The sequence below is a fragment of the Quercus lobata genome, chromosome 8 (genome assembly GCF_001633185.2).
Source record: "Quercus lobata isolate SW786 chromosome 8, ValleyOak3.0 Primary Assembly, whole genome shotgun sequence".
Lineage (NCBI taxonomy): Eukaryota > Viridiplantae > Streptophyta > Magnoliopsida > Fagales > Fagaceae > Quercus > Quercus lobata.
This window is the reverse complement of record NC_044911.1, coordinates 12,180,346-12,324,524: the sequence shown is the minus strand read 5'-3', so window position 1 is coordinate 12,324,524 and position 144,179 is coordinate 12,180,346. Positions and strand designations below refer to the sequence as shown.

At 33.8% G+C, this 144,179-nt stretch overlaps 7 protein-coding genes and 6 non-coding genes across 17 annotated transcripts; 4 read left to right on the top strand and 9 right to left on the bottom strand.

The window, feature by feature from the left end:
• The first annotated feature begins 1,368 nt into the window (after positions 1–1,368).
• LOC115956080 (FBD-associated F-box protein At4g10400-like) lies at positions 1,369–3,599 on the top strand. Its single transcript, XM_031074539.1, has 3 exons — positions 1,369–2,379; positions 2,477–2,620; positions 2,991–3,599. The coding sequence occupies exons 1-3, from the start codon at positions 1,504–1,506 to the stop codon at positions 3,300–3,302; spliced, it is 1,332 nt and encodes a 443-aa protein (XP_030930399.1). The 5' UTR covers positions 1,369–1,503; the 3' UTR covers positions 3,303–3,599.
• Positions 3,600–24,644: 21,045 nt separating this feature from the next.
• On the top strand, positions 24,645–33,825 carry LOC115956079. Its single transcript, XM_031074538.1, has 8 exons — positions 24,645–24,917; positions 30,105–31,171; positions 31,444–31,587; positions 31,675–31,740; positions 31,842–31,898; positions 32,103–33,149; positions 33,240–33,383; positions 33,455–33,825. Exons 2-8 carry the CDS (start codon positions 30,140–30,142, stop codon positions 33,731–33,733), a joined length of 2,769 nt encoding a protein of 922 aa, XP_030930398.1. The 5' UTR covers positions 24,645–24,917; positions 30,105–30,139; the 3' UTR covers positions 33,734–33,825.
• A 23,340-nt stretch (positions 33,826–57,165) lies between these two features.
• LOC115956397 lies at positions 57,166–60,815 on the top strand. The gene is made up of 6 exons (XM_031074793.1): positions 57,166–58,197; positions 58,473–58,616; positions 58,866–58,922; positions 59,133–60,179; positions 60,272–60,415; positions 60,491–60,815. The coding sequence occupies exons 1-6, from the start codon at positions 57,166–57,168 to the stop codon at positions 60,767–60,769; spliced, it is 2,703 nt and encodes a 900-aa protein (XP_030930653.1). The 3' UTR covers positions 60,770–60,815.
• Positions 60,816–75,548: 14,733 nt separating this feature from the next.
• Positions 75,549–81,727, top strand: LOC115955900 (glucose-6-phosphate/phosphate translocator 1, chloroplastic-like). Its single transcript, XM_031074292.1, has 5 exons — positions 75,549–76,648; positions 77,384–77,609; positions 78,185–78,407; positions 79,688–79,901; positions 81,365–81,727. Exons 1-5 carry the CDS (start codon positions 76,145–76,147, stop codon positions 81,374–81,376), a joined length of 1,179 nt encoding a protein of 392 aa, XP_030930152.1. The 5' UTR covers positions 75,549–76,144; the 3' UTR covers positions 81,377–81,727.
• A 2,207-nt stretch (positions 81,728–83,934) lies between these two features.
• Positions 83,935–84,051, bottom strand: LOC115958647. The gene has a single exon (XR_004084578.1). It is a non-coding gene; the product is annotated as a U5 spliceosomal RNA (small nuclear RNA).
• Positions 84,052–87,885: 3,834 nt separating this feature from the next.
• LOC115958644 lies at positions 87,886–88,003 on the bottom strand. The gene has a single exon (XR_004084575.1). It is a non-coding gene; the product is annotated as a U5 spliceosomal RNA (small nuclear RNA).
• Positions 88,004–89,622: 1,619 nt separating this feature from the next.
• Positions 89,623–89,738, bottom strand: LOC115958650. The gene has a single exon (XR_004084580.1). It is a non-coding gene; the product is annotated as a U5 spliceosomal RNA (small nuclear RNA).
• A 4,193-nt stretch (positions 89,739–93,931) lies between these two features.
• LOC115958643 lies at positions 93,932–94,049 on the bottom strand. Its single transcript, XR_004084574.1, has one exon. It is a non-coding gene; the product is annotated as a U5 spliceosomal RNA (small nuclear RNA).
• A 1,621-nt stretch (positions 94,050–95,670) lies between these two features.
• Positions 95,671–95,786, bottom strand: LOC115958648. Its single transcript, XR_004084579.1, has one exon. It is a non-coding gene; the product is annotated as a U5 spliceosomal RNA (small nuclear RNA).
• A 2,803-nt stretch (positions 95,787–98,589) lies between these two features.
• Positions 98,590–99,523, bottom strand: LOC115956396 (zinc finger BED domain-containing protein RICESLEEPER 2-like). The gene is made up of 2 exons (XM_031074792.1): positions 99,165–99,523; positions 98,590–98,983 (listed from the first exon to the last, which is right to left on the bottom strand). Exons 1-2 carry the CDS (start codon positions 99,521–99,523, stop codon positions 98,590–98,592), a joined length of 753 nt encoding a protein of 250 aa, XP_030930652.1.
• An 11,001-nt stretch (positions 99,524–110,524) lies between these two features.
• LOC115958642 lies at positions 110,525–110,642 on the bottom strand. The gene has a single exon (XR_004084573.1). It is a non-coding gene; the product is annotated as a U5 spliceosomal RNA (small nuclear RNA).
• Positions 110,643–111,475: 833 nt separating this feature from the next.
• LOC115957576 (tryptophan synthase beta chain 1) lies at positions 111,476–116,351 on the bottom strand. Its single transcript, XM_031075859.1, has 5 exons — positions 115,835–116,351; positions 114,439–114,795; positions 113,212–113,654; positions 113,024–113,118; positions 111,476–111,887 (listed from the first exon to the last, which is right to left on the bottom strand). The coding sequence occupies exons 1-5, from the start codon at positions 116,177–116,179 to the stop codon at positions 111,712–111,714; spliced, it is 1,416 nt and encodes a 471-aa protein (XP_030931719.1). The 5' UTR covers positions 116,180–116,351; the 3' UTR covers positions 111,476–111,711.
• Positions 116,352–120,302: 3,951 nt separating this feature from the next.
• On the bottom strand, positions 120,303–129,366 carry LOC115955874 (FHA domain-containing protein DDL-like). 5 transcript variants are annotated; one of them, XM_031074263.1, is made up of 11 exons: positions 129,121–129,363; positions 127,703–128,542; positions 126,890–126,918; positions 125,004–125,070; positions 124,611–124,668; positions 124,365–124,457; positions 123,193–123,307; positions 123,065–123,112; positions 122,898–122,943; positions 122,684–122,754; positions 120,303–120,802 (listed from the first exon to the last, which is right to left on the bottom strand). In XM_031074263.1, the coding sequence occupies exons 2-11, from the start codon at positions 128,519–128,521 to the stop codon at positions 120,763–120,765; spliced, it is 1,386 nt and encodes a 461-aa protein (XP_030930123.1). In that variant the 5' UTR covers positions 128,522–128,542; positions 129,121–129,363; the 3' UTR covers positions 120,303–120,762. The 5 variants fall into 5 exon arrangements, with proteins under 5 accessions (XP_030930123.1, XP_030930120.1, XP_030930119.1 ...); XM_031074262.1 differs by having other exon boundaries at positions 120,625–120,802; positions 122,694–122,754; positions 129,121–129,365; XM_031074264.1 differs by lacking the exon at positions 120,303–120,802 and adding an exon at positions 120,836–122,123 and having other exon boundaries at positions 129,121–129,365.
• Positions 129,367–144,179: the final 14,813 nt, after the last annotated feature.

The window sequence follows — 144,179 nt, the reverse complement described above, 5'->3', positions numbered from 1 at the left end:
GTGATTAAAGTTAAACCATACCTTGTGCCCCCTAAACTTATCCATTGGATGACTTTAGAGAAAAATAATATCAAACTCAGTACTGATGGCAGTGCCAATGGTCATCATGGGAATTGGGTTTTGAGGTTCTCTTTACATTTTACAAATAGTTTTGTTGCTAAATAATGAGCTATACATTATGGATTGCATCTGGCCTGGGAAAGAGGATTTAGACATGTCCAAATAAGAAACCGACTCCCACTTGCTCTCGGTGGTCTCTTGGTCACTTTTCATTTCCGTCCTTCCCATTTTTTGGCTTTTTGTACAAATTAAATGCGTGTGAAACTGTCAGTCCACTAATTATCCAAAATAATAAACAAAAGAGGCCACTTTTATTGGCCTATAGATCTTGGATTCTTTTTGTCATTTTCTTCATTTATATTAACTCTTTAAAATTTTACAATAGCCTTTTTCATATAATCATATTGTAACTCTAATTAAAGTTTATTAAAATTAATATATATAATAAAAAATTAATATATAAAAAGTCTCTTTCATTCAACCAAAAATAGTCTTTCAAAAATAATATATAATAGCTGAACCGAGAAACAAGATAAGATCGGACCTAAGATTCTTACCTCACATGTATGCACGAGGTTGTCCAATATCATCAAATTGATATAAAATAAGTATTTTACTATTATCAAACAAGAACTTCTCATTAATTAACCTCATTAACCCATAAGTCTTCCAATTTTGTCCTGAGTGGTTGAGTTAACCAAATTATAGATAAGGTTTTTGCTACAAAATTAGTTATAGTCTAAGACTACAATCTCTCTCTCTCTCTCTCTCTCTCTCTCTATATATATATATATATATATATATTTATATATAAATAAAAAATAAAAACCTTAAGGCTATAACTTTGTTCAATATCTTTTCATTTGAGGTGAATTTTATGAAATTCATCATTGGATTACATCTTATTTTAAATCCTCCATGCTTGCAAAATTTTTAGAAAATTAAAGATTAATTGCTAAGTCATCAGTTTATTGTTTAAATTGCAAGTTTTTGTAGTTTAAAATTATGCATAAAAAAAGAGCTTATAGATAAATATAATAAATAATATCTGATTGATATAAAATTTAACATGTTTATTAAGAGGGCAAAGAACATACAATTTAACGGTTAAATTTTTAAAATATGTAGTAATATTTATTTTATTGAGTAAAGTTATAGTTTTAGAATACAACTAATTTTGTAGCTAAATTTTGTCCTCACGTTATTATCATGATAAATATTCTATTAGTTCATTTTATTTTTTATTTTTAACATTAAAATGCACCAGTAATCTCTATTATAATAAATCTGCCACGAGTTGCAACTTGCAAGCTTCTCTTATGGACTCAATCATATAATTAAACCATGCTTAAACACTCCACCAGTCTTTTTGATAAAGCTTATCTCTCTGATTAAATTTTTTTTTTTTATTCATATTTTTATCCTTCAGTTTAAAACAGAGTTATGGAGGATTCAAGTACCACCAATGGTGAAGACTGGATTAGTAGGTTACCAGATTCACTTCTTTGTCACATACTCTCATTTCTTTCACCAAAGGAAGCAGTTGGGACTAGCATCTTGTCAAAGAGATGGGAGAACCTATGGACTTCTGTCCCCAGTCTTTATTTTTGTGATACCTTTACGACTGACTCTGGTAATTACATGAACAAGGTAAATTGCTTTATTGATTATGTAAACTGGGTTCTTGCTCATCGTGATGGATTTGCCATTGAAAAATGCAATCTCTCATGCTACACATTACATGCATCAGCACATCTTTATTCATGGGCTTGTGCTGCGATTGCTTGTATGGTTCAAGAGCTAACAATTAAGTCTGAGCTTTTTCGAGTAGGACAGTTGCCATGGTGCCTTCTCACATGCAAAACACTTGTGGTTTTAAAAATTCATGGAAGATTTGTGCTCAACTTCCCAACATTTATTTGTTTGCCAAGACTTAAGTTCCTTTATCTGAATTCGGTTATATATGGGGATGATGCTTCAATGCAAAAGCTCATTTCTAGTTGTCCTGTCCTTGAAGATTTGGTCATAAAGAGGCATGACTGGGATGGTGTGGGGATTATGAATATCTCTGTACCTTCATTGAAAAGATTGTCAATATTTTCCTTAAGTCTGAGAAGCATAGGAAATTATGAGTACAAGGTTGTCATTAATACCCCAAATCTTGAGTATCTTGAAATTGATGATTATATGTATGAAGATTATTCAGTGAATTCCTCACCCTCTTTGGTTGAAGCATGCATCCAAGGTACATGTGTATTTGGACTTCTTGATGGAATCTCTCAAGTCAAGCTTTTAGCATTATCTGGTTATGCGATGCAGGTATGCTTGCACACTTTTCTGTCTGATGTTAACTTCTATATTTATTTGCATACTGCATCTCATCAAATTCATTTTGTTTCCAATGATCTGTGTTCAGTCTCTGCACAATATTGTTCCCATCCTCCCCACCTTTTATAATCTCACCCATTTGAAGCTTGGACTTGAAGACAATGTTGGTTGGGAACTACTACCAAATATACTTCAGAGTTCACCCAATCTCAAAGTTCTTAACTTTAAGGAGGTGAGTTTGGATTTCTTTTTCCCCTTTGTTTGGATGGTGGTTTAATTCATGTGCATCATTGTTAGATTAAATGAATAAACTCACTACTTCCTAAGAGCTTAAACTTTTGGAAGAATTGATAATTTAATATGATATTAGAGTAGGGTGTCATGTTCAATCTTCTGTGTTCACCTTACTTCTAGTTTAATTTTTTCCATGTTGGGCCTCATTCAATAACAACTCAGGTGGCCCACACGTGAAGGAAAAGTTGTAGATTAAATGAATAAATTCACTGTCTCTTAATATCTTAAACTTTTGGAAGAATCAGTAATTTAATAGGACCAAAATTTTCTTTAAAATATCAAAATATTTTTCTTATCTTCCTTATCAGGGACTTGTAAAACCTTTCAACAAAGGAATCTTTCAATTCAGCTGGAATCCGCCTAGATGTGTGCCACATTGTCTGCTCTTGCATCTTAAGACAATTGAAATTCACAATTTTCTTGGAACACCAGATGAGGTAAAACTTGTAAAATATTTGCTGAGGCATGCAAAAGTTTTGGTATTGATGACAATATATTGGTACGATTTAATGATGGACTCAGAAAGCCTAACGACAATGGTAAAGACGAAAGTTGATATATCAAAGTCTCCAAGAGGTTCAAATACCTGTCAACTCATATTTCATGATTTGTTGTATTGACTATGTGCTCCGTCCTTCTGGAAGATCAGCATCTTTTGAATCACCATCTGCCTTATTAATGTAAAAATTTATACTTTGATATTTAGTACAGTAATAACAACAATGTAGTCCTACTCGAAACCAAATATTACCTTGCTTTACCTTAGAAGATTTGGTACTGCTCATTTCAGAGAGCATTTTGATATCTTATTGCTTTCTTAATTACGTGCAAATGCAACAAGAGGTAAGTGATTGTTATGTGGAAATGATAGTTGTAGATCCATCTAAATAGTTGATCTTAATTGAAATGTTATAGGTGATTGGACTTAAAGAGTGGGTGTGTTCACATTTTCAATTGGTATGACATTGGTTTAATTAGAAAATTCTGGTGGGGAATCCTTCAAAAGAGAACAACCACTACTTCTCTCCTATGGCTTGAAAAGATTTATGCCAATCCAAGAAGGATGGTGGCCTTGGTTTCAAATCTTTTTCAGATTTCAATATCTCCCTGCTAACAAATTAAAGCTCGCATGGTGGATTTTAGGAAGAAAATAAAACAAGAAAATTTTGTATTCAAGCCTTGTCTGCAAAATATAAGGTAGATAGGAAATGGCCTTGGGCATAGACTCCAAAAATGGCCTCTTGGACTTGGAAAAGTGTAGAAGCAGCCAAGCCTATTCTTTTAGGTGGAGCATGTAAGATTGTGAAAAATGGGGAGTATCTTAACTTGGGAGGATCCATGGACTCCAAATCTTCCCAACTTCAAACCGGTGCTTGTTACAAACCCATGAGTAGAACTCACTCTTGAAAACTAACTTGCAAGGAAAGGGTGTCCAAGAGCTTATAAACATATGCTTAAACTAATAATTAATCCATGTGAGACACTAGAATCATAACAATGTCTAAGTCACCTAAATGCTTGAATAATTGCCTAGTAGTGTCACAATTATTTACGCCAAACAAACAAGGGTGGGATGAAGCAAAACTTTCTCAGTTGTTTGAGAATGATTCAGTCAAGGCTATTAAGCAAATTCCAATCAGCCCAGGCAGCTCTTCAGATGGGTGGACCTGGATCAAATCATCAAACGGATCCCCTAACTGTTAGATCAGTTTACTGGGAAGTTCCTCCAATGGAGGGATGGGTTTGATGAGGTCAACGCAAAATTATGGAAGTCTAATTTACATGAGAGGCTAAAGATGATGCAGTGGAGAATTGCCTCTGGAATAATTCCTACAAAGGATACCATTTTGAGGTTCAACCCAGACACTGACCCACCTTGCCCACTATGTGCTAATTCTCCTGAAACTTTAGTCCATGTCTTCATCCACTGCCAAGCAGCTGGATCAAGAGTGTAATTACCCTTAAATTTTATTTCCTGGCCTTTAAAAAGATCAATGATATTGTTAAGGGAGCAAATGTAATTTTATTTTGTATATGCTAGTATTTTTATAAAATAAATTTGGGGTCTAAGAATACTTCTGTCCCTACACACAATATACTCTCTTAAGCAATGTGGAATAATTATCTATCATTGTTGTTCTTTAAAAAAACAAAAACAAACACACACACAATATTTGGGAGTTCTTAAAATTAGATTCAATCATAGTAAAATTTGAATGGATTTGATTTACCACATCATGATCTAAAGATTCTAAACAGATATTGACTAACACTTATTTGAGATCTAATTTAAGTATTATAAGATGTGATAAAATCTAGTCTATTCATTTCATAATGAATTAGTAGGCTTTTAATATCTCCACAATGGTTTAGATCATGATGTGGTAGAATCGAATCCATTCACATTTTACCATGATTAAATCTAATTTTAAGAACTCTCAAATATTGTGTGTGCGCATTTGTTTTTCAAAAAAAAAAAAAAAAGATAAATACTAGCATTTATACAATAAAATTACACTTATTCCCTTTAACTATATCATTGATCTTTTTAAAGACCATAAAAAAATTTAGAGGTAATTACACGTCTCTCCCTTGAGGTTTAAAGAAATGACACTCCACCCAAAATTTGGGCATTTATGCCCCAAAATTCCAATTTTACCCAAAACAAACAACTCAATCCTTTAAAAAATTTTAAGTAAAACAATTTTCCCATTCTCCATTTAAACAAAATAATTGTGTCAATGGATAGTTAGAACTAGAAAATCAAATACTACACGCTTGTTTGTGGAGTGGTCATACTTGTGCTTACTTTTTCAATTTCTACTGCAACTACAAAGTGAGTATTTTCAACTATGAACGTAATCAAAACTAACTTTTGTAACAAAGTAGAAGATGATTTTTTGACATTCATTATGATGTTATGGACATCAATACAACAATTTATATGTATTCAATCATAAATGATTTCGAATATTTAAATATTAAAAAAAAAATAAAATAAAATAAAAACTAAGTTCCATTTTCATTAATGATTGCATTGTAATGTATTAAAAAACAATGATTTTGTATTTTTGTCTTTGTAGACGGTTTTTTAATACTAAATAAATACTTATTTGGAGTTTAATAATAAATTTTTTTTTTTTTTTAACTTACGCCCCCAAACTCCAAGTCCTGACTCCATTCCTAGTTATGTGTAGAGAGTGGTGTTTATCGTATGCTTTTGTATTAGAATCTCATTATCTCTCCTTTTTAAGTGTGTGATTTTTTTTATTTTTAAATAAATGAATAAAGGAGAAGAAGAAGACCTCCCTAATAGTATTATACTCTAAACAATTCTAACCTAATATTCACAATTAATAGAGTGTGGGGGGAGAAGCCCAACAATAACAATGAGCCTATGATAGTAAGCCCATGGGCCTAGGGAAAAAGTTGAGAAAGAAAATATGACCAAGTTAAATAGAGTTGGCCCAACCCATAAACCCTATGAAGGTAGATCAAGAAGCTAGGGAAGAAAGGGGAGGGAATCACAATCACTCAAGTCTTTGAAGGGAACCAGCTAAGGATCAACTCCACCTCAGTCATTAGCTAAGAAGCTCCTTGCCCTTAGCCACATGCCGAGAGCCTTCCCAGAATTGTGAAGAAAGACAAGAAGCTTTTCAAATCAGGGATGGACCTAGGTGAGGGCCCAAGGGGGCCTGGCCCCACCCCTTGGGTCCAAATTAGTTATTATATATTTCATTTATGTAGTTGGGCTCCCTTTCCAAAACCTTAGGCCCCCCTTATCCTTAATTAACCTAACTAGCCAAACCCAAATAGCAACTATCCAACCCAAAAACAATAAAAAACATTCACAATAATCATTGTATTTTAGCAAAAGAACTATTTTACCACCAAAGAACCAAAAAAATCATGTGTAATTAGAGAAGTTAAAGCTAATTTTTTTGCAATTACAATAAATTGGTATAAATACTAGTTAATTGTAGCAAGTTGTTAAAAATAAAATACAATATTTTATTATATCTCTTCCTTCAATTAAAATAATAATCAAATTCTCTCTTTACCTTTATTATTTTAATGAGTTGTTCATATTATTTTAAATGAAGAGATTAAAAAAAAAAAAAAAAAAACATTTGATATTGGGTGTATTATAAAGTGAGGTGGTAAAATAGATAAAGTGGCTTTTTAAGGTGCGAAAAGTTAAAATTTTTAGCACCACCACTATGAATGCTCTAACTTAAAAAAAAAAAAAAAAAAAAAAAAAAAAAAAAAAAAAAAAACCTAGCCAGTCTATTATTAGAAAAAAAAAAAAGTTTTTTTTTTGTCTATTGATAGATGATTGCATTTTAATGTATTTAAAAACAATGATTTTGTGTATTAATAATTTTTTAATACTATATGAATGCCTATTTGGAGTTTTTTTTTCCTTATTTATACTCTGGTCCCTGCAAACTTAAAATCCTAAGTCCGTCCCTGGTTCAGTTCAAAGATCAAACAAGTCCAAGCATCCAAGGGAGGAAAGGTTTGACTTAAGCAACCATCCCCTCTGCATCAAACGACTTTCACCTACTAGCTATGTTGTATTTGATACTGAATAACCCGTCAGAGTAATGCTAAGCACCCATTTTTCCATCCACTTTCGCCTCAAAAAAGAATGTAGAAATGCAAGATAGGAAAAGTATATCTCCCCCTCTCAAAATCCACCCTTTAGGTGAACAGTGAGGGAAGGACCTCCTTTAGTATAAATAGGAACTGATCTGATCCCCCGTGAGCAAAGGATTCAGAAAACTTCTCAATAAAAAAGTGTCGTGTAAACATAGAACAGATTTAAGCAGTTTGTACGTTTGGGTCTACTATAGATTCTTGGTCCATATTTATTAATTATTTGTATTGGTTGGGCCCTTGTCAATTTCAAGTGGGTTTTACCCCATACAAAGAGAAACCACGTTATTCATTTAAGGGAATTCTAGAATCAGACTAAATTTATTGCTCTCCTTGTTTGGTCAATAAATTTCTTGATGCTTTCTCACTTATGGAGTTAACTAACGAAGTGAGAAACAGCTCATTTTATGCCTGAACACTTTGTTATGTCAAAATCTTAGAACACCCACCTACCTGAACACCCTGGTTTAGAACTTTTTCTGCTAATATGCCGCAATCCTTTCTTGTAGCATCCACATCAATAGGGCTAAAGTTTTAGCTTTTTGACACTACAAAAAATCACGTTATCTATTTTAACTTATCATTTTATAACCTACTCCACATTAATGGTTCTATTTTAGCTCCACTTCATTTAAATAATTTTTCTTTATTCTTTTTTATCATTTTTCTTTTATTCTTTATCATTTTCCCTCTTTCTCTTTTTTTAGCACCACCAATATTAGTGCTCTTATAATATAAGATAAGGTATATTAATAGATAATTGCACTTTTTCTTCTTTTGGCTAAATTACAAGGAGAGTTTTGTTTTCAGTGTCATCTCCCACAAATAATATTCTGTGTATCAGTACTTCATAAATTTTCACGATATATATGGTGAAATTTATCTGTTCATTAGGTTTTTGATGTATGTGTTGAAAGTCCAACTATGTAAACGTCTGTGATTTTCTAAAAACTTTTCCCCAAGTTTCACTACATATGCTCTAATATTTATACAAAGGCCGCAACAAAATTGTCATTTTCATTTAAAAAGATAAATAAGTAAAATTATTTTTTTTATCCTTTTCAATTCAATGTCTACGACTCATTCTCATCCACAACTCTGCCATAATTTATGGCCCGTTTGGTTAAAGATTTCTATTATAATTATTTAAATGTTGTGGAAATACATGTGGGTTAAAAAGTGTTGTAAAAATACATGTTTATTTATTTAAACACTAAAAACTATTATTTAAATACCCCTACCAAACACCCCCTTAGTTATGGGGATCACAACTTTTCCTTAATTCTGATGCAATTCTCGAACCACAATTTTGCCATAATTATAAGTAAGTTGTTTATTATTTTCATATAAATTCACAATTTTTATCTATCACTCATAATTTGCCACATGAATTGTGTCAAGGCCCAAGGATTTTGTAGTTAAATTAGCACATTTTCATGCACTAAGTGCTTAGAGGTTTAGAAAGAAATTATTCGAGTTGCAGATTTAACAACATATTGTAATTATCTCTAAAAAAATATTTTCTTTAAATTTTGATAACTAATAACAATCTACTGCTGTATAATATAATTTTAAAAATAAGTGTATAATTAATTTTTGTCAAGAATAATTATGTTCGAATAAAATTAAACAGAAAAAATGTTAATGGATGCCATTTGTTAATAAATTATTCTTTTGAAATTTTTTTATAGAAAAAAGAAAGTCATCACCTTGTAATTATCTTTAAAAATATATATATTTTCTTTAAATTTGGATAACTAATAACAATCTACTGCTATATATGATAATTTTAAAAATAAGTGTATAATTAATTTTTGTCTAGAATAATTATGTTCGAATAAAATTAAACAGAAAAATGTTAATAGATTTTTTAATAAACTATTCGTTTGAAATTTTTTTATAGAAAAAAAAAAAAGTCACCACCTTTTATATTTCCATGATATTAAAATATTCCTTAAAATGATTCTTTACCGAAAGATATGTAAAAGTAATACTTGCCAGATAAATGAGAAGTCTTTTAAGTTGGAATAAAAATAAAATACAAAAGAAAAGGTAAAACTAAATTGATTATGAAGATATATAGGCTCAAGGCTCACAGCTCACAACTCGTTGATGTGATAATATCTTTTTGTTGCATGATATGATGTGATAACATCCAAAAAAATAAATGCCCCTAGTTTTACTATAATTTGCCTCCTAAAAGCATCTATAGCAGATGTTGCCCAAAAAAAAAAAAAAAAAAAAAAAATTTCATTTTGACGTACTAAAAGTTTACTTTATTATTTTACCACATCATTTTACAATATCTCATTTATCAGATATTTTATTCTTCAATTTTATACATTAAAATAATATTTACAACATATTAAAATAATATATTAAATTCCTCCCCCATCATCATCATCATCATCAACCACAACTACAACAACAACCAGAAAAATTGTTGCGGCCACAATCACCAAACAAACAAAAAAAAAAAAAAACCCACCAAAATCAACCCACAACCACTGCCGAATCCACCACCAAAACAAAAAAACAAAGACAAAAACAAATCAGAACAAAGATTGGCACCACCACCGATTCGCCCATCACTAGCCAACCCACCCACCACCACTGATCCGCTCATCACCATCTCAACCCACCCTCTGCCATAACCCACAACCCGAAGCCACCAACCCATTGCCCAACCCACCCATCAAACCACAGCTAAAAATGGTCAATGGCGTCGAGTGATGGTCTTTTGGTGAGATCAGCGGTGTCGAGTGGTGGCCATTGGTGATCGGCGTGTTGTGGAAGACAAATAGAGAGGACAGAGATGAGAGAGAAGATAGAGATGAGAAGACGGAGAGAGAGAGATATCTGTGATGAGGAAAGAGAAAATAGAAATAAAATAATAATATATTATGCAATTGTTGTCCGTACCGTCTCAAATTTGAGACAATACTGTAACATGTTGCAAAACTTTTGAAACATTTAACACATCTGATAATGCATTGTTTTTGGTGTTTGGTGTGCCAAATGTTCCAAATATTTGGCATTTAATACAAGCACTCACATTGAGGTTACTAAAATGACTTTAGCAACCTAAACACTAAAAACACATCATACAGTATGGGAGTTAAGGAGTTATTTGGTACATGTGTTTAAACATATATTTTCAGTTTTTAAATAACATTACACACATTTCTATACGCTTTTTCACTGACACGTATTTCTAAAAGATACAAATAACGTTACTAGAACAAGATTACCAAACAGTCCTTAATTTGTCTGAGAGGTATATAAATTTTTTGCTTCATTGCTACAGTAGGTTGCTAGAGATAACAGCCCACTGTAGCTGAAGGCTATTTGCAACAATGCTTTTTTAAATCACACACGCTCAACCCTCCCACACGTGACTTAGCCTTCACGCATAACCCTATCTCTCTTCTCAGTCTCTTCAGCCTTCATGCAGACACACTGCCTCCTCCCACGCTCAACCTCTCTCTCATGCTCAGCCTCTCTCACGCAGCAACAAGGACGCCACAAGGTTGAGATCGGTGTGTGGTTTCGGTGTTTGGGTTTTATATGTGATTTGATCAACATGGGTTTGATTTGTGATTTGTGGCTGTGGGTTTGTTTTGTGGTATTCTATGGGTTTGTTTTATGGTGGCTGTGTTGTGTTGGCGTTGGATTTTGTGTGTGTGTGTGTGTGTGTGTGTTTTTTTTTTTTTTTTGGTTTAGCTACTGGGGTTTGTGGTTGTGACTGGGGGGCTGACGGTGGAGGTGGTGGAAGTAGTTGTGCCTGGTGGTTCGACGGCTGGGTGGGTGTCTATAGGTTATGGATGATGGTGGCAGTGAGTTGTTGAGCTTTATTATTATATTTATTTTATTAGTTTGTTTATGTTATTTTAATGTGGTAGATGTGAAAATAGAAGTTTTAATGTTGGGTGAATTGTAAAGTGTGTTGTTAAAATTAAAAAATAAAATAAAAAATAAAAAAGTAGGTTTTTAATTGGTAAAAGCTAAAATTTTTAGCTCTCTTGCTGCGAATACTCTAACGAGTTGTGAGTTATGAAAAAGTAGGCCCTATGATCCTAAAATTTTTTCACTATCGCTTACAACTTGCCCCATAAGAGCATCTCCAATAACTTAGGTAAAACCAAAATAATCTCTACAATGAAAAATAAAACCAAAAAATAGTTCTTTAACAGCTTCTTTAAAATTCAAAAAGTTTTTTGCCAATGAACATTCATTCTCCAAACCTGATGTGCTACTGTTCATTAGTAAAAGAATAAAACAGAATAAAAATTAGTAAAGAAAGGAGTGGGGGGTGGGGTATGGGGATATGTGTGTTAAAATATAAATAAATAATAAATGAAGAAATAATATTTAAATGAAATAGAGAAAGGATAAAGAATCTGTTAGAAAATGTATTTGAAAAAATAGGTAGGTAAAAGGTAAACATCACTGTTTACTATCCAAACAGTACAAAAATATAGAGAAACTGCTATATGCTCTAATAAGTTATAGAATAATATTTTTCATAGAAAACAATTTGTGATTTATGATGTGTGTCACGCTATCGAAGAAGAACAAAATAGTTTAACCAAAAAAAAAAATGGAACAACAAAATAGGACCCACGTATTCTTTCAACTTTTTTTAGTTTTTATCTTTTTGTATTTTCTCCCATTGTCTTTGATAAAGATAAAATATAAATGTACCTACTGATATAGAGGCATAGAGTAATGTTCCAAATGAATCCGTCGGCCTTGTATTTGGTAATATATATTTGGAGTCTACGCTCCAAGCTAACGGTGTCAACTTGGAGCAAAGATAAAAGGCTAACGACATTAAGCTGGAGGGCATACACAAGACTGACGGATCTGACATAACTTGGCCTCCACGCATAGGTATATAAGGAAATATCTTATGTCCCATGTTTAGAAAGACCCTACAAGGAAAGGGTTCCGTAAAATACGATCATGAGAATTCCTATAAAGAAAGGACTTCTAAACCAAGGAAAAGATGTCAACCCTCTACTTCTATAAAAGCCCCTATACCCTCATTAACCAAGGTAAGCATAATTTACTTACTCTGGTACTCTAGAGTTGTGAGAAATTCTAACTTGACCTTCCGAGGGTACTTAGTCGGCACCACACCAGTGCTCTCTACGAGGTCTTCACTTTTTGTGTTGTGCAGGTGTTGTTTCAAGCACGTGAGGACCGTGTAGCTTATTGTTGATTTTTCGGCATCATCAGTTGGCGCCGTCTATGGGAAACGCACACTTTATCCTATCGCTTCTCGGACAAAGAGTTGCATGGTACTTACTCGCTCGATGGCAACTACCAACAACGTTCAGGGAGACGAGCCACGACCCAACATCTTCCTCAAGTTGGTGTGTTAGTCACGTACTGGGATCTGTGCATCATTAGTTAGTCATGTACTGAGACCCGTGCATTGAAATGAGAGATTGCTGCTACATTACAAGTCTAATTGGGTATTAGATTAAGAGTTCAACTATAGGTTGGTATTAAATACTGGGATTCAAGCTCGGCCCTTCCACTAGGCCAATTTCCTAAGGCCCTTAAGTGGAAGAGGACCCCAAAATTTTAGAAAAGAAGGGGTAGAAAGCAAAAAAAAAGAAAAAAAAATTGTTTTAGATGAGTCTAAAAAAAATCTAGCACATCCTTTTGACTAAAAAACAAAATTTTTGTTCTATCCGGTTAAACATTGGTAGCACAAAAAAAAAAAAAAAAAAAAAAAAAAGACTAAACAAAATCAATTGTCCTAAAAATAACATCATTATCCTCTAGACAAACCAAAATTCAACAAGATAAACTACAAATCCTGTAACACCCTGACCCAACTTTATAGTTAACCTATGTGTTCAAGTGATTAATTATTATTTGAGTTACTTACTTTCTAGGATTAATATAAGAGTATTTAATAAACATATTAATTAATAATGTCATTAAATAAGAATTATAAATATTATAAATAATTGAATGGCTAATTGTATTATAAATAGGCAAAAACTACATTTTCGTCCCTACATTTTACGCTATTCCCACTTTGGTCCATAAATTTTTTTTCCACCGCTTTTAGTCCCTATCCTAGAAAATGCATCTCGTTTTTGTTCCTACCGTTACATCAGAGATGGAAATTGCACAAGTAGCAAACGGTAGAATTAAAAAATATTTTATTTTATTTTATAATAAAATAAAATTTTAGTTATTATTTAATTATTTAAATAATTATTATTCTTCATGTTCTTCCCCAAGAACATGATTGCCCAAAAAATAAGAAATTCAAGATTTTCTTCTCTTTTCTTGCATTTTCTTAACATCCAAACAAGCAAAAACATATACAGAACCATGAAGCAAAAACATATACAATACCATAATCAAGCTCAAATACTCTAACACAATCAACTAACAAAACCCAAAACACTTAATCAAAAAAATAATAATAATAAAACAAACAAAACCCAAAACACGGTCAGATCAAAAACAAAATACCAAAACTCAAAGCCAATCCTCATCAATAAAATACGCCAAAACACAATCAGTCAAATCAAACCACGGTGACCATCTGGGTTTAGAGAAAGAGAAGGTCAGATCTCGGTCAAGGTGGGTTTCAGCCATGGATCTTCAACCATGGGGTTTTAATGAAAAGGAGAGGATGAAAGATTGAAAAGGAAAATGTTGTTCTTGTATTTAAATCTGGGTTTTTTTTTTTTTTTTTGAGAAACATCTGGGTTGCAAGGACGAGGTTGTACCAAGTTTTTTTGTCGGTGGAGCTGATGATTTCGTTGCCGACAAGGAGGTATCAGATCTTGGTGTGTGGGTAAAAGGGTTGGACATTGGATCGGACCCAGAGATTGAACAAGGTTTGGTTGGAGGAGATGTTGGAGATGAGTTCGTTGGGTAACATGATTGAGACTTTGATGTTTGTGTGTTTAAGGGAGTTAAGGATTTTTGGGTTTGTGTCATAGATTTTCACAAGCTTGGCTTTGATGGTGATGGTAGATTGTTTCCCAATTGACCATAGTTAATTCCTACCTTGCTCGTGAACTTAGCACCTGTACAAAACCTAATACACTTAGATCTTAGATCTTAATTCACTTAGTTTTTGGTTTTTAATTATGTATTTAGTTTTTTTTATTTAGTTAAAATTGATAAATTAAATTTTTAAATTTGGATGCTAATGTGGCATTTTGTAATGCCAAATAATTTTTTTTTTTTAATGGCCACGTCAACTTTTAGTGTGCCAACAGTGTACTCCGTTTGCCACTTGTGCAATTTTCGTCTCTGATGTAACGATAGAGACAAAAACGAAACGCGTTTGTCAGGATAGAGACTAAAAACGGTGGAAAAAAAAGTTATGGACCAAAGTGGAATCAGGTGAAAATGTAGGGATGAAAATGTGGTTTTCGCCTTATAAATATATACTAAGTATGTACAAAACTATATTAAGTGATTTAAGTTATTAGATGCATAGTTAGTGATGTTTTAATTAGGTATGATGCATGAGATGTTATGGTGAAAATTCCACCCACACATGCAACTAATGGAAATTCAACACATAATGTCAAAGTACCATGCATGTTGACAAACCCAAAGACCAACACTTGGCTAGCCATGCAATAAACAAACTCCACCTCATTCTTCTTTGACTTTCTCAAAATATCTAGAACATCCAAGAAGTCTCTCTATTCCCACAGGTCCACACAAATCAAAATTTCTCACCTCACTTTACTCTCTTTTCTCTTAAGGAAGCTAGAAGCTCTCTTGAGTCCCATTTCTCATATCAATGGGTCTAACACCAAAAGAAAGAAAGCTCTCAACTCTCCTCTCCCTCTCACACCTACGGGTCCAACAGTAACAAGGAGTTTCTTTCAATACTTCTCAAGCTCTTGTTCCCAACTTAAAGCTAGAGTGATTCTAGCTCAATCACTCCAAGAATCCATGTCTAGGGTAAAGGGAAAATATGAATTGGGTCATTGTTTATGCTTGCATGTGCTCCTAAATGATAAACAAAGATAAAATATGTTGTTATGGATAACTGTTAAAATGAGTAAAATAGCTAGATAAATTTTATGGAATTGCTAATTGAGGTACTGAATGTGTTGTTGATTCAGTAATTGAAGTTTAATGAGATTTTGTTAATAGGCACTTCATGAACTTGTTAAGAGTTGCACTTATTGGTTAATCTATTTAGTCATTGTAAATCCTGTAATTTTTCTAGGACAACTATGGGTAAAAGGTTTGTTAGAAATTATTATATGGTATCTCTAGTATGTGTGATTTAAATTTCATATGAAAATACAATCGTTTGATAATTGTTTGTGAATTTACAAGAAAATGTTGCAAAGTTGGCACTGTGACAGATTCTATGTTTACGCATGATAAATTATGTATTAAATTGTATAGAGTGAATTTGGATGCTAGGAATAGTTCTTATGAATGCTAAGACACATATGGTTCTAATGGAAGTAATCTCACAGCCATTGGATCAATATAAAAATAATGGTTTAATTTCTAAGCTGCATGAAATTCTGTCAGGATAGATTTGAACATGTTGTCTCGAATGATTTTTAATAAATCATGGTTTTATGAAATTGATATAGTATATACTAGACATCCAGAGAAGTTTCTCTAAAAAATTGCATGAAGATTGGATGTGTTTAGATAACCCATTTGTATTTTACAAATGAGGCATATGCTGCTGAAATGAGCAATAAACAGTAAATGATAACTCTGACTTTGAGGATTTAATTCTAAAATTAGAGTGAATGTTTTGAGTTATAATTTAATATGCTTATCATTTGGTATGTCTGGATCATAAATAAATTTTGTATACCTTGGTTCAAGGTTTAGTACTTAAAGGAGGGGTTCTAAACCATTCTACTGCTTTTTCATGTTACTGTTTTGTTCAACGTGTTGTATGCTGCTATGTGAGTGTATATGGTTATATGACCATGTTTAAAGGATTTTATATTTATGCATGAATTATTACCCTAATCTCAAAGAAAATTTTGAAATGAAATTGGCTCCTTCGGAGATATGATGTAAATATGAGAATGATGGTTTTTCTTTAGCTGGGTACATCAATGTTTGATGTGTGCATAATATGTTTGTGGGAACCTCGTTGAGGTGGGATTAGGATTTCCTTGATTCTAAGAGATAGGCTTTGAGATGAATGCATAAGCTTATGATAAGGAATAATTGATAGTAATAAGTTTTGATATTTGGTTTAGGTGTTACCAACCCCCAGGTCTGATCTCCTTCAAATGTAGGCTCTTGATTCCTCTGCTTTCAGGTAAATGATAAGTTATATTAGCATTTGGTAAGTCATGAGGTTATTTTAAAGTGTATTATACATTAAAAGGTTTTTGATTAGAGATATGACATATAATCATGTTTCAGAAAAAGATATGTTCGTGAGCTTTCGAAATCTTATGTATATGATTTAAGCATATCGATGCTATTACTAATTCCACGAACATGATGTTTAAAGAAAAGAATAGAAATGCTATTATTATGAAATGTTATGCAAAATGTTTTCAAGTTATGTCCTCTAGTGATCTGAACTCGGCCAGTAGGGGTTAAATTACTAACTTTCTATGGAAAAATGTTATCTATTTGGCCATTTAAAGTTGGAGGAAATTGGGTTGCCCATAACTCTAGTCTAAACAAAGCCTCCTCCCAAATGTGTACGGACGGCAGGGAAAAACAAAACCTTGAGGGGATGTGCCATCAGGTCTTCCAAAGATGACAATATCATATGTACAAGGGCACCCAAATGTGATGAGGCCTTCTCTATCGTGCACATGCACCAAGTACAGACTTATTAAATATGGACTAACCAATATGCTATGAACAGTTATATTATTTTATTGATCATAAAAGAATGATTTGTTTAAATGTATTATGAAAAGTCAAAAGCTCTCATGAAAAGAAGTTTATGATGAAAAGAAAAGCTGTTCTTTAAAGATAAGAGTTTCTGAAGTTTTGTTGTGCTTTAAAGATAAAGAATTTGATAAAAGGGTTTGTGTTCTATAAAGATAAAGTTTCTGATGAAAGTATAAGTTCATGTTAAAAAGTCATCAAATATCTATTCTTTATGAAACGTTAAATTTTATGACTATGAAAGTTATAATATTTTACGAAAAGAAGTTTATAGAGAAAAGTTTTCATATTCGTCAAGATGTTTCTAATTTAAGACAAAATTACCAATTATCTGATTTAAGTTAAAATGATTATTTTGTAATGAGAATACATATATATATATTTATATATATATATATATATATATATGTATGTATGTATGTATGTATGTATATGATATTAAACAATCGATATTATATTTGATAACTTTGTAAGAAATAAAAGAAATTCAATCCAAAAGGTTTCGATAATATTATTCTGACAAGAAAAATAAGAACAATTATTTTTCCAATGAAGAGCGTATAAGTTATTATTATGAATAGTATAAAATACTATGTATGAAGAGATGTTCTCCTATCTGAATATTTATAAAATGAAATGAATTTATTTACATGCATTCTTATTAAATTCTTATGTATCTTACCCTTACTGAGCTGTGTAGCTCACCCCTGCCACTCTTTCAGTCAACAGGTTTTAGTTTGGAGTAGAGGGAGTCTTAGTCGAGTTTTGGAAGGAGCTGGTTTTAGTTTTAAAAGTATAAATCCCAAATTAACAATTTGATGTTTAACTTTGTAGTATTGTGTATTTTAGGTTCTAATGAAAGTTGTGTAACTTAAAATATTAAGAGATGTATTATGTGAAATTTAGAATTTGAGTAACTGGTGGATTATGTTATTCTTTGAGGAGTGAGGACTGCTGACTGCCATTTTTTTATTTTTTTCGTTGCTGCATTTTGATTCTATAGATGGATGACTTTTGACTTTTACGGTATAAGGCTTAGCTTTCTCTACTTTTTATTTGTTAAGACAGGGCCTATTTATATTGAGTTATGGCTGGACGATTGGGCCTTCAAGTTTTTTTTTTTTTAATTTTTTTTTATTATTATTTTTTTTGGGTTATAGGTGTAATAGGATTTGTTTTGTGTTTTTTGTGGGTGGGTCTTATTATTAAGACTTGTGTGGCCATCTTGGCATCTTCTTGGCTGAGCTAGGCTTGTACTTTTGTTATGGCTATACTAATTTTTTTTTCTTTAATTTTAATTTTGTGTTTTTATTTTATATATATATATATATATATATATATATTTAGTTATTGGTAATATAATGAATAAATCTTTATTTATGCAGGTTGAGATTGCTAAAAACTTGTTATTGTTCAGTGAAACTACAACAATACTTTTTATATAAATTGAGTTCCATTTTTCATTTGCTCCACACTTGAAAGTTATTTTTTATTTTAATATTTATAAATATATTGTTTGATTAGAAATGTCTACTATACAAAATATGCATCTGGACATGAAAAACTAAAAAAAAAAAAAAAAAAAAGAGAGTTTCAAAAAGGATCAATGGATAAATTTGTTATTAGTAATAAACAAAATATAACACAAAATTTAGATGAAAATATCACAAATGAGAAAGAAATTTACCAAAAATATATTTCAAATGAAATATATTATAATATAAAAATATTAAATAAATATTAATTTAATTAATACATAATTATAAAAAATGTCTAATTTTAGTTCTCGCCTTAGGCCCCAAAATGTCTAGGGCTGGCCTTGCTAGGATTCATTTTACTTGTAACCGCTTGTTTTGATAATAATGGATTCTCAGGAATGATGATCTTAAATTCACTCAGCAGGGTTTTGCCTCGGTGATTTTCTCAATTCGTAAACAAATCACATGTGTCAAAATTATTTTCCGTTACATTTAACTTCGTTGGTGATTTTTTTTGTGCTACAACGCTTATTGCTTGTAATTGAATCCAATTAATTCACTTGGGTAATTAATTAATTAATTTACTAAAGGAGTTAATACATTCTTGGCTTATCATGCTGTGCACGATGCACTATGCAAAAAGTATAAGAAGGATAACATGTGTCAATGTGCATGATATTGTAGATTAAAATAAAAAGTTCACATAATCGGATAAAGCTTGGAATTAATGGGTTATCACTTATCACAATACTCTTTCATTTCAGAGAGAGAGAGAGAGAGAGAGAGAGGTTTTACCTTAATAAGTTAATGGCGTAAATGCACTTTTAGTCCCTATATTTTGCACTTTTTTCATTTTAGCCCCTTCATTTTATTTTTACCACTTTTAGTCCTTAAACCAATTAACACGTGACATTTAAGTCCTTACCATCAGCCAACTAACGGGAAAAGCTAAGGTGGCAGACGAAACATCCTATTAGCTGACGTGGCGATTAAAATACTATTAAAAAAATATTATTTGGCATTTTTATATGCCATGTCAGCATTTTTATTTTTTATAAAAAGCCACGCCATAAAATTTAAACCAAAAAAAAAAAAATTTAAAACTTAAATTTTTTTTTTTTTTTTTTTTTTACTTTCAATTATTTTTTCGTAAGAACTGAAGATGTTCTTCATGTTCATAAACCAATCTCCAGCAAACCCCAAATCCAAATCCAACAACCAAATCTCCTCCATCAAATCTAGAAAAACAAGAAATAAATCCAAGAAACCAAACCAAACAATAAATAAATCAAAGAAATAAACCCATAAACCCAAATCTGAACAAACTTAGTCACACGAGTCTCAAACAAACCCAGATACCCACTCATGCAAGTTTCAAACAAAACCAGATATCCACTCATGGGCAATGGATTCTCTTCTTGATGCATGCCATGACCACCACCGGTGATGTTCCCATTTTCCATCCAAACACCATCCTCCGCTGAAACCTCCAACAAATCAAACCCATAAACCCAGAAAAATCATCAAACCCAGAAATTTAAAACAAACCAACACCCACATGGAAAAACAAATCTAGGTTAGAGAGATCGTGACCAACACCAACCGATCTGTGAATGCCCCGATCCGATGACAGAGCTCCATGCGTAGTGACCCTGATCTCGAGGCGACAACATCGACTTGGTATCAAAGCATCCGATCCTTTCAAACCCACTCCAAATTTGTCCAAGCATAAACAACCACCACACCCCACAAACTCCGACCACCACCAGATCTGCTCACCCAAACCGGAAAAAAAAAATAAATAAATAAAAAATAAAATAAAAGTCATCGTGTTTTCCACCACCAAAAACCCATCCACCACACCACTGAAAAAAAACCACCTTCTACTTCCATGGAAACACCTCACCGACCAGCAGTCGAGAACCCCACCAGCCAAACACTCAACCTAAAAATCTCTACCGTTAACCCATGACACCGTCAAGCCCACAACCCACTTGATGACGCTGCAACACCACCGTACCACTGGATCTGAAGCTGACGCTGTCACTTTTGCCTAGCGCCGCCGCTGCAATCCCCTCAGTGCCATTAGTTTCGCTCCTCATTTCCTCTTTTATTTTGTTGAGTTCTTTGAATTGTTTTAGGGTTGTAAACGTGCTCTCTTTTTCATCAATATGTTTGTCACGGGTCTTTGAGATAATTCAAAAAATCAAGAGCCAAAGCAATATTGGGATATAAAAAATTTATTTTCTTTAATTTATTATTTTTTTGGTTTAAATTTTCTGACGTGGCTTTTTATAAAAAATTAAAGTGCTGGCGTGGCATATAAAAATGCCAAATAATATTTTAATCGCCACATCATCACCACGTCAGCCAATAGGGTGTTCTGTCTGCCACCTCAATTTTTCTTGTTAATTGGTTGATGGTAAGGACTTAAATGTCATGCGTTAATTGGTTTAGGGACTAAAAGTGGTAAAAATAAAATGTATGGATCAAAATGGAAAAAGTGCAAAATGTAGGGACTAAAAGTGCATTTACGCCTAAGTTAATTTGAAAAATGCAGCTGCTCACACTATCCACCACAAGAAGTCTACAATATAAAGAAAGCTTAAAAAGAGAAAAAATCAAAATGAAAAATGTTGAGGTGAGCAATGAGAAAAAAATTTGTTTATTTTTCTTTACACACGATAACGATCATTTACTATTTTTCTTTATTTTTGAAATATGTAAAAAAAGAATAAAAGAATAAATGCAAAATAAATATTGTTAGTATAAATTTATATAATTAGTATAGCAATTGTGTAAATTTACACATTTTTAACTTGACTAATGTAGATGATTTTGGGATTTAAATGTGTAAAATTTTGCACTTTTTTTTTTCCCATTTTACATTACCTTGTGCAAATGCTCTAGAAGGGGTCTTTAACAAAGCAAGAAATGACACGATAATAAAATGGGGTGGCGTGAAAGTGTTTACCAAAATCAAGGGTGCATTTGGTTAGGATGAAAAATTGAGGATGGAAAATGAGAAGGAGAAAAGTGGGAAGATAATAGTATGTGTGTGTGTTTGGTTAGGGAGAAAAAATAGAGATATTTTGGTGGGTCTAAGAGTTTTTTTTTTTTTTTTTTTTTTTTTCCTTACCCACCATTTGGGATGATTTATTTTAATACTAACAACAATTTTTTATTATTGTTTTAAACTATTAGTTTTTTATGTAATAGCCTAATAGAAGTAAATTTATACAAACATTATTTTCAATCTTTCATTTTATTCTCAACTAAATAAAAGATTTAATACTCTACTTTTTCACTTCAACCAAACATATTTGAGAGAAAACTAAATCTTTTCTATCCCCACCATTTTCTATTCCCTCGGTTTTTTTCATTCATCAACCAAATGAAGCTTATGATTGATATATTTTATTTCGCCTAGAGATATACTCTTTCCCACATCTAAATCTTTAGAGCATTTGCATTAATATATCCTTATAGAGCATTTGCTTAGAACCTATTTTTTCTGTCTAGCTTAGAACTTATTATTTGCATTTGCATTGTCAATATATCCGTCAAAAAAAAAAAAAAAAAAAAATTTGAGAAAGATAACATTGATGTAAATGAATACTCTAATAAGGAATGCGTTTTTAGAATTATTTCTTGGGTTTTACTAAAAAAATTCTTAAGGACATATATTAATAAATCATTTTAAAAAATTTATAAAAAAAAATTAATTATTTTGACAATTTTTTTAATTTATTACTAAAATTTTTTAAAAATAAATTATTTATGTACACTCTAAAAGATACGGGTAACCGAACTCTTATTTCTTTTACTAAAAGATAGTTATATTATATATGAGATTAAATTAAAAACGGACCTGGCGTAAAAGGGAGTCAGGGACTATTTACACGCTTCAATGACATGATGCCACCTCATATTTTTACATATTAAAACAATAAACTTAACACACACAATCACTCCCTCTGGATCTTTCTTGCCTTTTTTTTTTAGTGTGTTTTAATGTTATTTTAAAATTCTCTAGGACGGGTTATGTAGATTCACATGGCTAGTGTGAAATTGAAACAAAAGCCATTCTATTTTCTTTTTTTCCTGATAACGCTGAAACCATCCTTCTCCTTGTTAATGTTGGCCATTTTTCAAAGTCTCAGTTACTTGGAGTTTCTGTTTACAAATCTCCAGCAACTTCTCAGACTTGGGAGTTCCTGTTTTTCCTGCAGATGTTGGATTTAATTTTTTTAACTTAAATTTGGTATTTGTGAGTGAGTGAGTGAGTGAGTGAGTGGTAGTGTGTGTTAACTTTTATTCTTTATTGATTTATGGGTAAATAAATTTCAGCTCCCACAGTCCATACTAGACACACTACAATGAAAATCTAAACAAAGTCTCATCTCCGTTCAGTGTCTGGTAGCCAATAAGATATGAGAACTTCAAATAGAAAGATGATCGAGGAGGAGATGAGAGAAATAAGATATGAGGTAAAAAAATAGTGAAAGAAAGAGAGAGATTCAAGCATGAGATTAGATCCAAGGAAAAAGAAAAAGAAATGACAGAGAGAAAGAGAAAACATGGCCCACGTGCGAGAGAGAAAGGGATGTGTAAAATTTGGGAATGGAAGAAGTTATTAGGAAAATGCTGATGTGGAGATTTTTTATTGGAGGGCGTCAAATCCATGTTTTACGCCCTATCCGGACCAAAGTTAGCACCGCTTGGTGCTGGTTAAGTGCGGAACAGATAAAAGAAATTTGTCAGAAAAAGTAAAAAAAAAAATTGAAAATAGTACCTACAAAACTGGAAAAGTAACATAAATAGAAAAAAAAAGGCAAAAATTTGTAGGTAAAAGTGTATTTAATGATGTCAGCTAACATAACCCTAAATTTTTCACACGTATTTATTTTTTGAAATATTTTCTGACAAGTATTAATTGTATGGTTGTTGTTCCCTCAAATGATAATAATGATGTGCTGCTATTTCGTACTGGGGCGGCCCGCTTAGCAAAGACATGTTTGCTGACATTAATTGGTTCTGGCATTAAGCGTACGTTTAGGTTGTACGTTTTGCTCAGTCAGTGTGTTTTGTGTTTTTTTAGTGGATTTATAAATATTGTTTACGTACCATCAAAAATTGAAAAGTATGCATATTTATTAATTTTTAGGTTGTATAATACTATTTATATATTTAAAAATTATTTTATTATAATATTTTTAACAATAAATTTTTAATTTTTAACAAATAAACAGTATCTAAACAACACTTAATTAATTGAATTTTTTAGAACTCTAGGGCTGTTTAATTATATTGTTTAAATAATAGTTTTTTTTATTTAAACAATTTAATATTTTTACAACACTTTTTTATTTATGTATATTTTCTCGACACTTAAACAAGAGCAACACCGTTACCCAACAACGTTGTACTGAATCCTTACAAGAGCTTCAAGTTCTTTGTCTTAATTTGTCATGCAATAATTGTATGCACAGTAATGGAATAAATTGATTTGAAGTATGTACAAAGGGCATTTGCATTATTTTTAAGGGCATACAATAAGACTAGGAAAAAAAAGTAAGATTAAAAGTAGCGGGAGACTCACAAGTCATACATAAAATAAGTAAAATGTTTGAAACTTATTTGTATAAAGTGAGAAAATGTCAAAAGTTATTTAAAAAAATTAAAACTTATATTATTTTAAATAAAATTAAGACAAAAAATAGTATAGAATTCACAAATAATTGATAATTTAAGCAAAAAATTAGTTTATAATTGGATGCTAAATGCACATGAGTAGCCTATTAATATTTATCAAAAATATAACTTTTTTATAACTTTTATGTTAAATGTACAATAAAAAAAATAAAAGTTAGCTTATTCTAAAAAAAAAGTTATAAATTAAATTATTATATCACAGAAGATAGTGAAAAAGTTGAGCTTGAGAGCATGATACGAATCTCCTTTCTTCCCTTGGCTTTCTTTTCATATTTTTCTCTCCACTTTGGTCCATTGACAACTTCACAACACCTCCAAGAACACCAAAATTCCTAACTCTTTGTTTTTTCCTCTAATCCTCTCATCTCTTCTCAAGAACATACTTTTCATACACGTATCCTCTTAAAAATTCCAAGAAAACACTTTTCACCCATATATCCACCCATCCTCAAGAACAACCATCTCATTGTTCCCACCATCTCACATAAGGTAAAACTTTGTTTTACACTTTCTCTGCATTTTGTCAAGTGTGTGGGTGTGTTTATCTTTATTTCTTGTCTTGTTGTGATTAGATTATTCTACTCTTGTGGTTTTTTTTTTTTTTTTTTTTTTTTTTTTTTTTTTTTTTTTTTTTTTTTTTTTTTAAATTTGGGTTCTTATGGCTAGTGTGTAAATCCATTTTCAAGCCCCAAAATATGATATCCTCTTCTTGATCCGTGGTTAGGTTCTCGTGTTAGTTTAGGCCTGTTTGTTAGTTGTTACACAAACCCAAGGACGTGTTGAGATATTTTATAAATTCTGTCAATATATACGTTTGCGTTTTTACATTCTCATCAATAAGTATGTTGTGTATTTTTGTATTTTTCATTCTTGTGAGTTGTGAGTATATGTGATTATAGGTATATTTACGTTTCTATCGTGTTATATTTATGCAAATACGCACACAATAATGCATGTTTAGGTATGCATGATGAAATAAATGTATGAAAAATGCTATTTTCGTATTATTTTTCACAATACTATTACAACAAATCTTAAGTAACGATTGCTATTGCTTGTTATTGATAGGTAAAAAAATAATTTTTGTAGTAAATTTAAATTAAAACCAATAACAACTTAATACTTAAATAAATTTATTGCGAAAGTGTTATGAAAATGTTATTGAGTAATTATTTTTCTAGATTTATATATATTAGATATATAAAACGTGAAAATAAACAACCACTTATGTTTTTGAGTCGTTTTAGAGTTTTTGTTTGTTCAGGTTGAGATCCGTTTTTGCCACATGGATCCAAGAGCTCACCTTGGGCGCCTCATTGGATTTGTCTTCTTAGCCATTGCCCATGTCCATTGGACTCATGGACCAGAAACGTGCTAAGTAAAATGCTTAGAATTGACCCATCTTTTTGCTCTAGCAAATACATACAGTGAAAACACAAATAGTTTTATCTTCTCACTTTTTATTCTCTCAAAATGTTCTATTCCTTCCGATCAAAAAAAAAAAAATGTTCTATTCCTCGTTCTTTTTTCTCTTTTTTTTTTCTTTTTTTTTTTAACCTCTTTTACCTTTCATTTTACTGCTGTATTATTATGAATATGGATTATAGTAGCTTATTTATTTATACGCTCATTGTAAATTACAACTTTGCACAACCAAACAAGGACAAAGCAGCACGAGTAGACACATAAGTCATCTTTCCTTTTTACTTCTTAGTCACTATCAATTTTTCTAACCATTATTAGAACAATAATTTTAGGACCACAAACTTTATCAAATTATTTTTCACAACTATCCTACATAGTTAATTATGAGTGGTAAAAAAAAAAAAAACGTAGAGGGTTCATATAAAAATAACAAGAAGTTGATATCAGTTTACCATATAGAATAGTGATGGAAAATAGTATGGTAAAGATTATGGTTCTAGAATAATTTTTTTTTAGATAAATAGTCTTTTTTTCAATAACTTCTAGTTTTTTTATTTTTTATTTTATTATTTTTAATTGGAGTCAATAAATTCTTGTTGTTAAAAGTGCACTTGTGCAAGACATGGTCTCTTGCTTCATACCAATGGGTGAGTATATTGATATTTATTTTACAATTCAACTTACTAAAATAATACTATATTTTATATAGGAGGCAGAAAACAAAAATTATTTTTATTCTTTTTGTTGACATTAGAGGAGAGAGAGAATAAAAGGGAATAAAAAACTTATACATTTTACTATGTAGCAAGATGCAATTTTTTTTTTCTTCTCCCAAAATGCCTCACCAGAGACTTTTCTGGATCTGATGTTACATACAATAAAATCTAAAATGGATAAAAATGCATTTTGCATCACCAGTTGCTAATGCCCATTACAAGGACGAGCCCAAAGCTAGACCAAAGGGGCACTAACTCTTTTTATTTTTATTTTTAAAATACTACATATATACACACAAAATTTTAGAATTGATATCCAAAATTTAGTTTAAAAGAATCCGATAGAAAAAAACTTAGGCATCACATTTATATGAGCACTGTGAGATGAAATGTGCCTGAGGCATCCAGATTAATTTTTAAAAAATACTATATATATAAACACACAATTTTAAAATTTAACTCTAGAAATAAGTATGCCTCCTTGAAAATTTGGTTAGGTATCAAACTCATATGAGCAGTCTGTGAGATGAAGTGTGCCTTTGTAAAAATTAGGCATCAAACATGTTTTTTTACTTTTTGTTAACTTCAAAACACATTTGTTAATTCTTTTATTTTTATTTTTAATATAAAAAACTTGTGTTGTTAAATTGTTTGACTATAGTTATTCATTTTTTGGTACCCAAAGTTAAAAGTTTTTATTTTTTATTTCTTAGTGACATTAATCAGTTTTTTAGTTCAAAAAATAGTCAATCATATTCACTGTCAAGTTAGATTGTAAACATTATATAGTAAAATTGTTAATGCTCATTCATAGACAAACAAAGCTAAATAGGGGGTCCATGGCCTAGATTTTTATTTTATTTTTTTAAAGAAAAATGCTACATATGTATACACACACAATTTTAAAATTTAAATCTAAAATAAGTATGCTTCCTTAAAAATTTGGTTAGAAGAATCTAATAAAAAAATTAGGCGTTAAACTCATATAAGCATTGTGAGATGAAATATTGTGCCTTTGTAATGTGTTGGATTTTACTTTTTGTTAACTTCAAAACACATTTGTTAATTATTTTCTTTTTGTTTTTTATTCAAAAGACTTATGTTGTTAAGTTTTTTGACTATATTTGTCCATTAATTAATTAGTTTCTTAGATCAAAAAACAGTTAACATACAACTAGATGATAAATATGATTTTATTTTATTGGTAAAGTATGGGAAATATATTTAGTTTTTTCAAAAGAAAAATGCAAATAATTCAAAAACAATTACTTTGTGCATTTTCTTTTATTGATTGGTCAAAGAATTTATTTAGAATGGCACCACAACTACTATAAATTTTTACTTCATAGAATTTACAAATTAATGCATCAATTTTTAGAAAACAACTAAAAGCAATTAGAAAATTTATTTATTATATTGTTAATATGACACTAATAACATGTCAGTTTGTAAATATTATACAGTAAAATTGGTAATAGTTATGACTTTTTTTTTATAATCTAGATAATGCTAAATTTATTACAAATTTTAATGTCTCAAGAATATGATTGGTTTCACATTTTTTTGTTTGATAGAGAGATAGTGAGGAGGATATAAATAAATGAACATTTAAATTAATTACTATTTTTGGGGATCAATGACATATCAATTTGTATGATTTATATAGTCAAATTTGTAGTATACCTAACCTCATTTTTATTTATTTATTATGTTTTTGATGTGACAAATCATGTCTATTGTCACATCAATTTATAAGTTTTTTGCAAAATGTCAAAATTTAGGTGTAATTCCTTAGATGCAATTAATACATTAGGTTTCCCAATTTGATTTAATGTATATGTGTTTCAATTAATTGGAAAACCTAATTTACTGCCGTTAATGAGCATTATCTAAGTTTTACGCTTCATTAATTTTAGTAGCCGTTTCAAAGTTTCTCTTGTAGATATTTTGTAAATTAATACTAACTAGTCGCTAACCCGTGCGATGCACGGGAAAACTATTGATAACTTCCCCAATATAAAAATAAAAAATAAGATCATGGTATAAAAACTTATCTAATGAAAACCCAATGGTATACTATCAAGCCTATCATGCAATATGCAATGATATCATTGAAATAAAATATTATTTGATAATATCATATATATTATCAAGCCCACTTCTCAAAAAAAAAAAAAAAAAAAATCAAGGCCCCACTCCAAGTTAGCCGGTTTTTTCTGCACCTCAGGCCCACAATTATGACCCAAAATGTTTGCTCTTTCATGAACGATGACCAGAAGGAGAAGATTGACTCTTTAGAAGGTTTTTATTATTATTATTATTATTTTGAGGAGTTATCTAAAATAAAATAAATCATTTTTAGATTATTATTATTATTAATTTAATGTACAGTAAAAGAAAATCTAAAAAGTGATGTAAATTGGAAGTTTTAAAGGAAAAAAAAAAAAAAAGCAAATTGGTATTTTTGTAATTTAGTAAATATAGAAGGGTGTCTATATATCACACACCTTCTACGAAGCATCCTTTTTCACTTTTGCTAAAATCTACCCCACCCTACATTATTATCTCAGAGCTGTAACTCTCTTTCATCTCTTTCTACTTCTTTTTTCTCCTCTTTCTTTTATTCACTGGAACTTCTCTTATGGTTTTCTGTTTTTTTTTTTTTTTTTTTTTTTTTTTCTGTAACTTTTGTTTTCCTTTCTTCATTATCGTCATTCCCTTCCCGTCTTTGACATTCTCCATCAATTTTTTTTTCTCTAACAGTGCCCTCCGCATCTCCCTGTCATCTCTTTATTTTTATTTTCTTTTGCCGACAATAAGATCCACTGCCTTTCTTCTCTTCTTCTTCTATCAAATGCTTTGAAAGTTGAAAAATGGGAATCGGGTTTGGTGGAGTTGGGACCGGAAAAGTTGAAAATAGAAAACTTCGGGATTTTGTTTTTTGTTTTGAAGGAAGGAGAAGGAAAACAGTGGAGGAAAGAAAAAGGCTCTGCATTTTGTTTGTCAAAGGTGGAGATCGGGGATTTGGAGAGCCGGTTTGAGCTTTGGCATAGGATTGTGAAAGCAAAAGGGAGAGTCGGGTTTTAAAAAAAATTTATTACGTTTTTTTTTTTTTTTTTTAATATTATGCTGAAGTGGAAAATTGTGGGAGGTTAAAAAGCTTCGGTTTTATATATATATATATATAGATAAATAAATACTCGTTTGCATTAAAACAAAATGGCTATACGTTGGTCCCCCAAGTTACCAAGGTTAAAATATTCCCTATTATATACTTGTTAGGATAGGTCTCAAAATGGCTGCTAGAGCAATATAATAATCTATGTTTTTAGATTGTTGATCTTCGTGGCAGGATGCTTGTGGATTAATAGAGTACAATACATAAAGCACGATATTAGAATCTGATCTTTTCATGTTTTGTTTGTGCCCTTGTATTTGAGAGCTCATCTCAAAAATATTAAATTGTGACTAAGTGAAATATTGTATCCCAAGTAATGATGTATAAGTTTTAACTGCTTGTCTTTTGTTTTCTCAGCAACTAAATCATACTGTCGGTAAGTATAAGAAACAATGGAATCAAACTCAAAACGCCAGAGAATTTCTTATTCTGTGAAAAGCAATAGGCAAATAAAATATCAGGGTGGTGTTTCCTCAAGACGCCTGAACATTTTGAAGGGAGTCATAGTCCGCGAAAAGGAAGATAGGATCAGCAATTTACCATGCAAAGTACTTTGTCACATCCTCTCATTTCTTCCAACAAAACATGCAGTGGCAACTTCTGTTTTATCCACCAAGTGGAAGAATATTTGGGCTTTAGTCCCCATTTTAGACTTTGAGGATAGCTTATTGTTACATGAAGAAAACCTTATCAATAAACCAGTAGAAGATTTGAGAGTGAGCTTCTCAAGTTTTGTGGATAGAGTGCTCATTCTACACAATGCACCACGCCTACATTGGTTTCGTTTGAAATGTGCTCAAAATTATGAATCCTCACATGTCAATGCATGGATTTACCAAGCACTACGGCGTCATGTACAGAAGCTTCATCTGTGTGTCCCCACTGTGTACGGTGATCTTTTTAGAACTGAATCACTGGTTTACCTAAAACTAGGCACGAACTTTGTGCTCAATGTTCCTGCTTCTGTACTTTTACCAAGCCTTAAGACTCTCCATCTGAAGTCAATTGAATTTTCAGATGATGCTTCGACACATAAGCTTATTTCGAGCTGCCCTGTGCTAGAACAATTATTTATAGAGGAATGTGGAATGAAAAACATACGTTGTTTTAACATTTCTGCCCATGCACTCAAGTGTTTGGCCATGGAATGTGCTATATTAGATAATGAATATGCTACAGAATTCTGTGGGTATAAAATTGTTATTGATGCTCCAAAACTTGAATACCTTAGACTATATGGTTATGTAGCAGAAGGGTATCATTTTAAGAATCTAAAGTCACTAATTGAAGCTCAAGTGCATGTGGATTTAAGCACTCGAAGGATAGAACAAAGGGACCGTGCTTATTATGGTCAAAAAGTGCTGGAGCTAATCAAAGGTATTCATAATGTCAAGGTCTTGCATTTAACTGGTGATTCTATGGAGGTTAGCTTTCCTAACACTTACATTTTGTCCTCTTAAAATCTTCTCTCTGGCTCTCTTTCAGTATGCTAGTCAATTACTTAAGAGTTAAGAGTAGTGTCTATTACACACTTTAATAGTAACTTAAAGTCACGAATTCCTTTGTAAATTGCAATTTGTGTGTACTATGTATACACTTAGTTGTGTGCACTAATCATTTCTCATTACTTAATACGATTAAAAAAGACACCTTTTGAGATTTTTTTGATTTGACAAGTATTTTTTAATGAATGAAGGCGCTCATGTTATCGGGTAGCAACCTACCTACACTGCATAATGTGAGCCATTTGGAGATAAATGTTAACAAACTTGTTGGATGTATGTTTTTGCCGGACCTACTCAAAAGCGTGCCTAACATACGAGCTCTTGACATTGGAGAGGTGAGTTTGTACTAAATAGTCTTCACTACTAAGCACTATTTCTAAAACTTGATTTTTGTAATTGTTATCAAACATATTGGATGGCAGTTTTTGTCGAAGTTTCTATCGAACCGAATCAGAATTGTGCCTAATGTAGCTCTCGCCTTAAGAGAGGTGAGTTTGTATTTGATTAGTCTTCACTAATAAGCACTATTTCTGAAACTGAAGTTTTCGTTTTTGTTTTTGTTATTGTTATCAAACATATTGGATGACAGTTTCTATGGAACCGAATCAAAAGTGTGATTAACATACGAGCTCTCGACTTTGGAGAGGTGAGTTTGTATTTGATTAGTCTTCACTAATAAGCACTATTTTTGAAACTTAGTTTTTGTTATTGTTATCAAACATATTGGATGGTAGTTTCTGTCAAACTGACTCAAAAGTGTGTCTAACATACAAGCTCTCGACTTTGAGTTTGCATTTGATTAGTCCTTGCTGATAGGCAGTATTTCAAAAACACAGTTGATTTTTTTTAGGGCCTTGGAAGCAAGTGGGGAGTGGCGGAATACAAGGGCAGTATTTCCACAATTAGCCACAACATTTTTAAGAAAGCCATAGTCCAAGAAGCCAAAGACAGGGTTTATCATAGAGAAAAGGAAGAGAAAGATGGAATCAACAGATTACCGTACAAAGTGCTTTGCCACATCCTATCTTTTCTTCCAACAAAATATGCGGTGGGGACATCCATTTTATCCACCACGTGGAAGAATCTTTGGTCTTCAGTACCCAATTTGGACTTTGATGATGAGTTATTGTTACATGGAAGAAGGCCTGGCAGTAAATCAACACAAGATTTGAGAGTGAGCTTCTCAAGTTTTGTGGATAGAGTGCTTAAACTACACAACGCACCACGCATACACAGGTTTCATTTGAAATGTGGTCAAGACTATGAACCCTCACAGGTGAATGCATGGATTTGCAGTGCAGTGTGGGGTAAAGTTCAAGAGCTTGATCTCTGTTTCCCCATGAGAAACTCTAAATACTCTCTATATTGTGGCCTTTTTACATCTGCATCACTGGTGTACCTTAAACTAGGAACAAAATTTGTGCTCAATGTTCCTGCTTCCGTATTTTTACGTAGTCTCAGGACCCTCCATCTGAATTCCATTGAATTTTCAGATGATGACTCAACTCATAAGTTATTTTCTAGCTGCCCTGTGCTAGAAGAACTGTCTATAGTGAAATGCGGAATGAAGAGAATACGTTGCTTTAAGATTTCTGCCCCTATATTGAAGCGTTTAACCATTGAATGTGCTATAGAAGATGAATATAGTACGGAGTTCTGTGAGTACAAGATTATCATTGATACTCCAGCCCTTGAGTACTTTAGATTATATGATTTTGTGGCAGAAGGGTATGATTTAAAGAATCTAAAGTCACTAACTGAAGCTCAATTGCATGTTGAATTAAGCACTCCAAAGTTGGAACAAAAAGGCTATGCTTACTATGGTCAAAGACAGCTGGAGCTAATGAAAGGTATTTGTAATGTCAAAATCTTGCATTTAACTGGCGATTATATGGAGGTTAGCTTTCCTAACTCTTATATTAGATCATTGATCAATATAAAATCTTTTTCTCTGGCTCGATTGAATATTAATCTTTGTTGCTTGAAGGTTCTCAAGTTATCAGATTGCAACCTGCCTACGTTACATAATGTGAGCCATTTGAAGCTGAGCGTTAACAAACATGCTGGATGGCAGTTCTTGCCGGACTTACTCAAAAGCTTGCCTAACCTACTAGCTCTCTTCCTTCCAATGGTGAGTTTGTATTTGTTTAGTTCTGGCTGATAAGCAGTAATTCTGAAACTTGGTTTTTCTATTTTGCTTAGGGGCTTGTACATGAGCGGGGAGGAGATTGCCAGTGGGATCAACCTGAGTGGGTTCCTCGTTGCTTGTTGTCTTGTCTCAAGAAAATATTAATTTGGCAATTTCAGGGGCAGAAAGGTGAGTACAAGCTGGTGAAGTATTTGTTGCAGAATGCAAGCGTTTTAAGTGTATTCAGTATAAAATCTCATAATAATTTGACTATAGAAGAAGAATTGAAGATTAGTAAGAAGTTGTTGTTGTTGCCAAGGGGCTCAAAGACATGTCAGGTTGTATTTTCATGATTCTACTTCCTATTTTGTATAAAAATTTATTATCATTGAAACTTTATAAGGGTAAACAAATACAAAACAGCACAACGGGGTCATACAATTTACGCGATTGGCTTGTTACAAACTACCACAATGCTGTGTTAAAAAGACCTACACTTGTTCCTCATTTAGACTGAGGTCGCCTTGGATGATGGCCTGCCTATTGGCTTGTTTGTACTCCTGAGCGTTACCAGTGCAAGCTCAAGGATCCCTTTTGGATGCAGTTGGAAACAAATCTCCATTCCTAGCAACCCATATTGCCCATGTTAGCATCAAAACCATTGCTCAACTCAAACTATTTATCCCCACATTTGGTGTTAACTTGTTCAAGGAAGGCTGCAAAATCTCTTTCTGAATCCTTGCTCCACTTATGAAAAGTTTCCTTCGTTGATGATTATGCATTCGTTGCTAAAGGGCACTGCCTCAAGATATGCAATGTAGTTTCATACTACTGTAGCAAATGCCGCATGATGCTTCAATCTCTGCTACTCGGCTTCTCAAATTCTTTCTTGTTGGAAGAATTTTGGTACATTCCCTCTCAACACAAAGTGCTTAACCTTTGTTGGGATAAATGGAGAGTCTGTTTCATGGTCAGGATTGGTATGAAGTAAATCTATGGCTAGAATATGCCAACATCATTTAAAAGAAAACAATTAATGCTAATTAGAGACTTTAATGGGGAATAACTTTAATCTCATTGTTCAACTCAGGGACAGAGGCAGCCTTTGACTCGGGGGCAATTGCCCCCTTCCAAATTTAAATAATAAAAAATAAAAAAATAAAAAAGGAAAAGAAAAAGAAGAATATATTCCAAGAATTAATTTTAGCAATTTTGTTCTATAAAATTAGACTTTGTCCTCTTAGTAATATTATTAATTCTTTAAGAGTGATGTTATAGTTACAAATTTTTTTATAATATTTTTATAAACTCTTAAGGTAACAAATTCTTATTGGTTTGTATCTAAACCTACCATTTACACCATTTTTTTACTTATCAATAACCATTCACTATATCAGTAATTTGTAAAAAAAAATTGTAGCTCTCCCATTTTCATCTTTTTAAAAACCATAAAAAAAAAAATCTATAAATTTAAAATTTAATACAAAATATATAAGCCCAAAAAAATTAGCCTAACAACAAAAATTACCAATAGTGAAACTAAAAAAAATTAAGTTTAATCAACTAATTTTATTCAAAACAAACAACCCAACCTTTTAAAAAATTTCAAACAAAATAATTGTCCTTACCTAACAAGAAGCATCAAAGTCACACAAAAAAGACACCTTAGTGGCTAAGCCACCATACAGAACCAGCAGCAAAGTCGATCCTTATATGCAAGTCCTGGCTTCATCCCTGGTTCGACTCTTTGACAACATGTTGTTAAGTTTACCTGGAGAGGGGAAAAAAAGGCTGAATACTTATAACAAAACAAAGAATAGGGAAGCAGGAAGACGAAAGGACTGAAGTTGTTAGATTGATTCAGAGTTGCTGGGTTGAATCTATTATTAAGTGAACAATCTTCCTCTACTTCACATTCACGGGTAAACACTCTTCTCTTTCTCTGTTACGTTATTTTCTCTCTTTGATTTTTTGTTCTATTTGTAATGCATTCATTTGGTTAATTGGCAATTGGGTTAGGTTCTCCTTTCTTATTGGCATTTTCTTTTTCTGGATTTTGTTTCATTTTTCGTTTGGCTGCTGAAACCGAAGGAAAGTGCCTATTTCCACATGTGATAAACAAAAATCTCCTCTTTTCAACATTAAACTATCTAGAATAAAAATCTCCTCATTTGTGTAGATAGAGAAAAAGTATTTATATTGCCAAAGTAACTTTCTTCTTTTAAAAAAGAGCAAATTACAATTTACCTATTTATAGTTTGACCGAAATTTAAGTTACCTACATGTGATTTGAAATTTAACACTTTACCCACCTAAAATTAACTCCATTAGAATTCAGTAACCCAAAAACACACCATAAAAATACAAGATCAAATAAGATAAAAAAGAACCTAAACAGAACACTTGCATTATAGGATTTTAAACCACAGGTTAACAACTTAAATTTTGATTAAACTTCAGGTGGGTAAAGTGTCAAATTTTAAACCACATGTAGATAATTTAAATTTCAGTCAAATCACACGTGAGTAAATTGTAATTTATCCATATACATGTCAAAATAATTTGCTAACTGTTGGAACATTTTAATATTAAATAATTAAAATGAGTAAATGTTATAAAATAAATGTAAAGATGTGGAGTGAATATGGAAGATGAAGAGTTGTGAAAAATGTTTAATCCCACATTGAAAAGGAGAGAGACTTTTTTATTTTTTTTAATTGTGGTGATTAATGGGCTAACATGAATTGTCTCAGATATTGGGCTAGATACGTGCGCAAGGGGGAGGTGAAGAGTGGAGGTATCAAAAATGGAAATGAGATTAATATCCAACAATTAATCTTGTAACACCCATTACATCAGAATAATTGGACCTAATTAATTAGAATAAATTGGGTAGTAATTTCGTAAGGCCCATTGAGCCTATAAATAGACTCATTCAGACCCAATCCAAGTTACTGCAATTCACAATACACACTAAAAAAAATAGAGAGATTATTGGCAAGGAAGGGTGTTCTTTCTGGTGGAGCTTTGGGCTTGAACACTTTGTGCAGAGGTTGTTCTAGCCATACAACACTTGTTGGGCAGTTGTATCCTGGGGGAGACAAGTCAGAGAAGGTCTGCACCGGTTACAAGAGTTAGCCAACCAAGGGCTTGAATCTCCTTAAAGAGAGCGAGTGCCGCGCCTCAGTCCAAATAGTGTTGTGTATTTCCTTTCTTTATATTAATAATATTCAGAAGTACTATTCAGTTTCTCTTTGTGTATTATTTCCATTATTATTGTGTTTGCACCAACAATTTTAAGGAGAATCAAACACATGGAGTCTTCACAAGAGAAACCAAATGAGCCTGTTGGAGATCTCAACAAGCCCTTTCGCTTTAAGGGAGCCCATTTTAAGAGGTGGAAAGGAAAGGTCCTCTTCTACTTAAGTCTTCTCAAAGTCTCCTACATCCTCACTGACAAGAATCCGTCAAAAGTTCCTACCGATGAGATGAGTGAGGAAGAATATATTCTCCATCAAGAAAAAATAGATAAGTATACAAAAGATGAATATAATTGTCGCTCTTATCTATTGAATTGTCTTGCCGATCATTTCTATGATTATTATGATACAACTTACAATTCTGCTAAGAAAATTTGGAAGGCTTTACAAAGCAAGTATGATACCGAGGAGGCAGGTGCAAAGAAGTATGCTGCTAGTAGATTTTTCCGTTACCAAATGGTGGATGGAAAATCGGTGGTGGATCAAGCACAAGACTTCCAAATGATTGTGGCAGAATTGAGATCCGAAGGCATAAAGATTGGAGACAATTTGGTGGTAGCTGGCATAATTGATAAACTACCACAATCTTGGAGGGAGTTCCAAAAGACTTTGCGGCACAAACAGAAGGAGACATCCTTGGAGACTTTGATCACACGCATCCGTGTGGAGGAGGAGGCTAGAGGACAAGATGCACTCATGACACAAGAGAGCAATGGTAATTCCACCACAAAGGTAAACCTTATTTCATCCAATAATAATATGCCCAAAAATCATTTTCCTAGAAATGTTCAATTGAAGCCTAAAAAAAGAGCCTTTAAAAATAATAATAGACCTCAAGGAAGGGGAAACCCAAATAAAAATTACAATAAGAACCAAGGACCCCCTTCACAAGATCAATTTAATAGATCCTGTTTTGTCTGTGGCAAGAGTGGGCATATTGCTCGATTTTGCAAATTTCGGAAACGTGAATCTGTCCCGCAGGCTAACGTAACCGAAGAGCCTTTAGTGGCTATGATTACAGACATCAATATGGTGCAATATGTTGAAGGGTGGTGGGCAGATTCCGGTGCTAATAGGCACGTCTGCTATGACAAGAATTGGTTCAAATTGTACACTCCTTTTGAAGAAGAAAAAACTGTTATGCTTGGTGACTCTAGTAAAACCAAGGTTCTTGGGAGTGGTGAGGTTGAATTGAAATTCACTTCTGGACGTGTGCTAACATTGAAAGATGTACTTTACACTCCGTCCATGAGGAAGAATTTGATGTCAAGTTTTTTGCTTAACAAGGCTGGCTTCAAGCAAACTATGGAATTGATAATTATGTAATCACAAAAAAGGGATTATTTGTGGGCAAGGGTTATGCTTGTGATGGAATGTTTAAATTGAATGTTGAGAATAATAAAGCATCTACCAGTTCAGTTTATATGCTTTCTTCTATTAATTTTTGGCATGCTCGTTTGTGTCATATAAATAGTAGATATGTGGGAATCATGAGTAGTTTAGGATTAATTCCAAGACTGTCAAAAGATTTTGAAAAATGTGAAACTTGTAGTCAAGCTAAGATTACAAAAAGGCCTCATAAAAATGTTGTAAGAAATACCGAATTGCTTGAGTTAATTCATTCCGATTTATGTGAATTTGAGGGAATTTTAACTCGTGGAGGAAATAGATATATTATCACTTTTATTGATGATTTCTCAAAATATACAACTATTTATTTGTTGAAAAATAAAAGTGATGCTTTTGAAAAATTTCAAGATTTTTTAAAAGAAGTTGAAAATCAATTCGGTAGAAAAATAAAAAGAATAAGAAGTGATAGAGGCCGTGAGTATGAATCAAGTGCATTCAACTCATTTGCTCAGTCTTTGGGAATTATCCATGAAACTACTGCACCATATTCACCTGCTTCTAATGGTGTGGCTGAAAGAAAAAATAGAACTTTAATTGAGTTAACAAATGCTATGTTAATTGAATCTGGTGCACCTTTACATTTTTGGGGTGAAGCTATTTTAACTGCATGTCATGTTTTGAATAGGGTGCCACATAAAAAGTCACACACCACACCTTTTGAGATGTGGAAAGGACATAAGCCAAATTTGGGATATTTGAGAGTATGGGGTTGTCTTGCTTATGTAAGGCTTGCTGACCCTAAAATGCCTAAATTAGGTATAAGAGCTACTACCTGTGCTTTTCTTGGTTATGCGATTAATAGTGCAGCCTATAGATTTTTTGATCTTGAAAACAAAATAATTTTTGAATTTGGTGATGCAATTTTTCATGAAGAAAAATTTCCTTTTAAATTGAAAAATAGTGGGGGTGAAGAAAATATTTTGTCACAACCTAGTTCTTCTACTTCACATTTTCAAAATCAAGAAAATTTTGAAATGGAACCTAGAAGGAGTAAAAGAGCTAGAGTTGAAAAGGATTTTGGTCCTGATTATTATGTTTTTAACATTGAGGAAAATCCCAAAAATTTAAAAGAGACTTTAACATCACCTAATGCCATATTTTGAAAAGAGGCTGTAAATGATGAGATGGAATCTCTAATTTCTAATAGAACTTGGAAATTAGTAGATCTTCCACCGGGTTGTAAGACCATAGGTTGTAAATGGGTCCTTAGAAAAAAGTTGAAACCGGATGGGTCAATAGATAAGTTTAAAGCTAGACTTGTTGCAAAAGGCTTTAAACAAAAAGCTGATCTTGATTTCTTTGATACATTTTCTCCGGTAACAAGAATTACATCTATTAGATTGTTAATTGCCATTGCTGCAATTTTTGATTTGAAAATTCATCAAATGGATGTAAAAACTGCTTTTCTTAATGGGGACCTAGAGGAAGAGATTTATATGGACCAACCCGAAGGCTTTGTAGAGCCTGGCCAAGAAAGCAAGGTATGTAAGCTAACTAAATCCCTATATGGCTTGAAACAAGCACCTAAGCAGTGGCATGAAAAGTTTGATTCCTGCATGATTGAGAATGGTTATAAATCAAATGAATGTGATAAATGTATTTATTCTAAATCATGGAATAATTTACATGTTATTATTAGCCTCTATGTGGATGATATGTTAATTTTTGGCTCAAATATGCATGTTATAAATGAAACAAAAAATATGCTTAAAAGCCATTTTGATATGAAAGATCTTGGTGAGGCTAATTTTATTTTGGGCATGAAAATTACAAAAACATGTGATGGAATATATCTTGATCAATCACATTACGTTGAGAAAATATTGAGAAAATATAATTTTCATGATCACAAAAGTGTAGCTACTCCTTTTGATTCTAGTGTTCATTTATTTCCTGTGAATAATGATAATGAGATTTTTAATCAAAAGGATTATGCTAGTATCATTGGTAGTTTGCGTTATGCTACTGATTGTACTAGACCTGACATTGCATATGCAGTAGGAGTGCTTAGCAGATTTACTAGCAAACCTAGTAAAGATCATTGGCTAGCTATTGAGCGAGTTATGAAATATTAATTGGTACCAAAAACTATGGCTTATTTTATAAAAAGTACCCTGCTGTGATTGAAGCTTTTAGTGATGCCGATTGGAATACTTTGTCAGGTGATTCTCTCTCTACCACTGGTTATATTTTTACCTTAGGTAGTGGTGCTATTTGTTGGAAATCTAAAAAGCAAACAATAATTGCTAATTCAACAATGGAAGCTGAATTAATAGCATTAGCTTCAGCTAGTGAAGAGGCAAATTGGCTCAGAGATTTGTTATATGAAATTCCCCTTTGGGAAAAGCCAATTCCACCTATATTAATTCATTGTGATAGCACTGCCACAATTGGTAGAGTTAAAAACCGTTACTACAACGGTAAATCCAGACCTATAAGAAGAAAGCACAGTACTGTGCGATCTTATTTGAGTAGTGGCATCATAACTGTGGATTATATTAAATCTAATGATAATCTTGCAGATCCATTTACCAAGGCCTTGGCAAAAGATAGAGTCTGGAATACATCGAGGGGGATGGGACTAAAGTTCATAGAATCATGAGCCATGTATGAGGATACCCAACCCAAGGACCAGAGATCCTGAGAATTGGGTTCAATGGGAAAAACGAATCATATGATGGTCGTAAGAAATGCACTATTTATTTTTTTTTAAATTATTTATTCTGTAAATAATTTTTTAATTGTTCATCCCTATGATGTAAGTGCGTTTATCCTATAATGTGGAGAGGTTGAGTAAAAAACTCTTAATGAAATTTGTAGCTCGTATGAGTGGGGTGTCAGAATTGCAGGAGCACCCTTGACAAATTTCACCTATGTGAGTGTGGGGGTGGGGCCGCTCCCTATGAGATTTGGACTTAATCTCAAATACACCCATGAAACTGGGATCAGCACATGGCTGTAAAGTGCTAGCTATAAAAGCTCATGTCAACACCTGGGTTGTTATGTGTAAGCAGTGATGTTTAATTTCCCTAAAGCAGTCCTAGTTCAAGTCGGAGACCACTACGACTCTGGAGTTGAGATCGCTGTTTTACTAAGTGAAGGTTCAATGCAGAGCACACCTTCATGATGCATAGTGACCCATCTTTGCCTGGTAATCTCTCTTTAACTAAAATTTAATATTAAAATGAGTGGGGGATTGTTGGAACATTTTAATATTAAATAATTAAAATGAGTAAATGTTATAACATAAATGTAAAGATGTGGAGTGAATATGGAAGATGAAGAGTTGTGAAAAATGTTTAATCCCACATTGAAAAGGAGAGAGACTTTTTATTCTTTTTAATTGTGGTGATTAATGGGCTAACATGAATTGTCTCAGATATTGGGCTAGATACGTGCGCAAGGGGAGGTGAAGAGTGGAGGTATCAAAAATGGAAATGAGATTAATATCCAACAATTAATCTTGTAACACCATTACATCAGAATAATTGGACCTAATTAATTAGAATAAATTGGGTAGTAATTTCGTAAGGCCCATTGAGCCTATAAATAGACTCATTCAGACCCAATCCAAGTTACTGCAATTCACAATACACACTAAAAAAAATAGAGAGATTATTGGCAAGGAAGGGTGTTCTTTCTGGTGGAGCTTTGGGCTTGAACACTTTGTGCAGAGGTTGTTCTAGCCATACAACACTTGTTGGGCTGTGTATCCTGGGGAGACAAGTCAGAGAAGGTCTGCACCGGTTACAAGAGTTAGCCAACCAAGGGCTTGAATCTCCTTAAAGAGAGCCGCGCCTCAGTCCAAATAGTGTTGTGTATTTCCTTTCTTTATATTAATAATATTCAGAAGTACTATTCAGTTTCTCTTTGTGTATTATTTCCATTATTATTGTGTTTGCACCAACACTAACTATTCCTGAATTCTTTCAGTCTAACTCTAAAGTCTAGAAAGAGAATACCGACAAATCTTGGGCACTCAAATTTCCTTCAATTCAAATTTCCTGATTTGTGTTGCAAGGTATTGAGGTAGGAAGAGTTAAACAGATGGGATGTCCTTGTGCATTTCTTCAGTCTCTTGTAGGTTCTCATGTCTGCATGCCAACAGACTATTTGGGAGTTCCCAGGCTTTGTCCAGTGGGCTTTTATCAGATGACATCAGCATTGGGTAGATAGTGCAATAAAGGGCACTTTATTGAGTTCAAGGTTTCTAGAAATAGGAATTGTTTCTTGCTGTTGTACACAGATGACACCTATCTTCTGTTTGATCTCAATTTGTATCATTTCCATGTTTGCATTGTATATAGGGATTTTTCCGGCCTGGAGAGGGGAGGGAGGAGGGAACTGGGGGCAAATTTTAAATATTTCTTGGTCAACATGAAGGATCATTGATGTGTTGGTTTTAGGGTATTGTAGATTGGTTTAGGAAGTATTATTTTAGAAAGGTTTTGGTGTATTTTTCCATCTTTGGAGTCTTATGATTCAGATGTGGCTTCTGTAAAGACTACAGTCTATGCATGATTGCAGAGGAAATAGTGTAAGTAATAGATGAGAAGGAAAAATGAATATGTGGAACACACACACAGGGAGAGAGAGAGATCTTAGCAATTATGCCAGGTAAAGAAATTAATAATAATAATAATAATAATAACCCTTACTAGTTAGAGCATCCATAGCAGTGGAGCTAAATTTTTAGCAATTTAGCTCCACCAAAAGTTACTTTATCTATTTTACCTACACACATGCTGCAGCAGTGGATCTATTTTAGCTTTCAACATAATAAAATAATATAAACATCACAATAAAATATTATAATTACTACAATAAAATAATATATTCCACTACCAAAAAAAATATTACACCACCAACCTCAACCATCTCTACCATCAACCACTGGCACAACCACCACCAACACCACCACCACCACCACCACCACCACTACCGGCAGTCCACAGCCATAAAAAAAAAAAAAAAAACCCACAACGAGCACAAGCCCATTTGCCCACAACAGATCAAAACACCACCACCAACCAACACCACCACCAGCACTACCGGCAGTCCACAGCAAAAAAGAAAAAGAAAAAAACCACAACGAGCACAAGCCCACTGCCACAAACACAAACACAAGCCCACTTGCCCACAATAGATTGGAAAACAACACCAACACCACACACCACCACCACCACCACTACCGGCAGTCCACAGCAAAAAAAAAAAAAAAAAAAAAAAAAAAAAAAAAAAAAAAACCCACGACGACGGCGTGGGCTGGGCTGGGATGGCGACGAACGGCGTGGGCTAGGGCTGGGATGGTGACGGTGATGAGTACTTGATGGAGTGAGAGAGATGAGAGCTTGCGACAACGTGGCTGGGCTAGGCTGGGACGGCGACGGACGGTGTGGGCTAGGGTTGGGACGGCGACGGTGATGAGTGCTTGATGGAGTGAGAGAGATGAGTGAGGGAGATGGAGATGAGTGTTTGATGAGTGAGGGAGACGAGTGCACGGTGAGAAGAAATGGAATAAAATAATGAAAATAATAAGATGAGTTTTATTATTTTATTCGGTAGTGGGAATAAAATTTTTTTTTTTTTTTTTTAGATGAGTGCTACATTGCACATCTATAGACAGATGTGCACTGTAGCAAATAAGCTAAATTTTATGGATTTGGCTCCACTACTGCAAGCCATTTTTGCTATATTGGTGGAGCTAAAATAACATTATAGCTTTTTAGCTCCACTGCTGCAAATGCTCTTACTACTTCACTATAACAGTAAAATGAACCATACCTGCTGTTGGTTACCTGCTATGTTAACACTATCAATTTGCTAGTTGCTGCTGCACCACTTTAGGACTTGACAAAGGTAATTTATGCTGACTACCTAAACAAAAATTACAAAGTTTGAAGCCAGATTGATTATATTATGACCATTTCATACAAAGAATATATATCCTGTATGAACTTAACTTTTACCTTTCTTGTTAACATGCACATCATCATTTAACAGTGGCGGCTCCAGGAATTTTATTCAGGATGTTCCTCAACAAGCATAAATTACACAATCTAATAAATAAAAAAATTGATTATTGACAACAACAACAATAAAAAAAATAAATAAATAAAATTAAAAAAAAAAAAAAACACAAATACATAAAGTTTACAATTGCCTTCTACGAGTTTTCATATTTTGACATCGTTGCATGATAGTCTCATTATCAATGCTACAATAAACTATAATTTCATTTGAAATATTAATAAAATTGTTAATTATTGTTGTTTAGTTGTTTCATTAGTTTGTTCGTCTTTTATAAACTATAATTTGTTATATTGTTGTTTCATTAATTATAAAATTATTAATTGTTGTTTAGCCTAACATAATTTAATTTGTTTGTCTTTTATAATGTACTGATTAATTAAATTATTAATTATTTTTTATTAGTTGCTTTTAATTATTGGTTAATTAAATTATTATTTATTAGTTGCACTAGCACACACCTCATGTGCATTTACTTCCCCCAATTCAAGTATCCCACCCCGACCCCATGCCCCCATCTACCCCTCACTCAACAGACAAGCCCCATGCTCCCTAATCACAAGAACCAATCAAATAAATTCACAATCACAAATCACAATACACTAAAAAACAATTAATTGTATCTCACCAACACCAACATCCAATGGCAGAGCCAGAAACTTTTTCTAGGGGGAAAACTAAATATAACAAAATTCTTAAGTACAAATTAATAATTTATTCTAAAAAAAGTACATTAATTGATAAATTAAATTTGACCTAACAAAGTTGTTTCATACATTCTTTTATGGTATTGCAATTTTTTATAATTGATTTTAAGCTTAATTTTTCGAATCGTCTATTTTTAACAAGTACATACATATAAGAAAGAAGCATCACTTTTTTATACTTATCAAAAAAAAAAAAGCATCACTTTTATATCTACAGTTCCACACTATTAATTTAGCTTAAACAGATTCTCAAATAAAAAAAATAAAAAAATAAAAATCAACACAATTAAATCTATAACTCACATAGCACTATCAGCACAAATCAAAACATATATAATAGATTTAAACTTAAAATATTACACGGCACAAATCCACAAGCCACTCACACTGTAGCACAAATCCAAACCTTTCATTTAGCACATATCACAATGCAACACAAATCACAATGCACACAAATGAAAAACCATTAACACTATCATTGCAAACTTAAACCGGTAAAGTTGTAGAGTACAACAAATAGAGAGACTTACGTTTGTGAACGGCCTTGTTCCGTTGATCGTGGCTATGGCTGTGGCTACTGCTACTCGAGGCACGGAGGCAACGTGGCTACTAGCGACGCAATTGGGGCTGGTGTGCACAGCAACCATGAGAGACATTTGGGTTTTAACTTTTCCTTTACCTTTCCTTTTTCATTTTTTCTTTTATATTGGGTATTACTATTAGGGATTTGTAAATGAAGAGTTTTTTTTTTTTTTTTTTTTTGGTTATTAGGTCCTTGTTATTTTGCATTCTTTTTTGGGTACGTTGTTTTTATACTAATTATGGATTGATTCAAAAGTTTTTGAGGGTGTTCCTAATTTTGGTTGAGTGTTCCTAATTGTTTTTAAGAGTAAACAAATAATTTTTTTTTTTTTTTTTTTTTTTTCAGGTCAGGGTGTTCCTAGGAACACCCTGACCTGAACGTGGCGCCGCCACTGCATTTTTCCATCCACTTTCACCTCAAAAAAGAATGTAGAAATGCAGGATAGGACAAGTATCTCCCCATCTCAAAATCCACCCTTTAGGTGAACAGTGAGGGAAGGACCTCCTTTAGTATAAATAGAAACTAATCCCCCGGGAGCAAAGGATTCATAAAACTTCTCAATAAAAAAGTGTCGTGTAAACATAGAACAGATCCCTAATTAGGAACACTCTCAACCAAAATTAGGAACACCCTCAAAAACTTTTGAACCAATCCATAATTAGTATAAAAACAACGTACCCAAAAAAGAATGCAAAATAACAAGGACCTAATAACCAAAAAAAAAAAAAACTCTTCATTTACAAATCCCTAATAGTAATACCCAGTATAAAAGAAAAAATGAAAAAGGAAAGGTAAAGGAAAAGTAAAAACCCAAATGTCTCTCATGGTTGCTGTGCACACCAGCCCCAATTGCATTGCTAGTAGCCACATTGCCTCCGTGCCTCGAGTAGCAGTAGCCACAGCCATAGCCATGATCAACGGAACAAGGCCGTTCACAAACGTATGTCTCTCTATTTGTTGTACTCTACAACTTTACCGGTTTAAGTTTGCAATGATAGTGTTAATGGTTTTTCATTTGTGTGCATTGTGATTTGTGTTGCATTGTGATGTGTGCTAAATGAAAGGTTTGGATTTGTGCTACAGTGTGAGTGGCTTGTGGATTTGTGCCGTGTAATATTTTAAGTTTAAATCTATTATATATGTTTTGATTTGTGCTGATAGTGCTATGTGAGTTATAGATTTAATTGTGTTGATTTTTATTTTTTTATTTTTTTTATTTGAGAATCTGTTTAAGCTAAATTAATAGTGTGGAACTGTAGATATAAAAGTGATGCTTTTTTTTTTTTGATAAGTATAAAAAAGTGATGCTTCTTTCTTATATGTATGTACTTGTTAAAAATAGACGATTCGAAAAATTAAGCTTAAAATCAATTATAAAAAATTGCAATACCATAAAAGAATGTATGAAACAACTTTGTTAGGTCAAATTTAATTTATCAATTAATGTACTTTTTTTAGAATAAATTATTAATTTGTACTTAAGAATTTTGTTATATTTAGTTTGCCCCCTAGAAAAAGTTTCTGGCTTTGCCATTGGATGTTGGTGTTGGTGAGATACAATTAATTGTTTTTTAGTGTATTGTGATTTGTGATTGTGAATTTATTTGATTGGTTCTTGTGATTAGGGAGCATGGGGCTTGTCTGTTGAGTTAGGGGTAGATGGGGGCATGGGGTCGGGGTGAGATATTTGAATTGGGGGAAGTAAATGCACATGGGGTGTGTGCTAGTGCAACTAATAAACAATAATTTAATTAACCAATAATTAATTGGGAGAAGCAACTAATAAAAAATAATTAATAATTTAATTAATCAATACATTATAAAAGACAAACAAATTAAATTATATTAGGCTAAACAACAATTAATAATTTTATAATTAATGAAACAACAATATAACAAATTATAGTTTATAAAAGACAAACAAACTAATGAAACAACTAAACAACAATAATTAACAATTTTATTAATATTTCAAATGAAATTATAGTTTATTGTAGCATTGATAATGAGACTATCATGCAACGATGTCAAAATATGAAAACTCGTAGAAGGCAATTGTAAACTTTATGTATTTGTGTTTTTTTTTAAATTTTTTTATTGTTGTTGTTGTCAATAATCAATTTTTTTATTTATTAGATTGTGTAATTTATACTTATTGAGGAACACCCTGAATAAAATTCCAGAAACCACCACTGCATTTGGGTCTACTATAGGTTGTTGGTCCATATTTATTAATTAGTTGTATTGGTTGGGCCCTTGTCAATTTCAAGCGGATTTTATTACCCCATACAATGAGAAACCACGTTATTCAGTTAAGGGAATTCTAGAATCAGACTAAATTTATTGTTCTCCTTGTTTGGTCAATAAATTTCTTGAGGTTTTCTGACTTATGGAGTTAACTAACGAAAGTGAGAAACAGCTCATTTTATGCGTGAACACTTTGTTACGTCAAAATCTTATTGACGTGCGCATTTCACGTGAGATTGTCTGTCGGTGGGGCCACCACCTCTGAGACAATCCAAATTTTTATTAGAATGACACTGCTTAATAGGTCTGAACTGTTTACAGATCTACATATTTTTTATTCAGCAATTTTTTTTTGTTAAAAATAAATCTCATATATTTAAAAATTATTTTATTAAATATTTTCAATTTTTTATAAAATAAACAGTATTTTTATTTTCAGTTTTTTATAAAATAAACAGTATTTAAATAGATACTTAAAGCAGTTAAATTTTTACCATTTTGTCATCATAAAAAATCACGTTATCAATTTTAACTTATCATTTTATAACCTACTCCACATCATTGATTCTATTTTAGCTCCATTTCATTTAAATAATTTTTCTTTATTCTTTTTTTATCATTTTTCTTATTCTGTATCATTTTTTCTCTTTCTCTCTTTTTAGCAGCACCAATGTTAGTGCTCTTATAATATAAGGTAAGGTATATTAATAGATAATTGCTTTTGTTTTCAGTGTCATCTCCCATAAATAATATTATGTGTATCAGTGCTTCATAAATTTTCACGATATATAATTATATATGGTGAAATTTATCTGTTCATTAGTTTTTTGATGTATGTGTTGAAAGTCCAACTACGTAAACATTTGTGATCACTGTGTATATGTGCTTTTCTAAAAACTTTTCCCCAAGTTTCACTACATATGCTCTAATATTTATACAAAGGCCGCAACAAAGTTGTCATTTTCATTTAAATAGATAAATAAGTAAAATAATTTTTTTATCCTTTTCAATTCAATGTCTACGACTCATTCTCATCCACAACTCTGCCATAATTTATGCCCGTGCTTAAAGATTTCTAGTATAATTATTTAAATATTGTGAAAATATATGTGGGTTAAAAAGTATTGTAAAAATACATGTTGTAATATTTAAACACTAAAAATTATTGTTTAAATACCCCTACCAAACACACCATTAGTTATGAGGATCACAACTTTTCCTTAATTCTAATGTAATTCTGGGACCACAATTTTGCAATTTTAGGTAAGTTGTTTATTATTTTCATATAAATTCACAATTTTTTATCTATCACTCATAATTTGTCACATGAATTGTGTAAAGGCCCAAGGATTTTGTAGTTAAATTAGCACATTTTTATGCACAAAGTGTTTGGAGGTTTAGGAAAAAATTATTCGAGTTGCAAACTTAACAACATATTGTAATTATCTCTAAAAAAATATTATCTTTAAATTTTGATAACTAATAACAATCTACTATTATATAATATAATTTTAAAAGTAAGTGTATAATTAATTTTTGTCTAGAATAATTATGATTGAATAAAATTAAACATAAAATTGTTAATGGATGCCATTTTTTAATAAACTATTTCTTTGGAATTTTTTTATAGAAAAAAAAAAGTCACCACCTTGTAATTTTCTTTAAAAAAAATTCTTTAAATTTGGATAATTAATAGCAATCTGCTGCTATATAATTTTAAAAATAAATGTATAATTAATTTTTGTCTAGAATAATTATGTTCAAATAAAATTAAACAGGAAAATGTTAATAGATTTGTTAATAAACTATTCTTTTGAAATTCTTTTACAGAGAAAAAAAAAAAAAAAAAAGTCACCACCTTTTATATTTCCGTGATATTAAAATATTCCTTTAAAATGATTCTTTATCGAAAGATATGTAAAAGTAATACTTGCAAGATAAATGAGACAGTCTTTTAAGTTGGAATAAAAATAAAATACAAAAGACAAGGTAAAACTAAATTGATTATGGAGATATAGGTTCACAGCTCACGACTCGTTGATGTGATAATTTCTTTTTGTTGCATGAAATGACGTGATAACATCCAAAAATAATAAATGATTGATGTGACAACTCGTACAGAACAGAAGAAAGAGTGGAAATGTCCCAGGTTTTATGGGGGAAATGGAGAAGGAAGAAGATAAATATTAGTCTCATAAAAAGTTTTACAATTTTTACTATAATTAGTCTCATAAACGAAGAGCATTCACATTGAGGTTAACCCAAACACTGAAAACACACCCTACAGCACGGGAGCTAATTTGTCTGAGAGGTATATAATTTTTTGTTGCTACAGTAAACTGCTAGGGATAATAGCTCAGGCAGCTGAGAGATATTCGTAATAATGAGTATATTTGGATACAGTTGAAAATTAAAAATATTGTATTAAAATAATTTTTAAATGTGTAAATAATACCGTGGGACTCATTTTTTAATAAAAAAGTTACTGCAAAATGATATTTGTTAGTCCATAAACAGTGCACGAGTGCATTATTCATGTGTTGAAAGTCAACAAAATCGGCTTTAAAAAAGTCATAAATAAAAAAAAAATGGCTGAAACACAGACGCACTGCGTTTCAGCCCAATCCAAACGTTACCAATGTCACACATGCTCAGCCCTCCCACACGTGACTCAACCTCCACGCATAACCCTATCTCCCTTCTCATTCTCTTCAGCCTTCACGCAGACACACTGCCTCCTCCCACACTCAACCTTTCTCACGTTCAGCCTCTCTCACGCAGCAAGAAGGATGCCACAAGGTTGAGATCGGTGTGTGGTTTCGGTGTTTGGGTTTGATTTGTGATTTGATTGACGTGGGTTTGATTTGTGATTTGTGGCTGTGAGTTTGTTTTGTGGTGTTCTATGGGTTTGTTTTATGGTGGCTGTGGGTTTGTTGGTGGTGGCTGTGCTGTGTTGGCGTTGGATCGTGTTTTCTTTTTTTTTTTTTTTTTTTTGTTTGGCTACTATAAATTTATATAATTAGTATAGTATTTGTGTAAATTTTCACATTTTTAACTTGACTAATATAGATGGTTTTGGGATTTAAATGTGTAAAATGGGGTGGCGTGAAAGTGATTACCAAAATCATGGTGCATTTGGTTAGAATGAAAAATTGAGAATGGAAAATGAGAAGGAGAAAAGTGAGAAGAGAATAGTATGTGAGTGTGCATTTGGTTACCAAAGAGTTTTTTAATCTTCCACTTTTTCACTTCATCCAAACATATTTGAGCCTATTATTTTTTAGTCCCTCGTTTTTTTTCATTCATCAACCAAATGAAGCTTATGAATGATATATTTTATTTCACCTAGAGACATACTCTTTCCCACATCTAAATCTTTAGAGCATTTGCATTAATATATCCTTAGAGCATTTGCTTAGAACCTATTTTTTCCATCTAGCTTAGAACTTATTATTTGCATTTGCATTGTCAGTATGTTCGTCAAATATATATATATATATATATATATAGTTTTTGAGAAAGAGAAAATTAATGGAAATGAATACTATAGTAAGGATCTTGGGTTTTATTATAAAAATTCTTAAGGACATATATTAATAAATTATTTTTAAAAAATTAAAAAAATTAATTATTTTACAATTTTTTCATTATTTAATATTTTTTAAAATAAATAATTAATGGACACTCTAAATAAATACATAAACCGAACTCTTATTTCTTTTACTAAAAGTAGTTATATTATTTATTATTATTATCATTTTTCTTTTGACGCGCACTTTTTTTTTTTGAGATATCTTCTGACACGCATTAAATGTATGATTGTTGTTCCCTCAAATGATGATAATATTGTGCTGCCATTTAGTGCTGAAGCGGCCCGCTTGGCAAAGATATGTTTGCTGACATTAATTGGTTCTGACATTAAGCATACGTTTAGGTTGGACGTTTTGCTCAATCATTGTTTTGTGTTTGTTTAGTGGGTCTTTTTCTTTTTTTTTTTCTTTTTTTTACTTAGTAGGTCTTATATTATTTATATATTTAAAAATTATTTTATTATAATATTTTTAGTAATAAATTTTTAATTTTTAACAAATAAATGATATTCAAACAGCACTCAACTAGTTAAATTCTTTAAAACTGATTGTGTTGATTAAATAACAATTTTTATTATTTAATTAACACAATATTTATTTTCACAATACTTTCTCATTTCTATATTTGCACGAGGAATAAACACGTTACCCAACAACGTTGTATTGAATCTTTACAAGAGCTTCAAGTTCTGTCTTCATTTGTCATGCATTAATTGTATGCACAGTAATTGAATAGATTGATTTGAAGTATGAACAGAGGGCATTTGCATTATTTTTAAAGGGGTACAATAACAAAAGTTAAAAAAAGTATCGGGAGACTCACAAATTATGAATAAAATAAGTAAAATGTTTGTAACTTATTTGTATAAAGTGAGAAAATGTCAAAAGTTATTTTAAAAAAAATTAAAACTTAAATTATTTTAAATAAAATTAAGACAAAAAATGGTATAGAATTCACAAATAATTGATAATTTTAGCAAAAAATTCGCTTATAATTGGATGCCAAATGCACATGAGTAGCCTATTAATATTTATCAAAAATATAATTTTTTACAACTTTTATATTAAATGTACAATAAAAAAAATAAAAGTTAGCTTATTTAAAAAAAAAGTTATAAATTAAATTATCACAGAAGACAGAGTGAAAAAGTTGAGCTTGAGAGCATGATGGGGATCTCCCTTGGCTTTCTTTTCATATTTTTCTCTCCACTTTGGTCCATTGACAACACTCCCAAGAACACCAAAAATCCTAACTCTTTGTTTTTTCCTCTAATCCTCTCATCCCTTCTCAAGAACATACTTTTCATACACATATCCTCTTAAAAATTCCAAGAAAACACTTTTCATCCATATATCCACCCATCCTCAAGAACAACCATCTCATTGTTCCCACCATCTCACATAAGGTAAAACTTTGTTTTACACTTTCTTTGCATTTTGCCAAGTGTGTGGGTGTGTTTATCTTTATTTCTTGTCTAGTTGTCTTGTTGTGATTAGATTATTCTACTCTTGTGTGTGTGTTTTTTTTGAATTTGGGTTCTTATGGCTAGTGTGTAAATCCATTTTCAAGCCCCAAATATATGATATCCTCTTCTTGATCCGTGGTTAGGTTCTCGTGTTAGTTTAGGCTTGTTTGTTACACAAACCCAAGGACGTGTTGAGATATTTTAAATTCTGTCAATATATACGTCTGCTTTTTTACATTCTCATCAATAAGTATATTGTGTATTTTTGTATCTTTCATTCTTGTGAGTTGTGAGTATATGTGATTATAGGTGTATTTACGTTTCTATCATGTTATATTTATGCAAATACGCACACAATAATGCATGTTTATGCATGCGTGGTGAAATAAATTTATTAAAAATGTTATTTTCGTAATATTTTTTACAATACTTTCGCATCAAATCTTAAGATTATTACCTGTTATTAAAAAAATAATTTTTATAATAAATTTAAATTAAAATCAATAATAAATTGATACTTAAGATTTATTGTGAAAGTGTTATGAAAATATTATTAAGTAATTATTTTTTCTAGATATTTATATATAATAGATATATAAAACGAGAAAATAAACAACCACTTTTTTCTTTTTTTTCTTTTTTTTTTGAGTCGTTTTACGGTTTTTGTTTGTTCAAGTGGCTATCCGTTTTTGCCACATGGATCCTGCAGGGGCCCACCTTGGGTGCCTCATTGGGTTTGTCTTCTTAGCCATTGCCCATGTCCATTGGACTCATGGACTAGAAACGTGCTAAGTAAAATGCTTAGAATTGACCCATCTTTTTGCTCTAGCAAATACATACAGTGAAAACACAGATAGTTTTATCTTCTCACTTTTTTATTCTCTCAAAATGTTCTATTCCTCGATCCTTTTTTTCTGTCTTTCCAACCAAACAAGGATGAAGCAGCATGAGTAGACACATAAGTCATCTTTCCTTCTTACTTGTTAGTCACTATCAATTCTTCTAATCATTATTAGACCAATAATTTTAAGACCACAAACTTTATCAAATTATTTTTCACACCTAATCCACATAGTTAATTAATTATGAGTGGTAAAAAAAAAAGTAGTGGGTCCATATAAAAATAATAAAAAGTTGATATCCATATAGAATAGTGCTAGAAAATAGTATGGTAAAGATTATGGTTCTAGAATAATTTGTTTATAGATATATAGTCTTTTTTCAATAACTTCTAGTTTTTTTATTTTTTTATTTTTAATAGGAGTCAATAAATTCTTGTTGTTAAACGTGCACTTGTGCAAGACATGGTCTCTTGCTTCATACCAATGGGCGAGGATATTGACGAAATGGAGATGCCTCTTGAGTTATTCTAGTACAACAACCTTTTCTACAATTCTCATATGTTGCATACTATAATTAGTTGCGGCAAAAAGTGTGTATGATTTGTGGTCCTAAAATTTTTGGACACCTCTCCCATTGTCACCACTCATACAATTTTTATTAGAGGAAATTTTGGAATATTATTTTTGTGCTTCAATTTTTCACAATCCTAATTTGGCTAAGGTGGAGACAAAATGATAAAACAAGTGTTGTGGTCCATTTGATTGAAGGGATAGAAAAGTGGAAAGATAGAAAATATTTTAGTTTTCTCTCGTGTTGTTTGATTTGGAGGTGGAAAAATAGAGGGATAGAAAATGTAATTTGTATTAAAAAAAAAGTAACAAATTAGGAGAAAAAAAAGGGATGAACCAAAAAAAATACAAAACAAAACATATGAAAAAAAAAAAAAAAAAAAAAAAAAAACAGATGAATACAACCGAAAATAAATAAATAAACAACCGAATGAGAAGTACAGAAAAAGATAAAAACAAAGAAGGAAAATTATTTTTAAAAAAAGGTCCCAAAGAAGAAACCAAGCAAAACCCAGTTAATGTTGCATGTTGCAGCATAGGGGTGCTTTAGTCCAGATCTTTTTCTCTCCATTTTTCCTTCCTAAAATCACACCAACCAAACACCCAAAAAAATTATTTTCTCTCAACTTTTTTCTCCCACCTTTTTCATCCTCCCTAAAATCTCTCCAATCATATGACCTTTATTTTTATTGATCTCTTCCAAACCTCAAAAGTAGATCAAACAAAAAATAATGGCTCACAAATGTCTTTCAGAACTATTTCTTTTTTTGTTATGGGCCTTATGGCATATTGAATCATTGATAGTCTTGTCCAGTTTTTTTCATCTCTCATTGTATCGGATTAAAAGATCTCAAAAAATATCAACTAGATGTAAGGTTTTTGAGAAAGAGGTGTTAGGTTTTTATCATTCACATCTAGAAATGAAAAAAAATTAAAAATTAAAAAAAATACAAAAAAAATACAAAAAAAAAAAGAAGCATTTTACATCATCAAAAATAATTTTATGTATTTTACATAACCACTTTAATAACACACCCAACATCTCGATATTTATTTTACAATTCAACTTACTAAAATAATACTATATTTTATATAGGAGGCAGAAAACAAAAATTATTTTTATTCTTTTTGTTGACATTAGAGGAGAGAGAGAATAAAAGGGAATAAAAAACTTATACATTTTACTATGTAGCAAGATGCAATTTTTTTTTCTTCTCCCAAAATGCCTCACCAGAGACTTTTCTGGATCTGATGTTACATAATACATACAATAAAATCTAAAATGTATAAAAATGCATTTTGCATCACCAGTTGCTAATGCCCATTACAAGGACGAGCCCAAAGCTAGACCAAAGGGGCACTAACTCTTTTTATTTTTATTTTTAAAATACTACATATATACACACAAAATTTTAGAATTGATATCCAAAATTTTGTTTAAAAGAATCCGATAGATCGAATGCTCATTACATAGACAAACAAAGCTAAATAGAGGGTCCATGGCCTAGATTTTCATTTTATTTTTTTAAAGAAAAATGCTACATATGTATACACACACAATTTTAAATTTTAAATCTAAAATAAGTATGCTTCCTTAAAAATTTGGTTAGAAGAATCTAATAAAAAAATTAGGCGTTAAACTCATATAAGCATTGTGAGATGAAATATTGTGCCTTTGTAATGTGTTGGATTTTACTTTTTGTTAATTTCAAAACACATTTGTTAATTATTTTCTTTTTGTCTTTTATTCAAAAGACTTGTGTTGTTAAGTTTTTTGACTATATTTGTCCATTAATTAATTAGTTTTTTAGATCAAAAAACAGTTAAAATACAATTAGATGACAAATATGATTTTATTTTATTGCTAAAGTATGGGAAATCTATTTGGTTTTTTCAAAAGAAAAATGCAAATAATTCAAAAACAATTACTTTATGCATTTTCTTTTATTGATTGGTCAAAGAATTTATTTAGAATGGCACCACAACTACTATAAATTTTTACTTCATAGAATTTACAAATTAATGCATCAATTTTTAGAAAACAACTAAAGCAATTAGAAAATTTATTTATTATATTGTTAATATGACACTAATAACACTCATTATATTGTTAGTATGACACTAATAACATGTCAGTTTGTAAATATTATATAGTAAAATTAGTAATAGTTATGACTTTTTTTTTGTAATCTAGATAATGCTAAATTTATTACAAAATTTAATGTCTCAAGAATATGATTGGTTTCACATTTTTTTTTTTTTTTTGACAGAGAGATAGTGAGGAGGATATAAATAAATGAACATTTAAATTACTATTTTTGGGATCAACGACATATCACTTTGTATGATTTATGTAGTAAAATTTGTAGTATCTCTAACCTCATTTTTATTTATTTATTATGTTTTTGATGTGACAAATCATGTCTATTGTCATATCAATTTATAAGTTTTTTGCAAAATGTCAAAATTTAGGTGTAATTCCTTAGATGTAATTAATACATTAGGTTTCCCAATTTGATTCAATGTATGTGTGTTTCAATTAATTGGAAAACCTAATTTACTGCTGTTAATGAGCATTATCTAAGTTTTACTCTTCATTAATTTTAGTTGCCGTTTCAAAGTTTCTCTTGTAGATATTTTGTAAATTAATACTAATAAATAAATACTAGTTTGCATTAAAACAAAATGGCTATACTCTTTTTTTTTTTTTTTTTTTTTTGAGAATGAAAATGGCTATACTTTGGTCCCCCAAGTTACCAAGGTTAAAATATTCCCTATTATATACTTGTTAGGTTAGGTCTCAAAATGGCTGCTAGAGCAATATAATAATCTATGTTTTTAGATTGTTGATCTTCGTGGCAGGATGCTTGTGGTTTAACAGAGTACAATACATAAAGCACGATATTAGAATCTGATCTTTTCATGTTTTGTTTGTGCCCTTGTATTTGAGAGCTCATCTCAATAATATTAAATTGTGACTAAGTGTAATATTGTATCCCAAGTAATGATGTATAAGTTCTAACTGCTTGTCTTTTGTTTTCTCAGCAACTAAATCATACTGTCGGTAAGTATAAGAAACAATGGAATCAAACTCAAAACGCCAGAGAATTTCTTATTCTGTGAAAAGCAATAGGCAAATAAAATATCAGGGTGGTGTTTCCTCAAGACGCCTGAACATTTTGAAGGGAGTCATAGTCCGCGAAAAGGAAGATAGGATCAGCAATTTACCATGCAAAGTACTTTGTCACATCCTCTCATTTCTTCCAACAAAACATGCAGTGGCAACTTCTGTTTTATCCACCAAGTGGAAGAATATTTGGGCTTTAGTCCCCATTTTAGACTTGGAGGATAGCTTATTGTTACATGAAGAAAACCTTCTCAATAAACCAGTAGGAGATTTGAGAGTGAGCTTCTCAAGTTTTGTGGATAGAGTGCTCATTCTACACAATGCACCACGCCTACATTGGTTTCGTTTGAAATGTGCTCAAAATTATGAATCCTCACATGTCAATGCATGGATTTACCAAGCACTTCGGCGTTATGTACAAAAGCTTGATCTTTGTGTCCTCACTGTGCATGGTGATCTTTTTAGATCAGAATCACTGGTTTACCTAAAACTAGGCACTAACTTTGTGCTTAATGTTCCTGCTTCTGTACTTTTACCAAGCCTCAGGACTCTCCATCTGAACTCAATTGAATTTTCAGATGATGCTTCTACGCATAAGCTCATTTCAAGTTGCCCTGTGCTAGAACAACTGTTTATAGAGGAATGTGGAATAAAAAACATTCGTTGTTTTAACATTTCTGCCCATGCACTCAAGTGTTTGGCCATGGAATGTGCTATATTAGATAATAAATATGCTACAGAATTCTGTGGGTATAAAATTGTTATTGATGCTCCAAAACTTGAATACCTTAGACTATATGATTATGTAGCAGAAGGGTATCATTTTAAGAATCCAAAGTCACTAATTGAAGCTCAAGTGCATTTGGATTTAAGCACTCGAAGGATAGAACAAAGGGATCGTACTTATTATGGTCAAAAAGTACTGGAGCTAATCAAAGGTATTCATAATGTCAAGGTCTTGCATCTAACTGGTGATTCTATGGAGGTTAGCTTTCCTAACACTTACATTTTGTCCTTTTAAAATCTTCTCTCTGGCTCTCTTTCAGTATGCTAGTCAATTACTTAAGAGTTAAGAGTAGTGTCTATTACACACACTCTAATAGTGACTTAAAGTCACGAGTTCCCTTGTAAATTGCAATTTGTGTGTGATATGTATACACTTAGTTGTGTGCACTACTCATTTCTCATTACTTAATATGATTAAACAGGACACCTTTCAAGATTTGTTGATTTGACAAGTATTTTTTTTAATGAATGAAGGCTCTCATGTTATCGGGTAGCAACCTGCCTACACTGCATAATGTGAGCCATTTGGAGGTAAATGCTAACAAACTTGTTGGATGTATGTTTTTGCTGGACCTACTCAAAAGCGTGCCTAACATACGAGCTCTTGATATTGGAGAGGTGAGTTTGTATTAGATTAAGTCTTCACTACTAAGCACTATTTTTGAAACTTGGTTTTTGTAATTGTTATCAAACATATTGGATGGCAGTTTCTGTCGAAGTTTCTATCGAACCGAAGCAGAATTGTGCCTAACGTAGCTCTCGCCTTAAGAGAGGTGAGTTTGTATTTGATTAGTCTTCACTAATAAGCATTATTTCTGAAACTTAGTTTTTGTTTTTGTTATTGTTATCTAACATATTGGATGACAGTTTCTGTTGAACCGAATCAAAAGTGTAATTAACATACAAGCTCTCGACTTTGGAGAGGTGAGTTTGTATTTGATTAGTCTTCACTAACAAGCACTATTTTTGAAACTTAGTTTTTGTTATTGTTATTGTTATCAAACATATTGGATGGTAGTTTCTGTCAAACCGACTCAAAAGTGTGTCTAACATACATGCTCTCGACTTTGAGTTTGTATTTGATTAGTCCTTGCTGATAGGCAGTATTTCAAAAACATAGTTGATTTTTTTTAGGGCCTTGGAAGAAAGTGGGGAGTGGCGGAATACAAGGGCAGTATTTCCACAATTAGCCACAACATTTTTAAGAAAGCCATAGTCCAAGAAGCCGAAGACAGGGTTTGTCATAGAGATAAGGAAGAGAAAGATGGAATCAACAGATTACCGTACAAAGTGCTTTGCCACATCCTATCTTTTCTTCCAACAAAATATGCGGTGGGAACATCCATTTTATCCACCACGTGGAAGAATCTTTGGTCTTCAGTACCCAATTTGGACTTTGATGATGAGTTATTGTTACATGGAAGAAAGCCTTGCAGTAAATCAACACAAGATTTGAGAGTGAGCTTCTCAAGTTTTGTGAATAGAGTGCTTAAACTACACAATGCACCATTTATACACAGGTTTCATTTGAAATGTGGTCAAGACTATGAACCCTCGCAATTGAATGCATGGATTTGCAGTGCAGTGTGTGGTAAAGTTCAAGAGCTTGATCTCTGTTTCCCCATGAGAAACTCTAAATACTCTCTATATTGTGGCCTTTTTACATCTATATCACTGGTGTACCTTAAACTAGGAACAAAATTTGTGCTCAATGTTCCTGCTTCCGTACTTTTACCAAGTCTCAGGACTCTCCATCTGAATTCAATTGAATTTTCAGATGATGACTCAACTCATAAGTTATTTTCTAGCTGCCCTGTGCTAGAAGAACTGTCTATAGTGAAATGCGGAATGAAAAGAATACGTTGCTTTAAGATTTCTGCCCCTATATTGAAGCATTTGACCATTGAATGTGCTATAGAAGATGAATATAGTACGGAGTTCTGTGAGTACAAGATTATCATTGATACTCCAGCCCTTGAGTACTTTAGATTGTATGATTTTGTGGCAGAAGGGTATGATTTAAAGAATCTAAAGTCACTAACTGAAGCTCAATTGCATGTTGAATTAAGCACTCCAAAGTTGGAACAAAAAGGCTATGCTTACTATGGTCAAAGACAACTGGAACTAATGAAAGGTATTTGTGAGGTCAAAATCTTGCATTTAACTGGCGATTATATGGAGGTTAGCTTTCCTAACTCTTATATTAAATCATTGATCATTATAAAATCTTTTTCTCTCTCTCTCTATTGAATATTAATCTTTGTTGCTTGAAGGTTCTCAAGTTATCAGATTGCAACCTGCCTACGTTACATAATGTGAGCCATTTGAAGCTGAGCATTAACAAACATTCTGGATGGCAGTTCTTGCCGGACTTGCTCAAAAGCTTGCCTAACCTACTAGCTCTCTACTTTCCAATGGTGAGTTTGTATCTGATTAGTTCGATCTGGCTGATAAGCAGTAATTCTGAAACTTGGTTTTTCTATTTTGCTTAGGGACTTGTACATGAGCGGGGAGGAGATTGCCGGCGGGATCAACCTGAGTGGGTTCCTCGTTGCTTGTTGTCTTGTCTCAAGAAAATATTAATTTGGCAATTTCAGGGGCAGAAAGGTGAGTACAAGCTGGTGAAGTATTTGTTGCAGAATGCAAGCGTTTTAAGTGTGTTTAGTATAAAATCTCATAATAATTTGACTATAGAAGAAGAATTGAAGATTAGTAAGAAGTTGTTGTTGTTGCCAAGGGGCTCAAAGACATGTCAGGTTGTATTTTCATAATTCTACTTCCTATTTTGTATAGAAATTTATTATCATTGAAACTTTATAAGGGTAAACAAATACAAAACACAACAGGGTCATACTACTTGCGCTATAGGCTTGTTACACACTACCACAATGCATGCGTTAAAAAGGACCTACACTTGTTCTTCATTTGGACTGAGGTCACCTTGAATGATGGCCCGCCTATATTGGCTTGTTTGTACTCCTGTAGTTGGAAACAAATCTCTATTCCTAGCAACCCATATTGCCCATGTTAGCATCAAAACCATTGCTCAAACTATTTATCCCCGCATTTAGTGTTAACTTGTTCAAGGAAGGCTGCAAAATCTCTTTGTGAATCCTTGCTCCAGTTATGAAAAGTTTCCTTCGTCGATGATGATGTATTCGTTGCTAAAGGGCATTGCCACAAGATATGAAATGTAGTTTCATCCTGCAGTGGTAAATGCCGCATGATGCTTCAATCTCCACCACTCGGCTTCTCAAATTCTTTCTTGTTGGAAGAATTTTGGTACGTACATTCCCTCGACACAAAGTGCTTGACCTTTGTTGGGATAAATGGAGTCAGTTTCTTGGTCTGGATTGGTATGAGGTAAATCTATGGCTAGAATATGCCAACATCATTTAAAAGAAAACAATTAATTAATGCTAATTGGAGACTTTAATGGGGGCATAACTTTAATCTCATTGTTCAACTCTTCGACAATACCAAAAGCCATTGTTCAGGGATAGAGGTAGCCAAAAGCCATTGTTCAGGGACAGAGGTGGCCTTTGACTTGGGAGCAATCGCCCCTCCCAATTTTTTCTTTAAAAAAGAAAAAGAAAAAGAATATATACCAGGTATTAATCTTTAGCAATTTTCTTCTATAAAATTAGACTTCACCCTTTTAGTAATATTATTAGTTCTTTTAAGAGTGATGTTATAACCAAAAAATTTTCTACAATATTTTTATAAACTCTTGAGGTAGCAAATTCTTATTGGTTCGTATCTAAACCCACAATTTACTCAATTTTTTTACTTACTACTAACCACTCATTATATTAGTATTTTGTAAAAAAAATTGTAGCTCTCCCATTTTCTTCTTTTTAAAAACCATATAAAAATCTATAAATTTAAAAATTAATACAAAATATATAAGCCCAAAAAAATTAGCCTAACAAAAAAAATTACCAATAGTGAAACTAAAAAAAATTAAGTTTAATCAACCAATTTTACCCAAAACAAACAACCCAACCTTTAAAAAAATTTCAAACAAAATAATTGTCCTTACCTAACAACAAGCATCAAAGTCATAAAAAAAGACACCTTAAGGTGTGTTTGGATATCTCTTATTTTACTGAAAACTGAAAACAATAAAAAAATAATTTTCAGATTACTGTTCACACCAAAAACATTGTTCATTTGCCTATTTATACTATTCATGTCCCATGAACAGTGCAATAGGCGCTGGTTAAAAAAAAAAAAAAAAAAAAAGGCTAAAACACGTCTGCGTGAAAACGCAAACACAATCCAAACGCCTTCCTAGTCACTAAGCCACCATACACAACCACCAGCAAAGTCGATCCTTATATATAAGTCCTGGCTTCGTCCCTGGTTCAACTCTTTGACAACATGTTGTTAAGTTTACCTAGAGTGGGGAAAAAAGGCTGAATACTAATAACAAAACAAAGAACAGGGAAGCAGGAAGACGAAAAGACTGAAGTTGTTAGATTGATTTAGAGTTGCTGGGTTGAATCTATTATTAAGTGAACAATCTTCCTCTACTTCACATTCACACAGGTAAACACTCTTCTCTTTCTCTGTTACGTTATTTTCTCTCTTTGATTTTTTGTTCTATTTGTAATGCATTCATTTGGTTAATTGGCAATTGGGTTGGGTTCTCCTTTCTTATTGGCATTTTCTTTTTCTGGATTTTGTTTCATTTTTCGTTTGGTTGCTGAAAACGAAGGAAAGTGCTAATGTCCACATGTGATAAACAAATATCTCCTCTTTTCAACATTAAACTATCTAGAATAAAAATCACCTCATTTGTGTAGATAGAAAAAAAGTATATATCTTAGCAAAATAACTTTCATCTTTTTAAAAATAGCAAATTATAACTTACTCACTTATGATTTGGCCGAAATTTAAATTGCCTACATATAATTTAAAATTTAACATTTTACCCACCTGAGATTAACTTAGTTAAAATTCAGTAACTCAAAAACACAAAAAAAAAAAAAAAAAACATAAAAAATACAAGATCAAATAAGATATAAAAAAAAAACCCAAACAGAACACTTGCATTATGGGATTTTAAATCACAAGTTAACAACTTAAATTTTGATTAAACTTCAGGTGGGTAAAGTGTCAAATTTTAAATCACATATAAGTAATTTAAATTTCGGTTAAATCACACATAGGTAAGTTGTAATTTATTCATAGGTAAGTTGTAATTTATTCATATACACGTAAAAATAATTTGCTAACTATTCCTGAATTCTTTCAGTCTAACTCTAAAGTCTAGAAAGACAATGCCGACAAATCTTGGGCACTCAAATTTCCTGCCAATTCAAATTTCCTGATTTGTGTTGCAAGGTATTGAGGTAGGAAGAGTTAAACAGATGTGATGTCCTTGTGCATTTCTTCAGTCTCTTGTAGTTTCTCATGTCTGCATGCCAATAGACCATTTGGGAGTTCCCAGGCTTTGTCCAGTGGGCTTTTATCAGATTACATCAGCATTGGGTAGATAGTGCTATAAAGGGCACTTTTTTTTTTTTTTTTTTTTTTTGGAGAAAGAAGGGGCACTTTATTGAGTTCAAGGTTTCTAGAAATAGGAATTGTTTCTTGCTGTTGTACACAGATGACACCCACCTTCTGTTTGATCTCAATTTGTATCACTTCCATGTTTGTATTGTATATAGGGATTTTTCCGGCCTGGAGAGGGGAGGGAGGAGAGAACTGGGGGCAAATTTTAAATCTGTCTTGGTCAACGTGAAGGATCAATGATGTGTTGGTTTTAGGGTATTGTAGATTGGTTTAGGAAGAGTACTAATTTAAAAAGGTTTGGGAGTATTTTTTATCCCGGCCCTCCCTCCAGGATGGGGTTTGGTCTTATGATTAACATGTGGCTTCTGTAAAGACTGCAGTCTATGCATGATTCCAGAGGAAATAGTGTTAGTAATAGATGAAAGGAAAAATGAATATGTGGAACACACACACACAGAGGGAGAGAGAGATCTTAGCAATTATGCCAGGTAAAGAAATTAATAATAATAATAACCCTTACTAGTTACTACTTCACTATAACAGTAAAATGAACCATACCTGCTGTTGGTTACCTGCTATGTTAACACTATTAATTTGCTAGTTGCTGCTGCACCGCTTTAGGACTTGACAAAGGTAATTTATGCTGACTACCTAACCAAAAATTACAAAGTATGAACTTAACTTTTACCTTTCTTGTTAACATGCACGTCATCAAGGATATATATGAAGGAATAATGGGCCGCACTAGTTGTTGATGTGATGATACTTGGCCAAATTCAATATTGATGTTAGATCTTGATTGTTTGTCTGGCTGGTACAGTTGAAAAGGGAATTAGAAACTTTCTTTTAACAGGTTTGGCCTTAAACACCTCCATCAGTGATAGTATCCGACTTTTAAGTTGTATTTTAAACTTGGTCCATCACTTTTTTACTGTATTGGAGATTTTATTATGCACATATTTTGCATTCTTTTTTGAATTATATGTTAGTGGATGCTGTCTTTTTGTTTCCATCGTCCCATTGTTAGCCCAATTTCTTTTGGGCAATTATGTTTACAAGAAATTGGTCTAATTGGCGTTTTGCTTTACCGGCAATTATGTTTACAAGAAATTGGTCTAATTATTAGACCAAATTATGTTTAATTAGACCAATTTCTTGTAAACATAATTGCCCAAAAGATCCCAACCAAGCAAAAACAAAAAGACGGTTTTGGCGTTTTGCTTTGCCGACTTCTCCACCAAGTGTGACTAGTATTCCTGAGATACCCTCCTCCTTTTTTTTATAGATATATAAAGGTAATTTGGTTTGGAGTGTAATTAGAGCACTGTATTGGATCTTTTGCCGTTGAAATGTTGGTTGAAGACGTGGAAATTAAGGGACAAATTAATGTGGGTTTAGGCTGAAAATTTTGTGTGTTGGTGTTGGAAGAGGGGATTTGCTTACACAAACAACTCTCTAAAGCATCTCCAAAGGCTTCTTTAAAGTCAATTTTAGAGTATCAACACCCCCAAAAACCCACTCCAACAGTTTCTTTATCTCTATTTTTTAGAGTAGAGTTGCTACAGTGTTTCTCTATAAGTAGAGAACATTGTAACTTTTACTGTTCATCCTTCAAATATTTTTTTTATTATAATAATTAAGTATTGAATAAAAAAAATGTTAGAAGATGTTTAGTTATTAAAAAAGAATAAATAATAAATGAAGAAATAATATTTAAATGAGATAGAGAATCTGTTGGAAAGTGTATTTGAAAAAGTGGGTAGCTAAAAAGTAAAAGTCATTGTTTATTTTCCGAACAATACAAAAATTTGAAGAATCTGCTGCAGATGCTCTTACCTTGATTCTTTAAAAAAAAAAAAAAATTCTCTTACTTTTTTTTATTAGTGACTGTTTGGAAACAACTTATTTAGCTGAAACTAAAAACTTTTTGTTTAAAATACTTTAAAAAAAGAAGAAGCTAAAAGCTAAAAGCTAGCTAGCTAAATGGTACAGTGGACCCTAAAAATAGTATTAAAAAGTGTAATAAAACTTATAAATAATAGCAAAAATAAGCTAAAAACTCTATAATAAGTTGCGGGTTTCATCACTTCCAAAACACACTCTTAGAATATCATCCTTTCAAGAAAAGAAGTTCTAGATTTTGTTAGTGTAACTTGTCTTTTGAAGAGATGAGATTTAGGTAGACCAAAACTTTTAAAATGGTCACATTAGTTTTAGCAAGATCAACACATGCTTAAGGAATTGTCTTTCAAGAAACTAATTCCATGTGTAGATACAAAATTAAGAGCAGACACTGTAAATTAAAATTCTTTAAAAAAAATATAAAGACAAAAAAATAAAAAATAAAAAATAAAACTACCATATCTAGTACTATTTTGCCAACATTTTTTTGAAAACTAATTAAGCCAAAAAAAATTAAAAAAAAAAAAAAATTGCCCCAAAATAGTCTACAAGAGTAAAATTGATATAAAAAAAATTTCCATCCCGATAATCAAACCGGAATAGTCATAGTCATTTAATGTTTGTCATATTCCTCCAGCAAAGAAAAATAACAATACATTTCGGGGAGACAATCTTGACCTATGATAATTTAATTATAGTAATATTGGAAGAAAACATTTTGGAACAGAAAGGTAATGTTAGGTGAGGCTCAAGTGTCAAGTGGTTTTTTTTTTTTTTTAAATAATTATTATATGCTCATATTGTGTAATTTAGTACTGTATGTATTGTTATATGATTATTTAAATCCCCCCTCCTTTTGGGGTGGTTTCTCAAAAAAATATGATTATTTAAATAGAAAAGAAAAAAATTATTTAAAAAGTTAAAAAAAATTAGAATTTTAAAAACAGAAGGAAAATAGAAAAAGGAACGGCTTGACTGGCATATACACTAGTCAGATTTATATAACTTTGTATTTGTTATTGAAAAAAAAAAAAAAAACTGAGGTGTGCTAAATCAGCCCGTAGTACATGTCATGTCAATTCAACTTTCTTGGCATATTCTAAATTCTCCCACAGTATGTTTCGGTTCTTCTTTTTCTTTGTTTATTTCCTTTCTAGGGAGCAACGCTCATGTGATCTTTCCACTAATCTATTTCCTCCTTTATTTTAATATCCTTCGAATATATTAAGTGTTTTTTTGGATCCAGATGAAAAAACCAACGTGTCTTGTCTGGCGTTTTCCTCTTTCTTTTTTCTTTTTTTTCTTTTTTATTCACGCATTTCAAGAGACAAAGCATTATTCATGCACTGTTTATACTGTTTATATACTGTTTATAGGACCCATAATCACTTTATTTATAAAAAAATATATTAAAAATTGGATCCCACGGCATATTCATACATTTAAAAATTATTTATTACAGTATTTTTAATTTTCAACAAAATAAGTTGTATCCAAACAAACCTTAACTCCTCTATTCATGACACAACACACTAATATTTCCTTTTCACCTACACAAGTTGTGGCTTGATATGGTCTACTGGTAACAAGTTATTTAATTTGAAATTGAATTTTTTTTTTTTCTGAAATTGTACTAAGTATGTTTGTACCTTCAAAAAATTGAAAATATAAAAAAAAAATGCGAGAAAAATAAAGTTTTAAAAAGTTGTACATAAAAGTAAAAAAAATGCTAAAAACTAAAAACTAAACTTATAAACTCCTGCCTTTCTCAAAAAAAAAAAAAAAAAAAACTTATAAACTCATGTCAAACACATTTTAAGAGTTTTATTGCTTGTAGGAAATGAATGGTTCAAGTGATGGTGGTTCGGCAAATCCATTGTACCTACAATGATAAACCCATCAAAACTTTAGTGGTATACATGATATTACTTTTACCGGTACATGACATGAGTTGATGAGTTCACATTGAAAACCCCCTTTTTTTAAGTCTCTTCCCTCTATTTTTCTTTTAAAAAATTTAATAATTCTTTTTCTTTTTGAAAATTTTGTTTCTCTTGATGGATATTCACTCTAATACTTGAAGGGTTGTCTTTCAATTATTATTTTTAAACTATATTAATTTTTTAAAGATATGCTATTTTGTTGCCATTATTTTTTAGTTTGTGGTATCGTTAATTATTTACTTCCAAACCGCTGATTCAATCCGACTCATCATTCAATGAACTATTCTTGCCTCTAATCACATTCTTTCTAAATCATCATAATGTGACATTTTATTAAAATTTCAAGTTTTGACCTTGAATATATTTGATTAAAATTCTCTTTAAACTAGACAATTTCTCAAAACATAAGGTTGATTTTCATTAATTTTTTTTTTTTTTTTTACATTTTCAATAAAAATGTCCAAGGTTTGCGTCCACCCTACTTAATATGTATAAAAAAAAAATACCATGAACCATGCAACCAAACATACAACCCTTTAACACCCCCATTTTAGGCCGGATAATACCTTCCTAAGCCCTAGAGCATGAGCATTGAGGGTGGGTCTCGGGTTCTAACTTTAGGGTAGCATGTTAGGACTTAGGATAATTTATGATAGATTAATAACTAGTTCAAAAAAGAAAAATCACAAGTACAAATGTACAATAGTTTCTAACTAATTAGGATTCAAACTTTACCTTCAAGAATCTTATCCTTTAATCTTTTAAAGGTACTGTTTGATTTTTTCCCAAAAGAAAATTTAAATTCAAATTCCCATTCCTACATATTTTAGTTATTCAAAAGGAAAAAAAGAAAAAATTCAGCCTTTATCACTTAAAGTTTCTTAAACAAATTCTAGAAAACATTGTCATATGTTGCTTATTACGCTTGACCACTCCATCATAAGAAAAAATTCACCAATAAGGTGGTATTAACAATCAATAAGTTTAGTGACATAGCAGGTTACAGTTAGCTCAACTAGTAAAGTCTTCGATGGTTGTATAAGGGATTTGGGATTCAATCCGCCCCTACACCAAAAACTGATTAGTGTTTTGGACTGATGATAAAGAGTTATCATCAGGTATTTTTCTCTCTCTCTAACACACACACACACACACACACACATATATAAATATTTATATGATTTGTTGTTATTGGTGTATAATAATAATAAGAGAAAGTGTAAGTACATATTTTTTGTTCAAATGTAATGTAAAGTGTATACTTATACTTGCACCTAAGCCAAGTAAAAGTGATATTTTTTAAATGTTTGTTAAAAATACTAGGGCAAAAGTTTAGCTCCAAATTTACTTGGAACATTATTCTTCACAACGTGAAAATTTGTAAGACTATTCGTGTATATTATTTAGAATAAAGTTTGGTTGCAAATTAATTTGTAGCTATCTTTTCCAACTAATTACGTGATGATTTATAAAATTATTCATTGCATTATTTAAACATGTCATATGACACATTTAAAAAAGTTACACAACTAAAACTACAAATGAATTATTTTTTTAATCATGGATTAGAGTAAGATAGCTTCAAACTAGTTTAGAGTTAAACTTTATTTTATTATTTAAACAAGATTCATGATTTATTTAAAAAAAAATGACATTGTGGGGGGGGGGGGGGGGGGAGCTGAGGACCGAGGAGTTCAATCCGAGGACGAATTTGCCCAATCTAGGCAAAGGCAAGCAAGCAAACTTCCAGGACTGCGCCTACCTGAGGAGAACAAGACAGCCAAAGGACAACTGGAATCCCTTAAAGGCCCAATGATAAGGGAAGTAATAGCTACGGGAGGGTACAAGACCTGCAGGGGTGGTGGGAGGAAGTTTCTTGAAGAAGACACTTCCCACCTCTACATTTAATGCTCTGCACCAACCTAACCAACTGCATTAATGAGGAAATGACTCATGAATAGTAACTTCACAACTAACAACTCCCTTTACCACCTCCAGAAGAGTTTTGATGGGACAAGTATCCTATGGAATCCCTTGAGACGTACAGGTGGAGGTCTGGGATGCAAGGGAAAGTGCTATATAAGGAGGGGAACCCCCTAGAAAAAAAGGATGAACGTTTTCCAAGAAGAAAGGAACAAGTGAGAGAACAAAGAAGTACATTGTATAGCAATATCATCCTGACTGATCAATATAAGACCCATCCTCAAACTTGCCCGAGGAAGTATTTTCATGAAATCCCTGGTTCATTTACTTCCATTTCTCACTTAAGCTCTGTTAGCTTTAGACTTGGAACAATTTCAGTGTTGCACTTGGTTTAGAATCCCACTCTATTAAAAATTCATTATTTGGGTTTGGTTTGAAGATCCAGGTAACACTATTCTAAGTGGGCTTGGGCCATTACATTTCTAGCTCTTATAGACATGATTAAAGTTATACATAAATGATCTCTTCAATGGCTACACTAGCCCAAAGCATTGTGGAAAATTGTTTCAAACAGTCTAAGAGCATTTGCATCAGTATATGCATAATAGAAAAATGTGTCAAATTTACACATTCAAGCCCCAAAATCACTCACATTAGTCAAGCTAAAGATGTGTAAATTTGCAAAGTTGTTATACTAACCATGTAAATATACATTATTAGAGCATTCACATCAGCTTATACAAAAAATTTCGTCTATTTTAGCATAAAAACCTACTTTTTCTATTTTATATACTCACTTTTCAAAACAATTCACATCAGATTATCTATTTTACTCTACATTACATTAAAATATCAAATTTTCTTGATTTTTTAAAATTATTTCTCTTTCTTCATACACAATAATTACTATCCACCTTTCTTCAACCTCTGGATATGTAAAGATGCAAACTAAATATTGTCAGTGTAAATTTACACAATTACTATAGAAACTTTGCAAATTTACACATTTTTAACTTGATTGATATAGTTGACTTTTTTTTGGGTTGAATATGTAAAATTGACAACTTTTTCTATTTTACATTGTTTGATGCAAATACTCTTGTTGTAGTTCTGTATATCATTATTTTAATTTTTTTTCTCTCACCTCTTGTCTCATCAAATTCCTTTCTCTCTCTATGAAGATAATAATAAACAAAGAATGAAGAATTCTTATTTAAATAAAATAAAATAAAATGTAAAATAAATAATCTAATATAACTTAGTGTAGGTACTCTAAAAGTAAAAGCCCAAGCCCACTTAGAATAGTGTTGCCTACTCCTTCAAATTCAAGCCCAACAATAGAATTTCTTTGGAGAGTGGGCAAATAATTCAAGTGCAATTCTAATTTGAACTCAAGTTGAAAACTGAAGAGTCTTGAATAACAGAAATGATTGATACAAGTATATGGAAAGAACAATAGCTCTCCTCGGGTTGATCTGAGGACTGGTCTTTTGCATACAAGGTCTAAGTATTACACTTAATAATTTATTGAACACCCTCTCTTTTTCCTAGTTTTCTTCTTCCCCCTAAAAGATCCCTCCTTTTTGGGGGACTCCTTTCCTTTTATACTCATCTTCTTCATATCCTAGCCCTCCATCTGTATGCCTCCAAGAGTTTCTAAGGACATTTGTCCCATCAACACTCTGTTGAAGGTGGTGGAAAGGGCTACTAGTTGTGAAGATATTGTTTAGGGGTCATTTATCATTAAATGTAGTTGATAAGGTTGTTCTAGGACATTTAATGCGGAGGGGGAAGGTAAACTTCTCCATGAAGCTTCCTCCCACCATCATTGTTCTAGGACATTTAATTCACGTTTTAGTCCTCTTATTCGGTCCTCGAACCCCTCACACTTAGTATTAGATTTGTATAACTTAGGTCAGATTTGTATAACTTAGTATTTGTTGTTGAATATAAAAAAAGAAAAAGAAAAAAAGAACTAAGGTGTGCTAAATCAGCCCGTAGTATATGTCTATTCAATTCTTGAGTTAGGGTGACTCAACTTGCTTGGCATATTCTCCTATAGTATTGGTTCTTCTTTTTCTTTGTTTATTTATTTTCTAGGAAGCAAAGCTCATATGATCTTTCCCCTAATCTATTTCCTCCTTTCTTTTAATATCTTTCGAATATTAACTCTTTCCTCTATTCATCACACAAACACAAGAATATTCCCTTTTCACTGACGCAGGGTGTGGCTTGAAATTAGAATTGTACTGTTTTAAGTGATATTTGACCGAAGTTGAGTGGTTCGAAAAGTGGTAGTTCAACAAATGTATTGTGTCTACAATGATAGACTTATCAAAAAAAAAAAAAAAATATAGACTTATCAAGGCCTTCGTGCCTTGTTGGTACGCATAATGTTATCTTTATTGTCACATGACATGTTTTGAAGAGTCCATACTGAAGACCCATTTTTTATTCAGTCCCTTCTCTCTATTATTTTCTTTAAAAAAAATTAATAATTCTTTTTCTTTTTAAAAATTTCATTTCTCTTGATAGATATTCACTCTTATACTGGAAGGGTTATCCTTCTATTATTATTTTAAAACTATATTAATTTTTTAAAGATATGTTATTTTGTTGCCATTAGTTTTTAGCTTGTGGTATCGTAAATTATTTACTTTCAAACAGTTGATTCAATCCAACTCATTATTCAATGAACTATTCTTGCCTCTAATCACATTCTTTATAAATCATCATAATGTGACATTTTATTAAATTTTTGAATTTTAAGTTTTGACCTTGAATATAAAAATATTTCATTAAAATTTTCTTTAAACTAGACAATTTCTTAAAACATTAGGTTAATTTACATTAATTTTATTTATTACATTTTCAATTAAAAAAAATCCAAAGTTCACGTCCACCCTACTTAATATGTATATAAAAAAAATAAAAAAAAATAAAAAACCCATGAACCATGCAATCAAACATACAAAATTTTCTATCGTTTATCTCAAAAAAAAAAAAAAATACAAACTTTTACCATAGTTTTAAAAATCGGACTGGTTGGTCTAACTGGTTGAACCAGAAATCGGCCACTAATCCGATGTAGAAAAAACACTAAAAACCGGCCAAGACTGGATAAAACTGGGAGCTGAAGGCAAATTCGGTTTTGCCCTAATTCACTTTTTAAAACCATGCCTTTAACACCCCCATTTTAAGCCGAATAGTACCTTCCTAAGCCTTAGGGCATGGGGGTTGTGGGTGGGTCTTGGGTTCTAACTCCACGGTAGCACTTTAGGATAGATTATGATAGATTTATAACCAATTCAAAACAGAAGAATCACAAGTACAAATGTACAATAGTTTCTAAATAATTAGGATTCAAACTTTACCTTCAAGAATCTTATCCTTTAATGGTACTGTTTAGTTTTTTCCATGAAAGAAAATTTAAATTCAAATTCCCATTCCTACTTATTTCAGTTAATCAAAAGGAAAAAAAGAAAAAAAGAAATCAGCCTTTATCCCTTAAAGTTTCTTAAACAAATTCAAGAAAACATTGTTATATGTTGCTTATTACGCTTGACCACTCCCATCTAAGAAAATTCACCAATAATTGAGTATTCACAATCAATAAGTTTAGTGGCACGATATTCTTCTCACACATATACATATATAAATATTTATATGATTTGTTGTTATTGGTGTATAATAATAATTGTAAGGGCTTGATTTTAGACTACTAGCCCAACGTGTATATGGACTTAAGCCCAAATCAGCCAAAAACAATAAATTTGTAGATAATGGTTTAGAAAACTGGGCTCTCGTGAATCAGATAATAGAGAAACAGATTTTGATGCTAAAAAGAGAAAGATAACAGAAACTTGTTAAGGAATAACGCTCTCGAACTGGTCTGAGGACATTGATTCTTAAATATTTACTCTTAAAACTTTATTACAGATTTGTTTACAGTTTTTTCCTCCTCTTTTTCATGGAGAGTTTTTCACGTTATATAGCCCTTCCCAGATCATCTTGATCCCACACTTGTTGATCATCTGAGCTCTTACTTGAGTACTTGTCCCATCAGACACCTTCTTTGGCTTTCTGTGAGTTGCGATTGCCAAGGCAGCACTGTTCAGAGTTCTTCTCCACATAAATGCAGCCAGAAAAGTAGCTGTAGTGCATTTAATGCGGTGGTAGTAGCTTTCCCTTAGATATTTTGAGTTTCCTTCCTTCTTGCACATTCATGAGACACATTCCTATTGCTAGAGCTTTTTGGAGGATTACCTTAGTTGTTGGAATGCACGCTTGAGCTGCATTCATCATATCTGAGGAGGAGTTCCTCCTCAGATCACCTTCCGTTCGTTCCTCACTTATAAGACTTTCACTAAAGGCTTCTGATAACTACTTACTTCTCCTCGGACAATTCAGTGTTCCCGGACAAAGACTTAAGGCCCAAGGCCCAACATGTCATTCTGGGCCTTGATCCCCACAATAATAATAATAAAGAGAAAGTGTAAGTACATTTTTTTTTTCAAATGTAATGTAAGGTGTATATTTATACTTGCACCTAAACCAAGTAAAAGTGATATTTTTCATACGGTTTTTTAAAAATATTAGGGTAAAATTTAGCTCCAAATTGATTTGGAATGTTATTCTTCAACTCACAACATGATGATTTGTAAGACTATTAATGTATATTATTTAGAATAAAGTTTTGTTGCAAATTAGCTTGTAACTATTTTTTCCAATCAATTATGTGATGATTTATAAGATTATTCAGTGCATTATTTAAACATGTCATATAACACATTAAAAAAGTTACATGACTAAAACTACAAATAAATTTTTTTTTTAATCATGGGTTAGAGTAAGGTTGCTTCAAACTAGTTTAGAGCTAAACTTTATTTTATTATTTAAACAAGTTGTATGATTTATTAAAAAAAATGACATGATTAAAGCTATACATAAATGATCTCTTCAATGACTACACTAGCTTAGAGCATTGTGAAACATAGTTTCAAACAGTAAGAGCATTTGCATTAGTATGTGCTTAATATAAAAATATATCAAATTTATACATTCAAGCTCCAAAATCACTCACATCAATCAAGCTAAAGAAAGATGTGTAAATATACATTATTAGAGTATTCACATCAGCTTATTCAAAAAATTTCGTCTATTTTAACATAAGAATATATTTTTCTATTTTATATACTCATTTTTCAAAACACTCTACATTAAATTAGCTATTTTATTCTACATTATATTAAAATATCAATTTTAAAAAAAATTATTTCTCTTTTTCACACATAATAATCACAATCTACATTCTTTCTTCGACCTTAGGATATGTAAAGAAATAATAAAATTACCATGCAAACTGAATAATGTCAGTATAAATATACATAATTACTATATAAATTTTACAAATTTACATATTTTTAACTTGATTGATGTAGTTGATTTTTTTTGGGGTTGAATATATAAAATTGATAACTTTTTCTATTTTGCATTGTTTGATGCAAATACTCTTGTTGTAGTTTTATATATCATTATTTTAATATTTTTTTCTCTCATCTCTTGTCTTATCAAATATCTTTCTCTCTCTATGAAGATAATGAAAAACAAAGAATGAAAAATTCTTATTTAAATAAAATAAAATATAAAATAAATAATCTAATATAAGTATTTTTTTTTAAATTGTGTAAAAAAAAAAAAAGTCCCTGTACTAAAATAAACATAAATTTTTGAAAGGACTGGATCCAAATGTTCCTCCAAAAAAAGATTTTGTAATTAGCTTTACTTCCAAGTACAGCACAACTCACACAAGAGGAACAGTGGGTTTACACTGAGAGAGTGGATTGTTGGCTGCAACCATAAAAAAATATAACACATGACCACAGTATAGCAAAACCCAAACAAAACCAACTTTCCTCACTTTTTATTCCCTCGTCCCATTTTGTTTGTCCTGTTTAAAAAGTCAAATTTTTTAAGGGAACATCATTTATTGTCTTGTCTACCTTTTAAAAATATATAAATTTTCAAAACTACTCTTAAATAAATTTATCAAAAAATTGAATTAGTAAATTAATAAGGGTATAATAGAAATATTAGTAAATTAATGACTTTTATTTTTAAAAATAGGACAATATTTTGGAACATTCTGAAATAAAATAGAAAACCAACAAAATGGGTAAGAGGAAGTACAACAGAGGGAAAGGGAATTGTCGGTCCAAATAACCTTTTTAAATGCAAAAACATAAAAAAAAAAAAAAGGAAACAAGACACATGAATATTTGGTAACAAAAACACACAGACTGGACTGAGATTTCAGAGAAGCAACCCATTGTAGATTTCACTACCAAGCATCCCAACTCTCAAAGTTCAAACCCTTTTTTGACCTCCTCATCAAAATTCACCTACCCTCCTCATCCAAAACCAAACAAATCCTCTCTCTCTCTCTTTCTTTTATACTCATTACTGTGTCAAAGTTATTTATAGATCACACCCGTAATTCACTCCTACTGTCTGCCTATAATATTTTATAGATCATCATAACCCGAATATTATTTTTTTTTTCCTGTTTTAAGCCTTGATCATATTCATAAGTTGGAAAAAAAAAATATATATATATATATATATAAATACCTATAAGATCGTTGCTTTTTTTCTTTTCTTTTTTAGGTCAAAGGCTTTTTGGAAAAAGGTTTTTCAAAAGCAAAGCAAAGCCGTGAAGGTTTTGGCTTTTACTGCTTCTTTGAAGTTTGATCTCCGTGAACAACTAAAACTATATATATATTTCTGTGATCGTGTTTTTGTGAAAGACCCATAAAACCCACTTGGAATTTTTCTCTCAAAGTTCGAATCTTTTACGCCATGATTTGTGCTGTGAAGCAATCCGTGTCCCCAACGATTAATGGGTCCGATTTGTTTCTCCGAAAAAAGCCGTATCCGGCACGGCCGGTTCTGCAACTCGTACCGGCGTTGAGAAAACCGGAGCGACTCGGCTTGGTAACGGTGTCGAGGCCTTTGCATGTGAATTCAGTTGAGAAACTGAGTTTTGGGTCGGTGAGATATCGGGAGGATCGGATCAAATGCGAGGCGTATGAGGCTGCGGATCAGTCTAAACCGGTCGAACCGGCCGAGACGAAATCGGAGGCGGCGCGGAAGTTGAAGATCGGAATTTACTTCGCTACTTGGTGGGCTCTGAATGTGGTGTTCAATATCTACAACAAGAAGGTGTTGAATGCTTTCCCTTACCCATGGCTGACCTCAACTCTCTCGCTTGCATGTGGGTCTCTCATGATGTTAATCTCTTGGGTCACAAGGATCGCTGAGACTCCCAAGACTGACTTTGAGTTTTGGAAGACTTTGTTCCCGGTGAGTTTGAAAAAAGTTTAAAATTGGGTCTTGTTTTTATGGTTGCATGTTGTTTTGGGATGGAAGACTTTTTGATTCTTGTGATTTTGATTTGATTTGGAGGGAAAAGTGGAGCAAGTTGAGAGTATATTATGAAGTTTAAGGTTGTGTCTGTTGATTTTGTTTTGATGTTTGATGGAAGAGTTTGTTTGAGGTGAGTGAAAATTTGGGTTTTGTTTGGTTGGTGAGGAGGAAGATGAAAAGAGTATGATTCTATTTTAGGCCTTTTGATGTTATTTTTGGTTTGATCTGATAGTTGATTTTAGGATTTGTGATCCGTTAGTTGATTTTAGAAATTGTGAATATATTTGAATATAAGAAAATGTAGAAAGTTACCCTTTTGTTTGGTTGCTGAGAAAGTTCAGGAGAGAGAAAGAAAGTGATGTTTTGAATTGTTTGTTTTTGTTGTTTGTTTTCAAATATTCAAGAAAATTAATAGCCTCAAGTAGGCCAAGTAGTTGAATTTTGTCCAGTTCACTGGAATTTTTTTGTGCTTGGGGGTTTTAGTGATAAAAATTTGGAGGTATATAAATTATGATTCCATGATTTTACCTACATTTTATTGGCAACCAAGGAAACAATCAGGGTTCTGGTGTCTCTTGGGTTTATTATATGGCTTGGATTTTATCTCAATGATTGAATTCTTTGACTTTCTGGAATGGATTGTGATCTTAGCGTTTGCCTGTGTTTCAATAGGTTGCTGTGGCACATACGATTGGGCATGTTGCGGCAACTGTGAGTATGTCAAAGGTTGCAGTTTCATTCACCCACATCATCAAGAGTGGTGAGCCTGCTTTCAGTGTATTGGTTTCAAGGTTCCTGTTGGGTGAGAGCTTCCCTGTGCCAGTATACCTGTCCCTTATCCCAATTATTGGTGGTTGCGCACTTTCTGCTGCAACTGAGCTCAACTTCAACATGACCGGTAAAAATGAAACTTTATTATGTGATACACTTTCGATTACTTAATTGCTTGATCTATCATCTTATCATCTCTTTATATTGGTGTTCCATTTTCCAAATGTATATTTTTAACTGTGTTGAGTGTTGACTGCTCAGAAGAGGCAGGAAAAGATAAACATTGAATTCTGAATTTTTATTTGTTTATTTTTTTAATATTGGGACTTCGGATCAAAACTACTTTTGTTTAATAAAGCGAAGTATGGGCAAGTTTTGTGTTTTGCCTAAAATTGTGACACATAAATCATAAATATTTTCTCTCTTTATTCAAATGTTCTCAGCAACCAATTTGAAGGTGAATCTTTTAGTTTATGTTTTTCATATTGATCTTTTTGCCTTTTCTGGTGACTTAAATTTAAGGTGTCAAAATTGGTTTGTTTGTTTACTTTTCAACCCAGGAGTCTATAATCTGTTGATGACAGTTTTGTGTTGTAGAGTATATCGTCATTGGAGGAGGTTATATGGTTGGACTTCAATTTTTATTGTTTTGTGTCTTGTTTTCAGAGCCCTGAATTTGGTTTCTTGAATTTCACTATTCAGGTTTTATGGGTGCCATGATATCAAACTTGGCATTTGTCTTCAGGAACATCTTCTCAAAGAAGGGCATGAAGGGGAAGTCTGTTAGTGGGATGAACTATTATGCATGTCTGTCTATGATGTCCCTTTTGATTCTCACACCGTTTGCTATTGCTGTAGAGGGACCACAAATGTGGGCAGCTGGTTGGCAAACAGCCATCTCTCAAATTGGACCCCATTTCATATGGTAATTATGTAGCAACTGTCAATTCTAGCCTAATGTCCTTGTTTGGTTGCATAGTTGCACTCTTTGTTTCTACGCATTTGTTTTTCCATGGTAGATCATAGAGATGTATGTTAAATCAATTCTTGAAAGTAATAATTATTCCTGATTCAGATGAAAACATTTTATGCCATATTTATTGCCTTTAATTTTTGAGAACCTGTATATGCTTTTCATATTGTATGACTATCTCACTAATAATTCAAGTTTGACATTTTTCATACCATCTATTTTTTCTACCAAGTCAAATCTCTTCTAGAGATGTTTTGGATCTTCTGGGTAGGATGCACATGGCACGTAATTGCTTAGGATGTCGTGCACGTTAAGTTGATCCTCTCAGATGATAATGTGTATACCATTTGTGTCTTTCTTTTCTTGTTTTTTTTCCGCCCAGATAAATTAGAAAATCAAGAACCAACTTGTGATATTTAACCTAGGAGCTCATGTAAGTTTTCAATAATCTATTTTCTTGCTTTTGTTCATGCTCAAATCTGTGAAATGTACAGTGTTCTTGAGGGTTCTAGAATTTCATATCTGAATGAATGTGCTGTCCTGTCTCCAATAGAACTCAAGAGCTTTATAGCTTTGCTCATGGAAAGACAATCAAAAAATTTACTTGAATGCCTTATTTCAAATGTACCCAACTATTATGTAGACTAGAAAATAAAAACTTAGTCCATCAGCCCTGGCCCCTGGGGCTGCAGGTCTGGTGGTGAGGGTGGGGTGGGATTGGGATAGGTGATAGGTATTAAGGTTCAATGTTGACAAGAAAAATAGGAAACTTAGTTATGTGGCAGTCAATGCCATATTATTTGGGTTTGTTTAATGATCCATCCAGCATTGTTTGACCATGGTGAATTTGAAAATTTGTTTCTTGCTGATTTTCACTCATATATTGCAGATGGCTCTACAGAATAGTATGTGGGTTATCTAGTATTCTGCTCAAAGACTTGATTCTAATAATTTTGGTGTTCTAATATGTTAATATTATGCCATTCCACCAATTGATCAGATGCTGATAGTAAACTTAAATTTATGACTGAAGGTGTTAGATCTTCCTCATGATGCCGTCAGGTTTTTTCTATTCTTTTTTTCCTTCTCTGGGAATGTGACGATGTTTAGGCTTTGTGACAGAATGTGTACATTGTATTTCATGTTGGATTCTGTTCTTCTTAAAAAGTTTGATGTTATTTTCCTTTTCCCTTTCCATTTACTAATGGTGTGGCTGTTAATTGTACACATAGGTGGGTGGCGGCCCAGAGTGTGTTCTATCATCTCTACAACCAGGTGTCATACATGTCCCTGGACCAGATCTCTCCCTTGACATTTAGCATTGGTAACACCATGAAACGAATATCCGTCATAGTCTCATCAATCATTATATTCAAAACGCCAGTCCAGCCCATCAATGCTCTTGGAGCTGCCATAGCTATCCTTGGAACCTTCTTGTATTCCCAGGTATTTTGTTGTTCTCTTTATTTGTTGAACAATATTGCTGTTCTCTCTCTCTCTCTCTCTCTCTATATATATATATATATATATATATAAAATTGGAATAGAATTCTTTAGTGTTGATTTTTCCATACTTGAAAAAATAACCTTATCACCTGGGTGTGTTTGTTTGGAGGTGAAATAAGGTAGATAGAAAACTTTGGAGAGAAAATGGGAAGAAAAACTTTTTTGAGTGAGTTTGGTTGGGTGGAGAGGAAGGAAAATAAATGATGGGGTCTAGGTGTTTTCTCCCCGGGTCCACTAAAAAGTTTTCTCCCCAAAATGGAGAGAAAAGTGAAGGGAGAAATTGGGCATCATTTTTGGACGAAAATGTCCATGTGCAATTGCACTTGTTGCTTTTCTTCACACTTTTTTTTTTTCCTCCTGGATGTTGCCTACTTTTTTTTTTTTAATGGGCGATGCTTGCCTTTTTTTTTTTTCCTTTTTTTCCTTTCATTTGTGTTTTTCTTTTTTTAGATGTAATTTTTTTTATGGACATGATTTTTATTTTTTAATAAATTTAGGTGATTGATTTTTTTTTGTTGTTTATCACTTTTTTGGTTTTAATTGGGCATCATTTTTTAATAAGGGTATATGCGTAAATTTATATAAACTCATTTTTTCCATCTCTTCATTTTTTCATTCTCAACCAAACAAAAAGGAAGGAAATTAAAATATTTTCTATTCTCCTACTTTTTCATCTTCTCATTATTTTCTATTCTTCTACTTTTCCACCCCTCAAATACCCTAAATGAAAATGATCTAATAAAAAGACAAATTAAAAACATAAAGATAAATTGAGAAATTTAAAATTGTCCATTCATAGGGGGACCACACTAGAAAATCTTTACCTACTTCTGAAAGCATGGAAGGGTTTGAGTTGAAGTTTAGGTGGAACAACGACTCAAACTCGGCGGTTCTGGAGTCTTATATACGTGGTAGGCTAATTCGATAAAACACCAGTTGGGTTGATTAGTTGCCCTCACTACAAGCTTGTTTAGGTGTTGGGGTTAGGTGGGGTGGGGTTGGGGAGTATGAGTGTGGATCGTAGTTACCAATTATGATTGATTTGTTGTTAGGTGAATTTATATTAGCTACCAAAAGTAATATTTTTTGGGTAAATAAATATTATTCCTGCTGATAAGCTGTAGTTCAAAACTTCAAATGGCAGTCTCTTCTTTCAATTACTAGGTGAGGGGTCATAAAATTGTGTTTCTAAGACCAAGTTGGGTGCATGTGTAACTTATTATTAATAAAATAATTAGGATATTCCTTTGCTTATCTTTTTTATAAAAGTCAGGATGACTTTGAGTGAAGTTGACTGTAGCGATATGTTAGGGGAATATGCTTAATTTATTCCCTTTACATTAGAGCCTTGTATCTCATTTGTCTAAAGATTGCCATGAACGTAAATGTTTTCTATTTTACAGGCTAAGCAATGAAAAGCTTGGGGTTCTGCAATTTAGATTCGTTGCTTAGAGCATAAGAAGGCGGAAGAGTGTGGCGTCAGGATCAGCTACGCCAGAGGCGTTGTTAAGAATTTGCTTTTCAGAGTCCGGACTACTGGATTTTATTCCGATGAACCAGCAGTTTTATCTTTTTGTAGATAATAATAAATATTATCTAGTTATCAACATTACTGGTATACGGGTTTACTGAGTGGCTTTTTATTTATTTTTTTATCCCCTAGTGAGGTTGGAAGGAAAAATGTTTTAATAAACAAGGATAATGTCTTAACCTTGTCTGTTTTGAGAAACATAAAATTGCAAAATATGTTCTTTGATTTATTCACAGTTCTTTATTATAAAGTTTTTTTTATTTTTTTTATTTTAATGGGAGTGTGGACCAATGGGTTTGGTGGAGATGGAGATGAAGATGGAGATGTATGAGTAATTTATAGGGATCCGGGGGTAGGTAGGGACGTAGGGTATCTGGATATAAAAAAGCATCTTCGTAATTACATTTTGCGGCGAAGTTGACTTTTTGGTGGCAACTGTTTTCATTTGGGACATATCTTGTGAGAATTTCAATACGTTGATTTGGAGTTTTTGACTTCTTTGGGTTGGGCATATTGTGTCATGGGAGTGTGCCGAATAGTCAGAAATGGTCAATCTTCTATGTTTTAGATGATCGGACTATTTTTGGGCTAAATAGAAGATTGGATTTGTTAGAGTATCAAACTCATACGTCCAATCTAAGCAAAATGCTCGGCTGTATATTTCTTTTAGCTTTGGACATTCACATTGGGCTAGGTACTAGCTTATAGATGATTTTTCCAGTCAAATTCTAGCTAGCCCTGCCCTAAACATATGCTTCTCACCAAGCTAGCCACCAGCTATCGCTAAATTGTAAAAAAGTTATAGTTTCTTGTCAGGCTTGTTCAGGTATTGTAGCCTAGCAAATTATTTCTTCTCTTTACTCTTTGCAGTCTAGCAAATGAATATCTTGTTTTTAGTACCTCCAACGTTCCTCTCTCTCACACACACACACACAGAAGGGCTTGGACACCGATCATGAACTCAATTGTTGCAATACCATGTGAAAAGCTTTGTATCTCATCTGGTATCTTATTGTGTTTTCAACGGAGATGTTTCACTCCTAATTATTAATTTTTTTATTAAAAAAAAAAAAATCTGTTGCAATACACCATGACTTTCAAAACCTAGCAAACCTCAAATTGCAAGCCAGCACAACCCATATTTAACTTATTTAAGCAACCCATATTTAACTTATTTAAATAAGCAAAATAAGACAATGAATTGTATATTTAGAGTTTTTCAAAAAGAATGAATTGGATTAAGGGGTATTTATTACACAAATTGTAACACATTTTTAAACACCTTATTCTTGAATTGAAATAATGATTTGAAGTCAATTTTAAACTTGGGAATCGTGATTTCATATTACAGTTTCAGTTAAAAAATGAAACGTGTATAATAGTTAATGTGCAACAAGTATTACCTTTGGATTTGTGGTCATTTATAAATCAAAGGATGGTTCTTTTTTTTTTTTTTTTCTTTTTTCTTTTTTCCTTTATTGAAACAAAAGTTTTTTTTTTTGGGGGGCATTGAGAGATAGTTTTGCAACCGCATGGGCAGCCACATTACAGTCCCTCTTAATTCAACGAAAAAGACATCATGAGAACCTAGACTTAAAGTATTGCACATAATATTAGCTATGGACCAATAGGGGGTTACTTCTTTTGAAGAAAGAGGATCAAAACAGTTTTTTTGAGTCACCTTCTACGATGATATGATTCCAAAATTCTTGATGCACTGGACATCCCAAAGAATGGCAGAGGATTCAGCTGAAATGGGGGAGCATTTGGTATGGATTTTGGACCAAACTTTAATAATGTTTCCTCTAAAATCTCTAGCAACTACGGCTAGTGCTGAGGAGGTCTCAATTATTATTTTGTTGAAGTAGCATCAATCACATTCGTTGCATATCAATTTATAAGTTTTTTTTAAAAATAAATTCTACAATAACTTTGCACACCAATTTATAAGTTTAAAAAAAAAAAAAAATTTACAATAACTTTGCTCATCAATTTATAAGTTTTTTAAAATAAATTTTATAATAACTTTTAACATTTTTTTGGAGATGGCTTTTCAAGTCGAGCTGGTGGCCTAAAAAGTGACCATGGGGTCACTAGGTTGCAAGGTTCTCATAAAACTTTCATCTTTAATATTTTTGAGATAGACAATGTTAAAAATACTCTATTGTCCTTTTTTTTATTCAAGAAATTATTCTTGAAACGATATATTTATAAAGATCACCAATTAAATAGAGAAATACACCTTTGAAAGTGGTATAAACTCCTCATCTATCCTGTCTCTTTTTTGCTCAGGAAGTGTCTCATTCCGTTTGCATAAAAGCTCTCATCTCCTCGCTCCTAAGGACTTTCTTCTTATTTTATTTCTGTTCTGCTTCTAATGTAATCCACAGGTAGTAGATAAGATTTACAAGATTTGAAAATGTTAAACTAGCATTTTTAGGGGCTTTCCCATAGGAAAAACTCCTCCAAAAATAGGCGTATGCCACTATTTGCGGCGTGCACACGGTATTCTTTAGTAAAAGGCGAAAGAATAGTTCGCTCTGTGCTCACCGCGTGGCTGCGTGGTTTGGAAATAAAATGATTTACCATTTTAATAACAGCTATCTTACACAACTTTATTGTCTGTTCGATATGGGACATCTACGCGAATTTGAAAGCACTTCTTCATACATGCGTAAAATAAGACTATGGCCGTGGAGAGACTTTGGTCTTCTTGAGGCAAAAGTGCCAGGCTAATGGGAACGGAGAACAGTAATTTCTTCCTTTAGCTCATGTAATGTGATGTATAAAATGGAGTTGAAGGTTGTAACTAACAGTATGAAAGCCAAGATAAGTCCAAGCATGACTCTAAAAGTTGAATTTGAGTAAGGCCTATGATAGAGTGGAATGCAGAATTTACAAGCAATAATACTAAAGATGGGCTACATTAGACCGGGACAAGGAATTAGGCAAGGAAATCCTGTCTCCCTACCCATTTCTCATTTGTGCAGGAGATCCATCTGCATTATTGAGACATAATGAGAGAAGTCAATATTAGAGGTGGGTCAATCTCGAGAGGACCAAAGATTTTTCACTTAGTTTTTGCAAATGATAGCATTTTATTTTGTAAAGCCATAACGGAGGAATGTCTGGCTATATCAGAACCCTTAAGTTGTAAGAACGGGCATCCAGACAAGAATTGAATTTTGGTGATAAATGATTGACATCAAAATAGGAAATAAAGTTTGTCCCATGCTTTCCAAGCAATGAACTTACTCTGTTTTGATGCCAAGCATAGTGTTTGAACTTAAAAACAAGGGTGATACAGCTCAAGATTGGTGATAAAGCTCGGGTTTGAGGTAATAAATGACTGGCATCAAAACATGGACGAAAGATAGTTTCACCATATACAGTTATTCTAGAAAATGCATTCACGTCCCCATCTTTTAGAAATTCTTGATTGATTCTATTTTCTTCCCTTTGTAGCTTCTCAAATTCAAGCCGGACTCGTTAGTGTGGATGGGTACCTCAAATGGAAAATTCACAGTGGAAAGTCAAGTTATTAGTGAAGGTCTTGTAGAATATGGCTTGAATTAGGAGTTCGACTCCTTGTTGGATTTGGATAAGAAAGAAATTTTATTCATTTTGGGTAACTGTTGCTTGAAGTTATCAGGTTCTATTTGAAGTCTTGTCTACTACTTGATTTGGAATTCCTTTTCGAATAGAAGTGATTCTCCTTTTGTATGTGGAAAAGAAGTCTAGTCTTTTTTGGTTTTGGATATACTAGCCAACTCAAGTCTCCTATATAAGCGTAGTGCTACTACAGAAAATTAGAGAGAAAGATGAGAGTGTGTGAGAAAAAGGCTCTCTCTTCGTTTGGTTCTTTGATATTTGTGAGTTGCAATTTGGAATAGTGAGAGAGGTTTGTTGCCGCTTGGTTTTGGTTCTGCGGTTTGGTGATTTGCTCTCTCTTGGTGTGTTGCACCTTTTGGATTTGTTTTGTGGTTCTCTCTTTGGTTTGTGTGCAATTCGCATTTGGTATTTAGTATTTGTGAACCTTTGGTTCTTTGGTTTTGTTTTTGTGAGAGAGAGCTATTTGGGTGTATTTGGGATTTGGGTTTGTGAGAGTACCTCTATACCAATTTGTATTATTCCAAATTTGTTATAGTAAAATTTATTCGTTGTCGCCCGTGGATGTAAGCTATTGCCGAACCACGTAAATCTTGGTGTTTTGTGTCTATTTTCTTTTGGATTAATTTTCTTCGTTCCTATTGTTAGTTTGAAGATCTTTCACAATCCTAAAATATTTTCACAATCAATCTTGATAATTTGAGCTTCCACTATTTTACAACAGGTCTAAAGGATGAGACTCAAGGGTAATGCTCATGATATTTGGAATGGTCTTTGGGCTGTCTTGGTTCCTCATAAATGAATCAAGTCATTTGCTTAACAAAGGAATATCTTCTACATTTGCTTGTGTCTACTACTGCTTGAAGGAGGCTGAAACTGTTTCTCATGTGCTTTGGAGTTGTGATTTTGCAGAGTCGGTGTGGAGTGGATTTCGATTCAAGGTTTGATCAAGTCGTATCCTTTCAAAGAGAAAGTATCTTATACACCCGACATATAAGACCTATGTGAGACTAACATATGAGTCCCACAACTATACACTGGACGTATACAAGATTTTTGTCCATTCAAGAGGTGGTTCACTGTGTTGAAAATCTAGGAACTGGACACTAATGGTTATGTTTGAGACATAAAAAGATAAGAGGGAGAGGAGAGAGGATTATGAAGGTAGTCGGAATGTACTAAATTTTGGTATATTCTGACTATATGCCCTCCCCTAACTCCATCTCCCTCCGTCCAAAACATGGGGTAGAGGAACCTTTCTAGGGATTTTGCACACTGATAAAATGATATCAAACAGCATATCTGAAAAACAGAAATTTTCAACTATGTAAAGATAGCCAAACTATTAAAATAATGCTTGAGTACTTTCTACCACCACATTATGTGAACGTGTTTTCTTATCATTCAAATATGAACTTTGATAAAGCAGTTCTCTTTCAAAAAGAAGCACCAGAGTGCTCCATACTAACACCCATACATCCAATCTAGCAAAATTGGTAAAATACTCAGTTGTATGTTTGTTTTAGCTTTCAGCATTCACATTGGGCTAGCTACTAGCTTATAGATTATTTTCCATGTCAAATTCTAGCTAGCCCTGCCCAAAACATATGCTTCTCACCGTGCTAGCCACATGCTAGCTAAATTGAAAAAAAGCTATATTATCTTTGTCAGGCTTGGTCAGGTATTGTATTAGTAGCCTAGCAAATTATTTCTTCTCTTTGGTATTGTAGCCTAGCAAATGAATTTTTTTTTATTACCTCCAACGTTTCTCTCTCTCACACAAAAAGGCTTGGACACCGATCTTGAACTCAATTGTTGCAACACCAAGATTATTGAAACCCATTGCAACCTCAAGTCATCGGCACAACCCATGACTTGTCTAACTTGTTTAAATAAGCAAAATAAGCCAATGAATTTAAAATTTTCCATAGAGTTTTACCATTTTTATTCACAAGTCTTCCAAAAAGAATGAATTGAATGTGTGCCATTAACAAATCAAAGGTTGGTGGTACTTGCAACAGCCGTGTTATAGATATTACAAATTTTGCTATATAGGTCTTACAATCTAATATGTCGCTAATCACAAAAAAATAATTCAAACACTCATTTATTATCTTATTGATGTGTAGTATTGATCATATTCATTATCACATCAATTAATAAATTTTTTTGTAGACGACTTCTCGAGTCAAACTAGTGGCCTAAGAAGTAACCATGGGGTCACTAGGTTGCCAGGTTCTTAGAAATTTTTTTGACGTAGACCATGTAAATTTCCCTATCATTGTATTTTCAATTTTTTAAATAAATTATTCTTGAAAACAATTTCTTTAGAAAGATAAGCAAATATGCTCTTTTAAAAGTAGTTTTATTTTTTATAAAAAAAACAAAGTGGTTTTTTTAATAAAAAAAATCAAATACGAAAAATAGTTTCACACTTGCTACTTTATACACACAATATTCATAATTTTACATATGTTCACATAAGTATGTTCACATTTAACACATGAAATAGATGTTGTGGGCCATGAGGCTTTCAACACAAAAAAGGAAAGCCTATTCTTAGCTGTGTTTGAGAAGGAAAAGGATTTGGAGTCTATTCTCTTAAAATCCACAATAGCTCAAGCTGTGGAGTGTTGAGGTTATATGATGGCCATCCAACAAGTCACTCATCATATGAAGTGTTGTATACATCACCTCCTGAAATTGCGTTTGCATGTTCTTTAACAATATTTCTTAAAAGAGGCTGAAACAAGGTTTTGGAAATGTTACACTGGTATTTTTAGGAGCTTCCCTTTGGGAGAAACCCCTCCAAAAATAGGCGTATGCCACTATTTGCGGCGTGCACACGGTATTCTTTAGTAAAAGGCGAAAGAATAGTTCGCTCTGTGCTCACCGCGTGGCTGCGTGGATTGGAAATGAAATGACTTACCGTTTTAATAACAGCTATCTTACACAACCTTAATTTATGTGTTCAATATGGGACATCTACGCGAATTTGAAAGCAATTCTTCATACACGCGTAAAATAAGACTATGGCCGTGGAGAGACTTTGGTCTTCTTGAGACAAAAGTGCCAGGCTAATGGGAACGGAGAATAATAATTTCTTCCTTTAGCTCATATAATGTGCTGTATAAAATGGAATGGAAGGTTGTAACTAACAGGATGAAAACCAAGATAAGTCCAAGCACGGTTCTAAAGCAGAAATTGAGTAAGGCACATGATAAAGTGGAATGTGGAGTTTACAAGCAATAATGCTAAAGATGGGCTACATTAGACCGGGACAAGGAATTAGGCAAGGAAATCCCGGCTCCCTACCCATTTTTCATTTGTGCTGAAGGTCCATCTGCGTTATTGAGACGTGATGAGAGAGAAGTCAATATTAGAGGTGTGTCAATCTCGAGAGGTCCAAAGATTTTTCACTTATTTTTTGTGAATGGTAGCCTTTTGTTTTGTAAAGCCACAATGGAGAAATGTCTGGCTATATATCGGAACCCTTGAGTTGTATGGACGGGCATCGGGACAAAATTCGAATTTTGGTAAGACGTTCTCGTTTTTCAGTTTAAACACTATGCCTGTGTGAAGAATGATACTAGGACAGCTTTACGTGCAACTTCTCTGGTTCCTTTTGAGAAGTACCTTCGGTTACCTCCTTTAATTGGTAGAGGCAAGAGTTTGGCTTTTCAAAAGATAAAGAGTCCAGTTCATAAAAAAAATTGAAGGGTGGAAGGAGAAGATTTTATTTCAAGCTGGTAGGAAGATCTTGATCATAACAGTAGTTCAGGCTAACTCAATTTATGCCATGAGTTGCTTTAGTGAACTGGACGGATTTTGCTCTGAATTAAATTCTTTAATGAGTAGGGTTGGGCTAAATTATCTCAATTTCACATATCATCACTTAAGCATATTCACATTTAACGGATGAAATAGATGATGTATAGGGCCATGTACACTAATGAATGTGTAATAGTCAATGCCCCTAGCTTTCAAACCTCTCATCTCCTCGTTCATTGTTTTGTTTTCGTTCTGCTCTCTTTGCTTCTACTCTTCTTCTCCTGTAGAAAAATGGATGATGGTTCTGTGAAGTTATGGAAGAATTTGAAATTCTGTGGCAGAAGTAGGGGAAGGGGATGAAATTTTGATGAAGAAAAGCAAGCTCAAATATTAATTTAGTTTATTGTTCAATGAGGCATTCAACACAAAAAGGAAAACCCATTTTTAGCTTTGTTCGAGAAGGAAAAGGATTAGGAGTCTATTCTCTTAAAAGCCACAATAGCTCTTGCTGTTGAGACTCACTGTTATGATGGCTTACTGTCATGACATTGCTGGTATGAATAGAGTCCATCCAACAAGTCACTCATCATATGAAATGTTACGTACATGACCTCCAGTGTATTTAAATATCTAAAATTTCCCTATGTCCCAGCTAAAGATCTAGTTTCTGGAATTGCGGGTTCTTTAACTATATTTCTTAAAAGAGACTGAGACAAGGTATTGAAAATGTTAAACTAGTATTTTTGGGAGCTTCCCCTTAGGAGAAACCCCTCCAAAAATAGGCGTATACCACTATTTGCGGCGTGCACACGGTATTCTTTAGTAAAAGGCGAAAGAATAGTTCGCTCTGTGTTCACCGCGTGGCTGCGTGGATTGGAAATGAAATGACTTACCGTTTTAATAACAGCTATCTTACACAACCTTAATTTATGTGTTCAATATGGGACATCTACGCGAATTTGAAAGCAATTCTTCATACATGCGTAAAATAAGACTATGGCCGTGGAGAGACTTTGGTCTTCTTGAGACAAAAGTGCCAGGCTAATGGGAACGGAGAACAGTAATTTCTTCCTTTAGCTCATGTAATGTGATGTATAAAATGGAGTTGAAGGTTGTAACTAACAGGATGAAAGCCAAGATAAGTCCAAGCATGGCTCTAAAGCTGAATTTGAGTAAGGCCTATGATAGAGTGGAATGCAGAATTTACAAGCAATAATGCTAAAGATGGTCTACATTAGACCGGGACAAGGAATTAGGAAAGGAAATCCTGTCTCCCTACCCATTTCTCATTTGTGCAGGCGATCCATCTGCATTATTGAGACATAATGAGAGAAGTCAATATTAGAGGTGTGTCAATCTCGAGAGGACCAAAGATTTTCCACTTAGTTTTTGCAAATGATAGCATTTTATTTTGTAAAGCCATAGCGGAGGAATGTCTGGCTATATGAGAACCCTTAAGTTGTAAGAACAGGCATCCAGACAAGAATTGAATTTTGGTGATAAATGATTGGCATCAAAATAGGTAATAAAGTTTGTCCCATGCTTTCCAAGCAATGAACTTACTCTGTTTTGATGCCAAGCATAGTGTTTGAACTTAAAAACAAGGGTGATACAGCTCAAGATTGGTGATAAAGCTCGGGTTTGAGGTAATAAATGACTGGCATCAAAACATGGACGAAAGATAGTTTCACCATATACAGTTATTCTAGAAAATGCATTCATGTCCCCATCTTTTAGAAATTCTTGATTGATTCTATTTTCTTCCCTTTGTAGCTTCTCAAATTCAAGCCGGACTCGTTAGTGTGGATGGGTACCTCAAATGGAAAATTCAGTGGAAAGTCAAGTTATTAGTGAAGGTCTTGTAGAATATGGCTTGAATTAAGAGTTCGACTCCTTGTTGGATTTGGATAAGAAAGGAATTTTATTCATTTTGGGTAACTGTTGCTTGAAGTTGTCAGGCTCTATTTGAAGTCTTGTCTACTACTTGATTTGGAATTCCTTTTCGAATAGGAGTGATTCTCCTTTTGTGTGTGGAAAAGAAGTCTAGTTCTTCTTGGTTTTGGATATACTAGTCGACTCAAGTCTCCTATATAAGCATAATGCTACTACAGAAAATTAGAGAGAAAGATGAGAGTGTGTGAGAAAAAGGCTCTCTCTTCGTTTGGTTCTTTGATATTTGTGAGTTGCAATTTGGAATAGTGAGAGAAGTTTGTTACCACTAGGTTTTGGTTCTACGGTTTGGTGATTTGCTCTTTCTTGGTGTGTTGCAACTTTTGGATTTGCTTTATGGCTCTGTCTTTGGTTTGTGTGCAATTCGCATTTGGTATTTAGTATTTCTGAACCTTTGGTTCTTTGGTTTTGTTTTTGTGAGAGAGAGCTATTTGGGTGTATTTGGGATTTTGGGTTTGTGAGAATACCTTTACTCCAATTTGTATTATCCCAAATTTGTTATAGTGAAATTTGTTCGTCGTCGCCTGTGGATATAAGCTATTGCCGAACCACGTAAATCTTGGTGTTTTGTATCTATTTTCTTTTGGATTAATTTTCTTCGTTCCTATTGTTAGTTTGAAGATCTTTCACAATCCTAAAATATTTTCACAATCAATCTTGATAATTTGAGCTTCCACTATTTTACAACAGGTCTGAAGGATGAGACTCAAGGGTAACGCTTATGATATTTGGAATGGTCTTTGGGCTGTCTTGGTTCCTCATAAATGAATCAAGTCATTTGCTTGACAAAGGAATATCTTCTACATTTGCTTGTGTCTACTGCTTGAAGGAGGCTGAAACTGTTTCTCATGTGCTTTGGAGTTGTGATTTTGCAGAGTCAGTGTGGAGTGGATTTCGATTCAAGGTTTGATCAAGTCGTATCCTTTCAAAGAGAAAGTATCTTATACACCCGACATATAAGACCTATGTGAGACTGACATATGAGTCCCACAACCATACACTGGACGTATACAAGATTTTTGTCCATTCAAGAGGAGGTTCACTGTGTTGAAAATCTAGGAACTGGACACTAATGGTTATGTTTGAGACATAAAAAGATAAGAGGGAGACGAGAGAGGATTATGAAGGTAGTCGGAATGTACTAAATTTTGGTATATTCTGACTATCTGCCCTCCCCTACCTCCATCTCCCTCCGTCCAAAACATAGGGTAGAGGAACCTTTCCAGGGATTGTGCACACCGATAAAATGATATCAAACAGCATATCTGAAAAACAGAAATTTTCAACTATGTCAAGATAGCCAAACTATTAAAATAATGCTTGAGAACTTTCTACCACCACATTATGTGAACGTGTTTTCTTATCATTCAAATATGAACTTTGATAAAGCAGTTCTCTTTCAAAAAGAAGCACCAGAGTGCTCCATACTAACACCCATACATCCAATCTAGCAAAATTGGTAAAATACTCAGTTGTATGTTTGTTTTAGCTTTCAGCATTCACATTGGGCTAGCTACTAGCTTATAGATTATTTTCCATGTCAAATTCTAGCAAGTCCTGCCCAAAACATATGCTTCTCACCGTGCTAGCCACATGCTAGCTAAATTGAAAAAAAGCTATAGTATCTTTGCCAGGCTTGGTCAGGTATTGTATTAGTAGCCTAGCAAATTATTTCTTCTCTTTGTTATTGTAGCCTAGCAAATGAATCTTTTTTTATTACCTCCAAGGCTCCAAAGTTTCTCTCTCACACACAAAAAGTCTTGGACACCCGATCTTGAACTCAATTGTTGCAACACCCAAGATTATTAAAACCCATTGCAACCTCAAGTCATCGGCACAACCCATGACTTGTCTTAACTAGTTTAAATAAGCAAAATAAGCCAATGAATTTAAAATTTTCCATAGAGTTTTACCATTTTTATTCACAAGTCTTCCAAAAAGAATGAATTGAATGTGTGCCATTAACAGCCTTGTTAAAGATATTACAAATTTTGCTATATAGGTCTTATAAACTAATATGTCGCTAATCACAAAAAAATAATTCAAACACTCATTTATTATCTTATTGATGTAGTATTGATCATATTCTTTATCATATCAATTAATAAATTTTTTTGTGATAAATTTTTTTAGTAAATTAATATTTTTTTCTAGACAGCTTTTCAAGTCAAGCTAGGGGCCTAAGAAGTAACCATGGGGTCACTAGGTTGCCAGGTTCTCAGAAATTTTTTTGACGTAGACCATGTAAATTTCCCTATCATTGTATTTTCAATTTTTTAAATAAATTATTCTTAAAAACAATTTCTTTAGAAAGATAAGCAAATATGCACTTTTAAAAGTAGTTGTATTTTTTATCAAAAAAACAAAGTGGTTTTTTTAATTTAAAAAAAAAATCAAATACGATAAATAATTTCACACTCACCGCTTTATACACACAATATTCATAATTTCACATATGCTCACATAAGCATATTCACATTTAACACATAAAATAGATGATGTATGGGCCATGTAAGCTAACGAGTGTGCGAGAGTCAATGCCCCAAGCTTTCAAACCTCTCATCTCCTCATTCATCATTTTATTTTCGTTCTGATCTCTCTGCTTCTACTCTTCTTTTTGTTTTGGTTCTGTTCTCTTTGCTTCTACTGTTTTTCTTCTGTAGAAAAATGGATGATGGTTTTGTGAATTTATGGAAGAATTTGAAACTCTTCGTGGCTGAAGTAGGGGAAGGGGGTGAAATTTTGATGACGAAAGCAAGCTCAAATATTTAGTTTATTGTTCAAGCAGTTTAATGAGGCTTTCAACACAAAAAAGGAAAGCCTATTCTTAGCTGTGTTCGAGAAGGAAAAGGATTTGGAGTCTATTCTCTTAAAATCCACAATAGCTCAAGCTGTGGAGTCTCATTGTGATGAGGTTATATGATGGCCATCCAACAAGTCACTCATCATATGAAATGTTTATATACATCACCTCCTATGTAGTTAAATAACTAAAACTTCCATATATCACAGCCATAGATTTTAGATTCTGGAATTGCGTGTTCTTTAACAATATTTCTTAAAAGAGGCTGAAACAAGGTTTTGAAAATGTTAGACTAGTATTTTTAGGAGCTTCCCTTTGGGAGAAACCCCTCCAAAAATAGGCGTATGCCACTATTTGCGGCGTGCACACGGTATTCTTTAGTAAAAGGCGAAAGAATAGTTCGCTCTGTGCTCACCGCGTGGCTGCGTGGATTGGAAATGAAATGACTTACCGTTTTAATAACAGCTATCTTACACAACCTTAATTTATGTGTTCAATATGGGACATCTACGCGAATTTGAAAGCAATTCTTCATACATGCGTAAAATAAGACTATGGCCGTGGAGAGACTTTGGTCTTCTTGAGACAAAAGTGCCAGGCTAATGGGAACGGAGAATAATAATTTCTTCCTTTAGCTCATGTAATGTGCTGTATAAAATGGAATGGAAGGTTGTAACTAACAGGATGAAAACCAAGATAAGTCCAAGCACGGTTCTAAAGCAGAAATTGAGTAAGGCGCATGATAAGGCGGAATGTGGAGTTTACAAGCAATAATGCTAAAGATGGGCTACATTAGACCGGGACAAGGAATTAGGCAAGGAAATCCCGTCTCCCTACCCATTTTTCATTTGTGCTGAAGGTCCATCTGCGTTATTGAGACGTGATGAGAGAGAAGTCAATATTAGAGGTGTGTCAATCTCGAGAGGTCCAAAGATTTTTCACTTATTTTTTGTGAATGGTAGCCTTTTGTTTTGTAAAGCCACAATTGAGATATGTCTGGCTATATATCGGAACCCTTGAGTTGTATGGACGGGCATCGGGACAAAATTAGAATTTTGGTAAGACGTTCTCATTTTTCAGTTTAAACACTATGCCTGTGTGAAGAATGATACTAGGACAGCTTTACGTGCAACTTCTCTGGTTCCTTTTGAGAAGTACCTTCGGTTACCTCCTTTAATTGGTAGAGGCAAGAGTTTGGCTTTTCAAAAGATAAAGAGTCCAGTTCATAAAAAAAAATTGAAGGGTGGAGGGAGAAGATTTTATTTCAAGCTGGTAGGAAGATCTTGATCATAACAGTAGTTCAGGCTATCTCAATTTATGCCATGAGTTGCTTTAGTGAACTGGACGGATTTTGCTCTGAATTAAATTCTTTAATGAGTAGGGTTGGGCTAAATTATCTCAATTTCACATATCATCACATAAGCATATTCACATTTAACGGATGAAATAGATGATGTATAGGGCCATGTACACTAATGAATGTGTAATAGTCAATGCCCCTAGCTTTCAAACCTCTCATCTCCTCGTTCATTGTTTTGTTTTCGTTCTGCTCTCTTTGCTTCTACTCTTCTTCTCCTGTAGAAAAATGGATGATGGTTCTGTGAAGTTATGGAAGAATTTGAAATTCTGTGGCTGAAGTAGGGGAAGGGGATGAAATTTTGATGAAGAAAAGCAAGCTCAAATATTAATTTAGTTTATTGTTCAATGAGGCATTCAACACAAAAAAGGTAAACCCATTTTTAGCTTTGTTCGAGAAGGAAAAGGATTAGGAGTCTATTCTCTTAAAATCCACAATAGCTCATGCTGTTGAGACTCACTGTTATGATGGCTTACTGGCATGACATTGCTGGTATGAATAGAGTCCATCCAACAAGTCACTCATCATATGAAATGTTACGTACATGACCTCCGGTGTATTTAAATATCTAAAATTTCCCTATGTCCCAGCTAAAGATCTAGTTTCTGGAATTGCGGGTTCTTTAACTATATTTCTTAAAAGAGACTGAGACAAGGTATTGAAAATGTTAAACTAGTATTTTTGGGAGCTTCCCCTTAGGAGAAACCCCTCCAAAAATAGGCGTATGCCACTATTTGCGGCGTGCACACGGTATTCTTTAGTAAAAGGCGAAAGAATAGTTCGCTCTGTGCTCACCGCGTGGCTGCGTGGTTTGGAGACGAAATGAGTTTCCATTTTATTACAGCTATCTTATACAGCTTTATTGTATCTGTTCTATATGGGACATCTACGCGAATTTGAAAGCACTTCATACGTGCGTTGAGAGATAAAACTATGGCCGTGGAGAGTTCTACCTAACAGGATGAAAAAGGTGCTGCTCTGCATCATCTCTGAAAATCAAAGAGCATTTGTTCCTAGGAGATTACTAACAAACATCAGCTTGGTGGCTTTTGAAATGTTGCATCATATGAAAACCAAGACAAGGGGTAGAAGTCCACACATGGCTCTTAAGCTTGATGAGTAAGGCATATGATAACAAGTGGAATGGAGATATTTTCAAGCAATAATGCTAAGATGGACTTTCATTTTTGTTCGGTTAGTATCATTATGCAATGTATTATGTATCTCCTGAGTCTTAATTCCCTTTGTCTTCACTCTCTAGCATGCATCAAACGGTTCCCACCGGTTTATTACCCGTTTTGGCAAAGACGCTTTTTTAGTAGAGAATCTCCCAAAAGAGCTCTTCCAAACCATCCTCTCTATAATCTCTTCAGCCACGGGTCCCACCTCCCTTGCATTGGGTGGGTTACAAATTGGTGGGACTCTAGCCGTTCTACTCTGTTTCTTTCTTATGCTGTCTTTTTCTTTCCCGTGCATTTTCTACCGCTATTACTTGGTATTGTGTCAATGTTTTTACCCTCGCAGAATTAAGGTTTTCCCTCATCCCCTGGGTAAGAGCAGCATGGGCTTCTTAAGCTTGCCATATTACATCCTGCTGGGCTAGACTTACTGGCTTTTTGGCTCCTCCCCTTTCTTTTTCATTGGATTTTGTTGGGCAACATTTGTCTGGTCTTATCTTACTCTTTCACTTTTGGGCTTTTCAAGACCCATTTTACTCTTCAAGAAGGGTCATTCTACTCCTACGTAGGAATGGCAACAGGTCGGGTTTGGACCGGGTTTTTCCATACCCGGACCCAACTCGACCCGCAAGCCAAGACTCGTGGCTTGGACCCAGCCCGTTTACTAAGCAGATTTTTTTCCTGGGGCTCGAACCCACCCCCACCGGGCCTCATGGGCCTCATTAAGGGATTGGGCCCAATTCGTGGCCCAACCAAAAAAAAAAAAAAGAATTGAAGCCCAAATTTATTTTTGCCTACATTCAAGCCTATATAACGTGGCCCAAATGCCAAGCCCAACCAAAAAAAAAAGGAAAAAGAATTGAAGCCCAAATTTATTTTTGCCTACATTCAAGCCTGCATATTCTAATTCAAGCCTAGATAATGTGGCCCAAACCCCAAATGCCAAATCAATCCAAATCATAAGCTACTAATCATAAATCAATAAATCACCTATTACTTATAAATCTATAAATCAATAAACCATAACTAATATCATAATCATAATTCAATAAATCATAACTAAGATTTTAAATCAATAAATCACCAAGCTAAAATAACCATTTAATCATTAATCAACAAAATCATAACTAAAATCACCAGCTAAAAATAAAAATAAAATAAATCCAACAAGTCCAAGAAATAAGTATCAAAAGTCCAACGAATCCAAGAAATTAAAAAGCTACAAAATAAATCCCACAAGTTTAGAATAATTACAAACCAACAAATTAATCCAACAAGGCTAAGAAATTAAAAAAGCTACTAACGTATACAAAATGTTTAATCTTCCACAATTGTGACACAACTCTCATCTTCTTCATTTGGCTCCCCATCATCAAGAATTGATTGAAATGTACAATCTCCAGATATAGTTGAAGAACCTACAACAATAATGAATTAAAAAATGGAATAAACTTCATCAAACTGTAACTAGCAAATATAAAAACATAATTTTGATTTTATAAATAGAAATTAGACAATTGCTAACCGTTGATTTTACTCCATAACCAATTCTGAGCACACATCATTACCTCTATAGTCTTGGGATGTAGCCTACTACGGTGTGGACTTAAAAGTCTCCCACTATTGCTAAAGGCAGATTCTAAAGCAATAGTTGTAACGGGAAGGGCTAAAATATCTCTTGCAATCCTTTGTAAAGTAGGATACTTGAGACTATTACTTTTCCACCATGCCAAAATATCAAAGTCTTCACTCCTCTTCAACACTCTCACACCAATGAAATGATCAAATTTCATTCTAGCACTCCCATGTTTCTTTGAACTACTTGAACTATTGTTCACAAACAAATCAAAACATGACATTGCTCCACTCAACCTAAATTTCATTTGTGCCACTTGATTTGAAGTACTTGCAGGCATATGAGAACTTCCTTCATTATCTACAGGAGACTCATCTAAATCTCCATACTCATTAAGCAAATCATAACAGAGATTCTTAATTTTTTCAATCTCCAAATCAGAATTATCACCATAAATATTAGGATAATAAAACTCCAATAACTTCATCTTATATCTTGGATTTAAGATAGTAGCAACAGCCATAACAACACTAACATTAGCCCAATAAGAATTAAATTTAGCAAGCATGCTTTCTGCCATCGTACTTATTATCTCACTTGAAGACAAACTCCATTCATTCAATGCAATTTTCAACTCACACACCAAAGCAAAATACATATTAGTTGTGGAGTACTTACGACCAAAGAAAAACTTAGTCACACTATGAAACAACTCCAACCTACCACAAATATCTTTGGCTACCTCCCAATCATAATTATGTGGTAAACAAGTATAAGATGTTTCATGTTTAGCCAAATGCGAGAAAACATTTTTATAAATCAATGCAGTAGAAAGAATTAAGTAAGTTGAATTTCAACGAGTTTTACAATCTAAGACTAACTCTTTGGTGCATTGAACACGCAATTGATGTGCATTTTCTTCAAATTTCTGTCTCCTTTTTGGTGATCCAATACAATAAATCACACTATCACGAATCCTTTTAATACCATCACCAATAAGAGACAACCCATCTTGAACAATCAAATTCAAAATATGTGTAGCACATCTCATATGGAACATAGACCCACCCAACATAAGAGAACTAGTATCAAGCTTATTCAAGAGAAGTCTTATCATGACATCATTAGTACTACAATTATCAATTGTTATTGTGGACAACTTCCTATCAATGTTCCACTCTAACAAACAATCAACAAGGACTTCCGCAAGGACATCTTTCGTGTGTGGAGAAGGAACATAAACAAACCTAGAAAAATAATATGAATAATTATAACATAACTCAATAAACATTCAATTTAACATAACTCAATAAACATTCTAAATGTAAAGTTTTTAACATTCAATTTATAGATAAAAAAAATTAACTTAAAACCTGGCTTTGCAACATCCAAGTATGATCAATAAAATGAGTGGTAATGACCATAAACCCTCTCTTTTTGTTATTTGAAGTCCACATATTAGTTGTGATTGCCATCCTACTTCCATTCTTGTCTGTCATCTTCAAAGTTTTCTCCCTCTCATTATCATAAATTTTAAGAATGTCACTTTTCAAAGTATTTCTTATGACAAGTTTAAACATAGGTTGAAGATCAGCCACAAATTCTCTAAACTCAATGTGGTCAACTATTGAAAGGGGATATTCATGTAGGATGACCATACGAGCAAGCTTATTCCTCACTCTAACTTGATCAAATTGGTAAGTATTCAAACTCATAGTTCCATCCACCTTATTTTGTTGTTTAATTAAGACTTGTTGTCGCATATCCCTTATATCTTTAAACTTCATTCGTGGACATCTTGCTAAATGATTACGCAAATGAGTTGTACCTTGGCTAGACTCACCCAAGTAAAGTTTGTTACAATGATGGCATTGAACTTTAAATTTTCCATCAACTTTCTTCCTTGTAAAATGAGCCCAAACATCTAAGGTAGTCTTTCTTTTTTTACTTGTATCCAAGTCCTCATTTGTAGGCTCTTGCTCTCCCTTTCCTCTGTCCCTTCTTGTTCTTTACCTCTAAGTCCTCTCCCACTAAGTCCACAGTCGGGGATTTCGGATTCCTAAGAGGGTGTTTGGATTGGAAGTATCTCAAAACTCAAAACTTATAACTCAAAATGCATGACTCAAAAACTTAACTCATTTCTAAAAACTCTATCTCACTCAAAACCCAAAACTGAAAAAAAAAATTTTTGGCTCCAATATCTCAAAACCGTGCCCCACATCTCAATTCTCAATTTTTTCACTTTTTGGTGGAGCCCACAGCTTGCACAAGTCAGAAGGTTGGTTTTCTCTCGCGTGTGTCCTCTTCTCTCTCCTTTCACCCAATACTGTTTTGTCTTCCTATCTCCACAAACACACACATGACGAACCTAACAGAAAGGTCTGAGCTTTTTCTTTTCTTTTTCCTTCTCTATACTTCTGCCTCCATATCCTGAAGACCCATCACCTGCAAACAGCCAACTGGTGAGTTCCTTTTCTTTCTCTGTTTTATCTCTGTCCCAAAAGAACCCCTAAATCCCCAAATTTTGGTTGAAACCCATCTTCATCAAACCCCTTTCTCCGTGTCTTCTAGCCCAGTCGTACCCACTGTTGTGCCCAAACCCCATAGGATTGTCCTTTCCCTTTTAACTCTAGGCCTCTGTTGTGTCTGATTTCCCCTTCTTACTCTGCTCCCAAAGAACCCGAAAATGAACCAGTGGGTTATAAATCAAACAGGGTTATCCATCTTAACAATGTAATAGGTATATTTATTCTCCCCACTCATATATTTTCCCTCCATTTATTGATTTCTTACTACTTACTCTGTGTTTTATTTTTGTTTGTGTAGGGTTGAGTTTGCTTTGCTTAGCTTTTTGGGAGTATACGCTAAGGTGAGCAATTTGGGTAATTGGTTTCTTCTTAATTTTGAGTATCTTTGTGGTTATGATCTGTTTAGTTAGTACAAATTTTTGTTTATGATCAGAGATATTACACCTGAATCCTAGTCAAATACAACTGAAATTGTTATCTTGCTGTTAATTTGAATTGGTTGTGATCTGGTTCTGCTCTGACTTGGTTGTGATCTATTAAATACATCTGAATTGGTTGTGATCTGTTTTGTTTGAATTGAAATTGTTTATTAGCATTCTTATATTCCAAATCTTGGCGTGCAGTATATATAGTAAATAATACAAAAGCAATCAGTGAAACTTGATTGCAGGATAACAGCAAACCGCAAAACTCATATTTCTATATTGGTTGCAAGGAAATAATTAGTTTAAATGTCTTTGACCTTGCAAGAAAAAGAACCTAGGATTCAGAACCAAGATATTTTTTATCTTCTTGTTATCTTGCTGGTTTCAAATACAACTGTTATTTCAAACAATGTCTTGCTGGTTTTAGCAAAAAATTGACATTGAAAGACCAATTATTTACACTATTTGTTTTATGTTAATAAATTCTTGTTATTAAGCCTATATTGATGTTGTCATTTATGTTGCAGGATGATGATCGTCATTGTAATTTTTTTAGATGGTTGGATGGCAACACTTGTAGGCGTGGTGCTGAAACAGCACCTATCGTGATAGCAAGGTTCAGGAGGCTGGAGAATGAGGCAAACCTTGCTAATGAGAGAGAGAGGGAAGCTCGTGCGTCGGAAGAAGAAGCTCAAGAAAGGGAAAGAGTTGCGAAGCGAAAGGCAAAAAAGGAAAGGGTTGCAAAAAGGATTGCTGAAGAGAAGATGAACAAGTACAAACAAGCTCTAGTTGTATCACGGGTGTTGTTCCTTGTATCCTACCTATTTAGTACTAGGATTGGGGTAGTTGGAATGACTCAACTTTGTCTACCCTGACATTTGCACGTATGTAATAGGCAATATGTAATCGAGTTAGTTTGGACATAGGACTGTAACATACTCCTGTAAATTTTGTTAGTGCTTGACATTATCATGTCTTGTAACAAGTCCTTCTGTTATGTAACTTTCCAAGTTTGTGAAAATGGAAAATTGTGTACAAATTCTTTGTTGTTTCAGATTCTTTCCAGTCCTCCTATAACTTTTTGTTGTTTCAGATTCTTTGATCTGTATTGAGCCTTCTTTGTGGTATCAAATTTGCTCTTTCATCAGGAGAAAAAAATATGTCCTTCATGGACATATACTAAGTATTGACAAAAACCAAATGAAGATGAGAGACAGAAAGCATTACTGAAATATATATATATATATATATATATACCAAATACATAAATAAAGAGGCCTTAATTGCTTTGATCGTGATATCTTCACATACACATTGGGACCGGTATATATATATATCAAATACATAAATAACTTGTGCATTATCAACAATGCTTTGACATAACCTGTGCATTGTAAACAATCTAATTTGTTTACATATCCAAGAAACAATATATATATACACAAAAATAAACATTTGAATATTAACATAAAGATGATATAACATATTCCATTGTCAAATTATAGGAATAATATATAAGTTACAAAATACATTGTCAACAAGGCTTTGACAATGAAGATACTAACCCCCTAAATAACATCAACATAATGCATCATATTATCCAAAAGATGCATCATGTACATTATAGTTAGTGAATAGGTGTCACCTAGCTTAAACGAAATTGTATAAGTTCATAACTATAATATTACAACCCCTATAGGGCACTATACAGCCAGGTGGAGTAATGGCACCAACAACCCAACAAAATACTCCACAATACACAAAAAACCATCACATATTTCCAGATTCAATGGCGATGACGCTCATAATTTGTCCACATGCGGTCAGTAATGTCATCTCTAAACTAATTCATAGCACGCTTCACCTGGTCAGACATCTCCCTAACATGTCTTCAGGTGGTTGTACTAGTAGATGCACCTGCAGATCCATTACCACTGTTTCGGGCAGCACCTCCACTCACATCAGCATTCTCCCAACTATGAAACAACTCATCAGACCGGCTGTTCATGCGTATGAAATTGTGCACAGCACAACATGTAGAAATGACATACCGCTAGCGCAAAGGCTTGAAGTTTGGCATCGAGTTCAATATAGGAAAATGGGCTTTCAAAACACCAAAGCATCTCTTAATAACCATGCGCAGAGAGGAGTGTCTATAGTTATATAGCTCCTTCTTGGTTGTCGGTTGCCTATTGCTCGATCTAAACTCTTGAGCATGGTAGCGGGTGGATTTGTGTGGTGGAAGGAAAGACGTACCAATGGGGTACCCCGAATCAACCAGGTAGTATGAACCTACATCATAAACAAAATATTTTAAAGTTTCCATATGTTAGCCAAAAATTTATGTCAATTTAAAATTTATATTTCCTGTTTAAATACTTTGTTTATGTCAATTTCACATTTTCTGCTTGTTACATAATCACTTTCAGATCTGCTACCATGCAGCCTTATTTTTCTTTAATCAAATAAACTATAGTTTAATCAAGTAAATGGCAAACATGTTATATTTAATTTAAACACCATGTTAAGGAGTAATGCATAGAAACTAATCAAAGTTATTTTTCTCAGTTGGATAACTTTTAAAATTGCTGCATTTGCTGAATGAGCACTCCATAATTGGGTAATGGAAATTAAAAAAAATGTACCTTTTGGTGGCCATGGAAAGCCATGCTTTGGGTCCTTAATGGCTTCCTCCAATACCCGTGAGTCATTCGCGCTACCTTCCCAACCTGAATGGACATACGTAAACCGCATCTCATGATCACATGCACACATCACATTAGTGGTGACAGTGTTTTTTCTACTCCTATATTGTTGAGTTTTGCCAGTTAGAGGCCGAGCACTCACATGAGTTCCGTCAATTGCACCAATGCATCTCTACAAATAGTTAAAATTAAATTATAAACAATCTGACATTCATCCAATGCACAAAATATTACATTTATACTATATGTTTTCCAACAAATGACCAAACCCATGGTTCCAACAACTTGCACAGCCATTTTCCCATATGTCAAAAAATTATTTTGAGTTTCTTAAGCAATAAGGGAAAGTCCAAACCCATGGTTCCAACAACTTAGAGCCTTGGAAAAAAATTATTTTTATCAATAAAAGCAATAAGGGAAATTATACCTCAAACCATGGGTGATATTTGTTCACTTGGAGATGTCGTGGGAGGCCGGTTACATTCGGGTCAGGCTTAATCAAGTGCTGACCATAGGAGTGGATAGCACGCAGAACCCTTCGAAATTTGCAAGCCACCGTCTCAGTCGAATGTTGAAATCTATCCGCAACACACTGCATTCGGGTGTTATGCCCAATGATGTACAAGAACATAGCGACAGATTCTTGCACATCAACACGACCCTTTCCTTCCTTCAGATATCCATGCCGTTTCAACTCATCAACAAAATGATAGAATAACCGCAAAGACATGCAGAAGATCTCAAAGCATTGTTTCGGATTTCCATCTCTGACCTCTTCCATCTAACCACTACCAGTCAAAATGCTTGTACGCATCGGACATTTGTTGTAGTAGCGTTGTACATAGGATGCCATCTCCCCCACCAAACCATTTATGTAATCAAAGTCCTTCTCACTATCATAATCAGACCAGTCATAATCAGAATCAGCATCGCTATCAAACCAGTCATAATCTGTATCGTACCCATTGTTGTGGAGGATGTCATGGTCAGGGTTGAGGTAGCCATGCCCGGTATCATTGCAGCACCCATGCATATCAACATCTTGGTTAAAGAATGGGTCATCAAAGTCATAACTCCCATTGAACATCTCCTCATCCGGGTGATAGTAGTCATCATCAAAGTCGTTGTCCCCACACTACATCTCATAATCGTTGCTGAAGTAGGCATTGTCAAAGTCATAAGTCCAAAAGTCGTCATTGGGACCAGACATGAGGACCTATATGCTGAAGTGAAAGAAGATTAGCACAGATTTAAATGTAAAAATAAGCATAAACCAACAGTTATGAAATAGACAGGGTAGGTATGGTACTTATGGTATAACAAATTTTAGAAAATGGCAAGAGAGCATAGAACAACAGTTATGAATGCTGAAATATTGAAACATAACATCACACAATAAAAGTAGCATTTAATAAACATGACAAATAACAGGCAAGGTCTACTACAAACACCATCAAATACACATAAACATATTAAGTTTTTAGCCATCTATGATAGCTAGCGCTAACAAAACAAAAGATGGTCCAACCAACCACATGTGTAAATCCTGTTTTAATAAGTACATCAAAGTCCATGAAACTTGCACAACAAAACCCAAATAACATAAAAGAAATAAACATAAAGCAAATCAGTTTTGCTTGTTGCCCTTCTGCTTCGCAACTAGGTCCATCCACCTCTTCCTCCTATGCTCTGGCATTCCCATGAACACCACCCTATTTTCTTTGATGTGAAGAGCCGTGGAAACGGCAAATAGGCATCGTCATCAAGGTCCTCATGCTGACTCAGAACTTGAACAGCCTTTCCTAGTGAGCATGGATCACCTCTAGCAACTGATTGGCCACAATGGTTTGAGCTACCAACTGCCCTCCCCCTTCTTTGGGAATACCTCTCTCTAGTCAATGCATTATACTCTTGTAAAGCAGTACTCATCTCACTCGCTCTATCCGCTTTCTTGGCAACCTTCTTCCCCTTGGCACTAGAATCTTGAACGGGACGCTTATCAGGACGTTGGGTTGGTCATTAAAAGGGCTCTCATCCCTTGGTATTCCGTCCAGGTTTGGACTGTAGCAGTCATCATGAACCACTTGGGTACAATGTCTATCGTTGGCAAGTGCCTCCTCTAGGGCACGCTCTTCATCACTATCTGGGGCTGGGGTATTAGAAGAGATTTGAAAGGCCCCAGTTGCAGTGGTAGGGGCAAATAGTTGCCTTAGTTTGTCGTAGTGGGGGCAGCCCTTCTTCCGTAACAATGGTGCTTTTGGATCTCCCTAAAAAGAACAAAACAAATTGACATCAAACAATATGACATACGAAAGACAACTGGGAAGTTAATAGAGATATGTAAACGGCAGATGGAATAAAGAACATACCGCAACCACATTTGAATCACCTTCTTAGTCAGGAAATTCTTCCCAGTTTGGGTATTAAGCTGCTTGGTAATAGATTCCCAAACAGGGGTCTTAAACACACCATTTTCCATATTCCCTTTGAGCTGTTCATCCAACATAATCTCAATGAAAATTTGTTCAATGTGGGGAGGCCACAATTTGTCATCCACCTCTTGTGATTCATGAGCCATCTAATACAAATATCCCAACACAACAATGTGTTAATTTATAGATCATAGGTTTTAAAAATATGCCAATGTGGGTCTTTTTGGCCTTTTGAAAGATCAAACAAAATTTGTCTTCCAAAATTATGTACAGAAAGTGAGATCCATAACAAATCCAGAGGATGCAACCTCAAGTAGACAGAACCTTAAGCTTTATAGAATTATTACAAAACAAAGTTACAAAATAAAAGTGATGACTTAATCTAATCCAAGAGATTAAACCCAGTTGTACACTTTGTTATTAGAAAGAAAGCAGCCACTCTTGTCAAGAAGAAATGACCATAGATATTGAATTTATAATAAATCACACACAAAGTCCCTTCAAGTGATTATAAAGGAGTGCTTCAAAATATGAAATTTCTGATAAACCATCAATATAAAGAAAAGAAGGGAGACAGAAGCAACGAAATATTTATTGAAGACTCAGCACACACAATGGCAAACAAAGTCACAAAAAGATTGGACTTTTAGCATAAACCAGTGCTGACCCATACAATAACCCATAACATATACCCGAATCAAAGTTTCTCAGTCCACATTTCATCACAGACAAAGTCGATTATTTTACAAAACCCATCAGACACAAATTTCATTATTTTACAAAACCCATCAATGTTTAGAGAAATTGAAAAAAAAAAATGAAACACAAACAAAATCAAAACAGAGCACCTGAACGAAAACTTTGAAATACAAACATTGAAATTTTGAGAAACACAAAACAGAGCAAGGTGGGTTTACGGAGGGAGAGAGAGAAAACGCAGTCACCTGGGCAGAGGTTGGATTCTCAAACCGGAGTCGGCGCCGATATCGGATGTGTTGGGGTGTGCTTGTTTCTGGCTAAGACTCCTTCTTCTTCCTCTCGCTTTGTGCTGGGTTAAGAGTGGCTTGTGAAAAAATGGAACAAATGAGAGATTTGAGCAATAAAAGAAAGGAAAAAGTTTGAAATAATGGTACGTTGGTAGAGGTGGGTGAGAGGTGTTAATGGAGAAGCAGTAAATGGAGAAGGTGTGAAATTGTAAATGGAGTAAATGAAGTTAGCGGAGTTAAGAGAAGAGAGGAAAATAGAGGCCGAATTGAAGCTGGAGCATTTGGCACAGCAAAAGCTTCCAACGACTTTGAGGATGATGGGACCATACACTAAAGAGGGTCCCACACGTTTGCAATTATTTACGAAAAATGCCACAAAACTCATATTTCAAAAACTGAAAACAGCTTCGGAGGAGTTCTCATTTCTCATTCTCAAAACTCAAAATTTTGAGATATGAGAACTGGAAACAAATGCTAGAAATTAAACCAAACAATATTTCAACTGGTGGGTCCCACGGATTTTGAGTTTTGAGTTAAGATTTTTGAGTTATGTAACTCAAAACTGGCCAATCCAATCACCCTCTAATTGGTTCAAAAGTTTGGGAGTTAGAATCAAAACAAATTATCACAAATTTATTATTACACATACTCATTGATTAATAGGCACAAATTCATAATTGCACAGATTCACAAATTCTATCAACGCAATCATAATTAAACATGATTAACTACAAATTCAAACACTTACTCATTGTTTAATGGTGATCCTGAGGGTGAGCTGCCAGGCGACAATGGCAAGGGTGATCGTGAAAATGGCGAAGGAGACCGCATAGTTGGCAAGGGACAACGTCCAGTTCTCAAGGGAGAGCCACTTGGCGAGGAAGAACCAGATTTGTTTGTGTCCTCCATCTCCGTTTTAGGTTCTTCATTCCCAACAAACACAAAAAACAAACAATTTCTTCCATTAAACAAACTATGCAGACATGAAGGGAAAGAATAGGGGAACAAAATGCTTTGAGACTTGAATTAGATAAAAGATATGTGTACAAAAATTCACTACCATATTTCACACTTAGTTTCACTGATTTCAACATCCCCAATGTATTACTTATCATCAAATCCAATCCTAATTACCAAAACAAATTCAATAACACCACAAACACCTTAACCCATAAACTAAACCCTCACCCACCCAAAACCCAAATAAACATTATTATCATCACAACAAATTCAATGAACCACCACACAATCAAAACCTCCAAACAAATTTTAATGAAACATTGAAAAAAAAAATCCAAAATTTTAAAACAAAAACCGGACATTTTGCCTCTTTATCAAATCCAAAAATCGCAATGATAGATCATACATTTTGCCTCTTATCATCAAATCGGACAACAGAGGAAGAGCGAGGTGTACACAGTAAAAGAAACCGCAATGTGAGCTTGTCAAATCCTTTTTGTGGCAAGCTAAACACAAAATCAAAATGATAAAATTAAGAGTACTTACAATTGCTACACCTTCCTTATCAGCACGAGTAATATATACACAAAATGTGGCTACTATGATGGAGGTCAATGGAGCAATAGCAGATACCCAAAATAATCGGAATGAGTGAGGTCATATAAAAAAGCTTTACAAATCGAACAACAGAGGAAGAGCGAGGTGTACCTGAGGTCCTGAGGAAGAGCGAGGCTGTGAGAGTGAGAAGGTGAGGCGTGGCATGACTACATGAGTGAGGGCGTGTGCGTGAGGCAATGACTGAGAGTGAGTGAGGTTTGTGAGGTCGTGTGCTGAGGGAGTGTCGGAGTAAGGGTGAGGAGGCGAGGGAGGTGTGACTGAGCTGAAATGAGGGAGTGTTGGAGTGTCGGAGTGAGCTGAAATGAGGGACTGAGCTGAGGGAGAGGGAGTGTCGGACTAAGGGAGGGAGGTGAGGGAGGCTGAAGAAATGAGGGATTAGGGTTAGATTATAGGTATGTATATATATATATATATATATATTTATAGGGTATTTTTGTAATTTAGGGTATTGGGTTTTCTAAACGGGCCGGGTCTTGGGTTGGGTCTTGGATTTTTTTGATAAAACCCGGACCCGCTTCAGGTTAAAAAAAAAAAAAAAAAAAAAAAAAAAAAAAAAAAACCCCATATATGACCTTATTCCTAATTGGACCGGGTAAAACCCAGCCCATTAGGGTCGGGTCGGGCCGAGCCGAATACCTACAGGTCGGGCAAAAATTGCCATCCCTACTCTCATGCATTACCCCTCTCTTAAAAAGGGCCTATGAGCCCACTTTGGGCTTTTTTTCCTTTTTTTTTTTTTTCAATAAATATTCTTTCTTTTTGGGCCACATTTGTGTGCTTTCTTACTTTTCGAGCTCTTGGAGTATGGCCCAATTACCTTTTCTTTGCCCACACCTCAACTCATTCCTGGGGCTGACTTGGGCATTTCTCCTCATTGGGCCTTTGGGGGCATGGATTAGTAAAAATAGGTGGAGATTCTGGCATTTTACCCTTAATTTAAAAAAAAAAAAATTGGCAATATGCCCCTATTTGCAAACTATATAGGGGTGTGCCCCCGTTTCGATACTCGATTACCCTAAAATCGAGTTCAATTAAATACTTGATTCGTAGAAAATCAAGTTATGCCCGATCAAACTTAAAAAAATAAAAAATAAAAAAATTTGGCATGGAACTCGACTGTCAGGAAATCAAGTTCCATGCAAAAAAAAATTTATAAGTGTGATCGCCCCATATTCAGGGAGCCTTATAGTGGCGTTTCTAAATTCTATAGTGACGTTTTAAAGCCCTTATAGTGGCGTTTTCATGCAAATTTTTTTATAAGTGTGATTGCCCCCATATTCAGGGAGCCCTATAGTGGCGTTTTTAAACCCTATAGTGACGTTTTAAAGTCCTATAGCGACGTTTTCCTGCAAAAAAAAATTTGTATTAGTGTGATCGCCCCATGGTTTAGGGAGCCCTATAGTGGCGTCTTTAAGCCCTATAGTGATATTTTAAAGCCCTATAACAGCGTTTTGGAACTCAACTTCCCTAAAATCGAGTTTCATGCATTTTTTTTTTTTTTTTGGCATAACTCGATTTTCTACGAATCGAGTATTTCATTGAAACTCGATTTTAAGGTAATCGAGTATCAAAACAGGGACATATCCCTATATAGTTTTGAAATAGGGGTATATTGCTAAATTTTTTTTAAAATTAAGGACAAAATGCTAGAATTCCCAAAAATAGGTATCAATAATAGTTTTGACGTAGACCATGTAAAAATCCCTTATTGTCGTATTTTCAATTTTTTAAAAAAGTTATTCTTGAAAAAAATATTTTTATAAAGATCATCAAATATGTTCTTTTAAAAGTAGTTTTTCTTTTTTTTAATCAAAAAAAGAAAGTGGTTTTTTTAATTGAAAAATATATCAAATACGATAAATATATATACATCAAAACCTCCTAAAGCATGTTTCTGGAAATGCCATACTTAAGTGTGACCCGTGGAGTCTCAATGTTTATGTGGTTATGACCTGAAAACCTAGTGTCACATCTTATGAAATGTTATATACATCAACTCCTGTGTAGTTAAATATCCAAAACTTCCATATATCACAGCCACAGATTTTAGTTTCTGGAATTGCGTGTTCTTTCACAATATTTCTTAAAAGAGGCTGAAACAGGGTTCTGAAAACGTTAGAATAGTATTTTTAGGAGCTTCCCTTTGGGAGAAACCCCTCCAAAAATAGGCGTATGCCACTATTTGCGGCGTGCACACGGTATTCTTTAGTAAAAGGCGAAAGAATAGTTCGCTCTGTGCTCACCGCGTGGCTGCGTATTATTGAAAGCAAAATGAGCTTCCTTTCTATAGCAGCTATCTTACAAAACTTTATCGTACCTGTTCGATATGGGACACCTACGCGAATTTGCAACCACTGTGGAATTCTCAGTTGACTGATTCTATTTTTCTCCCCCTTTGAAGCTTCCCAAATCAAGTATACCTTTGTCTCATAGACGATTAGATGTCAGCTGGATTTGTCATTGTGGATGGGTGACTCAAATGGAAAATTTGTTGTGAAAAATTCATGAATTATTAGTGAAGGATGCGACTCCTAAGATATAAAATAACATCAGAGGGCTCTTCATCCAATCAAAAGGGTGTGCATTATTTTTGGAATGGCCTTTGGGCTGTTTCGGTTCCTCATAAATGAATCAAATCATTTATATGGCGTGTGCCAAGTGAGGGTAGGTATACTTCCTACAACAACAAATTTAATTCACAGGGGGATATCTTCTACGTTTGCTTCTGTCCACTGCTTGGAGGAGGCTGAAACTGCTTCTCATGTACTTTGGAGTTGTGATTTTGCAGTGTTGGTGTAGAGTGGATTTCGGTTCAAGGTTGATCAAGTGGTATCTTTTCAAAAGGTGGTCCACTGTGTGTTGAAAATCTAGGAACTGGACACTAATGATTATGTTGCACACTGATAAAATGTTATCAAACGCCATTATCTGTAAACCAGAATTTTAACTAGTCAAGCTATTAATATAGTGTTTGAGAACTTTCTACCACCACATTATGCGAACATGTTTTCTTATCTTTCAAATATGAACTTCGATAAAGCATCTCTTTCAAAAAGAAGCATCAGAGTGCTCCTAGATGCCCAGATGAAACTCTCAAGCAATCTGCAGCCATTCACTGAAAACTACAATATAAAGATGATCTGCAGTGATAACTGCATTTATACATTCCAAATTTGTTTTAAACTTGAGTATCAAAGGGTTGAAAATAGTCTTACAAGTGACAAACAAAACTGAAACATCTCAACCCAAAAAAAAAAAAAAAACAAAGAGGGTGTTCTTTAGTTTATTTGTAATGGCATACCGCATACATGAACACCACCATCAAAGCTGCAAACGCTTGATAGCTGTTTGAACATCCTTATCCCCTCTGCCACTTAAATTAAGCACAACCCTAGTTCCATTGGGGAGAGTAGGGCAGAGCTGCTCCAAATAAGCCAGTGCATGAGACGTCTCCAAAGCTGGGATTATGCCCTCTAGTCGAGATAATCTCTTGAAAGCTACATATAAAAAAATAACCAATAAAGGAACAGATTTAAGTGGATAAAAAGACAATTTTAAAAGCAACTTCAACCTAGGGCAACAGTGAAATAACAGATTTTGCCAGTAATGGTAGATTGCTCATACGTAACCTCAAAAAAAGCATTCAGGGCCTCATTATCAGTTGGAAACAGCAAACAGGCATTTTTCTGGGTGGACAAAGTTTTCCTCCAAGCCAATACATGGTGGTTTCCCAAGTTTATATAATTCCAACAAGACTATTAAGATTATGTTCTATCAATATACTGTAATCCAACACCTAAACCATCAAAAACATGCCTTCTTCTGAAAATAAACCATTCATGTAGAGCTAGAGGTAAAATAATGTTCTAGTAAACTGTATTGGTTAGTTCATCATATCAAGTCATTCATGACAAGATTGCAAATCCAAAACAAGGTGAATGTGAGACAAAATACGTTTGTAAACATGGAATCAAGGTTGACGTTTTCAACAGCAGAAAAAGTTTCCATCATAACGATCTTTGATCAACAACCATCTGTGTTGTAAAAACATGGAAATTTTTTTTTTCATAAAATGTGATTCTTTTCAATTCTTTTCTAGTTTGTCTAAACTTCAATTAAATAGAAGCTGTTCTCTCTCTCTCTCTCTCTCTCCCCAAAAGAAAAAGGAAGAAGATGATCAACCATGTGCTACTAGAGGCCTTTTTACCTTTTTTTTGGCAAGAAAAGTAACTGAAAAGAAAATGACTTCTACAAAGAGACAAGAAATTGATGGTTGAATGACAAATACATCATACTATCATAGTACATTAGAGGACTCTACTTTGATAACAGTGTTATTCAGGCCTTGTATGTTAAGTTTCAAAATTTATCCTATTAGAAAAAGGAAAAAACTCATTGGCAAAGAGACAACATGCATCCCCATAATAATGTCAAATGTCGCAGATATAAACATATTATTAGCAACAATCAATGCAATGCAATACTCATCATCATGTATGACATAATTGACCCCCCTTCCGAAATAAAATAAAATAAAATAAAAAATTACCAGCACCCCCCCCCCCCCCTGCGGGGGGCGGGGAAAACCCCAAGAATACAACAGAAAACGTAAAGAAGTTTGTAGACGCCATACCTTCTAATGCTTCATCATCTGTGACACTATAATATTCAGCACGTCCTATATCTTTCAAGTAACTGTGCTCTGGCCCAACTCCAGGATAATCCAAGCTATAAGCCATAAAGACAATATGTACATTTAGAAAGAATACAACATAAATTACACCAAATGTGATAATGGAAAAAATCAATCAACTGTCTTACCCCGCACTTATGGAATGTGGTTCAATGATTTGCCCATCATCATCCTGTAATAAATAGCTCATAGCTCCATGCAAAACCCCAACTTCCCCTTTTGTCAGAGTAGCAGCATGCTTACCACTATCCAATCCAAACCCTGCAGCTTCCACACCAATTAACCTTACATCTTTGTCATCTACAAACTCATGGAAGAGTCCCATGGCATTCGAACCTCCACCAACACATGCTACCAGAACGTCTGGTCCCCCTCCCCATTTTTCCAGTGCTTGTTTTCTGGTTTCTTTACCAATTACCGCATGGAATTCTCGAACCATCATGGGGTATGGATGTGGCCCAGCAACCGAGCCCAAAATATAATGAGTCGTCTCTACATTTGTTACCCAGTCCCTAATAGCTTCTGATGTTGCATCTTTCAGGGTGGCTGTCCCAGAATGGACTGGTCTAACCTGTAATGGGAAAAGAGAAATTCATAACTTAATGATGCAACATTGGCAAGAGCAATTTCATATAAAAATTAGAGGATAACTGCAACATAAAAATCCATCTGAGCCCTTTAAATACTACAATTAGTAATATATCAGGAACTAAATGAATCTTGTCATCCCAAGAACCTAAAAATGATTTTTAAGAGAATTTGATGGTGGCATTTAATGAAAAAAATAATTAAAAGAAAGAAAATATTCAAAAGAGGAATCAATGACGTATACAAATTGTGTTCCCAATCCCAAAGACTCCTTACAAACAGTTGCAAAACCAAGAGATTGCTAATTATCAGCAGAATGGATTCCATACTATAAGTAAAAGATGGGTGACCTAAAAGCTTAATAGCAAAGAAAGAATGTAAAACCAGCTCAGACTGGAACACCTAGGCAACAATCTCATTTAGCACTGTCTGCCTATAAGAACAGCCAGAAGTATGTTTCTGTTTGGCCCTGCTTTGTACATAGTACAAAGTTTGCTTCAGATTTATATATATATATATATATATATATAATGAAGAGCCAGTTAAAAAAACATTATTCAAATAAGGCTGCTAACATCACAAAGGATTCCTCAACTTCTAGGATTACTTTAACTTTGTTATGACGAGAGAAAATGAAACAGCAGTGCTGGAAAATATGCAATGTCTAATCAGACCAGTTAAATGAACCATGGGATTGTGAAATGGTCTATGTATAAATTAGGCTACATAGCTTAAAGAACTGAAGGATGAAAACTATGACAACCAACCTCAGCTCCAAGAAGCCGCATTCTGAAGACATTAAGTGCCTGCCTCTCCATATCTTGTGCGCCCATATAAATGATACATTGCAAACCAAACCGGGCACAAACAGTCGCTGTTGCAACTCCATGCTGACCAGCTCCAGTTTCAGCAATAATCCGCTTTTTGCCCAACCGCTTAGCAAGCAAAGCTTGGGCAATGGCATTGTTGATCTTGTGAGCCCCAGTATGATTCAGATCTTCTCTCTTGAGGTAAATGAGTGGACCTTCACCATTGGGACGCTTATAATGCTCCGTCAGCCGCTCTGCAAAATAAAGAGGACTCTCCCTCCCTACATAGTCTTTCAAGATCCCGTTCAGTTCTTTCTGCAAAATCAAATATTTCCCCTAAATTCAATAGCTTTGACATATATTCACACAGAAACACACATGCAATCAGAGTTCCCCCCCCCCCCCCCCCCCCAAAAAGATACTTTAGTAGTCAATTACATTTTCAATGAAGATTGAACTTTGTAGTCTAATTCAGCTTTGGCAAACAAAAACAAGTAAAATTTTCTCTAAAAAAAAGAAAAAATTAAGGTTCATTGCAATGCCAAGATGTAAGATGCAAACTTCTTTTTTGTAATCAATAATGGATTCCTCAAAATTCATAGTAAGCAGTAAAGTCCCATATCAGAGTCTCATCAATCCCACACTAAGCTAATACCACCACAACACATCAAAATACCATGAAAATCAAGGCAATAAAAGCCTATGCCAAGATAACCATTTCCTTAATCCTACATCCTTATACCCTCCATTTGGTAATTGAGAAAATTAAGGAAACCAAAATAACCCCACATTTCTACAGAATTTTTTTTAAAATAAAAATTATTGGTAAGCTGCACACACTGGAGTGGGTCTAAAACCCACGACCTCACCATTATTATGAGACAAGGAAGTACCATTTGAGCTATATGCCTATATAGCTCATTAGCCCACATTTTTGCAAATCCAAACAAAATGAAAAAAGCTTTTCAAATTGCAATATAGAGCTTCTACTCTAGCAACACCAAAATCATTTTCTGCATTCAATACCATACCAATTTGCTCCTCAAAACTAATTTCTTTTCCCAAACACCAAACACAGCCAAAGCACAAAAAACAAACCAAAATTGAAAACAAATATTCAAAAATGAAGAACCCCAACAAGTCCCACAAAATAGGTCCTTCTTTTCAAACAAATTATCCAATCCTCAAAGTAATCACATTAAGCAATTAAGGTCTTATCAATCCCCACACTAAAAATCCAAACAAAACTTCAAGCATTTCATTTTCACCCCCAAGAAAAATTCACTCTTTTTCTTTTTCCCAAACTTTCCACGGAACCAAACACAATTAAAAGGATTGAAATGGAGGAGAGAACCTGAAACTCGTGGTCACCAGCGAGAGCATGGAAAGCAGACTCGAGCTCGGAGAGGGCGTGCATTAGGGTTTCAGGGACGTACTTCCCGCCAAACTTGCCGAAACGGCCGAACGAATCGGGTCTCTGGAGTCGGGTGGAAGATCCGTTTTCGTCCATTCGGAGCTCCGGTGGGTCACGGGTGGAGATAGTGCAAGAGATAGCGAGCGAAGAAGCAGAGGGGTAGGTGGGCGTAAATCTGCGGAACCTAAAGGGCAAATGTATAGAGGGCTTGAAACGGTGAGTTCTAATAGAAGAAGAAGAATGGGTTGGTGTGGTGGTGGTGGTGGCGGCAGCAGCTGATGCCATTATAGGAAAGAACAAGGGTTGTTTACTTTCTTTTTTGGTTTATTTGGGTTTTTGATGGCAAAGTTTTTTTTTTTTTTTTTGAGTCTGTTTTTTGGTTAGTTAATAATGACCACTTTTTGATCCAAAAAAATGTAACGTTTTTGGATTTTTTCTGATGATATCATATCATACACCTTTGGAATTGTGTTGGACCATAACCATTATGTGTGTCCAAATCAGGACTTGCGAAGTACACGTGCATGTAGTTTTCATCACGAATTGATGTGTACACGTTTTAGTTTTTACTTTTACCTACTGTCTAACCACCACCAAAGGTAATATGTACTAATTTTGAAATTTTGATTCGCAAAATAGTACTACTTTGATTGGCTAACATTCAATGGTGTAATTGCATCGAATTTTGCTATTTTGATTTCTAATTGTAGGACGTGACTCGTTTTTTGTGTGAAACCAATAGCAACTAGTTGCCTAGATGGACCGATGAAAATGACTTGCAAACAAGAGACCATTGTAGACGAATATGATTGTTGTCTCTATTGTGTGTACCGCTATTATGTATGAAACTTAATGTATCTGGGTATCCACGAGAGATCTCACTATGTATAAATAGTTTACTTAAATAAATAAAACTTCCCTTTTCGACTAAAAAATATAAAATGTGTAAATATTTCTCTATTTTTATGTGTATAGAATGTCAAATTTAACAAAAACTCAGGATCTTATAGCTCGTTTTGGCCTTAAATTGAATATAGTTTTGAATTTTTATTCATTTATTGGCAATATTAAACACCTAAGCTTAATGCCAAAAATGATATAATTCTTATAGGTCTTTATGTGTGTGTATATATATTTCAATTCTTTATAAGAAAAACCACAAACCTCTTTATCATTAAGGCCCTATTTGAATTCATTTGTATAAGCACTTAAGTTGATAATTATAAACAAGGCTGGTTCAAGAGATTTTGGGCCTAAGGCGACATTTAAAGTAAGGCTTTTATATATTTAAATTTTATGAAATAATTTTTTTACTTAAAATCCATTCTTCTAATTTGTTTAGAAGCAATTTTTTTTTTTTTTTTTATAATGAATTTCTTGTTCATTTGTGAGTTATCTAATTTTTTTTTTTTAAATGCGGAGACTTTCACCTAATTTTTTTATTATTATATATAGTAACAAATTATCTAGAGAACCCTTTTGAGATATGATTATTGTAAGGACTGAAATTGGATCGGACTTAATATCGGATTGGGTTTTAGGTCAAGAAGCCCAAACAATAAATTTATAGAGCGTGAATGAAAGAACTAGATCTACTCCATAAAAAAAAACGATAAAATTTGCTAATTTAAGGCTACTAAACACAAGTAAGATAAGAAAGTCTGTCCTCGGAATAGTCTGAAGAGCTTATATTATATTGTCTTGTTCATCAACAAAGTTTTACAAGAGTTTACAGTCTTATCGTAAAAATTACTTGATTTCTTTTCCGATTCCCTTTTTAGTGCATCTTCCCATGCTATATACTACAATCTTGGTGTCATCCCTACCATACACGTGTAGGTTAGATTCGGAGAACTTCTTCCTGTCCCATCCAACACCTCCCAAAACCATCAACTAATAGTTGTAAGGCTACTTGATCACTGTTCAGGCATCACCTCCACATTAATGCGGTTAGAGAATTGGTTGGGAGACATTTAATGTGGAGGTAACAGCTTTTTAAAGATATTTGTTGCCCTTCTCCTTTCTTACCCTTTGTCCATCGTCTAACCCTTAGTTGCGATGTAACTTCGAAGAAGGTCCATGATGATATGACATTCTTACTGACCTCGGACCCTTGTTACTGAGATGACTTTTCTCTTCGAATATTCGTTGGACTTATCTTTTATTATCTCTATTTTTCTCTTTACTTTGTTCCCCTTATAATCTCATCTGGACATCTTCAGATGGTCTAATGTCCTTGGATTGAGCCATAAACCCAGTTAGTACAGACTTAACACTACCTCCTGATTAATTGGCCCCCACAATTATTTTTTCAGAAAATTTAATTAATTTTTTTTGTTAACTAGTATATAAATAAATCTACAAAGATAAATTTTTATTAAAAAGAAATGAGTGGATGGTGGTCCACTTACACTTTACTAATTTTTTTTATTTTTTATTTTTTTTATGTGTGACTTTGATAAACAATTTCTTTTAAATAATGCTAGGGACAAAAAAAAAAAAAAGTCACAATAATTATACAAAATTCCTAAATTAACATAGCAAAAGATTTAAATCAGAGATTGTGGTGAACCCAATGTGTGAGTTGGCACTTTAATTTAGAAATGTTGTGAAACTATTGTGATATTTTGTTGTGCTCATAACATACTCTCTTGTTTTTAATCTATTGGGCATAATAATTACTTTTATAGATAGAGAAATATTTCAATTGGTTAAAATTTGGGGTCATGTTCCACTTGGAAGCATAAGGCGACGGACTAATTGGCCCAGTGATAGGGCTGGCCCTGATTGTAAACACTCCACCATATGGATTACATTATGAGTTATTCTAAGACCACAACTAATTCCACACCTATTTTTCACAACAATCTTATGGCATAATGTGACTAAGATCTACAACATTTATTTCACTACTCACAATTAGTCACATTGAATAGTTGGGAAAATAGGTGTGGAATTGGTCGTGATCCTAGAATTTTTCTTATATCCTCTTTAAACACATATTTAAGTACCATTTCGATTTAGTGGTTTTTGGACGGAAATATACCACAAATCAAGAACTTAATTATAGGGTCATGACTCATGACCTCGACAAGTACTAATTATATTAATTTTTCTTTTTTTAGGTATTAGTTACAAAAGAATAATAAATATCTGTGTATACGCTAATTTGATTTTTTAAATAGTTAAAGCTTAATTGGTGTAGTGCTGGTTCCCATAAATATATATATATATATATATATATATATATATTTAAAAGTTGGGGTGTCGGTGCTGGTGGTGTTCTAGGAAGAAGTTGTTTTATTCATTTAAGTTTTGGGGTTCTTTTACTTATTATTATTTTTTCTGATAGAATTTACTTACTTCTTTTAGGTAAACCGTAAATGAATGAAACGTTCTTTTTTGGATTCAAATCTGAGCTGATCTGATTCTCAAAAAAAAAAAAAATATATATATATATATATATATCTGAGCTGATCTCACTTTGGTCCAAATGCTAGTGACTATACACCAAATGTCAAAATCAAGACATGCAAGTGATGTATGCATTTTGCATGTACCAACTTCCTACGCACATTCCACATTTTACGTACTGTACACCACATGTGCCAAGTTGCCAAACCCACCGTTTTGTCTTACCACGAACAAACCCCTTACGATGAAACAAATAGTTTTACCACTAATTTGATTCTCAAAAAAAAAAAAAAAAAAAAAAGATTTATTTTTTCTATTTTTTATTTTTACCAATAATTTGAACTCTCTTGTAAATACAAGACTCCTGGCCGTTTCATATATATTGTAAACGGGGATATACCATAAATTAAGAGCTTAAATATTGAACCATCAACCATGACCTCGACAAGTAATTATAATAATTTTTTAAAACATAAATAACAATTACAGTCTTTTTGTTTACCATATTCATCAAACAAGTAATTATAATAAATGGATTGAGATTCAATATTTTGTTATAATTCAATGGGAGTAAAATAACCACTAATCACGTGAATGCTAAAATTTAAAAAGTTGTGCATAGTTGTCCGTACACGTTTTCCATTTTAAATCTTCTTAGCAAGTACAAAATTTCTGGGATTCCAATTTTTGCTTTCTCAGCTCGGGCCATCGCAGTGAAAGATTTGAGGCTGTCTCTGGGTACCTAGGAGATCCTCTATTGTGATTGCTAATAGCCTCAAATTTGTCAAATCAATCTTTGAAGGGAGGTCCTTACTAGTCTGTAGTATCAAATTCATCGAATGGCTTTTCTTTTGTGGTGAACCGCTGAACATTGATTGAGACTCAATTGGCACTTCTCCCAAGTGACACTTATTTTCTCCCAAAAAGAATGAGAAGGATGAGATCCTAACCATAATTTCAAAATTCAGTAAGTGCATATGCAACTTATCAATAATTAAAGGGGAAAAATTGGGGGGTTAAGGCTGAAAGTGAAACTCAACATCAGTATAGCACATTGGATTAGGAAATCCGAGGAAAACTCTGATCCAACCTCGCTCTATTGTCATCCCTACTTCCAAAATCCTAGAGCAAGTGATCATGCGAGCTATACGACTAGCAGCATAAGTCCTAATCAACAGAGTAATAAGATCTGACACAAAGAAATGTAAAATGAAGAGAGATTGACTTCAAGTGAGGCTGCCACAAAAATACTGTCTTCCATAATTTGTATGAAGATACATGTCTTAAGCCATTTAAACCGTTCCTTCCAGCACCATTGGCAAAAAGACAATCAAACTGAATTGCACCCATAGAAAACGCAGCACAAATACACTTTAAATAGTTCCCACACATCAACGAATCAATATGTTCCTCATGTTGAAAGGAGGCACATTGGAGTAGCCAAAATTTGCCCATCACTCGGCTGATTCCTCGTGCAGTAGTACATACTCTCGGCTACAAAAACCAATATATATAAACAAATTAAAATGATGCAACATGAACTGTTCAGATTAATACAGTAAGGTCAAGAAATCATAACAGCAGCAGAACACAAGAAATTCTTAAGCGTAGTGATTCTAAAAAAATTCTCAGTTCAACACATACCCACTTGACAACCAATGAATACATCAATTTCCCTAACCACACATGACTAATAAGCTCCCATGTGTACGGAAGAATTTTCTTTAAATGAGTTTAATACACAGTAAGATTACTCACAAGCAGGCCTATCAGGCAGAAATGCTCAAACTTATTCACACATCGGAATCCAATATAAAGAGCTCAACACTCTTTTATCCAGTCTTTACATATTCCGAAGCTGCTCATTCTATTTACTTCTATCTATAAAAAAATAAATTTTCTGAACAAGAAAACGATTAAAACTGTCATAACTCATGACCGCACACACAATTAAGGTCACAGGAAAAACCAGTTCTGGAAGAGGAGGAAGAGAAGGGAGGGGTAGATTGAGCCTACAAAGGTTTCTGGAAACAAGTGCTCACTGTTTACAAGAAAAACATGCTTTTGGGGTCATCACGAAAAGAATTCCTTTGGCTGAAAAGCCACAAGAATTGCTATCTTTATCTCTTATAAAGGCGATAGGAACCTTTTTTCTAGGAAACAAATTATTGCTTATAATTAACACCATAAATCTTTATGTTATCCCATGGCCAAGAAAGATTCAACCTTGCTTAAGCAACAAAAATGAAATGTATTCAACATTTTCCAAATATCCTTATTCCTCTGGTTTTACATAACAATATGACCAAATTCATCTTCTAAGATAATCAAACCCCTAAAATTTAAGGTGAAGGAAATCAGGAGTTCCTTTACAAGTCCGAAACTACCTAATATAACTACCATATGAAAAATGAAACTCATCAATCCCATAAGAAAACAACCGTTTGCAAACAAACAGTACTATTTCTTAGAACCATTGCAAATAATTTTTTTCTGCACGGATAAACTCCAATGATAAAATAACACTCAACTCAGGTACCCTCATGCTGCACAATATTATATATCTAGGATTTGACAAGCGATGAACTAAGTTTTACTTCCCTTTTCTTTACTTTCAAGAACAAACCCCTACTTTGTTGTGTGAATGTGAGAAAGATGGGCTGCATTACATTTAAAGGGACCATCATAATTCATCACTTGAACTTTACATGCTTTTAGATTCCACTCAATTAATTAGCTGTGATCACAGATATCTCAATTTCAATATCCCTCTCTTTTTTACGGTTTGTATTTTCCATCAACACCCACCCAGCTTCCGTCATAAAAATCCAAATGCAAACCAAAACAAGATTTGGTAGCTTACATTTATTGGATAGTCCATAGTAAAACCACAAACCTACAGCTGAAATTTCATACTTCCCTGGGTACATATATGAATAGATGACTTGATAATGTTGAAGAGACTCAAAAGAGCTGACAGTATAAGAGTCACAAGTCACAACAACCCATATTAAGAATTACCTAAATATTTCAAAGAACATCACCACATCTAGACACAGGAGTTACCTTTTCCACCTTAATCTATTCAGCAGACTATGTTCCTAGTACTAAATAGGGAAGAAAGGAGGGGGAGGGGGGGAAATGTTACATGAAAATGGATGAACTCTTTATTTGGACCATCTTAGAAAGGGGGGCAAAAATGTATTACGTGTTTTTATGAAAATATCAAATCATGTTGAAAAAAATCAAGTCACAAACTACTACTAACACATTAAAACATACATTCACATTCAATTGCAAATTTCATCATCAAATTGAATAAAATAATACTAAATGTGATCAAAAGCATATATTAAATGTTAATTAGTGGCCTACCTACTATTACCAAATCTAACAGTGTCTTTTTCTATAAGTTCATAATAGCGTTGAGGTTCAACGGCATTATCCTGCAAACACAAGAGAACATGTTACACAAAATTGCTATAACAGACAAGCAAATTTCAATTAGTTAAACACTATTTACACCCCAAAAACCAAGAAACAATATATATAAAGAAATGGAAACAAGATACCAATATGAGCAACTTACATTAATATAAGTTTTATTTGTGCTTCCAAGGTCCATTAAGTAAGGCCTGCCATGGTTAAAAAAAAAGGCCCTCAGATTTTAGATCGAAGATATTCTGATTACCAAAAAAAACATCTCTATCCAATGAGTTAAAGTAATCACATATCAGTTTTCAGTTTTAGTCTTACCTTACTTGCTTTGATACTGTACCATCAGGTTGCTCCTTTTCCACTTGTCTGAAAATTTAGGGGCCAAAAGTTAAAACAGTGTTCAAAAATGCTGATTAAAAATATGAAACTGCTGAATATGAATATACCTGAATTGAATAACAGCATGTTGCTTGCTGCAGGATGGGTGGTCTGTTGGAATGTCTGCCACCCTTCGTTCCCTCCCAAAAAGGTAACAACTTTGACGATGTATATAAAGGGGTTCTGTTGAAGATATGTACTTCTTAGAGCGCATAAATATTACAAGGAACTATAAAAACTTTTTTTGATCATTAAGAATATTTATCACAAACATAAATTAATAATGCAAGAAGAATGAAAGGACTTATTACATGCAAAACAAGGAAATATCTTAATGAAAAAATGTGCTTGCATCATATGGAACATCATCAAACACAAAGTTGTCATAGAAAAGAAAACGGAACAAAGGAATCCTTTAAGGCTAGGAGAAACTAAAATTGACCAGTCATATAACTATCTTCTTGGGGAAAAGCTTTTTTTTTTTTTAGTTACAATTATAAATAATGAAGTTTAACCCCATTTCACAGATGTTAGTTGTATAAGATACATACATGTGCTTTCCATTTATAAAAAAAATAATAAAAAAAGGTAATGTTCAGTATAGATATTCCCTTAATTATAAGAATAGTGATTGCTAATTATGTCTCATCCACAGGAAGGACATTTTTATTTTTTTATGACAAGGAACCCCCTCAAGGTATGGGCCAGTGGGACCACCCCTGAGGGGCAAACCCCAGATGCCTACACACCCCCACTGAGCAGGCATTGGGTAAATTGCAAAATGCCTCAGCTAGGAGTTGAATTAGAGACTTCTGGGTTTACAGGTAGTCCAGGAACTCTCTCTTACTGCTGAATCACCCCGAGTGGGGGCAGAAAGGACATTTTAAAATATGTCGAGAGAATCTTCAAACCTTGATAACTTTAAGGGAAAATTCTTAGATACTCCTGGAGCACGAAGAAATGGTGCTTCCTCCTCTCACATTTATGATGGACCCTATCATAAATTTAATGAGTGGACCCTCTCATAAATGTGAGAGGAGAGAGCACTACTCTCTGTGCTCCGGGAGTACCTAAGAATTACTCGACTTTAAGTGAATAAAACTGAAAACCTGCCCAACCAAGAAAATGACACATTTCTGTTCGGAACAAAATAAGTATCTTAGAGTATGGTGCAAGAAGGGAAGCAAGAACGAGGAGAGAGCACTTGGAAACTTGCATATATAAGCTCTATAAGACTTACCATTTAGCACTTCGCCACCCTTGAAAACATAAAGCCGCCATCTTACATCAGGTTTTCGAGCCTCTGGGGGTTCATTGAACAGAAGTGTCACACCTGACAAAGTAACACCCTCTTAGAAAAGGATAAAAAATTTAAGGTAAAAACCACTTTTACATCCAATTGAACAATTGAATCAGAAAGTCCATCGCAACCAAGCAGACAACACAATGTGAATAGTGTATCAAATTCTAGGAAATAAAAAATCACCTTTGACTCTATTGGTTTCTGCAGCAAGCTTTCCTGATAACTCGAATGAAGGTTTTTGCTGCAATAAACATGACAGTGATTAAATGGGATTACGATGCATATCATTTACCCCTTTTTTTTTTGGCTAGGTAAAGGGGTTGGGAGGATTCAACCCCACATGTGCCCCACCCAAGGGGGTGGACATGCTGGTTGGCCTATAGGCCATTGGCCTTTACCCATTTAAAACAACAAACTTTGCACCGTGATAAGACTGCTCAGAATTTAAGGATAACAAAGACCTGTTTTTGCCACAACTTGTATTCAGGTCAATGGGGGTAAGTTGGCACAGATAACCAAAAAACAAACCATAATCTTGGCATTATGACAAAAAGCAATAGCCAAGCTAAATGATACCTTTTCCTTTGCTTCCAAGGCCTCCTGGGCAGCCTTCATCTTAGCTACTGAATCATTCTCATTATTCCTGCACAAGCAGCAAGCAACCACCGGTCAAAAGCTATGTCAAGGCTGACACAGGACAAGACCAAAACCAAAACCAAGACAACTAATAAAAGATAGGCAACCGTCAACACCAAAGCCTGCTTGGTGTCAGCAGTCAGCACTAAGCAAGAAAGAGGACTCTAAGAATTTAATACAATACGAATAACCTAATTAATTACTAATAACTAAAATATAATTGATCAATAAAAATACAATTGACACCAAAATTATATAAGAATAAATAAATAAATAATTCCTTGCACTCTCTGCATCAAAGACTGATTTCAATAATAGTAGTGCTCTCTTAATCTTGAGAAAGATGAAAGAAATAAAAGAAAAAGAAAAGTAAACAAAGACAAAGTTAAGTCTATTAACTCAGATTTAATTTACTTATGCTAAAAGGTGCAAATTCAAAAGGCAATTTTGGTGCAACTGGAGCAAACTCAGATCCTTGAACTACAGAGCAGCAAATTACATCTTTTACATTACATTTTTATTTTTAATGACATCAATAAAGTGATTCTCAAGATTTGCTTCAGAAATTTCTTTTTCTTTTGAAGCCAAATCCTTCAAAATTCTTGTAAAATCTCATTTCATAAATTTATTCTCTCTGTTCTTTGCAGCTGCTGTGATTTTTATATTAATTTTATTGTTCATCAACTATACATGATGCTTGTCCCTTGTTGGCAGGGGAAAGAGAGAGCTGAAATCCAGAACCAAGGGTATAAGACATAACTATGATGATGAAACTGAATATTTCACATAACAGGGAACACTATGCATAAATTCCTTTTCTTTCTCCATCAATTTAAAAAGAATCAATACGTCACAAATACAAGGAAAAGATGGCATTACTCCAATGCAAAATTCTCCACTTCCATCACATCATAAACTGATGAAAGCTTGGTCAATCAAATGGGGCAGGTTGGTCAGGCTGCAGCTTTTCAAGATTTAGGAATGAGAGAATCTCAGCAGTGTTAAAGAACTACCATTGAGCTGCTTCTTTAAAATCTTCCTAGACCCACTATGAGAGTAACTAAATACCAAGGCTGCAGGGTAGCTTCTGCTTTTTGGAAGCAAAAGCAATACTGAAATAATAAAGTTTAGCTACAAAATTGATTGTAGCATTAAGCTACAACCTTACTTAATAAAATAAATATTAGTACATTTTTTTTTTTGATAGGTAATATTAGTACATATTTTGAAAATCTATCCATTGAATTGCATATTTTTTACACTCTTAATACACATATCAAATTTTGTGTCAATTGGATATAATTTATTATATGATCTATAAGTTAATATTTTATGCACAATTTTAACAAAAACTTGCAATTTAAATAATTTATTAATGACATAACTATTGATCTTCAATTTTTTAGAAATTTTGCAAGTATGGAGAATATAAGAAGAATATGTCATTCAATGGTAGATTTGTCAAAATTTACCTCCAATAAAAAGATATTGAGTAAGATTGTTGCCTAAGACTATAACCAATTTTGTAACTAAACTTTATCCTTTCTAAAAAAGCTGGCCCTACACCTTGGTAACAATATAATGATTCCAATGGACTGCACCAATAAACATACACCTAAAGTATATAATATGGCTAAAATACCAAGTTACAAGATTACTTTGGACATCATAAGTGACTTATTTGTTTTCTACTTTTATTGTTATTATTATTTTTTAAATTCCTCACCTTATATGATTAATGTTTCCATAAAAGTAAACTCTAAACTAGGTATAACAAGTTCCTTATTGAAGCTAAGTGAAGAGTTTGCAGTTCATCAGCAGCTTACCGCTCTTCAGATCCTCTTAAGTCTGTCACCTGAAAAGGTTTGACCAATGATATCACAGTCAGTTACTTTATAAAAAATGAAATGAAAAACACTATCCACAAATATGCATCACTAATCATACGCTCAGAAATCAAGAATCATAGATTCCGAAATACTTTGATTGTTAAATTTAGTTTTGAGCTATGACTATTGAGCATCAGAGAAATACATGCCAAATTTAAAAGAATAAATAAATTTACAGCTCAGAGGTCAAGCTGAAATTAATCTGGAAACTCTAATTTAATGTTTCCAATTTGAACTCATTAAAATTGTTCTAATATGAATTACATTTGATAAAATATTATTTCCTAGTTTCACAACAACAAAAAATTAAAGGCACCATTAAACCTTTCAGTATAACATGCATGCTTCTACTTTAATCCTATTTTCTTTACAATCTCTCCCAATTGCCTACCTTCTTGTGGGTAGTTAGATTAGGGAACAAAAACTATCCATTCATAAAATCAGGTGACATCATCCAACTGACTAGAAGGTCCTATATAGTCTACTAGTTACACAGTAATTGCTCCTTACTATGAATTGAAGTCGTAGTACCCCTAAAAAAATCAACATATAAATAGTAATATAATGAGTTTTGTGATGACCCATGAAAACAAATGTTCAGGAATTAAGGGTCATCTGCAAAATAACTTTTGCCATCTTACAATGAAAAGCAAAACAATTTTCTTGCATTGGTTTTCCTGAAGTGAAAAATATCATAAGAAAACAACTAAATGAGGAAAGACATTTGAAGGGGTGGATATCACCAGACACCTCGTCACGATCTCTGGAATCAGCAGCTGGTTGAGGTGATTGAGATCTGTGCCTGCTCTTGTGATGACGATCTAATGGAGAAGTAGACCGCTCGTGTCTTGATCTTGAAGACTTGCTATCATCTCTACCTGACCTCTCTTTTCTATCGCCCCTAGTTTCCCTATCAGAACCCTTTTCCCTAAGTGTCCCCCTATCGCTTCCCCTGCTATGATGACTTTCATGCTCTCTCTCAACCTCATTATCATCCCTCCTCGACCTCCTCTCTTTTCTCTCAACCCCACTTTCTCTCTCAGAACCCCTTTCCCTATGTGCCCCACTATCAATCCCCTTTCCATGATTTTTTTCATGCTCTCTCTCAGTTTCTCTCTCAACCTCATTATCATGCTTAGCTGGCCTTCTCTCTTTTCTCTCATCCCCAGTTTCCCTTTGTCTCCCCCTATCACTCCCCCTGCCATGATTCTTTTCATGCTCTCTCTCGGTTTCTCTCTCAACCTCCCTTTCATCTTGAGCTCTCCTTGACCGCTTCGTTCGGGGAGAAGGCGAGCGAGCTCTCTCAGTTTCTCTATCAACCTCCCTTTCAGCCTGAGCTCTCCTCAACCGTTTTGTCCTGGGAGAAGGTGACCGCCTAACAGGAGAGCTCGAAGGTGCCTGCTTTGGAGACTTGGCACGACCAGAATGTTTCTCTCTTGCCTCCGAACCGTTTCTGCGGGAACCCCTATGTCGGGCGGGTGATCTTTCTCTTCGAGATGGACTCCTCCTATGAGGAGACCTCCGCCCCCTAACCGGAGATTCTGAATGATTGGAAACATCACGCCCCATACTTGATCCACAATGTACTACCTACTGAAAATAAGTTCAACATAAAGTCACAAAAATTCGGCCACTACCCATCAAAACAAGCATCTAGACATTATACATAACATAAGTTTCCAACCCAAAAGTTGAAGCTTTGTGCATTGGGTACAACCACTATAAGTTTCCAACCCACAATACAAAAACAACCCCAAAAGTATATATTTCCAAAAATTTGAACACAATATTTTCCGTTGCACATTGGATGTTAGCTAAAGCTATCAATCATTTCACTTTCGAAAACAACAATCATAATGTTGGGCTTACATCACCTAAGCCATAAAGTTGAACTAAGACCTAACTAATCCATCACTACATTTCTAAAATCACTGTAAAATGAAATTATAAAACAAATAATCTCAAAATTCAATTTGGAATATTACCCTACATTCTCTCATCCCCAATGTCGGAAAACACACACACACACACACACATAAATTACGAATTTAAAACCCTAAGGGCTAAGGCACCGTTAGTTTGGACAGAAAATTCCAAAGAAGAAGGAAAGTATTTAGGGAAAATGAAATGTTGTGAGGAAAACAAAGGAGCGAAAGAGAAAAATTTACCGAGTGAGTGAGAGGAGAATCGGAGTGAACTCGCCGACTCGGTGGTGATACTGATAGGGTTTGGGCTTCGTTGTTGTTTGTATTTTGTATGTGTGTGTTGTCACAGTGATTGAGAAGAGGGGTTTTGGGGGAAGGCTACAGTGTATACTCAGTTTTATTGGGTTTCAGTCCAGTTGGTTTTGGCGACCAATGGACATTGGCCACGTGGGAATCGGCTTGGATCGTGTTCTACCTGCTCGTAGCAAAACTCCTCCTCCCTATCAGTCGGGTTGGGGTGGGATTCTCTTCTTTTTTATTTTTTTATTTATTTTAGGGGGAGGGTGTTTGTTACCGGACAAGGGGATTTTTTTATTTATTTTTAATTTCTGGATTTTTTTAATTAACTTTTTTTTTAGAAAATAAAGTAATAAAATTAATTTTAAATTTAAATTAAAGCAAAACAACAGTAGTTTTGGTAATTTAACTGCAACATAACGGAAGTTTGAATTTAAGTGTTTTAAAATTTAACAGCAACATAACATCGTGCACCCTTAGTACAATAGTTACTTTACAAATATAAGTATTTGTGAGGTGTGAGGGGGGTAAGAACCGGGATTCAAGTCTTTAAAAGAGAGTTTCACATATATACATTTAGATTAGACTATAGTAGAATTTTACCTTAGAGCAAAAAAAAAAAAAAAAATTTAAAGGACTAAAATGAAAGAAGACAAACTTAGAGGATTGAAAAGAAAAATAGGGAAACTTAGAGAGTGAGTTTTGAAATTTGGAAGAGCTGTCCCCTCTAGTACACTATTAGCTAGTAGGGGTAAGTGAGTTTCATCATTATTTTTGTTTGTTGTGTTGTGTTTTCTTTGGCTGCAGGAATGGAGGACTTAACACGGAGTTGGCAAAAGTTGTCCCTTACCAATAAAGAAGGGGTGAATGTGGATCTTATTGAGAGTAGGAAAGTTCATGGTTTTGCTCTTGCTGCTAAATTCTTCACTTGGAGGTCGTTGAATATTGATGCAGTGGTTCGGACTTTTAGACCCTTGTGGCGCACGAAAGGGAACTTTCAAGCTAGTGATGCAAAACAGAATTTCATGGTGTTCACTTTTGATCTGGAAGAGGATGTTGAAAAAGTGCTCATGGGAGAACCATGGTCGTTTGATAAACATCTAGTGGTTTTTCGAAGGTATGATGGAGCAACCCCTGTTTAGGAGATCAGTTTTGATTGGGTCTCCTTTTGGGTACAGATCCACCACTTACCATTTTCTCTGCTAATGGAGGAGGTGCTTTCAAGTTGGGAGACACGCTTGGTAATGTCATAAGAAATGGGGATTCATCAGACATGCGTGAAGGGACTTTCATGAGAGTAAGGGTGTCTTTGAACATCTTGGAACCTATCTGTCGTGGCCGCCGTGTTACTTTTGGAAAAAACTCAGAGGGATGGATTTCTTTCTCCTGTGAACGCCTACCAAACATTTGTTATTGGTGCGGTAGGTTCACCCATGATGATAAGGAGTGTTCAGTTTGGCTACAAAGCAAAGGTTCTATTGTAGTGGAGGATCAATAGTTTGGTGCTTGGCTTCGGGCTCCTCAGTTCAATCTAACTCACCGGTCGTATATGGATGTCAAAGGTTTCGAAAAGGTAGAAAACTCAAGTTGGGTCGTGGTGAGTAAGTCCGATTCGGTGGTTGTAGCTCCAGCGACTAGCTCGGCAGCGTGCTTGGTGGGCAACATGTTGGATAAGGGAACCCCGGATATTCCGAAATTTAATGGCTGTACGAAATTATCAGTGGATTTTGCGGCAAAGCTTCAGGACATTGATAATGAGTTGCAGAGGTTTTCAAATTCAAACTTGTCTACTACCATAACCATTAAGGGCTCAAAGAAGAGTGTGGCAAAAATAAAGGGAGTGGAATGTGCATTGGAAATCTCAAATCAGGCCATTAAAGATTCGATGAATGTGGAAGATATGCTGTTGGATGGAAAGGTTTCAGCATTAAATTCCGTGGAGCTGAATTTTGAATTAGGCTGGGTTGGCAAAACTAATATTAAGAAGGGAGGCCCACCTAAAATACGCGGGAAGGAAAAAAATAAACTCAATGGGCCTGGTTTTATTCATGCTACTCCTGGGCTGGACCAGGACATTCTTATGCGTAATGGTCCAAAACAGGCTTTAGAAGTGGACATTCTCGTGAAGAATGGTCCAAAACGTAAGGGAAAGGTTTTAGATGTGGACAGTATGGAATGTGGGGAGAAGGAAAAAAGGGTGAAGCGAGAGATAGTTGTGTCTGATAGATCACTACACATGGGATCGGTGGAGGCTGCTGGGTAGCCCCGCCAGGTTCAATGAGTCTGATCAGTTGGAACTGCCGAGGGCTTGGGAACTCTCGGAAAGTTAAAGCCTTGCAAAAGGTTATCCAAAGAGAAGAGCCCATTTTAGTCTTCCTTATGGAGACTAAACTCAATAAAGAAAAGGTAGAGAAGGTACATGATTAGTGTAATTTTCGTTTTAGTTGGGTGGTTTTTAGTGTGGGGAAGAGTGGAGATTTAGCTCTTTTTTAGAAGGAAGGTATGTCAGTTGAAGTTCTTGATTCTGATTGGACACACATTGATATGGTAGTCAGGGGAGGTGTTTCGTCGGAATGGTGGCATTTTACTGGGTTTTACAGAGCACCGGATATTGCAAGGAGGGATGAATCTTGGGCTTTATTAAGGAGGATTCGGGACAGGTCGAGTCTACCTTGGCTGACCATTGGTGACTTTAACGAGATTGTTAGTGAGTCTGAGAAAGAAGGAGGCAATTCGAGACCGAGGCGACAAATGAAGAATTTTCTGGATTCCATTAACTGGTGCGGTTTAAGGGATCTGGGATTTGTTGGACCGAGATTTACATGGCTCTATCAAAGAGCTGATGGAGCTCAGATAAGGGAGAGACTGGACCATGCATTGGCTTCAATGGATTGGGTGGGGAGGTTTCAGGATGCAAAGGTGTATCACATTACTAGCTCGACGTCAAATCATTCTTCGTTGGCATTGCATTTTTTCAGGAATCAGCAAAGAAGGAGAGGAAGCAAAATTTTCAGATTCGAATCCATGTGGTTGAAGAACCCGAAGTGTGAAGAAGTTGTTAAAACGGCATGGGCTGAAGGGTGTATCGATAGTGCTGGTTTTCTGATATCTCGGTGCTTAGAGTTGTGCCATAACAGATTGGAAGCTTGGAATAAGAGTGATTTCGGTCATGTTGGTAGAAAAATTTTGGAGTTTCAGGGTAAGTTGGAATGGTTAGAGCACCAATCAGCTTCACCCACCATTATTAGTGCAACCCGAGAAACAAGAATTGAACTAAATTGTTGGCTGGACAAAGAAGCAGATATGTGGTATCAGCGGTCCTGTTTGAATTGGTTTCAGTCAAGTGATCGGAATAAATGGTTCTTCCACGCTAGAGCATCCTCTCGGTACAAGAAGAATGTTATCACAGGTTTGTTGGATTCATACGGTGTATGGCAGAAGGAAGAACACAAGATAAGGGAGGTAGTGGTCGATTATTATGCTGATCTCTTTAGCTCAAATCGGCCTATTGAGTTCACTGAGCTTCTTAATGCAGTGCAACCAAAAGTTTCGGAAGACATGAACAGGATGCTTAATTTGCCTTTTCAAGCTACGAAAGTGTTTTCAGCTTTAAAACAAATGTATCCTTTGAAGTCCCCTGGTCCAGATGGGATGCCACCGCTCTTCTTCCAGCACTTTTGGCCCACCATTGGTAGTACTGTCACCAACACGATATTAGATTTCCTTAATTTTGGGTTCCCCCCCCCCCCCAAGTTCAATGATACTCATGTAGTTTTGATTCCAAAAAATAATGATCCTAAAAGTATTTCTGATTACTGTCCTATAAGTTTATGTAATGTGATTTTTAAACTTGCTTCTAAAGTGATTGCTAACAGGCTTAAGAAAATTCTGCCCTCTATTATTAGTGACACCCAAGTGCTTTTGTGCATGGAAGGTTGATTACTAATAATATTTTGGTGGCGTTTGAGGTGATGCATCACATTAGTCAGAAGAAAGCAAGTAAAAAAGGGACAATGGTTCTGAAGCTAGATATGAGCAAGCATATGACCGTGTGGAGTGAGTTTGTCTTGAAAAAAATCATGGAGAAGCTGGGGTTTAATTTGAGTTGGAGGAGATTGATCATGCGGTGTGTGACTACAATCTCCTATTCTTTCAGAATTAATGGGAAGGTTTATGGTTCAGTTCAGCCAACAAGAGGGATACGTCAAGAGGATCCTTTATCTCCCTATCTCTTCCTTATTGTGGCTGAAGGTCTCTTGTCCTTGATCAAAAAATCAGTGGAGGATGGTATTTTGGAGGGTGTAGCTGTGTGTCGTGGTGGTCCAAAACTCTCACATCTGTTCTTTGCAGATGATAGTCTTATTTTTTGTGAAGCTACCATTGCTAAATGTGAGTCTTTGCAACATATTTTTCAGGTGTATGAGAATGCTTCTGGACAACAGTTAAACCGTGCTAAAACTTCTCTATTTTTTAGCATAAACACATCTAGGGAGGTGCAAGAGGAAATTCGGGAAAGGACACGTGATTAAACAACATGAAAAGTATTTGGGTTTGCCATCATTAGTGGGGAGAAATAAAAAAGCAAGTTTCAGTGCTATTAAGGATAAACTTTCCAAGAAGTTGGCGGGTTGGAAAGGAAAGTTGCTCTCAAAAGCTGGTAAGGAGGTCTTGATAAAAGCGGTGGCGCAAGCTATACCCACCTATATCATGAGTTGTTTCAAAATTCCGAATTCTTTGTGTGATGAACTTACTAGCTTGATCTGAAATTTTTGGTGGGGCCAAAGAGGGGAAGAAAAGAAGATGGCGTGGTTGAGTTAGGATAAGCTTTGGGAACCCAAGGAGAGGGGTGGGATGGGGTTCAAACGTCTCCAACAATTTAACTTAGCTTTATTAGCTAAGCAAGGATGGCGGCTTCAAACTTGCCAGAACTCCCTTCTTTACCGTGTTCTTAAAGCCAAGTACTTTCCCTCATGTGATTTCCTCCATGCTAATATTGGTAATAATCCATCATACACCTAGCGTAGCATCTTTGCAGTAAAGTCCATTGTAGAGAAGGGTATTCGATGGCGAGTTGGGAATGGTTCAGATATTCGGGTTTGGGGAGATAGATGGCTTCCAGCTATGAAGTTATTTCTCCTCGGCTTTTTCTCCACCTGGATACTAAGGTTAGTGGGTTTATTTGCCAAGATAGTTGCTGTTGGAAGGAGGAAATTATTAGATAGATTTTCCTACCTGTGGACGTGGAGGCAATTTTGAGTATTCCCATTAGTTTTAAACCACCTGGGGATCGTTTGATTTGGGCTGAAACCAACAATGGTGGCTTCACTGTTCGAAGTGCGTACAAGGTGGCTATGCTCCTTTACCAGTCAAGCAATGTAGCTCCAACCTCATCTAATAGCCAATAACGGTCCTTTTGGAATAAAATATGGCACTTACCGGTCCCTCATAAGGTACACCATTTTGCTTGGCGTGCCTGTCGTTAGATTCTTCCCATTAAGGAGAACTTACGGGTTCGTTGAATACTGTTGGATAGCACCTGTGAAGAATGTGGTTCAGCCACAGAGACTTCAGGGCACTTGTTTTGGTCTTGTTCAAGAGCTCAACAGATTTGGAGTTGCACAAAGCTTCCAAGCTCTCCTAGATCGGGTCAGTTTCACTCCTTCGATCTGCTATGGTTTTTGTTGATGATAGAGTCTTTCGATGAGGAGAAGATTGCCTTGGTAGTCACTGTTGCTTGGGCGTTATGGAGTAATTGGAACGATATTAGACATGAGGGAGTAAGGAAAAACCTAGAAGTGGTGGTACAGTGGGTCACCCACTACCTCATGGAGTATACAGCTGCGACGAAGATGGCTGCACCTACAATAGAGGACGTGACTGTCATGTGGAATCCTCCTCCACCTACCATGTTAAAAATTAATGTGGACGGTGCCATTTCAAAGCATCCAAACCTCGTCGATGTGGGGTCTATTATCCGTGATGATACTAGTCGATTAATGGCAGCCATGTGCAGAAGCATTGCAGCGCCATTGGGTCCCTTAGAAGTGGAGGCAAAAGCTTTTGAAGTTGGTCTTCAGTTGGCTAGGGACATTGGTTATCATGATGTAATTTTGGAAGGTGACTCACTGATTCTTGTCCGTGCTCTCTGTGGTCTTTCTTTGCCTCCCTCTACAGTAGATTCACTGGTTGTGGGGATGCAACACATGTGCTCTAAGTTTCGTACAGTTTATGTTTCACATGTAAGGAGGCAAGGGAACAAACCTGCCCATATTTTAGCTAAGCATGCTTTAAGCTTAAATGCGTCTGTTGTATGGATTGAGGAGACTTCTTATTGTATTGAACAAACACTCATCCATGATTTTGTATCTGTTTCTGGTGTTTGAATAATATATGAAAGGTTTCCTATAAAAAAAAAATAAATAAATAAATAACCATTATCCTCTTTAAACTTGTTATTAGAAAAATGAACATAAGCTTATAATGTTGGAGCCTTGAGCTTCTTAGCATTTTAAACTTATCACATGATAGATGAAGATAATCTAAGTTTGTTGTTAACCTAACTCACCAGTTTTTCTTTCCTAATACAGATTTAGCATGTAAATTTCATTCCTACTAACACATTTTACTCAAAATAAACTAAATAAGTAGCCAAAGTCCAAACATGTCATTTTGTTGTATTAGTCTTACAAGCCGACAAATTCCTAATGAAATTGGTAACACTAAAATGTCTAGTAAAATTGGTCACAAATAGACACCTAAAAGCACTATTTAAAAAATTGAACTGGACCGATCAGTTGAATCGAGAACCAGAGCCAAAACTAGTTTGATAAAATCGGAGAAAAATTGAAGGTTGAAATGTGAGAACCATTGGTTCAACTAATAAAAACCAAGAACTAACTTATTTTCTGTTCTTTAACTGTTTTGATTTTTAAAACCATACTTAAAAAGCTAAATGTCCAATGACTTATATGTGTTTACTTTGAAAATTAACCCATCATTGTCAATCTTATTTTTTAGATGGAATGCAAACAAATGATTAGAGAGTGATAGACCCATTTTACAAAAAATCCTACCAGATTTGAGATTTGTGAGTCATCCTAGTTGCAAGTGTGACTGCCAAAAGCTGTTATCCACAAAATGGCCAGATATAGGAAATTGGGAACTACAATATGTTATAATGTATATGATTGAATAATGAAAGGGGTCTTTCTCTGCACTAATAATCTTATTGTGGAGATAAAAACTAGACCATATAAAAATCATTCTAAGGGTCCGTTTGGGATTCGCTTATTTTGCTGAAACTGAAAACTTTTTGCTGAAAGTACTGTAGATAAAGGTAAAAGTTAACTAAAATAGTGCAGCAAGACTCATGAATAGTACCAAAAAGTGCAGTGAGACCCATTACATTAACTACAATACTGCATTAACTAATCATCCATATACAATCGCACAAGTAATTTACGTGACAGACGCACTAGTGATAAAATGGAAAAAAAATTCAATTTAAAATAATTTTTAGACATGAACAAAAGTTGATAATAAAAATTAGGGAAAAATGCTCTTACACCCCCTAAACTTTAAGGTAGTATCCAAAAGACCCCTTAAACTTTTATTTCAGCCAATTTACTCCATAAATTTTGCATATCAGCCAAATCAAGACCTCTGTTAATTAGCTGTTAACAATCAAACCCATGTGAGAGTCATGTGAACTTTAAAAAACAAATCTTATCCTATGAATTTGAAAGTACTGTAGATAAAGGTAAAAGTTAGCTGAAATAATACAGCAAGACTCATGAATAGTACCAAAAAGTGCAGTGGGACCCATTACATTAACTACAATACTGCATTAACTAATCATCCATATACAACCGCACAAGTAATTTACGTGAGAGACGCGCTAGTGATAAAATGGAAAAAAATTCAATTTAAAATAATTTTTAGACATGACCAAAAGTTGATAATAAAAATCAGGGAAAAATGCTCTGACACCTCCTGAACTTTAAGGCAGTGGCCAAAAGACCCCTTAAACTTTTATTTCAGCCAATTTACTCCATAAACTTTGCATATCAGCCAAATCAAGACCTCTGTTAATTAGTTGTTAACAATCTAACAGTCAAACCCATGTGAGAGTCATGTGAACTTTAAAAAACAAATCTTATCCTATGAATTTGAAAACTGATTGAAATTGAAGAGAAATCTAAGTTTGCCCACGAGAGAATAGAGAGACGGTGGAAGCAGACCCACCGCAGTTCCTTGATCTTCTTCAGCTTTGAATGAGATATTAACCACAAACCAATACAATTAATTAAGAATAGAAATTGCACAAAAGAACACTAATGATTGTGAAGCCTTAGCCAACCTTTGTCTTCTTCTTCTTGAGAGAGCAAAATTTGCCTACGAAAATCATTGCTTGCACTTCACACGGTGTCCACTTTGAGATTCTGTAAGTTTGGGGAGTCTATGACTGTGAGGGTCCAAGGAATATAAAGCCTTCACAGATAGGTTGGTTAAGGTCTTTCATATAATATTTAAGTGGGTTTGTGAGCCTGTTTAATTTGTTTCATAAAAAATACTCAGGGATCCACATATACCAAACCAAAGAATGAGATTGGCACAATGATTTGAAAAACAAAGAGTAGGAGAAAGAAAGAAGAAAAAAAAGAAAGAAAAAAAAAAAACCACAATGGTGGTTGGTTGTTGGAGAGAAGATGTCACGGTGGGTTTGGTTACACTGTCTTCCTCCTCCTATCTTCTCTCTTTCTTGGTCAGACATAGATTCATGGAATTAGATTTTTTGTTTTTAAAGTTCACGTGACTCTCACATAGGTTTGACCGTTAGTTTGTTAACAACTACTTAACAGAGGTCTTGATTTGGCTGATATGCAAAGTTTATGGAGTAAATTGGCTGAAATAAAAGTTTAGGGGGTAATATGTAATCACTTCAATAAGGCTATCAATTAAGTTGTGTATACTATTAGAGATATATTAGACATATTAGCCCAATATAATAGGCTCAAGCCCATGCCTGTTTGTACTAGTAGTTTAGGGTTTAGTCGCCTATATATACTAATGTTAGGGTTCATTGTAACACAGGTTATTGTACTACACTTACATAATAAAGACGTAACCCTTAAGGGATTTCTCCGTGGATGTAGGCCGACAAGACTGAACCATGTAACCCTCGTGTTCTTAGTGTTCCTATTTTATGTTTCTCCTTTCGCTACCACTCTAGTATATACAACACAGTATAACACATCGGTTGCTAATATATTTAACATGGTATCAGAGCCAAACTTCGTTCTTAGCATCAAACAAACATCTCTACATAGCAAAGAAGATTCATACATGCATAGCATAGATTTACAGTGCCCCTACTTAATTTCAGATCTAGACTCCACGGCATCATCCGGCTGCCATGGCTCACTACTATGTCAAGATTCTCAGGCCTAAGCAATCCATGCCTCTCCCTATCAGATCTGCGTAAATCGAGGCTTCACTTGATGAAACCAACCATATAGACGTGCTCCATGGCCTCTCGCGACCAAAACCCAGGAAGTTAGTCTCCATAGGAATCTGCATGCGCTGACCAAGATCCAGCACTTACTCCATGTGCCGCCATAGATTCTTCACTCCTAGATACACAAGCATCACCATGAAGGCCTTGTTGTCTATTGATCTGCGTAGCTTGAGAATCTGACCCTTATACGATAGTACACATGCCCTCACATCCCTCCTAAAATTTTGGCCTCGCCTCTACGCACCAGTGGATAATGCACGCTCCCACATGCGTCGATGAACCATGCTAATGTCATCAATGACGTCGTTTGTGGACGTCATTAAGTGCCATGTCAGCCCTAGCAACGTCAGTAGCCACATAGCTCGCCACGTCAGTAGTGTTGCCTCGTTAGCACCACGTCACCTAGTTGACCGTTGAACCAGACCGACCTAACCCGGACCACCCGGATCTGACCCGTGAGCACTGATCGTTGACTTTAATATTCAGTTGACTTTGACTTTTGCATTGACCTTTGACTAAAATTCAAAATTCTCGAAAGAGTTTATCTTGCTTAGTTTTTTTTGCGTAGATTCCGGTTTTGGACTCCACTTCTTCATTTGAAACTCTAAAATCAGTCAATTGGCACATTCTTCATCATGGTTTCTTCAAAGGCATCTCCAAGGGATCTTTTCATACTTATCCAACCTCAAACCTTCATCGAGCTTCCGCCTTGAGTTTGAGGGAGGGTGTTAGAGATATATTAGACATATTAGCCCAATATAATAAGCCCAAGCCCAAGCCCAAGCCCACTCCTACTTGTATTAGTAGTTTAGGATATAGTCGCGCTATATATACTCATGTTAGGGTTCATTGTAACACAGGTTATTGTATGACCTCTTACATAATAAAGATGTAGCCCTTAAGGGATTCCTTTATGGATGTAGGCCGACAAGGCTGAACCACTTAACCCTCATGTTTTTGGTGTTCTTATTCTATGCTTCCCCTTTCGCATTCACTCTAGTATATATAACATGGTATAACACATCGGTTGCTAATATATTTAACATATACAAAGCAAGAGAGTCAATATAGTACCAAGGAGAATAGAATATTTTGCTATTGGTTAATACTAGCATTCTCTCTCTCTCTCTCTCTCCATATATATATATATATATATATATTAGTCAAAAGTTATATAATTTGTTAAAATTTAAGAGTATTTTAAATGGCACCAAGGCCTAAACAACAACAACAACAACAACAGCAACAACAACAACAACAATAATAATAATAAAAATAATAAAAAAGGCCGTGTGACTTGATATATCAATATAATAATGGGTGGAGATACTCATACTATTTATTATTATTTTTTTTAAGTTGAATAAGTTTCCTTCCCATATATTTACATCATTCACACATAAAAAAAGAGTTTGAAAAGTTTAATTCAACTTTTCAATTTCCTTCCCATTTATTTACATCATTCATATTAGGCAAGCAAAACAAGAAAAGTTATAAAAAAGATACTTAATAAAAAAAGAAGAAGTGGGTTGAGATACTCACACTAAAAGACAAATTTTGAGGTTAGAATAAGTTTCTTCCTATCTATTTACATCATTCAAAGAAAATGAAGAGCTTGTAAAGTTGAATTCAACTTTTCAGTTTCCTTACCATTTATTTACATCATTCACATTAGGTGGACAAAACAAGAAATATTATAGAGTTTAATAAATAGAAGGCAGATAAATAGGGATGAGAAAGAAAATACTCACACTAGAAGATTAAATTTGAAAGTTGAATAAGTTTCTTTCCCATCTATTTGTATCATTCACACTAAAAGAAGAGTTTGGGAAGTTAAATTCAACTTTTCAGTTTCCTTCCCATTTATTACATCATTCACATTAGACAGACAAAACATGAAAAGTTAAAAAAATTAATAAAAAGAGGATTGAGAAATAGAGATGATCGAGATGAGAAGAAGAGAAAAAAGGATCCACGTGAAATATATCAATATAATGGGTGGCTAAAGATACTCACACTAAAAGATAAAATTTAAAAGTCTAGAGATACTCACACTAAAAGATAAAATTTAAAATTTAAATAAGTTCATTCTTATCTATTTATATTGTTCATTCCCATTTATTTACATCAAAGTTATGAATTCCATTCAGGTGACCGTTTTGGTTTATCCATTGGAACGAAATACAGTACCAGTGTATCTTGGTGTATTGTTTTGAAATTATTGCTATTTTATATATATATATATATATATATATATTCAAAATCAAATAATGATAAGTCATAACACCATATATCATTTCATAAGGAAAAAGAAAAAAGAAAAAAGAAGGAGAACCCATAAAAAAGGAGAGGAAATGGAATAAAAAATTAAGGTTAATCACTTAGTTAAAATATATTTTTCTAGAAGAATTTAGTTAAAATAATATTTATACTATTTTTTTATAATGTAAAAGCTTTCATTTTGTTAGTATTTATGGTGGTCAGACAAATATATATATATATATATATATATAGAGAGAGAGAGAGAGAGAGAGAGAGAGAGAGAGAGAGAGAGAGAGAGAGAGAGAGAGAGAGAGAGAGAGAGTTTTTTCTAAAAAAATGTAAAAAAAAAAAATGATGTCAGCAAAAACAAAAAAGCGATGTTATGGTGTGAGTGCGACAGTAGACAAATTACCTAAAAAGGAGAGCAAAAAAAAAGTATAACCCATTCAGGCTAAAATTCTTTAAAATGGACCAATTTGATTGGAATGCATTGAAATTTAAGCCAAGGTGGAATCAAGGTGTTCCAATTTTTGGTTTCATAACTGGAACGAAATATTTTGGCCAAAACGAAACAGAATTCATAACATCGATTTACCTCATTTATATTAGGAGGGCAAAACAAGAGAAGGAGAAGAAGGTCATGTGACCTGATATATTAATATGATGGTGGGTGAAGATGGTCACAAAAAAGACAAAATTTAAAGTTTAATAAGTTCCTTCTTATCTATTTACATCATTCATAGTAAATGAAGAGTTTGAATAATTGAATTCAACTTTTTAGTTTCATTCCCATTTATTTACATCATTCACATCAGGTGGACAACACAAGAAAATTAAAAAGCTTAATAAAAAGAAGATAGAGAAATAGAGACAAGATGAGAAGAAGAAGAAGACCATGTGGCTTAATATATCAATATGATAGTGGGTTGAAATATTCACACTAAAAGACACAATTTAAAAGTTGAATAAGTTCCTTTCTATCTATTTACATTATTCACAATAAATGAAGAGTTTGAAAAGTTAAATTCAACTTTTCAGTTTCCTTCCCATTTATTTACATCATCACATTAGGTGGACAAAATTTAATAAGCTTAATAAGAAGAAGACAAACACAAAGATAAGATGAGATGAGAAGAAGAAGAAGGTCACGTGACTTGATATATCAATATGATGATGGGTGGAAATACTCACACTAAAAGACCAAATTTAAAGTTGAATAAGTCTCATACCTATCTATTTACATAATTGGCACTAAATAAAGAGTTTTAGAAGTTGAATTCAACTTTTCAGTTTCCTTCCCATTTATTACATCATTAACATCAAGCGGACAAAAAAAAAGAAAGTTTAAAAGCTTAATAAAAAAAAAAAAATAGAGAAACATGGACGAGACAAGAAGAAGAAGAAGAAGAAGAAGAAAAAGAAAAAGGTCACATGACCTAATATATCAATACGATGGTTGGTGGAGATAAACACACTAAAAGACAAAGTTTAAAAGTTGAATAAGTTATTTCCTATATCGATTTACATCATTCATAGTAAACGAAGAGTTTGAAAAGTTAAATTCAACTTTTCAGTTTCTTTCTCATTTATTTACATCATTCATATTGAGCAAACAAAATAAGAAAAGTTTAAAAGCTTAATAAGAAGAAGATGAAGAAGGTCATGTGACCTGATACACATCACTAAGAGGCTAAATTTAAAATTTAAATAAGCTTCATTCTCATCTATTTACTTCATTCACACTAAGTGAAGAATTTGAGAAGTTGAATTCAACTTTTCAATTTCCTTTTCATTTATTTACATCAGTTACATTAGGCAGACAAAACAAGAAATGTTAATAAACTCAATAAAAAGAAGATAGAGAAACATAGATAAGATGGAAAATGAAGAATAAGAAGGCCACTTGACCTGAAATATCAATATGGTGGTGGATGGAGATACTTACACTAAAAGAAAAAATTTAAAAGTTTAATAAACTCTATCCTTTCTATTTACATCGTTCACAGTAAAAGGTGATATCACGATACGGTATTGATTCTCTTGATACAAAGTCTCTAGAACAATTCAAATTGCATCTCATTAACCGTAGGTGTCAAAATAAAATCCTCAACAAGGACAACAATGACTAATATGAATAGTAACATAGATTGTCCACAGCAAGCACATAAATAGATTAAATAAAAGTTTAGTACATGAAAAGAAGCTATTGACTACTAATGATGCAAGAAATCAGCAGTTAAGTTCTTCGTCAGTGTAGGTGGACGATGGTGTTGGATTCATCTTTGATGAATACCTGCAATAAGACTCAAGCTAAGAAAATATATATATATACCGGTGTAGTGTTGGCCAAAAACCTTCCAATGATTAAGTTAGAAAAGAATTTCCAAGAGGTGTCCTATCAGAGAATTCAACTTGAGAGTGATTTTTGGATAGAAAATTGTGTGCACTTGTATGCCTTGACTTCTCTTAATTTTATAGCTACTGCCGTATTAATGAGTAGTGGATCTCTGTATTTATTTGCAACAGCTAGTGTGTTACAGGTTGATATCTAGATGGACATAACTTTCTCTGTTATCGTTGTTCTATCCGTTATTCCTCGGCCTGAATACCTTCAATAAATGCGTAACGTACATTTGCTTTGTCAATGACTATGGGATGGTTCCAAGTTTTTTGGACTTATCAACTACAAAACTTATATACCCATGTCAATTAAAAGCCTAATTTTAACTAAAACCCATGACATAAAATCATAAAGAACCATGCAATGATTAAGGAAAAGAACCATGTGAAGATTTCTCACAAATTTTTTGGAAAGCTTGACACAATTACCCTCGTTTTTTAATGGAATGTAGAAAACCAAATAGGGAAACCCCAAATTACCAAAAAAATAAAAAATTCATAACCTTAAAAAAAGTGAAAGAAGATTGGTGTGCAATTGGATGAATGATAGTAATTTTTGATAAGATAGGGTGCCAATGATGTAGAATTTGGGACTATTGTTGTCAATTACTTAAAGAGGAAGAGAAGAGAGACAAGTGAGATCCGAAATTCAAAGCAGAATTTGAGAGTGAGAGAGACAAAGACAAGAACAATAGAGGGGTTTGAGTGTGAGAGAGACAAACGACAGTGAGAGTGACATAGACAAGAGTGATCTTAGAAGTTGGGTAAAGTAATGTTTCAGTTTTTTTAAATGCCACATTAGTCACAAGAGTTGAGTTTGAAGTGG

Bases quoted from the DNA above. Each gene is read 5' to 3' on its own strand.
- LOC115956080 (XM_031074539.1), top strand. From the start codon at position 1,504: ATGGAGGATTCAAGTACCACCAATGGTGAAGACTGGATTAGTAGGTTA. The intron at 2,380-2,476 runs GTATGCTTGCAC...ATCTGTGTTCAG, and splicing joins TATCTGGTTATGCGATGCAG to TCTCTGCACAATATTGTTCC. The intron at 2,621-2,990 runs GTGAGTTTGGAT...CTTCCTTATCAG, and splicing joins AAGTTCTTAACTTTAAGGAG to GGACTTGTAAAACCTTTCAA.
- LOC115956079 (XM_031074538.1), top strand. From the start codon at position 30,140: ATGGAATCAAACTCAAAACGCCAGAGAATTTCTTATTCTGTGAAAAGC. The intron at 31,899-32,102 runs GTGAGTTTGTAT...GATTTTTTTTAG, and splicing joins GAGCTCTCGACTTTGGAGAG to GGCCTTGGAAGCAAGTGGGG. The intron at 33,150-33,239 runs GTTAGCTTTCCT...TGTTGCTTGAAG, and splicing joins TAACTGGCGATTATATGGAG to GTTCTCAAGTTATCAGATTG.
- LOC115956397 (XM_031074793.1), top strand. From the start codon at position 57,166: ATGGAATCAAACTCAAAACGCCAGAGAATTTCTTATTCTGTGAAAAGC. The intron at 58,198-58,472 runs GTTAGCTTTCCT...TAATGAATGAAG, and splicing joins TAACTGGTGATTCTATGGAG to GCTCTCATGTTATCGGGTAG. The intron at 58,617-58,865 runs GTGAGTTTGTAT...ATTGGATGACAG, and splicing joins GAGCTCTTGATATTGGAGAG to TTTCTGTTGAACCGAATCAA.
- LOC115955900 (XM_031074292.1), top strand. From the start codon at position 76,145: ATGATTTGTGCTGTGAAGCAATCCGTGTCCCCAACGATTAATGGGTCC. The intron at 76,649-77,383 runs GTGAGTTTGAAA...GTGTTTCAATAG, and splicing joins TTTGGAAGACTTTGTTCCCG to GTTGCTGTGGCACATACGAT. The intron at 77,610-78,184 runs GTAAAAATGAAA...TTCACTATTCAG, and splicing joins GCTCAACTTCAACATGACCG to GTTTTATGGGTGCCATGATA.
- LOC115956396 (XM_031074792.1), bottom strand. From the start codon at position 99,523: ATGAAGTTTAAAGATATAAGGGATATGCGACAACAAGTCTTAATTAAA. The intron at 98,984-99,164 runs GTTTATGGTCAT...TTATTTTTCTAG, and splicing joins TCAAATAACAAAAAGAGAGG to GTTTGTTTATGTTCCTTCTC.
- LOC115957576 (XM_031075859.1), bottom strand. From the start codon at position 116,179: ATGGCATCAGCTGCTGCCGCCACCACCACCACCACACCAACCCATTCT. The intron at 114,796-115,834 runs GTTCTCTCCTCC...TTGATTTTGCAG, and splicing joins CTGGTGACCACGAGTTTCAG to AAAGAACTGAACGGGATCTT. The intron at 113,119-113,211 runs GTAAGACAGTTG...TATGGCTTATAG, and splicing joins CCACATTCCATAAGTGCGGG to CTTGGATTATCCTGGAGTTG.
- LOC115955874 (XM_031074260.1), bottom strand. From the start codon at position 128,521: ATGGGGCGTGATGTTTCCAATCATTCAGAATCTCCGGTTAGGGGGCGG. The intron at 125,071-126,889 runs GTAAGCTGCTGA...CTGCTTGTGCAG, and splicing joins TTAAGAGGATCTGAAGAGCG to GAATAATGAGAATGATTCAG. The intron at 123,113-123,192 runs GTATATTCATAT...CTAAATTTTCAG, and splicing joins CATGCTGTTATTCAATTCAG to ACAAGTGGAAAAGGAGCAAC.